The sequence below is a fragment of the Ochotona princeps genome, chromosome X, assembly GCF_030435755.1.
Source record: "Ochotona princeps isolate mOchPri1 chromosome X, mOchPri1.hap1, whole genome shotgun sequence".
NCBI lineage: Eukaryota > Metazoa > Chordata > Mammalia > Lagomorpha > Ochotonidae > Ochotona > Ochotona princeps.
This window is the reverse complement of record NC_080865.1, coordinates 48661780-48805958: the sequence shown is the minus strand read 5'-3', so window position 1 is coordinate 48805958 and position 144179 is coordinate 48661780. Positions and strand designations below refer to the sequence as shown.

General features: G+C 40.2%; 1 protein-coding gene across 3 annotated transcripts; it reads left to right on the top strand.

The window, feature by feature from the left end:
* The first annotated feature begins 24772 nt into the window (after positions 1–24772).
* Positions 24773–142932, top strand: BRWD3 (bromodomain and WD repeat domain containing 3). 3 transcript variants are annotated; one of them, XM_058659222.1, is made up of 41 exons: positions 24773–25038; positions 25163–25221; positions 25423–25452; positions 25870–25929; positions 40918–41068; positions 43786–43884; positions 74524–74684; positions 76329–76550; positions 80323–80423; positions 80873–80943; positions 81857–81957; positions 84213–84253; positions 86557–86661; positions 87967–88120; positions 95413–95547; positions 97440–97568; positions 98827–99052; positions 100981–101145; positions 103553–103739; positions 105181–105274; positions 109597–109746; positions 110625–110701; positions 111902–112070; positions 115455–115568; positions 119065–119172; positions 119943–120067; positions 120719–120801; positions 121940–122051; positions 123293–123354; positions 123456–123611; positions 124230–124350; positions 127140–127265; positions 127355–127433; positions 129152–129208; positions 131059–131199; positions 132349–132420; positions 133879–134031; positions 135316–135479; positions 136118–136215; positions 136733–136885; positions 141864–142932. In XM_058659222.1, exons 1-41 carry the CDS (start codon positions 25008–25010, stop codon positions 142619–142621), a joined length of 5400 nt encoding a protein of 1799 aa, XP_058515205.1. In that variant the 5' UTR covers positions 24773–25007; the 3' UTR covers positions 142622–142932. The 3 variants fall into 3 exon arrangements, with proteins under 3 accessions (XP_058515205.1, XP_004592843.2, XP_058515207.1); XM_004592786.4 differs by having other exon boundaries at positions 136727–136885; XM_058659224.1 differs by lacking the exon at positions 115455–115568 and having other exon boundaries at positions 136727–136885.
* The last annotated feature ends 1247 nt before the right edge of the window (positions 142933–144179 follow it).

Here is a 144179-nt window from a genome sequence, read left to right as displayed (position 1 = left end):
TCCCATGTGGATGCAGGTTCAAGTTGTGGCTGCTCCACTTCCCATCCAGCTCCCTGCTTATGGCCTGGGAAAGCAATAGAAGATGGGCCAAAGCCTTGGGATGCTTCTGGCTCCTGGCTTCGGTTCACCTCAGCTCCCACCACTGTGGCCATTTGAGAAGTGAACCAGAGAATGGAAGAGCGTTCTGTCTCTCTTTTTCTCCATAAATCTGCATTCCCAATAAAAAGTAAATATTGTTTTCAAAAAGTCTTAGAAAACTATAAATAAGTGCTTTTTAAAGATTAGTTTTATTGGAGGGCAGATTTATAGGAGAAGGAGGGACAGAGAAATGTCTTCCATCCACTGGTTCATTCCCCAAATGACCTCAATGGCCAGAGCTGAGACAATTAGAAGCCAGGAGCTTCTTCTGGGTCTCCCACATGGGTGCAGGGTCATTCCCCCACTGGTTTCTCAGGTGCAGTGGCCTAGTGGCTAAAGACCTCTCCTTGAAAGCACCGGGATCCCATATGGGCACTGGTTCTTATCCTGGCTGTCCTGCTTCTCATCCGGCTCCCTGCTTGTGGCCTAGGAAAGCAGGAGATGACAGCCCAAGGTCTTGGGACCCTGCACCCATGTGGGGTACAGAGGAAGCTCCTGGCTTCAGATTAGTTCGGCTCCAGCCGTTGTGGCCACTTGGGAAGTAAACCAGCAGACGGAAGACCTTTCTGTCTCTCCTTCACTCTGTAAATCTGACTTTTCAAAAAAATACATAAATATTTAAGTAAAGAAAGAAAATATGACAGTACGTCTTTAAATTTTTTTTTGAAAAATAAATTGGAGTTATTGAACTGAAAAAGGAAAATCGGGGCAGGTGTTGTGGTGTAGTGGGTTAAGCCGTCATTTGCAATGCCTGCATCCAATATTAAAGTATCAGTTTAAGTCCTGGCTTCTCTGCCTCTCTTCCAGCTTGCTGCTAATGCTTCCTGGGAGGTAGCAGGTGATATCTCAAGTGCTTTGGGCCCTTGATCTATATGACCCTGATGGAGTTCATGCTTTTGGGTCCCGGATCGACCTAGCCCTAGCCTGGCTGCTGTAGGCATTCAGGGTGTGAACCAACAAATGTTAAAATATGTCTCTCTCTCTTTTTTTTTTTTTGACCACTCTGCCTTTCAAGTTTATGAAAACACAATAACTTTGCTAAAACACAGAAAACTGAAAAGGTGCTGTATATACAGGTAAGTCTTTTCAGATGTTAAATTTTATTTTATTTTATTTTCAGTTTATTTTTATAATGACAGCAGATCAAACTTATGGAGGAGGAGATACAGAGAGAGTTATGATCATCATCCAGTGGTTCACTCCTCAGGTGGCTGTAACAGCCGGAGTCGAGCCGATCCGAAGCCAGGAGCCAGGAGCCTCTTCCGGGTGTCCCACGCGAGTGCAGGGTCCCAAGGCTTTGGGCCGTCCTCCACTGCATTTCCAGGCCACAGGCAGGGAGCTGTGGGAAGTGGAGCAGCTGGGACACGAACCAGCACCCATATGAGATCCCAGTGCTTGCAATGTAAGTATTTAGCCATTCAACCATGGTGCCAAGCTCCAGATATTAACATTTCTTATAACAGAATACTAATAAATATGAGGTTGCCACTTGATTAATGACCACAATATACTAAAGAAGTATAGTTTAGCATTACATTTTTGTAACAAATGCAGTATAAAGTGATCATTATTAAAGCAAGGACATTCAATAATTAAATATGGAATAGCCAGTTGGCTATTTGGCTATTTTGCAACCAGTCTTTCCACACTGTACAGAAGAAGGTCGAGCTGGGAAAAAGTAGTTTAGGCCAGTGGGAACTCAAACTGACACATTGGTATAGGTTACCGGTATCCTAAGCCACAGCATAACCTATTGCACCACAATGCTGCCCTATTCTTTTTTTAATTTCACTTGAAATGTGAACTAACCAAGAAGGGAAAAAAAGGAGGAGATAGAGCTATCTCTACTATCTGCTCTTCTACTCCCCATGCCAGGAACAACCAAGGTCAGGCCAGGCAGAAGCCAGTGGGCAGTAACTCCATCTGGAACTCCCACATGAGTTGCAAGGCCATAATGCACTGCCTCCCAAGCCCATTAGCAGATAGCTGAATTGCAAAAGTGGCTTATCCTAGACTTAAACCATGTACTCTGCTATGGCATGTGAGTACACTAAGCAGAGACTTAACCAACTGTGAGGGAATGCCTGCCTCCTTCCGAGTGTTTTAAATTCATGTATAAGCAATACATATCTTATACCAGAGGCAATTAAACAAGTTGTCATGCATGGGTCCAGGGCCATTCATAGTAGATTAAGTCTCTGTCTGTGGCACTGGCTTCCCACATGGGTTTGAACCAGCTGTTCCACTTCCCATCCAGCTTCCTGGTTATGATCTGCGAAAGAAGTGAAGGATGCCCTAAAGCCTTGGAACCCTGCACTCATGTGGAAGACTCAGAAGAAGCTCCTGGTTATTGACTTCAGACAAGCCCAGCAATGGCCATTGGACCCACATGAGGAGTCAACTATCAGATGGAAGATCTCTACTTCTCTGTCTTCTCTTCTCTGTAAATCTGTCTTTCACCAAAAAGAAATAAGAAGAACCTAAAACTAACAGCAATTTCACTGCATTCATCAAAATCTCACATGGTGGGCCTAGAGCAATAGCCTAGTGGCTAAATCCCTTGCAAGTACCAGGATCCCATACGGGCTCCAATTCTTTCTTTTTTTTTTTTTTTTTATTGTATTGTTGTTGACAATCTTTACATAGTTAATTGCGGTTAAAAAAAAAGGTTCAGGGGGTATAGGGAAGTGGGTAATACTATTATGTCCATATTGTTTCCATCATGTATCTGAGGTAAAGGGGGATATTGAGGGAGAAGCCCCACCCGGTTTCCTGCCCACCCCAAGTCCTGGATGTGGGGCATGCTCTGAGATATTTGCTCAAGTGGTTTTAATAGTTCTCCAGTTATGAATCGCTGCCAGTTTCGCTCGATGAGGTCGTCCACTGATTGATATGGTCCATCATAAAGTCTGTTTGCCCCATATAGCTGAGATGAATGATTGACCTGTTCTGTCTTCTGTCTTTTCTTGGTTAGAGTTCTGAGTCCAGCAGTTCGATCGGGGAGATCACCAAAGGAACCTTGAGGTATTCCCAGACCAAATTCTTGTATGTTCTAGCAAGCACAGGGCCCGGCACAGTCCATCACCCCGATCAGCTGGTGGTTGCAATTGCTGGGTTGGTTCTGTTTTCAGTCCTGATTTCCACTGGAACCAATGGGTGTTGCAGTCCAGCCTGATTCTGCCCAGCACATACTCGGCCCTTACATCAACCAGTGGGAGCTGCAGCCTAGTCGGGGTGACCCACAATAACCCCCATCAGGCTCACCCCCTACCCTGGTTTGCCAGTATGTGTAGCAGTAGACCAGTCTGTCTCCCATCCCATTTGGCTCTTATACTTGTCAATGGGTATTAAGCTTAGTTCCATCTAACCAACTCAACCATCCAGCCCTCACGGATGTTGTTGAGTGCCTCTCTGTCTAGCCATCCCAGCCCCTGTCCTAGTTTTCATGCCCTCCCGCGGGACTAGTGACCCAGGAAGGGGGAACCCACTTTTTCCCTCCCAGGTCTCTCTCAGTCCCGGTTTATGCACTCTTTAGGTGGTTCTGTGATTTGACTTGACAGAATTAGTCCCCAGTGCCAGCTTCTGCCAGCTGATGCTGCGGCCAAGCCCAAACATCCCTCACCCACTCTAATTTATGCTTGCACCCACAGGAATAATCAGCCCAGCCTGGCTTTTCCCTGATCTAGTCCACATGCAGCACACAGGTGTTGCAGCCTTGCTTAGTCTGGTCTGTCCTCATCCCAGCCCACGCTCTCCAGTGGGAGTAGCTGTCTGGCGAGGGGACCAGCCCCTTAATCCCCGTGCCAGCTCTGCCCCTCCCTTCCTGGATCTCGCGTGTGCTGGTTGGGCGGTGCAGTCAAATCCAGTACAGGCAACCTCACCCTGGCATTCCATAATGTGTACTGGTTTTGTCGCAACCAAACCCAACTCAACCCACACTCTGTTCTGGTGTTCGGATTTGCCAGTGGATGACATGAACTGATTCAGCCTGGTCTGCCCCTGACCCATGCCGAATGTGTGCCAGTGGGAAACTTTCCATGGCCTATTCTGGGCTGTTTCCTATCATGCTTCTTGCGCTTACCTGCAGGGACTGTGTCCTGCCAGAGGAGTTGCCCAGGCTTCTCCATCAGAACCCCTCCCAATGCCAGATTTTGCGCATACCAGGGGGTCCTTGAGCCAGCCCTGTTCAGTTCACCTCCTGTCCTAGCAGAAACAGTGGCTTTTCCTGGCTGGCTTTCACCCCATTCTGGTTCATGTTGTTGGATGTTTCAGCCCAGCCATGGCTCGTCCATACCCACACACAGCTCACACATGGCTCAGTAGGGGGTTGAGACCCAGCCTAGTCAGTCCCACATCTACCCTGGTTCTCCATGACACCAGATGGTGTTGGGGTCTGAACTGGCCTGGTGCATCCAATCCCAGCCCATACTAGTGCCTCGGGTGACTGAAACTGTTTCCTAGATAGAACGCAGCCCCCATTCCAGCCCACGCACCCCTTGGTGAGAACCTCAACCCTGTTAGGGTGTCCAACCAGGGGAACTTGTATTTCCAAAGGGTTGGGCCCACACAACCCCAGACCAAGTTCTCTCGCCTGCTGGATACAGTCTTGGCCCTACCAAATGTGACCACTCCACCACTCCACCAAACAGTTGGGTAATGGTACCCATCACTGCCAAAGAGGCCCCCATCCATAGTATTGGTGTGGGCTGGTGTGTGACGATCAGTGATGTTCTAGGCAAACAGGCCATTTCTGTATTCCGAATTGGGTTGGTGTATCTGACAAACCATAATTGTCTCCTGGGTACTTCCCTCCAAACCACCAGGTCTCAGTCCCCACACATGCCTAAAACTTCCATGACCCTGTCACTGGGAATCACCCAAGATTCACTACTCACCTACACTAAAATTGGACTTAGTCATGGGTGTCCCCAGGCAGCAAACATATCTTAAAAAAACCCAGAGTTTGCCACCAGGTGGCCAACAGGCAAAGCCTGGCACCAATGGTGCACTGGCCTCCCTGGGGGAGGCCAAGGACTCGTTCACTGCCTTGTGGCAGTGTCTTTGGCCTGAGCCCCCAGCATTGGGTCCGACCCGGCAGGGGCACCCCCCACAGCCGCCACACTGTGAGGAGCGGCACTTGCCCCCAAACCCAAGGCCCGAACCCCTTCCAAACTCACCTAGCCCCAAGATATTAGCAGCTGAGTGGAGCTAGGAATTTTAACCCAGTTCCCAAGTTCCTTCATGGCGCACTTACCCTGAGGAAAGAGCTCTCTTGGGTCCTGGGGGAGGCCCAGGACTCGTTCACTGCCTTGTGGCAGTGTCTTTGGCGTGCGGGCTCCAATTCTAATCCTGGCTGCTCCACTTCCTATTCAGTTCTCTGCTTGTAGCCTGGGGAAGTAGCAGAGAATTGCCCAAAGCCTTGGGACCCTGCACCTGTATGGCAGACCCAGAAGAAACTACCGGCCCCTGGCTTCAGATCTGCTCAGCCCTAGTTGTTGTGACTAGTTAGGGAGTGATCCAGTAGATGCAACATCTTTCTCTCTGTATCTCCCTCTCCATAGATCTGCATTTCCAATAAAAATATCTTTCAAAAAAGCTCTCATGGTATCCCATAAAAATGCCATAAAAATATAAATTGTTATGGGTCATTTAAAAATTTTTAAAAGTCTCATTTCCTTATCTGTTAAATGTAAGTGGTTTGGATTAGATAATTTCTAATGCCACCCCTAGGTTTTTACATTTCTTTGATATTTTTTAAAAAATTCATTTTATTTTTGATGATGCTTATTTAACTGAGATGGATATATCCCCACTGATTAGGGTAGGAAGCGTCGAGGTATGGTGGAAAGAGGGTGCTCCTAACAGCCCTACTGCATCAGTATCCGGGGATGGGGGAAGGCCACTAAGATGTCATCCTAGGATCCCTGATGTGGAGCATGCTATCACTTGACTTATTTTTTAAAGATTTATCAATTTCTTTTTATTTAAAAGACAGATTTTACAAAGAGAGGAGAGACAGAGAAAAGAATCTTCCATCCACTGGTTCACTCCTCAAATGGCCACAACAGCCACAGCTGGGTTGATCGGAAGCCAGGAGCCTCTTCCGGGTCCCCCTTGTGCAAGCAGGGGCCCAAGCCCTCGAGCCAGCCTTCACTACCTTCCCAGGCCTCAGGTAGGGAGCTGGACTGGAAGCGGAGCAGCAAGGACACGAAACAATGCTCCTATGGGATGCGGGAGCCGCAAAGGATTAGCTTGCTATGTCACAGCACCAACTACATTTTTTTTTTTAATTTTATAAGCAAAAGAAAGCAAAAAATTATGTACAATTTTCCATGAATATGGAATGTTGGTGCACTAAGAAAATACAGCTTTTTTAAATAATTGAAATTAGGCACAATTTTGTTGCTTATCAATTTTGTTTGTTTCTTCCGGTTTTATGACTTAACTTACTTGGAATAAACAAATACATTCTAGTTTGGCTTTTCTATACTTGCCTAGATTTCTGACAGATATCTTTCATGGACAATAAAGAACTTAAAGAGTAGAATTGATTTTGACATTTTGTTGATTTGAAAGGAATTTCAGTTAGTCTGGACATACCACAGACTAATTAATTTCCTCATTTGGTAATTAACTCCTAAATTGTGGTCTTTCATTTAAAACTGTTTCACAAATTGCTCATTTAATCACATTACATTTAATATCACTTCCAAATATCAAGTTTCTATGATCATAATCACTGTTATTCAAGTCTGAAATATCTACAATAAACTATCCTCAAAGACGATTGAGTAGACAAGTATTTGTGGATGAGACTTCAAAAGCACCGGAAACAACAGCAGAATTAGAATCTTTCCCTCTCTAACTCCTCCTCTGTAAATCTGTCTTTCCAACAAAAATAAATGAGTAGGGCCCAGCACGATAGCCTAGCAGCTAAATCCTTGCATTGGAACTGCTGGGAACCCATATGGTCGCCGGTTTAAGTCCCAGCTGATCCACTTCCCATTCAGCTCCCTGGTTGTGGCCTGGGAAAGCAGTGGAAGATGGCCCAAAGCCTTGGGACCCTGCACTTGCATGAGAGACCTGGAAGAAGCTCCTGGCTTTGGATCATTTCTTCTCTGGTCGCTGCTGCCAGTTGGGGAGTGAACCAGTGGACAGAAGAACTTTCTCTATGTTTCTCCTTCTCTCTGTAAATCTGACTTTACAAGAAAATAAATAAATCTTTTTAAAAATAAAATAAAAAGGAGGGGCCCAGCACAATAGCCTAGCTGCTAAAGTCCTCACCTTGCACACACCAGGATTCTTTTTTTTTTTTTTCCTTATTTTTGACAATCTTTATGGCACAAAGGTTCAAGGGCTATAGGAAAGTGGGTAAGACTATCATTTCCACATTGTTTTTTTCCCTGTATCTGGGGTACAGGAGGATATAAACAGAGAAGCGCTACCTAGTCTCCCACCCATCCCAGGTCCCTGATGTGGAGCATGCTCCAAGGGTCTTGCTCAAGTGGTTTTGATAGTTCAACAGTTATGAATTGCTGCCAATCTCGCCATTCCAAGCGCGATGAGGTCGCTGCAGAATCCACCTGAGAGTTTACATAGTCCATCTTAGAGTCTCCGTTTGCCCAGTTTTTCACTGCCAACACATGGCTGGGGTAGTTGATTGATTTGTTCTGTCCTCTGTTGCGATGTCAGGTGTCCTCTGCAGGTTCCGATAGACTGCCATATCCTCCATGTGCACCTGGTTATGCTCTCCACTGCTCCGTCTGAGCCTCTGAGGCTCTGGCACTTGCACTCCATGGCAGACCATGGGTTCTGAGTCCGGCAGTTCAATTGGGGAGATCCCAAAAGAAACTTTGAGGTGATCCCAGACCAAATTCTTGTGTGTACTAGCAAGTACAGGGCCCGTTACAGTCCATCGCCCCGATCAGCTGGTGGTTGCAATTGCTGGGTCGGTTCTGTTTCCAGCCCTGTCTTCCACTGGAACCAATGGGTGATGCAGTCCAGCCTGCTTCTGCCCAGCACACACTTGGCCCTCACACAAACCAGTGGGAGCTGCAGCCTAGTCAGAGCAACCCACAATAATCCCCACCAGGCCCGCCCCCTACCCTGGTTTGCCAGTATGTGCAGGAGACTAGTCCAGTCTGTCGCACATCCCATTTGGCTCTCATACATGCCAATGGGCATTGAAGCCTAGTTCCATTTAACAGCTCCACTATCCAGGCCACACATGTGTTGTTGGGTGCCTCTCTGTCTAGCCACCCCTGCCCCTGTCCTGTTTTTGTGCCCTTTAGTGGGAGTGGTAACCCAAGAGGGGGGAGCCCACTATTTCCCTTCTAGGCCACTACCACTCCCAGATTATACACTCTGCAGGTGGTTCTGTGGTTTAACTTGACAGATTTAGCCTCCAGTGCCAGCCCCTACCAGCTGATGCTGTGCCAAAGCCCAACCAACCCTCATCCACTCTAATTTACGCTTGCACCAGTAGGAACAAAAGCCTGGCTTTTCCCTGATCTAGCTCACCTGAGGCCCACAGGTGTTGTAGCCCTGCCTGGTCTGGTCTGTCTCCATCCCAACTCACACTCTGCAGTGGGAGTAGTTGTCCAGCAAGGGAGCCCCCCAACATTCTCCCTGTCCGCTCTGCCCCCTCCCTCCCTGGTTCTCACCACGCTGGGATCCCATATGGGCGCCGGTTCGTGTCCCTGTGACCCTGCTTCCCATCCAGCTCCCTGCTTGTGGCCTGGGAAAGCAGTCGAGGACGGCCCAAAGCTTTGGGACCCTGCACCCGCGTCGGAGACTAGGAAGAGGTTCCTGGTTCCGCCCCTTGCGGCTCACTTGGGGAGTGAAACATCGGATGGGAGATCTTCCTCTCTGTCTCTCCTCCTCTCTGTATATCCGGCTTTCCAATAATAATAAATCTTAAAAAAAAAAAAGAAAAGAAAAAAAGAAAGCAGTCGAGGATGGCCCAAAGCCTTGGGACCCTGCACCCACGTGGGAGCCCTGGAAGAGCTCCTGGTTCCCGGCTTGGGATCAGCTCAGCTGTGGCCATTGTGGTCACATGGGGAGTGAATCATCAAACGGAAGATCTTCCTCTCTGTCTCTCCTCCTCTCTGTAGATCAGACTTTCAAATAAAAAATAAATCTTAAAAAAAAAGAGCAATGCATGGATTAGTTTAAGATTTTTTAATTTTTCTTTTTAAAGATTTATTTATTTATTCAAAAGGAAGAGAGAGAGAAAAAATCTTCCATCTGCTGATTCACTCCTCAGATGGCTGCAGTGGCAGGCGCTGGGTCTAACTGAAGCCAGGAAATTTCTTCCAGGCTTCTCACATGGGTGCAGGGGTCTAAGAACTTGACTCATCCTCTGCTGCTTTCTCAGGCATATTAGCAGGACGCTGGTTCAGAAGCAGAGTAGCTGTGTAACTTTCTTTTTTTTTTCCCTTGAGGTTTGACAACAAAGGAAAGTTTAATCTGGATGGTGATAGATGGAATCAAACTTTGGGGTCTCACTCATTGATTGAGGGTCGTCTGAAGTTTTTGAGGGACGCCAAAGGGGAGTTGGGCTGCTGGGACAGGTGCTGAAGTTGGCTGTGGGTCCGATAACAGCATGGTTTGGACATGAGTCCCGTTCCTTGAGAAACTGGCCGGATGGCTCAGCTATCATGAGGAGACAGAGGGACGTTCTGTAGAATGGTGCAAAGGGGGCCCACTTTCTTCATTGCCTCACTAACACCTGTTACTTTCTGTTCTTTTGATGGCAGCCTTCCTAGTGGACAGCAGGTGGCAGCTCCGCGCAGGCTTCCTTCACATTTCTCCAAGGATGAGTGATGTTGAACAGCTCTTCCTGTGCTTTATTGCCACTCACATCTTCTTTGTCAGAATATCTATGTAGGGCTTGGCAGCGTGGCCTAGTGGCTAAGGTCCTCACCTTGATCCCATATGGCCACTGGTTCTAATCCCAGCAGCTCCACTTCCTCTCTCTCTCTCCTCCTCTCAGTATATCTGACTTTGTAATAAAATAAAAAAAATAAATCTAAAGAAAAAAAGAATATCTATGTAAATTCCTTGCCCATTTCCTTTTCTTTTTTTAATTTTTATTTTTAAGTTTGAATTTTATGATACAGTTCTGTAGAGTCTGGGATTTGCCCCACCCCCAAACTCCCACATCCCTGGGGCTGATTTTCCCCATATTGTTACACTAAGTATAGCCTTTCATAAGGAGTTATATGTCCATCAGTTTCTTATTTAAGTTTTCCCTGACATTGCTGGTACAGATAATGTCAGACAGTCCATCTGCAACGTAGACTCCGCAGGTAGAAATTTCGCCTGTTATGCCACAACACCTGCTCCTAAGTTGACCATTTTTAAAGCTATCCTTTGCTTAAAACACTTCCATCCAATTCCCAGGAAAGCATAAAAAAGAATTTATTCATTACTTTCTTACTTGATGCATGACATTGGCATTCAATTCTGAGGAATTAGGAGTGTAGTCGCCATTGTCCCATTCCGTAAAGAAATACATAATAAAAAGGAGAGATGAGGATCAGATATATATGATTAACTCTTGATAATGGAAAACTTTTAATGGGTCAAATAGTAACTGGAAAATACTCAGCTGTAGGAGGCATCTCCAGGGGATTTCCTTTTTCAATCCTTGCTTTGGTTTACACTTACTGTTTCTTTTTGAATTTTTTTAAAGATTTATTTATTTTTTTATTACAAAGTCAGATGTACAGAGAGGAGGAGAAACAGAGAGGAAGATCTTCTGTCCGATGATCCACTCCCCAAGTGATCACAACAGCTGGTGCTGCGCCGATCTGAAGCCTGGAACCAGGAATTTCTTCCGGGTCTCCCACGCGGGTGCAGGGTCCCAAGGCTTTGGGCCGTCCTCGACTGCTTTCCCAGGCCACAAGTAGGGAGCTGGATGGGAAGTGGAGCTGCCAGGATTAGAACTGGTGAGCATATGGGATCCCAGTGGGTTCAAGGTGACGACTTTAGCCGCTAGGCCACAGTGCCGGGCCCCTTTTTGAACATTTTAAAGATTTATTTATTTTTATTGCAAAGTCAGATATACAGAGAAGAGGCGAGACAAAGAGGAAGATCTTCCATCCACTGATTCACTCACCAAGTAGCCTCCTTGGCAGGAACTGAGCTGATCCTAAATCAGGAGCCAGGAGCCTCTTCCAGGTCTCCCACATGGGTGCAGGGTCCTTTGGGCCATCCTCAACTATTTCCCAGGCCACAAGAAGGGAGCTGGATGGGAACGGGGGCTGCTGGGATTAGAACCGGCACCCATATGGGATCCTGGCAGGGTCAAGGTAAGGACTTTAGCCACTAGGCTACCATGCCGGGCCTCTTTTTGAATTTTTAAAATGTTTTGTTTTCCTCTTTACAATTGTGCAAATATCCACATCTTCACCAATGAACCGGGTCTCCTTGGTTATTTAGGTTATTTGGTCTGTTTCTATCCTAGTAGTCTTTACGCCACTTGGCTGCTATCCTTAAAAACTAGCCATAGGTGATTATTAAATATTTCTAGACTGCAATCATTTTTAATGGTATTTAAGAAGCCACTTGGTTCGAGCCTTGGGTTTGGGGCAAGTGCCCCTCCTCACAGTGTGGCAGCTGTGGGGGGTGCCCCTGCCGGGTCAGACCCAATGCTGGGGGCTCAGGCCAAAGACACTGCCACAAGGCAGTGAACGAGTCCTGGGCCTCCCCCAGGGCCCAAGAGAGCTCTTTCCTCAGGGTAAGTGCGCCATGAAGGAACTTGGGAACTGGGTTAAAATTCCTAGCTCCACTCAGCTGCTAATATCTTGGGGCTAGGTGAGTTTGGGAGGGGTTTGGGCCTTGGGTTTGGGGGCAAGTGCCGCTCCTCACAGTGTGGCGGCTGTGGGGGGTGCCCCTGCCGGGTCGGACCCAATGCTGGGGGCTCAGGCCAAAGACACTGCCGCAAGGCAGTGAACGAGTCCTTGGCCTCCCCCAGGGAGGCCAGTGCACCATTGGTGCCAGGCTTTGCCTGTTGGCCACCTGGTGGCAAACTCTGGGTTTTTTTAAGATATGTTTGCTGCCTGGGGACACCCATGACTAAGTCCAATTTTAGTGTAGGTGAGTAGTGAATCTTGGGTGATTCCCAGTGACAGGGTCATGGAAGTTTTAGGCATGTGTGGGGACTGAGACCTGGTGGTTTGGAGGGAAGTACCCAGGAGACAATTACGGTTAGTCAGATACACCAACCCAATTCGGAATACAGAAATGGCCTGTTTGCCTAGAACATCACTGATCGTCACACACCAGCCCACACCAATACTATGGATGGGGGCCTCTTTGGCAGTGATGGGTACCATTACCCAACTGTTTGGTGGAGTGGTGGAGTGGTCACATCTGGCAGGGTCAAGACTATCCAGCACGCGAGAGAACTTGGTCTGGGGGTAGACTCTATGGGGTTGTGTGGGCCCAACCCTGTGGACATACACGTTCCCCTGGTTAGCTCGCAAGCTGGGGTTGGGATGGACTAAGCTAGATGTGACCATACCACGTACCATCACACACGGGTGCAAGAACCCAAAACAGTCAGGGCAGGTCCTGGCAGCAGCACCTGAAAATGTATCCTTTAACAGGATGTGGGGTGGGCCATGCTGCCACTGGAAGGGGACAGAATGGGCAGGGCTGAGCTAACCTTAACTCACAAGAAACAACAGAAATCAGGTTGGAGCACAGGTCATGCCAAGTAGGTCCTCGCACCTGCTGATCTGTGTAAGACAGGGATGCTAAGTCACAGCATCTAAGGAACAGGACAAGAGAGGGGCTCTAACAAGTTGAATCAGAGCAACCACTGGCCTTCACGAGATCTAAGGCTGGGAATAGGCCCAGTTGGGCAGCTAAGGGGATACTCTAGCTGGGTTGAGTTTCCCACCAATGAGCGCATGGGCTGTAAATGGGGCTGCGTTCCGATCAGGATACGAGTGTAATCCCACATGGCACAAGTGTGAACTGCGAATGGAAGCACCAAGCCGGGCCAGACTCCAACACCATCTGGTGCCCTGCAGGACCAGGGGAAATGTATGACAGACTAGGCTAGGTCTCAGCTCTTACTGAACCATGTGTAAGCTGTATGGGGGTATGGAAGAGCCATGGCTGGGTTGAAACATCCAACAATAAGAACCAGATTGGGTTGAAGAACAGTCAGGAAACACCACTGTTCCTGCTAGGACAGGAGGTGAACTGAACAGGGCTGGCTCATGGACCCACTGGTATGCGCGAAACCTGGCATTGGGAGAGTTTCTGATGGAGGAGCCTGGGCAACTACTCTGGCAGGACACAGTCCCTGCAGGTAAGCGCAAGAAGCACAATGGGAAACAGCCCAGAACAGGCTATGGAAATTATCCCACTGGTATTCACATGGCATGGATTGGGGGCAAACCAGGCTGAACCTGTTCACATCACCCGCTGGTGAGTCCGAGCGCCAGAACAGAGTGTGGGTCGAGCCAGGTTCGGTTGCGACACATACTAGTACACAATAAGGAATGCCAGGGTGAGATGAGCCGTACCGGATGTGGTTGCAGCGCCCAAACAGCACATGTCATAATCAAGGGGAGGAGGCAAAGCTGACAGGGGAATGTGGGCTCCCCTGCTGGACAACTACTTCCATTGGAAAGCGTGAGTCAGGATGGGGACAGATCAGAATAGGCAGGGCTGTTACACCTGTGGGCCTCATATGAGCTAGATAAGGGAAGGGCCACGGTGGGCTGACTGTTCCGACTGGTGCAAGCAAAAACTAGAGTGGGTGAGGGTTGGTTGGGCTAGCCGCAGTACTAGCTGGCAGAGGCTGGCACTTGGAGCTAATTCTGTCAAGTCAAATGCCAGAACTACCTGGAGAGTGCATAATCTGGGAGTGGGTGTGGCCTAGAAGGGAAATAGTGGGCACCTCCCTCGGGGTTACCACTCTCATTGGACAGCACGAACACCAGGACAGGGGCAGGGGTGGCTGTACAGAAGGGCACCTGCCAGTAGGTGTGTGGGCTGGATAGTAGGTTGGTTGGGTTGAGCTGGGCTTCAATGCCCATCGACACGTGCGAGAGCTAAATAGAATGTGGGACAGACTTGACAAGCCTGCGGTGCATACTGGCAACCATGGGAACCAGGGTAGGGGGCAGAACTGGTGGGGGTTATGGGGAGTCGCCCCAACTAGGCTGCAGCTCCAACCGGTTTGCGTGAGGACCGAGTATGAAGTGGGCAGGATCGAACTGGACTACAACACCCGTTGTTTCACGGGGAAGACAGAGCTGGAAACAGAATGAACCCAGCAATCCCAACGACCAGCATGAGCATAAGCTGATTGGTGTGACGGACAGTGTCAGACTCTGTACTAGCAAACTCGCGCAAGAATCAGGTCTGGGATCATCTCAGACGAAGTCTCCTTGGAGATCCCTCCAACTGAACTGCTGATCTTAGAACCCCAACCATGAAGAGACTGTCAGCCAGTGGATTCTGAATAGGGTTCATTGCGATTGGAACTGAGAGATTGGCAGCAATCCAGAACTGATGAACTATCAAAACTGTATGAGCAGGACCCTCAGAGCGCACCTCCCGTTGGGGATCTGGGATGGGTGGGAGGCTGGGTGGGGCTTTTCCCTTTGTTTTTTTCCCTGACCCCAGACACAGAGTAAAATAATATTGATGTGGAAACAATGGTATTACCCACTTTCACCCTGTAGCCCTTGACACTTTGTTCCCTAATCAACTAAGTAAGATTATTAAAAATTAATTAAAAAATAAAAAAATAAAAAAATAAAAGTGTGTTAAAAAAAAATAAAAAATAAAAGAAGCCACTAGATCCAGGTACTTAGTGAAACTGGTATTCTAGGACATAGTGGTGCTGGTTTAAAAAAATTATACCAAAACAAAGCTGTGAATTGCTTATATGCAATTACCTATTTTTTTCTGAAAAAAAAAAAAAGAATGTGCTATAGAGAATTGTTAAAACGTTATTTATTTAAAATATAGTTTCAATTTGGCACACTCCTTTATAAATCAATTCTACAACAAAAGATGGGAGATGCTTTTTTTTTTTTTAAGGTATCAATGTATTTGAAAGGCAGAGTTACAGAGAAAGGTAGAGAGAGGGAGAGACAGAGAGACATAGAATAGTCCTCCATCACTGGTTCTTTCATCAAACGGCTGCTATGGGCAGAGCTGGACTGGTCTGAAGCCAGGAGCCAGAAGTTTCTTTCCAGTCTCCATGTGAGTGCATGAGTCCGATCACTGGAGCCATCCTCTGTTGATTTCTCAGGCACATTATCAGGAGCTCGGTGGGAAGTGGAGTAGATGGGACTCAAAATAGTGTACATATGGGGTGCCAGTGGTGCAGGCAGTGGCTTTTACCCATTACACCACAGCACTGGCCCCCAAGCAACAATTTTATTCAGTAGGATCAATTAGCAAAGATTCCTCCAAACAAATCTGCTTTCTATTGAGGAAAACAAAATTGTGAAGTATTAGAGAGTCTTTGTACCATATTTTATATGATGCCAAATGTTTGGGCAAATATCTTTATACTGTTGGACCAAACTAGAAAACAACTATGCAGTAAATGTGCTCTAGAGAACAGAGAATGAAAGGATGATAGCAATATCTCTTAATTATTAATTTTACCATTACTTTAAAGAAAGTATTGTTAGTTATACAAGTTAGTCATTAGTTAATGTGTTAAAGACAATAAAATATTATTCCCTTTCAAATGCTTTGCCATATCCTATTGACCTGACTAGTCGCTATCCCCAGTGTACTTCTGCAAATATATGCCATATATTTAGCTATCTGTTCATTTGTTAAGTTTTACTGATATAATCAATACACATAATGATATATTTAAAATATACATTTCAATGGTTTATAGTACATTCATAAAATTAGGCTACCCTAATCATACTCAGTTTTAGAACATTTCATTATTCTCCCTAAGACTCCATACCCTCCTTCTGAGAAATCACTCCTGATTTCTCCCCTCCCCCCTCCAAGTCTCCCAGTCCTGGGCAAATAAAATTGTACACTATGTGGCATTTAGTGAATGGATTTTTTACTCAGTGTGATGTTTTCAAGGGTTCTCCATGGTTGTAGTGTGTATCCGTATTTCTCCCCCACCCTTTTGAAGATTCATTTGTTTGAAAGACATAGTTATAGAGAGAGATGGAGAGGGTTACAGGGTCTCTACCTCCTCAGAAGCACTACTATCTTTCTGCATCCATTCCAGTGTTCTAGAAAGCGGCTTTTTGTTTGTATTTTCCCTTTGACTAAAGATGCTGATGATTTTTGCAAACACTTTGCCTACATTCTAATTGAGTAACTTCCTTTTTAATTTAGTTTTTCTTTTTCTTTTTTTCTTTCTTTTTTTTTTTTTTAAAGATTTATTCATTTTTATTACAGCCAGATATACAGAGAGGAGGAGAGACAGAGAGGAAGATCTTCCGTCCGATGAGCCGCAACGGGCCGGTGCTGCGCCGATCCGAAGCCGGGAACCAGGAACCTCTTCCAGGTCTCCCACACGGGTGCAGTGTCCCAAAGCTTTGGGCCATCCTCGACTGCTTTCCCAGGCCACAAGCAGGGAGCTGGATGGGAAGTGGAGCTGCCGGGATTAGAACCGGCACCCATATGGGATCCCGGGGCTTTCAAGGCGAGGACTTTAGCCGCTGGCCACGCCGCCGGGCCCAGTTTTTATTTTTCTAAAGACTCATTTTCATTTATTTTGAAAGGCAGAGCTACAGTGAGAGATAGGGAGACACATGTGCACGTATGCACACACACACAACAGAGAGAGAGAGAGAGGGAGAGGTCTTCTATCTGCTGGTTCACCCTACAAATCGCTACAATGCTTGGGGCTAGGTCAAGTCAAAACCAGGAGCCGCGAGCTTCTTCTGGTTCTCTCAAGTTGATGTAGGGACCCGAATATTTGAGCCATTCTCCGCTGCTTTCCCAAGCACATTAGCAGGCAGCCACTTTGGAAATATATATATATATATATATATATATATATATATATATTCATTTTCTGCTTGTGTTGTCATTTCTAAAAAAAAATTTGCAAAATTTGAGATCTACAAAATCATTCCTAAATCCAAGATCACGAAAATTCTTGTGTCTTTTTTATTCTTCTAATCATTTCATATTTAAGCCCTAGCCTTGTCCAACCGTTTTGTCTAGACAGAATAAGGAAGCATCTGTTTCTTTGGTGCACTGGACTGAGCATAGCCTCGCACTGGGTAGCTGGAGGAAAGCATGAGAAATGCTGACATCCTGCTTTGCACAGGTGGGATAACCCTCTAACTACATACTGGTGCGGAGCAGCAAGGGAAAAGTAATCCTGTATTTCTAGTTGTTTCAGTCTGGAGTGGAATTTCTCTTTACACTGGCTTTCCAGAATTTTTTTTTTAAGATTTGATTTGTTTATTTGAAACACAATGTTACAGAGAGAGGTAGAGACAGAAATAGATGAGATCCAGAAAGCAAAGAGTTAATCTATTTGTTCACTGCCCAAATGGCTGCAGTGGCTGTAACAAAAGTCAGAAGCACGGGGCTTCCACGTGGAAAGCAGGGATCCAGGTATTTTGGGACTCAGTTGCTTTTCCATGGGATGCCAAGTTAACCCACTGCACCACAACACCAGTCCCTTGATGAATGGTTGAAAAAGAACATAGGTCTTGGTTCAGATAGCTTAGATTTCCCGTTTTTATTTATTTAAGATTTGTTTATTTTTATTGGAAAGGCAGATTTACAGACAGAAGGAATGACAGAAAGGTCTTCCGACTACCGGTTCACTCCCCAAGTGGCTGCAATGGTCGGTGCTGAGCAGATCTGTAGCCAAGAGCCAGGAGGTTCTCAGGGGTCTCCCATGCGGGTGCAGGGTCCCAAGACTTTGGGTCGCCTCTACTGTTTTCCCAGGCCAAAAGCAGGGAGCTGGATGGGAAGTGGGGCAGCCAGGACATGAACCAGAGCCCATAAGGGATCTTGAAACTTGTGGTGAGGATTTAGCCACTGAGCCATCATGCTGGGCCCAGATGTTCCCTATCTTTAGAGTGTTAGTAGATTTCCTTGAAATTTTTTTCACTTGTTTTATGCCATTATGACAATTTGCAGAGACTTTTGATTTTCATAATAACCAGAGGTTTAACTGGGGAGGTGGTTCTGGAAGTTTCCAACGTTGAAATGTCAGAGTGGTAAGTCTCCATCTACATGCAGTATTATTATCAATTTTGGATTTACATCTGTCATTTTAGTTTTATTTTGTGTCTCATGTATTTTTTGTTCTGTTCTGCCTTTCTTATTTCCCTTTCTAGCAAATAAATATTTGATGCTGAAACTTTTAATGGATTTTATAATGCATTTAAAACATTTTCTTAGTAATTGCTTTAGAGCTTACACAACTTGGCTTATCAGAACATGCTTCACATTTGTTAACATTTTCCTTTGAGAAATAAAAATATTACTCCTATATAGTTCTATTTCCTCTTCTTATTTTATTATTTTTTAAAAAATTTATTATTTTATTACAAAGTCAGATATACACAGAGGAGAGACAGAGAGGAAGATATTCCATCCAATGATTCACTCCCCAAGTGAGCCGCAATGGCCGGTGCTGCGCCAATCCAAAGCCGGGAACCAGGAACCTCCTCCGGCTCTCCCACGTGGGTGCAGGGTCCCAATGCATTGGGCCGTCCTCAACTGCTTTCCCAGGCCACAAGCAGGGAGCTGGATGGGAAGTGGAGCTGCTGGGATTAGAACCTGGCGCCGATATGGGATCCCGGCGTGTTCAAGGTGAGGACTTTAATCACTAGGCCACGCCGCCGGGCCCTATTTTGTTTTATTATTGTGCATATTGTAACTATTACATCTTTCCTCTTTTGGCCTAGTACTTTTATGCGTACTTATATCTAGGCAGTTTGATAAAATATGTTAACACATTATAATATATGCAATGTTTTAAACGCAAGAGTATTTTAATCATTAGCCTATATAATTTTGTTTACATTTTTTAAGATTTTTTTTATTGGAAAGTCAGATATACAGAGAGAAGAAGAGATACAGAAAGGTCTTCCATTTGTTCGCTCACTTCCCAAGTGGCTTCAATTCTGGAGATGAGCCAATCTGAAGCCAGGAGTCAGGATCTTCTAGTTTTCCCACGTGAGTGCAGGGTTCCAGGGCTTCCCAAGCCACAAGCAGGGAGCTGAATGGGAAGTAGAGTGGTCAGGATTAGAACTGGTGCCCATAGGGGATCCTGGTGCTTTCAAGGCAAGGACTTCAGCTGCTAGGCCACAGCACCAGGCCTTAATTTTGTTTTCTTACAGAAGCTGAGGTGATAATAAAGAAGCTATTTATAGTTGATATAGGTTTTTTAAAGATTCATTTATTTTTATTGTAAAGGCAGATCAGATTTATACAGAGGAGAGACAGAAAGATCTTCCATCCCTGGTACACTCCCCAAATGGCCACAACAGTTGGAGCTAAGCTGATCTTAAGCCAAGAGTCAGGAGATTCTACAGGATCTCCCACGTGGGTGCAGGGTCCCAAGGCTTTGGACCTTCCTCTACTGTTTTCCCAGGCCACAAACAGGGAGTTGGAAGGGAAGAGTACCAGCCAGGCCTAGAACTGACACCAATATGGTTCCTGGCGATTGCAATGAAAGGATAAATATTGTAGCTCTTTTCCTATGTGGATTAATTTTTCTTATTAAATCTCTCTCTTCTTAACTGTAGACTCTCACCATCATGATTAAAACTGATGGGTTGGTGTTGTGGTGGCAACCTGAGGTACCAGCATCTTCCATGGGTATTGGTTGGAGTCCTGGCTGCCTCACTTCCATCCAGCTACTTGCTAATGTGCCTTGGAAAGCAAGGGAGAATGGCCCAAGTGCTTGGGCCCCTGCACCCACATGTGAGACCTGGAAGAAGCTCCTGGCGTCTGATGGTCCTATCACCTGCAACTATGGACTTGAGGGGAATGAACCAACAGATGGAAGATCTCATTCTTTGTAATTCTGCTTAAAAAAAAGCATTGGTGATTCTAAATGCTACAAAATACTGAAAAACATCACCTCTGATTAATTATTATTAATTCTGAAAAACAAATGAGCACATTTTATGTTAACATAAGAGGGTATGTCAAAAGCTCATGGAAAATTAAATTGAGACAATGTGCATTGCCATAAAATTTGTAAGTACCCTCATACACATTTCAATAACTTTCCTCTTACCTACACACTAGCGAAGAACTCAGAAGAGTGGTGTTAGTTCATCAATTTGTTGTCATCTCCAAATTGACTCCTACTGACTGCATTGTGACACTGGATCTGGGCCATTTAAATCGTTTCCTTTTGTTGGCACTCAGAACCTTTGTCACAAGAGGGCACTGGAAGGACTGTGTTGGAAGGAAGGTTTTGTTTCCAGCTTCTGCCCTAGGTGGGCCTTTCCTCAGCATGGAGTTCCCTGCAGACACAGGGCTGCCTTCCCACGGAACCCTTCTTCTGGTGCTTTAGTAGTGAAGTGATTCTGGTGAGACTCCACGTGAACATCTTTCTCAGGCAATCCTAGAGGGCAGATTCCAAAGGGATGGGAATTCATACTTGTAGTAATTTCCTAAGATTGGCATTTCAGGAAGTTCTGCCTGCAGGCACCACAGTAATCACAACATCTTTTCTACTATTGCGTAAATCTTGCTGACTCTGTCCTCTTTAACAAGGCCTAGGTCTTTTTTTTTTTTTTTTTTTAAGATTTTAAAAATTTTGGGCCTAGTGCAGTGGCCTAGCAGCTAAACCCCTTGCTTTGTACATGCTGGGATCCCATATGGGTGCCAGTTCTAATCTTGGCGGCCCTGCTTCCCATCCAGCTCCCTGCTTGAGACCTGGGAAAACAGTGGAGGACGGCCCAAAGCCTTAGGATCCTGTACCCGTGTGAGAGACCCGGAAGAGGCTCCAGACTCCTGGCTTTGGACTGGCACAGCTCCGACTGTTGCAGCTGCTTGTGCAGTGAATCATCAGATGGAAGATCTTCCTTTCTGTCTCTCCTCCTCTCTGTATATCTGACTTTCCAATAAAAATAAATACATCTTTAAAAAAACCAAAGATTTTTCAAATTAGTATTTGAAAGTCAGATTCACAGAAAGAGAGAGAGAGAGAGAGAGAGAGAGAGAGAGAGAGAGAGAGAGATGCTGTGTTCCCTACTTCTCTCTCAAAATGGCCACAACTGGCCAGATATGAATTGATCCAAAGCAAGGCGCCAGAAGGCGCCTCTAGGACTCTCATGTGGGTGTGTGGACCCAAGGACTTGAGCCATTCTCCACCGCTTTCCCAGGGAGTTAGATCAGAAGTGGAGCAGTTGGGACATTAAGTGGCACCCACATGGCATGCCAGTGCCATAGATGGAGGCTTAGCCCACACCTCAGGTGCTGACCAGGCCTGGATCCTAACACTGGGTGGAAAGTATGGGTGGAGGATATGCTATGTCAATGTCTAAGATAAGCACTATTATATATAATATTAGATAATAGATACTAAATTGAATACCCCTTGTGTTTTTTGGAGGTCTCTTTACTCCAATTTCATGTAATTACTAGTTCTTTCCCTAATTATATGCTTGTGGGTTAAGCTGCTGCTTGCAATGCTGCATCCCATACTGGAGTGCTGATTTGAGTCCTGACTATTCTACCTCTCACTCAGTCCCCTGTTACTTTTTTCGTGAAGGTAGCAGATGGCCCAATTACTTGAACCTCTGCACTCAGGTGGCAAAGCAGTATGGAGTTCTTGTTTCCTTTGGCTTGACACAGGTCTGGCTGTGGCAGACATTTGGGGAGTGAATTAGCAGATGGAATATTCATTCCTTCTCTCTCTGTCTTCCTAATTGGTCAATCAATCAATCAATCAATCAGTCATAAAATCCTGTCTGGTTTGGAAAAAAATCCTATCTGGTCTTTAAGAGAATATCAGCAACACATACAATTTGAAACAGGCTATGAATATATTCTCACATGGGTTTTACAGCAATTCATGTAAAATAAGCACAATGAGTATTACTATCTATATTTTACAGGTGAGAAAAAAGGCTGATAGAATGTGGATTCTTTGAAATCATAGTTATTTTTTTTAAAAAAATATTTATTTATTTGTTTGCAAGGGAGAGAGAGAGAGACTGCAAGAGATAGAGAGGTTTTCTATTCACTGGTCTACTCCCCAAATGGTCACAATGGCTCTGGTTGGCCAGTCCAAGGTTCAAAGCCTGCAATACCATCTAGGTTTCCCACCTAAGTTCGCAGGGCCCAAGTACTATTTCTGGAGGCCCATTAGAAGGGAGCTGAAGTGGAAGTGGAGCAATTGGGATTTGAACCATTGCTCCTACTTGGGGGGCTTGATGTCAAAGGTGGCAGCTTGACTGTCCCACAACACCAACTTTGCATAGTTATTTTTTTTAAAGATTTCTTCATTTTATTACAGCCAGATATACACAGAGGAGGAGAGACAGAGAGGAAGATCTTCTGTCCGATGATTCACTCCCCAAGTGAGCCACAACGGGCCGGTGCTGCGCCAATCCGAAGCTGGGAACCTGGAACCTCTTCCGGGTCTCCCACGTGGGTGCAGGGTCCCAAAGCTTTGGGCTGTCCTCAACTGCTTTCCCAGGCCACAAGCAGGGAGCTGGATGGGAAGTGGAGCTGCTGGGATTAGAACCGGCGCCCATATGGGATCCCGGGGCTTTCAAGGCGAGGACTTTAATCACTAGGCCACGCCGCTGGGCCCTGTATAGTTATTTTTATCATAAAATAAATGGGGCAGGGCTCAGCGCAGTAGCCTAGTGGCTGAAAGTCCTCATCTTGAACGCACCGGTATCCCATATAGGATCTAATCCCAGAAGCTCCACTTCTCATCCAGCTCATTGCTTCAGGCCTGGGAAAGCAGTTGAGGACGGCCCAATGCATTGGGTTCCTGCACCCGTGTGGGAGACCTGGAGGAAGTTCCAGATTCCCGGCTTCGGATAGGCGCAGCACTGGGCATTGCAGTCACTTGGGGAGTGAATCATCGGACAGAAGATCTTCCTCTCTGTTCTCTCCTCCTCTCTGTATATCTGACTTTGCAATAAAAATAAGTAAATCTTAAAAAAAAACAAATGGGGAGAACATCTAACTTGCTATGACTAAATGAGGTAAAGCAGGTAAAGCATTTAGTGCATAACAGTGACTCAGGAAATGCTGTTACACTGAGAAGTATTCAAGTTTGCACTTTGTTAAATTGCTTACAACCAGTTTTGCAGGTTATATGCATTTTTGATATATGTGTATTTTTGTTTCTTTTTTGTGTTTTTTAATATCTATGCATTTTTTTCAGTCAGTGGTATTATCAAGTACCACAGCTAAACAACCAAGAATCAACCTATCAATTGCACAATTTATTTCCCAAGTTTGTTACATTCTGAGGACGAGATATGGCCAGGTGTGAGCTAAACCACCAAGGTAAGGTTATGCCGGCTTGATAAACTTGTAGACAGTGTTGCCAGTGGTGGAGGAAGGACCGCACATTTCTAGCAGGTCAGGGCTAAATTTAGAAGGTGAACCTTCACATTGAATATATTGTAACTTAAACAGTACCTCTAGTCTCAACTCATGAGCTTAGTTTTTTGCAGGCATGTAGGTGGGGTCGGGATGTTAAGGCAGTACAGCAGCAAAGAGGCCCAATTATTGCATTGATATGAATTACTATACAAGTATTTTTTGGACACTTTAGATTTTCATAATCAAAAACTGAAGGCCAGTTTTGTCCTAAAAGTCGGGGGTTAAACAAATGTAGTTCTGAACTGTAAAAAAGTACTTGCATATAGAGATGTATATTAGTATTCTCGGATAAAAATCCTTGGTTAATGGAAAATATTTCGACAGCATTTAAAAGCAGAGTAGAAAATGATCCTATCGGGATGGTGCAGACAGAGCAGGTGTTAAACTTTCATAAGGGAAAACGTGCTTCGCGGCTGAATGCTAATTTCTCACCCATTATTTATTAGAATGTTAGGACATTTTGAGGGCTTTTCTTCTGTGACACTGTGAATCCCATACTCTAGACTGGTAATTGCAACATTTTCATTTGGTACCAAAAAAATCCTTTCAAAGAAAAGTGACAACCAAGTAGGAACTCCTTTTCCTTTCTTAGTCGTAAAATCACTTAGAGGCTGGCTTCTGAAAAAAGGGGAAAAAAAAGCAAACAAAAAAGCCAAGCCCTTCTGTGCCCGGAGCAAAACGAAGGCAAAATGATAGGTAAATTCAATCCCTGACAAATTCCTCGAGATTACCCCTAGGGGGGAAGAGTTGTCTACCGGAAAGGGCCCGACTGCCCTCCCAGGAAGGGCAAGTGATTCGCAGCTCGCAAACGCGGACGCGACAGTACCACAGAGTTCTACGACGGTTGCCAGAGCGTCGGCCTTCAGTTAGCACCTCCCCTCCTTTCTGTCGCGGTAGCTAAGCAACCGTAGGCCCTCGGGAGAGCTTAGGCCAGGTGCCTGGTATGGTGCCTCTAGCGGCGACTAAGGCGCTCTGCAGGCTCCTCACGGTTTTCGCCCTCCCCTCTCTCCACCTCCTTTGCCCCCGCCCACTTCTCCGCCACTTCGGCTCCTCCCTCCTCTTCTCTCTCTCGCTCTCCTTCCTCCTCCGCCTCCTCGGCTCCTGGGCTAGAATATCTATGGGTCGAAACGTGATGCGATGAATCCGAGAGAGACCGAAACTGGGACGAGGAGTGCGGCGGAAGCGGCGGGACTCCCGGGCATGGGGGCTCCACCACAATAGAGGCAGCGCCCCCAACCACCCCCGGCAGCCCCTCCGGAGCGAAGCCCCTAAATCCCCTCGGGAAAAGGATGGCGGCTGCACCTACCCAGATCGAAGCCGGTGGGTAGCTATGTCTGGGGGTTGAGGGGATGGGGGCTTAGCTCGACGGCTGTCAGTTTCTTTTTAAAAAGCTTCTATTTCTCTTCTTTGCCTCCCTCTCAACCTCCCTCCCCCCCCTTCTCAGAGCTGTATTACCTGATCGCTAGGTTCTTGCAGTCCGGACCCTGCAACAAATCTGCTCAGGTGAGGTGGAGAAGCAAATTTGGGAGTAGTGGGGAATGGTCCCAGTGGGGAAATCGAGGCAGCGGGCTGAGCGGTTTGGCTGAGGGTGAGGGAAAGGCCGGCCTTGACTAGTCCTACCGTCAGCGTCTGGGTTCGGAGTGGGGAGGGAGGAATGGGTTGATAGCCCGAGCTGCTCCTCATTCGTGTTTCCCTTTTGCTCAGGTGCTAGTGCAGGAGCTCGAGGAGCATCAGGTACCGAGCCCCTTCGGGAAGGGGTGGGGAGGGCTGGGTGAGACTGGAGGAAGGGGAGGGCAAGACCGGGCGGAGGGCAGGGGCCAGAAGGGAGGCTTGGGACTGGGCACCCATAGCTGTTGTCATGGGGGTGAAGCGGCTTCTTCCTTCCAAAGGGGCGGACAACGCTGGGGTCTTAACTCGCCCCCTCTTTATCCTTGTGGGAAGCGGTTTTTCAGGATTTCCTCCCCCTTGGCCTCCCCCTCCCCCCCCAACACACGCTCAGTCTAGCTCCACGGTAATTGCTTATTGGACCCTAAGAAATAAAGACTCCAGAGGGTCGAGGAGCAGGACCCAAGCTGGACCGGGTTGATGGGGAGCGCAGGCTTCGCCTTCATCGTCTGCCCCCCTCCCCCTTTCTTTTCCTTCGGCCCCCAGCTGATTCCGCGCCGCTTAGACTGGGAGGGGAAAGAGCACCGAAGAAGCTTCGAGGATCTGGTGAGTAAAGTTTTCATTTCAACTTAATCTTAACTCTTTCAACCCCTCCCTCTCCACCTTGTACCCCCTATCCGCCCCGACCCCGCAGCCAACAAGGCTCTCTCGAGCTTGGTGCCGAGCTGAAGAACGTCTGCCCCTTCCCCCTCCCGCGAGTCTGAGAAAAGGGTATCTTGCCCTCTCCTTGGCCTCCCTTGTTGCTACCCGAAAACTTTGAAGAATGTGTGAGTTGCTTTTGAGAGGTGCCGTGTTTTGAACTAGGAATATTGCTATAAACCTCGGGGAAGGCCCATTGTAGGGGGAAGCGAAGAGAAACCAGGGGGTTATCTTGGGGCACGTACCAAGGACTGACGCTGGCCAATGGCAGCGTTGGTAACAGCCCGGAGTTCCGGATTAGTGGAAGAAAACTGGTTTCTGGTTGGTCCTGGCTTGAAATACGGGAACTGAGGCCAGGCTTGGTCTTTTTTTTTTTCTTGGTGGTGGGGGGGACGCGAAGGGGCTCAGAAGGGGAGTTGACGGACTCCGGACTGGGAAAAACCGACACAATTAAAAAATAATAAAGCGCATCGAGCGAATTCCAAAATTTGCCTCGTGTAGATAATGTACTGCTGAATAAACGCCTATTCGTTGTGTAGCTCATATCTTAGAAAATGCCTCATTAAATCAGTAAAGCGTATTTGTACGGATGCATTTTCGCCAAATAAAAACTATACATAGTGACCTTTTGAAGAACTGTTGAAACACGAGTTTAGATTTATGAGCAGACAATGGGCGTCTGTTAAAAGAGATACTTTTTTTTTAACGAACCAGAGACATAGGTTACACTGTTTCAGCGTATGTGATTTACAGTATAAATGAACCTTCTGTTCAATATTAGCAAACACAAAAAGGTGATCGTCTTTATTCTGGCGAGACGAGGTTCCCGTGTGTTACACTGGTGCAGTAAATTGGAGGGTAATGAAAAGAGAGAGGTGATGTTACAGAAATCTAAATTCAGCTATCTTTTCTTCAAATAAGTTTCAAAGGAAAAAACACTGGACAAAGTTAAAAAAGTTGGAGGTGTATACTATATTCTAAATATGTTCTAAAACAATTTAAAATTTGCAGTAGCACACGCTTTAATTTACTTTTGTGTTCATTTTAATATTTCTCATGTTAAAACAGTGAGACAGTGCTCATTATGGAATTTGCCTGCTAATTTTTTTCTGATACTTTTCAGATCACAGAAAATGGTGCTATAATTGTGGCAAGGGTAAATTTGGCCATTTGTTCTGTTAATGCTAACTCTTTCGCACATCAATAAAAAAATTTTCTTTTTGAAAAGCTGCTTGAATTACCAGGTTGTTTAATTTGCAGGCAGACCTTTTGTTAGGCTTGAAGTTCTGCCCCTTCTGAAAAGGCAAAAAACAATAGTGGTTACGCATATTGAGTATATATTTTTAAAACTTAATGGCTGGTAGGATTTCCAAGGTCGTTTTTGAATATTGAGGTGTATTGACCTGTTTTTGTTTGTGTTTGTCTCAGAGCCGTTGTGTGTGCAAGTGGACTTTTTTTAAGCAAGTGGTAAAAGTTTCTTAAACTATCTTGACTGTGATAGCCTCAAAGTAATTAAAAACACTTGGTCTCACCACATGCACGCGCCCAGTTTACTAGGCTTTTGTTTTATTCTGTATGTTTCTCTCACACTCTAAACAGATTCAATTACCTTTAACCGTCTGTTGGTTTTAACAGGTGAAGACAGCCTGTAGTTGATTTAAGTAGCTCTTTTCACTATTTTTTGAATTGTTAATTTACTTCAATATGCTTAATATACTCATTTTAAGCTGTATTATTGTTTCTCTTCTGTTTTTGTAAGTACATTTCCTTATGCGTTGTACGTGAAATTTTCTTGTGCCCAGTTGCCAGTTATCTGTGGTTTAGATAAACAGTGTATCTTCTCGTTTTCATTTAATTTTGGTAATGTGTGCTCAGGCTTTTAGTTTTGTGTACCCAGATCCAGGTTTTCAAGAGATGCTACTTTTGATATACACTTCTTTTAAATCAGAGATCTGTTCTCTGCTTGTGGCTGTCTTTATAAGGGAAGATGGGACATAACTGAAAATTTAAACATAAGGAAAATAAAATAGTGCCTGAAAACTGAGTATGCAATGTTAAACATCATTTTGAGTAGGTTCAGTGTAGGAAGGATGGGATTTTTGTTCCCTTAGGGGTAGGTGCTTTTAAACCTGTTTTTAAAGCAGTGGATTTGATTTAGCTGCATGGTTTGGATTAAAAACCAAGTATCTGGCATGTTAAATTATATGGCAGTACTTTAAGCTTAAGATATACTGCATATGAAAAGGAAAAATACAAATTCATAATGGAGAGATAAAAGACTATAAGTTAGTGTCTGCATAGTGAATTGGTGTTGCATGACCATATATACTGCATATTTCAAACAAAAATCCTCTCTTTCAATTAATCAGTATATTTTCTTTGAATTGGGTGTCTACTGCTTGATGTATCCAGACTAATGTTAAGGTAATGATGCAATGAATATTTTTAAATACTTTGCTCTCACTACTGTATATTCTATAAAGTCCCTCGTTTTTAAAAATGGTCATGTAATATATATTTTGCAACATAGAGAAGGTGCTTTATTTGTAAGATTATTTGTTTTGTAAAGCAGAATTACAGAGAGGGAGAGATTGAGAGATCGAGAGAGAGAGCGAGAGACAGACAGACAGACAGATGAATGTTTTAATCTACTGGTTTACTCCTCAGTGGCCAAAATCCTGGAACTCCATGTGATTCTTCCATGTGGGTGGCGTTTGCTGCTGCTTTGTCATGTCAGTTTAGTAGGGAGGTGGACTGGAAGTAGATCAGTGGCAATGGATACTTAAACTGGCCACCATATGGGCTGCTGTTGTCACGGACAGTGGCTTAACCCAGTGAACCACAACACCAATCCCTGGGAAGGTGTGTTTTTTTTTTTTTTTTTTTTTGGTTTTGTTTTGTTAATGATTAGCAGGCGACTATTGGCATACTAAGATCTGAAGGGCCTTTAAAAGAGTCTGTATGTGAAATGCTTGTTGGTGTCAGTTGGTCTGTAAGGATTTTGAATATCGAATTCAAAATTTCAAATTTTCTAGAAATTTAGGAAATGGTAGTGGAAAACATTTCTAAGTTGTTATAATTGCCTGAAGTTTGATCAGGGTGTTTCTCTTCATTCTCTGTTTCCTGCTTGATGGTTATTGACAGCATTATAGAATAACATTTATTTCTTGCTATCCATCCTAAGGAAGGTTCTTGAAATCATTATAGATGTTATTTTGACTTGTTGCCCGCTGTGTCGCTTCTTTCGATGAGCTTTATTGAGGACAGAGTGATCCAAAGGTGTTTGTTACGTTTAAATGAGTAGTTTTGTTAACATTGGAATTGAAATATTGAATAGTGATTTGGAGGTTTTGTTTTAAGATTTAAAAAAAATATATTTATTTGAAAGGTAGAGGTACTGAACAGAGAGAGAGAACAAGAGATCTTCCATCTGCTGGTTTGTTTCCAATATACCTGTGAAGGCCTGGGCTAGGCCAGGCCAAATCCAAGCCAGGAACCAGGATCGGCTTGAGGGTCTCCCATGTAGCTATCTAAGTGTGTGGGCCATCTTCTGCTGCTTTCTCAGATGCCTTTGGAAGGACCTGGATTAGAACAACTGGCAGTTGAGTGGTCACTTTATCGGATGCTGGCCCTTGCAGGTGACAGCTTAACGTTCTGTGCCATGTTTTCAGGTTTTCGAGTCAGTTTAAGAGGATTCCTATGATAAGAGTGAACCAAAGGCATAATTTTACATAATTATATTTATGAGTGGTATATATTTTTACCTTTAACCGTTTTTCATTTTTATAATTGAAAGTACTGTTAGTGTTTGTATTTGGGATGAGATAGATTTTGTTATCCTCATTTTGTGTACTGAATACTGGAAGGAATTTACACATCGATTGTTTTTATTATTTAAAGTAATATGTGTATCCATTGATATGTTAGTATAAGAACTTGAATCTGCATATAATACATTCAAGCTTAAAAGTGTGACAACATTTTCGCTTTTGATCTTCCCCAACTACTGTATTTGAATTCCAGACATAGCTATATTCTTTTTTTTTTTTAACCTCTCCTAGCTGTTGTTCTCCAATTACTAGTAATAGCTTAAATTGTTTATAATAGCACAGCTATCCTTGAGTGCTTGTAGAATAGTGATTGTATCTTTAAGTGTGAAGCAGTTTAAACATGTGTGATTTATTAACTGCCATGTGGACACACGGCCATAGTCAGGAAGAACGGAAGGCATCATGGGAAGTCAAAATGCATATGCTGTTCAACTCCAGTGCAGTGTGCATATAGTACTAATTCAGAGGTATGGCACACAGCAGTGACTATCTGGAAGCAAGTCTTCCTGGCTGATGCTGTGCTTGATCCACACACGTACTCCTGCTTTGTGAAATAATGTGGCTTTAGCTTAGCTGTTTGAATTAAAGTGACACTGTTTTCACGTTTGGGCTGTACATATTTTCATCGATTAAAATCCTTTTGGAGAGTTATCATTAATCCTAGGAAAACTGGTATCTCATTACAAATAAGATGGCGTTATAAACATAAAGAGAGCTGCTCTTACGTTAAACATTTGAGTTTTATGTGTTTGCCTTACCTATTTTTTTTCCCCTGGAATCAAGTTTGTCACATTTGAAGATTAGTTTGTGTGTTTTTGTTTACTTCTGCAATTAACTGATAGGGAATGAAATAGTAATCCAAAGAGAATTCAGTGTTTATGTCATATTTTAGATGTGACTTTGTTTTGACGTATGTGGGAATTTGTGAGCTGTAGGAAAGATGCTGAAATTTATTGTAAAAGATAGCCTTGAACTTGCTGTAATGAGCCTGGGAAAGTTACTTAACCTCTTCGAGATCCAATTTCTTCATTTAAAAAATGAAAAATCCCACCTGTTTTACATGGTTATTGTGTGGGCCAAAGAAGCTGCATGTGAAAGATTGATTTTGTGTGATTTTTTTAATATGCTATGCAAAAAAATTGGCTAATGCAGTTTTATTTTTGTAAAAAAAAAATTATGTTTATTGCAAAGTCAGATATATAGAGAGGAGGAGAGACAGAGAAGATCTTCCATTTGATGATACACTCTCCAAGTGACTGCAACTGGTGGAACTGCGCCAATCCGATGCCAGGACCAGGAACCTCTTCCGGGTCTCCCACGCGGGTGCAGGGTCCCTAAGCTTTGGGCCGTCCTCAACTGCTTTCCCAGGCCACAAGCAGGGAGCTGGATGGGAAGTGGAGCTGCCGGGATTAGAACCGGTGCCCATATGGGATCCCGGTGCGTTCAAGACGAGGGCTTTAGCTGCTAGGCCACCGTGCTGGGCCCTGGTTAATGCATTTTAAAATCAAGACAGAGAGTCTGAATGTCCAGCATGGAAACTGGAAAATTATCATCCCAGAATCTGTATTTTCTTAGGTAGCTAATTATTGTTCCCTTATTTTCATAAGATGTTTATAAGGCAAGGGACATAAAGAAGAGTACTATAAAAAGGAGTTTTTAGAATGTGAGCTTCAGAATTGAACCCGAAATGAGGTTTTGAAGTGTGTCTATATTAACTCAGACAAAAATAATAAACGTGCCACAAGATACTGTTATTTGCATTTTTATAACTACTATAGAAATGACTCAATATGACACTGGCATAGTATTTGCTCTTTTATAGGTGGGAATATACTGTGAGTTTGTCTGATGTCATCTTGCAGGGTTTCTCAACCAATCTGATCTTACGTTGAATTTCTATATATCAATGTAATTCTTATATTTTCATAAAGTACCTTGTTTGTTTTCTTATACCCTTCGGTATCTATCTTGAGTCTTTAGAGTTAATTGGCCTGAAGTTATTAGATTTTCCTAAATTTTGTTAGAAGCGGTTTGTGACACATTTTTAAGACTTATTTAGCTGGCTCTCTGGTACTTGAGTTTTTTTTTTTTTTTTAAATTGAATCTTCCCCTGCTGAGTGGCTTCTACAATGTGGGTGGGTCCCCTGTCCTGGGATTGATTTCATCTGCCCTGAGGGTGATGGTACTTTAATGCTTTCTTGCAGTAAGTAGTGTGACCTAGGAATACTTGAGTCTTGGGAGAAGGGCTGTGGCTGTCTCTTTGCTGAGAAATCTTAAAACTGATACCTAGAAGGAGTGCTATGAATAACGATTAGTATTTTCAAAGGAGTGTGATAGCAAGTCTTAAGGCTTTGTACCCCTCCTCCCTGTTAACCAGTGATCTGACCAGAGGAAGACCTGCAGGCTCACTTTGTCCTTTTTGCCTTGTTCTACCCCTCCTTTGACAAAACTTTAAAACTCCACTGTTTGGTTAAATGACGCAGTGCCTAATTATTATAGGCATTTATATTTTCCTGAAAAGCATTGGAAGGAAATACTGTTTCTTTTTGCATTTTATTCGTCTTTCTTTTTGGTGCAAGCATTATAAATATAATTTTCCCTTCAAAATTGGATGAGACTGGAGATATTTCTTTTTCAAAGCATCTAGGGAGAACACCTAAAACATTGAGAAGATACTATGTACTAGTCTCTGTGATTAGCTGCCTGGGAGGGCAGGTGCGTTTCTCTTTACCTGACTACTCTTATCCTTAGTCCCTTTTGTCTTGTGACTGATCATTTATCCTTCAGGTGTGAAATCGAACATGAACCTTTACCTCTTGGCTTCCCTAGCTCTCCATACCCAAGCATGTGGACAGTTGCCTTTGTGATTTGTGTCTGTTTACTACGTTTTTACGCCCAGTGGGAGTGTGGGTGCCTTAGGGGTTGCAGTTTAATCTTCCTTCCATTAAATTCTTTGTACTTCAGTTCTCTGAATGAGTGAATGTATGTGTGAATAATTTTGGTCTTGTCCTAAACAAATTATGTGAGATAGTTACCATTATTTCCTCTTACTCAACTGGGGAGGCTCAGGCTCAGAGAGGCAAACTAACTTTGTCCAAGGTCACATAAATAGGAACTAGCAATGCTGGAACGATTCAAATTAAAGTTTTCTGCTGTATCGTATTGCCAGAAAAGAGTAATGGGCTAGTAAATTTTAGAGCCTGAATAATCCAGGCTCTCAGACTTCAAAGTCCCATGCTTATCTCTGTACTACATTTATGTTGATATATTTAAAGCCTTGTATTTTTCAAAATCCGTTTTGTTTTCTGTCCACAAAGATCAAAAGAATGCACGCCTGACTTTTGTATCTGCTTCTTCCATTCTTCTCTCTCTCTCTCTCTCTCACACACACACACACACACACACGCACAAACTTAAAATCCCACACAAAATGTTTTATTGGACTTGTTCAGCATATGATGCTAGTTGGGTTATTTATTTTAGCTCTGGAACCATGGTTAGGAAACACACACACACACACACCCCCCAACACAATTCCTTCTTACAGATATTTGTGAAGTTATTTGTCCAGCCCTATTACTTCTAAATGCTGGGGGTTAAAAAAAAAAACCTTCAATGCTATCTGAAAACTAGTATTTGAAAATCTAGCTCTTGGTACCGCTTGGCCTCCAGAGATTATCTGCATTTTATTCAGTGCCCAGCTGGATTCCTTTTAACTCATTAGGAGCAGTAGGACCATCTCCAGGAACTCTGGTCTTCTCAGCTGCCACATTGATTGGAAAGTGTGGTGGTTCAGTTGTGATTTGCTCTTTACGTCAGTCAGCCTCCCTGTCTTGCAGGCTTGTAATCTAGGGTTCATTTAATTACTTTCAAATTATTCAGCTTTCATTACTTTGTAGCCTTTGTGCTAATGATTGCTGTCTTTATAATTTTTTTCAGTCGCCTTTATTGTAGATTGCATTGTGTTTGTACATAAGTTTCAAAGAAAGTTAGTTTTAAAATTTTGAAATGTAGCTGCTGAGGATAGATGAGGGTTCTGACTGGAAAGATCCCTCTCCCATTTTTTTTTTTCAGAAGTTAGAAAAGGGAAGCCATTGGTGATTTATTATTCATATTTGTTATTTTTTTTTAAAAGACTTATTTATTTGAGAGGCAGAGTACAGGAGAGGCAGAAAGAAATATTGCATTTGCTAATTCGTTCCTTACATGGCCTCTCCAGCTTGGGGCTGGGCCAGAGGGAAGCCCGGAGTTTGCCAGTCCGTCTTGGTCTCCATGCAGGTGGTAGGGGCCCAAGCACTTGCGGCATTTTCTGTTGCTTTCCAAGGCACGTTAGCAGTAAGTTGGATCAGGAGAGGATTCAGGCTGAATTCAAACTGGTGCTCATATGGGATGTTGGTATCACAGGTGGAAGCTTAGCTCTCTGTGGCACAATATGGGTCCCTCCGAATTCCACCTTAATCAAAGCAGATGGACTCAAGTAAATGCTAATACCACGTATTAGACCTAAAAGATTTTCTTGGAAGCAATTTTATTTGTAAGAAGTACACCACTAAGAGACCATAGTCTGCAAGCCTATTAGCATTGTTTAAAGGAGAAGTGAACATGTTTAAGATCAAAAGGTTTTAATTGCTATTATTTTGGCACAATTTTTGTTCCTTTAGTTGTGGTCAATTAGCTGATTTTAGAATACATAAGTAAAATGGAACTGCTTATAAATTCTGTTTTTTAGCATACAGGGTGAAATTTTTTTAACAGTTTATCATGCATATCTTTAAGGGAAAAATTTAAAAATCTTGTTTTAGTTGCTCAGTGTACACTTATTCATAACCAACTATGTCTTTTTGAATTTTTACTGAGTAGTGGAATTTTTTTAAAGATTTACTCATTTTTATTGCAAAGTCAGATATACAGAGAGGAGGAGAGACAGAGAGGAAGATCTTCTATCCGATGATTCACTCCCCAAGTTAGCGCAACGGCCGGAGCTGCACCGATCCGAAGCTGGGAACCTGGAACCTCTTCCGGGTCTCCCATGAGGTGCAGGGTCCCAAGGCTTTGGGCCCTCCTCCACTGCTTTCCCAGGCCACAAGCAGGGAGCTGGATGGGAAGTGAGGCTGCCTGGGATTAGAACCGGCGCTCATATGGGATCCCGGGGCTTTCAAGGCGAGGACTTTAGCCGCTAGGCCACAGCACCGGGCCCTAGTAGTGGAATTTTAAAAAGCTTGACTTATTTGAAAGGAGAGAAAGAAAAGAGAAGAGGAGAGGAGAAGCAGTGAGAGGGAGGGAAAGCCAGGGACAAGGATCTTCATCCTTTGAAAATGGCCGCAGCAGCTGTGTCAAGCCACACTACAGTCTGAGCTGAAAACTGCCTGGGGTACAAGCACCTTGGGCTATCTTCTGATGCTTCCCCAGGGGCACTAGCAAGGACTGGGATCAGAAGCAGAACAGTGTGAACTGGAACTGGCATTCCAATACAGCATTTTGGCATTTATCCCACTGCACCACACCAGGCCTTGAGGAAATTTGCTCTTAAAAATGTTATTTAATTAGCTGGCAATCAGGTATCTTTTTTTTTATAGGAATGAAGTGTATGGGAGCTTAAGTTGTGAATTTAAAGCTGTTTTATTTGTCTTCATTTTATTGGAGACAGAGTCTAAGTAAGGGGGAAGAGATGCTGTACATGCCGAATCACTTCCGGTTGCCTGCAGCAGCCGGGACTGGGCATCACCGACTGCATGCCAGGGTGTGCGCTGGCAGAAAGCAGTAACTGGAAGCAGAGTCAGGCATTCTGTTATGGGATTAAATGGGTGTTTCAAGTGGCATTTTATCCACTGTGCCAAATATCTGCTCCAGATGTGACTTTGAGGTTTTTTTTTTTTTAAGATTTATTTTATTTTTATTGGAAAGTCAGATATACATAGAGGAGCAGACACAGAGAGGAAGATCTGTCCAATGATTCACTCCCCAAGCTGCTGCAATGCTTGGAGCTGAGCCGATCTGAAACTAGGAGCCAGGAACTTCTTCCAGGTCTCCCACGTGGGTGCAGGATCCCAAGGCTTTGGGCTGTCCTCTACTGCTTTCCCGGGCCTCAAGCAGGGAGCTGGATGGGAAGTTTGGCCACCAGGATAGGAGCTGCCAGGTGCAAGGTGAGGACTTCAGCCTTTATGCTATAGCACCGGGCCCCACTTTGAATTTTAACTGTTAATTTTGACACCTTTCCTCAAAAAAGGTAATTTTTTTTTAAAGATTTATTTTATTTTTATTACAAAGTTAGATATACTGAGAGGAGGAGAGACAGAGAGGAAGTGGAGCTGCCGGGATTAGAACCAGCAGCCATATGGGATCAAGGCGAGGACCTTAGCCACTAGGCCACACTGCCGAGCCCCCAAAAAAAAGGGTAATTTTTTTTTAAGGTTTACTTGCCATTCAGAGTAAGGGAGAAATCTTCCATCTTCTGGTTCTTTTCCCATGTGGCTGCAGTGGCTGCGGTGGGGCCCCGGCCCAAGGCAGGAGCCATTGGCTTCCTCTAGGTCTCCCATGTGGGTGGCAGGGAACCAAGCACCTGGGCCATCTTGTGCTTTTCCCAGACCCTTAACAGGCAGTTGAATGGGAAGCAGAACAGCCAGCACCTGAGTGGGTGCTGAACCTGGACCGGTTCTTCCACTCACAGGGGAGAACCAGATTGAGTTCCCAGTTCCAGGCCTCAACTCATCCCTTCCTGGATATGCCAGGCATTTGGGGAATGAACCCACATACCAAATAGAATGCAGGCATCTCAGGTTGCAGCTTTGCATGCTACACCACCACGTCAGCGCTCAAAAGGTCATTGTTAAGGTTCTAATTAAAGAACTCTCCTTTTGTGGGATAATATGTATTACATATTTAGGCAATATCCTAATCTGGTATTAATGATGAACTAGGATTTCAGGATATCAATTTCTGTAGATAAAAAATGTCTTATTTAATTAGTTGAGAGGCAGGGGTGGGGGTGGGTGGTTCAATTTGCTGGTTTACTCCCAAAGTGCTTGGGATGTGTTGGAGTGGCAGGAGTTCAGGGCTGGAGCTGTGAACTCCAGCTTGCTCTCTGTGGGTGCAAGAAGCACAATTCCTCCACCCGACATGCTTGCTCCAGTGCATTCATTAGCAGGAGACTGGAGGAAGGCGCTGAAGCCACGCAGGAAACCCAGGTACTCTGATACGGGTATGAGCAGCCCAGTTGCTATCTTAACCAGGCTAAGCCTCTGACCGCATTTTTCCAGTTGAATCCTTATCTGCATTGACTTGAATATTAATCTGTATTTTATTGAGATATATTTCTGTATATAATCTGTTTAGAGAGTAAAATGGAAGATGTTAGAACTTGATGAAAATGTTTGCTTGATCCTTTGTTCTGACATTGGCTTAATCTACGTGATATTATCCTGAGCATCATGATAATTTCCTAGGTCCCAGTTATTTTTAGGAGATTAAAACATGGGGGGAGGGGCTGGTACGGTAGCCTAGTGGCCAAAGTCCTCGCCTTATATGTGCTGGGATTCCATATGGGTGTCAGTTAGTATCCAGTTTGCCCTACTTCCCCTCTAGTTCCCTGCTTGTGGCTTGGGAAAGCAGTAGAGGATGGTGAAAAGCCTTGGGACCTGCACCCATATGGGAGACTCAGAGGAAGCTCCTGGCTTTGAATCGGCTCGGCTCTGGCTGTTGCGGCCACTTGAGGAGTGGATGAAAGATCTTTCTCTGTCTCTCCTTCTCTCTGTACATCTGAGTTTCTAATAAGAATAAAGAAAAAATCTTATAAAATATTTTGGCGAAAGCTTTCAAGCGATAAGTGGCAAGAAATAATATTATAAAATAGTCACTCTAGAGTCAGTCACTTACCATTCCAGAATTCGGTTGCATTTGTTTATTTGAAAGGCAGCATTACAGAGAGGGAGAGAGAGAGAGATACCATCTCTTATCTACTGGCTCATTCTCCAAATGGCTGCAAAGCCTGGAGCTAGACTTTTCTGAATCGAGAAGCTTCATCTGGGTCTCCCACATGCGTGTAGGGGCCCAAACCCTCCTTCTGCTGCTTTCCCAGGTCCATTAGCAAGGAACTGGACTGGAAGTGAAGCACCCAAGACCCGGTGAGATGTGGTGCCGTAGACAATGGCTTAACTGCTGCAGCACCGGTCCCAGGGGGCACTTTTTTTTAAACCTTTAACTTTTCTTGCCTCAGGGTAAACATCATGGATGAGTCATAAAAGTGTTCTTTCATGCAATATTGTTTTTGTTTTAAAACATGTTCATTTATTTTTATTGAAAGGCAGATTTAAAGACAGAAGGAGAGGCGGAGAGGCAGAGAGGCAGATCTTATATCCTTTGGTTCTTTCGCCAAAATGGCTGCAAGGGCTAGAGCTGATCTCATCTGAAGGCAGGAGCCAGCAGCTTCTTCCTGCTTTCCCATATAGGTACAGGGTCCCAAGGTATATCCAGGCCATAATAGATGGGAACTAGGGCAGCTAGGACTTGAACTGGTGCCCATGTTCAACGCCCATGTTGGCGTTTGAACATGGAGGATTAGCCAGTTGAGCTATTGTGCCGGCCCTGTGGTATTTTTTTTTTACCTTGGTGCAATACTGTTGATATGATTTTTTTAGTCAGATACTGTATGTATTTTTAAGGGTATTATATTTGTATGTATGTATACTTAGGAAATACCCTAATAAGCAAAGTTTGAATTATTGGCTAGGGTTTCAGGATATTAGTTTATAGATCAAAAGAAATGTTTTATTTGAGAGAGGAAACAAATATCCAGAGTTTCATTCTGCTGTTTGTGCACTCCCCGTATTCCTCCCTGCAGTGACCTAGACAGAGGTGAGCTGGAAGCTGTCAGTTCTTCCAATGAGACACATTATTTCCAACACTTACAAAAATTGACAGCTACAGGTAGATTGAACAACCTGTATCAAAGAGATTTTAAAATTTTAATCTAAGTATTTTAATTCCCTAATTTTCTGTGTATTATTTTAATAACGAGGCATTTATGGACTATATCAAGAATTTGACAATTAGCTTGGGTTTTTAAACTTTCATTCTTTTTAAAAGATCTATTTTATTTCACTTGTGAAGTGGAATGACAGTGATCTTTGGACTGCTGTTTGACCTCCCCGAATGGCTGCAGAGTGCAGTTCTGCGCCAGGCCAGAGCTGGGAGCCCGGCTGTCCTAGGTCTCCCATGTTGATGTCAGGAATTTCAGTACTTGAGCCAACATCTTCTGTTTTCCAGGCACATTGGCAGTGAGTTGGACTGGAAGCCGAGTAGTTGGGGTTCACTCAGCTAACACTCCGCTACGTGATGCAGATTTTGCAAGCTGTGACTTTATCTGCATCAAGTTGTATGCCATCTGGGATTTAAAAAAAAAAATGAATGCAGGTTTTGTTGTCTTATTGTCCCATTCGTATGAGTATGTTGGCTCATGTCCAGAAATTTGCTTGCATTAAAAAAATTGTTTAAAAGGCAGAGTGGGAGATAGAGAAAGAGAGGGAGGACGAGTGAGGGAGAGGCAGTCAAGAGACAGACAGACTGAATGACATCTTTTGTTTGCTGGGTTACTTCCCACAAGTGCCTGTCACCTGAGGCTGGAGCAGGCTGAAGTCAGTAGCCCAGACTTTATCCAAATCTCCCATTTGGGCTGCAAGTACCAAGCACCTGAGCACTTTTGCTACCTTCCAGGATGTGCACCAGCAGAAACTTAGAATAAGAAGTGGGTCCAGGGCTTGAACCCAGGCACTTCTGTGTATGATGTGGGTGTCCTGAGTGACATCCTAGCTGCTGTGCCAAATGCCCATTCTATTTGCCTTTTTAAAAACCAAGTTTGTGGGGCCAGCATCTTGGTGTGTGTAATAGGCTAAGATTCTGCCTGAGGTGCGTCCTGTATGGGCATTGGTTCCTGTCTTGGCTGTTCCACTTGTCATCAGCTCATGGAAGATGGATCAAGTCCTTGGGCCCCTGAACCCGCTGTAGCGACCTGGAACAAGCTCCTGGCTTCGGATCAGTTAATTTCTGGCTTTTGCGGCCATTTTAGAGTCAACCAGCATATGGAAGATTTCTGTCCTCTCTGTAACTCTGCCTTTCAAATAGAAATAAATCCTTTTATTATTATTACTATTATTATATTTTGATGATCTTTACATAGTTGATTAGGGTGCAAAGGGTCAAGGGCTACAGGAAAGTGGGTAAGACCATTGTTTCCACCTTCTCTTTTTTCCTTCCTGTATATGGGGGAAGAGGGGAGATAAAGAGAGAAGCCACATGGAGCTTCTCAACCATCTCAGGGTCCCCGATGTGGGGCACGCTCCGAGGGTCTTGCTCAAGTGGCTTTGATAGTTCAACAGTTCTGAATTGCTGCTGATCTCGCCACTCCGGTCGTGATGAAATCTCTCCAGCCTCCACTGCCTGACATAGTCCACCTTAGGTCTCTGTCCTATCTGTAACTCTGCCTTTCAAATAGAAATAAGTCTTAACAAAACAAAACCAAGAAACTTCGAGAAAAGTTTGTGTTACAGTGAATTTTGGCTATGTGTTTCTGTTATTTAAAGTACGCTATTTATAAAATAATTGATAATTGATACTCTTTTGTAAGTAAGGGAGCTTTTATGAGGAAAAAAAAACTTTATGCTTTATTGCACAAATGTGTACTATTATCCCTCATGGGATTTGGGTGAAGGTCTGAAAGCAGTTCCTTCATTGGTGCACTTATCATTTGTATGTAATCTAGATCTCCTGGTGTTCCTGGTCAGATCAACATCACTACTGTGTGCTGTTTTGATCTTCAGCATACTTAGTTTTGTTGTAACACTCATCCCGTGACGCACAAATGATTTAATCAAAATCTGTGAAAGTAATTTATGGTGCCATTGTTGCTGAATGCTGTCATATGCTTACTTTCTAAGGTTTTTTTTTTTTTTCAAATTTGATGCAAACATTAAATGCTTAAGATTTTACATTTTTGGCTCCGTGATAGAGCAGTGTGGTAATGAGATTGATTGATAGTTTTAAACCACAACCCCGTTTTCTGTCTGCTTTTTAGGTGGCAGCCAATGCACACATTCCTCCAGACTACCTCCTTAAAATCTGCGAGCGGATTGGCCCCTTACTAGATAAGGAGATCCCTCAGAGTGTTCCTGGGGTACAGACGTTACTAGGCGTCGGTCGGCAGTCTCTGCTACGAGATGCCAAAGGTAAGACTCTCCGAGTGTACAACTGTGACATAGGAGGAAAGAATGGCCCGTTTTTGGGTTGAGTAAATGTATCTGTGCTTTCTTGAACTGTTTCTTTAAGGGAGAGGGCAGGAGGCAGGGGAAAGGGGACACAGGGGAGGAAGAGAACAAGCACTGGCCCAAGAGCTCCCATCTGCTGGTTCATTCTTCAAATACCTGCAATAGCTGAGGCTGGAGCCACAGGCCCTGTGGGCGAGGCGGGAGACTATAATTACTGGAGCCATCACCTGCTGCTTCCTCTGCGTTGGGAGGAAGCTGGATGTGCCACTTGATCAAAAGGGCCTGTGATGTGGGAGTCAGGTGTCTTCAGACTAAATGCCTGCTCCCCTGTGCTTTTCTAGATATTTCTTCCCCCTTCCTCCCTCCCTTTCTTCCTTTCCTGCTTGCTTTGCTCGCTCTTTCTTTCTTTCTTTCTTTCTTTCTTTCTTTCTTTCTTTCTTTCTTTCTTTCTTTCTCTCTCTCTCTCTCTCTCTCTCTCTCTCTCTCTTTTTTCAGAATTATTTCTTTGAAAGGCAGAGTTCACAGCTAGAGAGAGAGGGACACACACACACACACACACACACAGAAGGAGCTTTGTCCACTCTCCTCACTTGAGTAGCAGGCCCCCAAGCACTTGGGCCATGTTTGGCGGTTTTTCTTAGACCTTTAGCAGGGAGCTTTATCTGAAGTGGAGCAGCCAGGACATGGATTGGCATTGATATGGGATGCTGGTATTGAGGTGGGGGCTTAATGTGCTATGCTACAAAAAAAAAAAAAGCCTATAAAAACTGATTTTCTTTCATGGTTTTTATTATCTTGCCAATGTTGCTTGTTATTTCTTTTCCTGCAAGAAAATGTTTAGGGGCATACATAGAAACTCCCACTGTGTAAACGAGTGAGCATGACAGAGGTTAAAAAAATACAAATTCCGTTTTAATCGTGAAATACAGATTTCAAAGCTGGCTGCTATGTTAAATACAATTTGATGCTTTAAAGCACTCATTCTCTTTCAGTGCCCTTTATTATCTTGATAATATGAACCTCATCAAATTGTACATTTCAAAACACGTGAAATTATTTTTATAGTTTTTATAATTGAGAATATTGATAGAGAACTGGGGTTGGTGCTGTGGTCTAAGCAGGTAAAGCTGCTGTCTGAGGCACTGACATCCCACATGGGTGCTGGTTTGAGTTCTTGGATGAGCCACTTCCAAAGCAGCTCTCTGCTAATGTGCCTGGGAAAGCAGAGGAGTCTGGTCTAAGTGCTTGCTGCCCTGCAGCCACGTGGGAGACCCAGAAGAAGTTCGCCATTCCTGGATTTGGATTGGCCCAACCCTAACCATTTCAACCATTTGGGGAGTAAGCCAGCAGATAGAAAATCTCTATTTTGTTTCCCACTCTCTGTAACTTTGCCTTCAAATAAATCAATCAATCTTATTTTTTAAAAAGTCAGGAGCTTCTGTGGGGGTGACGTGGTGGTGTGGCAGGCTAAGCCTCTGCCTGAGGCACCATCATCCCACATGGATGCTGATTCTAGTCTGCCTGTCCTGCTTCTCATCTAGCTCCCTGTTAATGGAGCTTTCCCTGCTGTGGCCTGGGAAAGCAGCAGAGGATGGCCCCAAGGCCTTGGGTTCCCTCACCCGTTTGGGAGACCCAGAGGATCTTCCTGGCTCCTGGCTTTGCATTAGCTTAGTTGTGACCTCTGCAGCCATTTGGGGAGTAAACCAACAGATGGAAGATCTATACTGTCTCTCTCTGTGTGTCTCTCCTTCTCTCTGTAAAATCTGCCTTTCAAATAAAAATAAATAGGTTTTCAGAAAAAAGAACATTTATTATTCATCATCATTTTCACCACAGTGCTATCATTCATTTTTTAAAGGTTTGTCCCTGAAGTTTTGCATGAAATCTCAATATATAAAACGGTTGAAGTGTTATTTTATGAATGTAAAAATGTGAACACTGGCATTAAGAATATCCTCTTGGAGTAAATAAATACTTAGGTTCTAGTAGCCAGTTTATGTTTTGTGTTATTAGCAAGCAAGGTTTAGATACCTCATTTTGTAATATAAGGAAATTCTTCAATTGAGTTAACTGGAAGTTTTCAAGAAAGTAGTGGAATACTTTTGAAGAAAAATAATTTGGACTAATTAGTATTTGCTTGAATTTTTGCAATCTGAACATTAAAGTAAGATGAAGCCTCAACTCTTTTTAGTCTTTTGTACTTTGATATGTGTTGTTAGGTGTCGTAGGCATGCCTGGGTGTTCTATAACATACTCATTCCCGGAGTATAAATATGTGTGAATTTTCTATGTCATATTTGTCCTACATTCAAGTCCTGGCTTATATAGTCAAATCCTGGCTTAGAGATAAACAGACATGTTTAAGCCTAAAGATTAAGGATGTAAACTTAAAAAACTGACTAATCTATGACATGTTTATGTAAGATTCAAACATGTATAAAATAAAAGCTTTAGCTTGAGAGCAACATTGAAATAAAATGCCCTGCTAATATGGTAAGGTGCTAGTATATATCAGTCATAATGCTTTACAACATGTTTAAATGCATATTACTTTATTGTGGTTTTAATCATCCAAAATATATGCCAAAGATGAAACTGAAATCAGAATTTGCCTCTGGGGCCAATTTGAAAACCACTGTTGTATTTCTTGATTAACTTGCATTCTTTATTTTATCTAGATTGTAAGAGTACACTATGGAATGGGTCTGCTTTTGCAGCTCTACATAGAGGCAGACCTCCAGAACTACCTGTAAATTATGTGAAACCTCCAAATGTGGGTGAGTAATATCCATGTGAAGTACAAACATATTCTTGACTCATTCCTTTCTGAACTCATTACAAAGCCAAGAAGAGGTACCAGAATTAAATCTGAATTATAAGCAAACTGCTTACATTTCTTAACAATATTCCGTTGTTGGGCCAGGTTCTTAATGAATTTTTAACTTATAGAACGTATAACATGGTTTTGCAAAAACGGTGACTGCTTGTTAATTACTTTGTTCCTTTCTTAGCAGAAGTGTTTCTTTTCTTATGTTGTACAGGTGTTTTTAGCCATATGGTTGTGCGTTTACGTTTCTATGTGCTGAATTTCCCAAGGATTTTACAGGAAAAATTTGTGAAGAGAACTTTCAGAAAGAAACAAGAGTACATTCTGCTTGTATCTGCCTGCCTTGTAATGATGTTAGATGTTTTCATGTATGTTTGTTGAAATGTCATCCTTCCTGTTTCTAGTTTAACTGAAATTTCACATCTCATTCAGATAATTCTTGAGACAACTCTGGTCCTACCGTTGTGAAGAGAAATTAATAGTAGATCCCAAGGAGATACTGTGAACAAAACTATTTGCATTGAATTTAGCATTTACAAAGTATTTACAAAACAAGGGTGTAGGCTGAATAAATTCTATTCTGCTTCCCTATGTTCTTACTCTTCTAGAATATGTGTAATTTTGTGCGGTGTCTGTTGCTTATAGAATATGCATATGAAATAAATGAATTTTCAATTGAGAAGTAGGAATGTTTTTTCAATAAGTATTATTTTAGATAGTAAGTTTTTAGAACTTATTTAGCCCCAGAGGTTAAATACATTGACACTGGAAAGAAGTTTTTTTACAGAGAGGAGGAGAGACGGAAAAAGATCTTCCATCTGCTGGTTTACTCCCCAAGTGGCCACAACAGCTGGAGCTAAGCTAATCCAAATCCAGGAGCTGCTTCCGGGTCTCTTGCATGGGCGCAGGGTCCCAGGGTCTTGGGCATCTACTGCTTTCCCAGGCCACAAGCAGGGAGCTAGAAGGGAAGTGGAGCAGCTGGGGTATGAGCTAGCACCCGAATGGGATCCTGGCACATGCAAGGTGAGGACTTTAGCCTTTAGGTTACCATGCTGGGCCTGACATTATAATTTGTAAGTAACTACTGAAAAGAAGATTCACAACATTGCAAAAAGTAAACTCTATGAAACTAGCAGAAGGGGGCCCACATTGTTAAGCCTCAGCTGGAACAACAGCATCTCGTATGGGCATCAGTTCAGGTCCCCGCTGTTCCTCCTCGCTATTCCTCCTCTGATCCATCTCTGTGCTAATACAGCTGGGGCAGCTGCAGAAAATAGTCCACATGCTAGGGCTCCTGCCTTTAGCCTAACCCAGCTCTGGCTGTTTGGTGGCCATCTGGGGAGTGAACTGGTTAATGGAACCTCTCTCTGCCTCTCTTCACTGTCTGTCTCCCTCTATCTGCAACTCCGTTTAAATTAAATATTTGTAATGTCACTTGTATCGATGCTTTCAAATTATTTGTATTTGTTTGTGAAAGGTAGTGGAGGCGGGGGAGGGAGAGAGCGACAGAGCTTTCCTCCACTGCATGCAGAGGCTCAGTGCAGGTCTCCTGTTTGGCCACAGGGACCCAAATACCACAGCGAGCATTTGCTGCCCGCCAGGTGCGCATTAGCAGAAAGCTGAACTGGTAGTGGAATGTGAGAGTCTGAAGTGACAACTAAAACCCCTTTGCCAAATGTCTTCCTATTAAATTCTTGTGATATTATTTGGGGAGGAACCTTTAAATAGAAATAATTCAATCATCATTTTATTTTATGTGATGCCTGCTCGTCAGGGCATTTTGTTCCTTGGCTTCTGGCTTTGGAGCAGCCCAGCTCTGGCTGTTACAGCATTTGGGAAATGAACCAGTGGATGGAAGATGTTTACCTGTCTCTCCCTGCCTCTCTCTCTGGAACTGTGACTTTCAAGTAAAAAGAAATATTTAAAGAGAAAACAAAACAAGGCAATGAATAGGTCAGGCTGAGTCAGAAATGATCAAGTGGAGAGATTTGGAAGAAGTCTCTGGCTCCCAGGTTCAGACTGACCTAGTTCTGGCCGTTGGCAGCTGTTCGGGGTATAAACCAGTGGATGGAAGGTCTCTCCTGAAACTTTTGACTTTCCAATTAAAAGAAATCTTTTTTTTTAAGTTTTGTATATTCAACACTAAAAGACACTGACAAAAAGTCAGAGTTAAATAAATACAGTTGTGTAGCTTGTCCATGTATTAGAAGAACTCATTAGTATATCAGTTTCACTCCAAATAATCTATAAATTTATCAAAACAACTTTATCAACATCATTTTCTGGGGGGAAAAAAGGGGTTCCATGGTCAAGAAAATGTGGAAAGCAGCTTTTTTTTTAAGTAAATGGAGAAAAATTGGGGCTACTAAATGTGGAAATCAGTTTTTTTTTTTAAATAATGGGGAAAAATTGGGGTAGTGTGGGAAGCATCCAATTGCTCTGCTTCTGATCCAGCCTCCTGCAACTGCACACGTGAAGGCAGCTGATGGCGGTGATGTACGCAAGTTCTTGTTACGCATGCTGGGAGATTCAAATATGCCTCTGACTCTTGGCTTCAGCTTGAATCGGACCTGGATTTTGTGGCCAGTTGGTTGAGAGAACTTGTGATGGAACACATTCTCCCTCCATCCGTGTCTGTCTGTCTTTACATATTTACTTTTTTGGAAAAATAAGTTGGGAAGAAGTGAATGGATTCAGTACTTCTTAGAACCTTTCAGGTGCTAAAATGCATTGGGAATCACTTTATGGGGAATATTTTGCCGACTTTAGAAACCCTCAATTCCTGAGAAGGTTTTGGGAAACTGATTCTAAACCTCCGTTTGTAACAAAGAAACCTAAAGTCTAAAAAGAGGTTAGGTCATTGGCCTTGGTTAAATTAGCTTGTTTTCCAAACAGCCTCCGTGTTTATGGTCCAATATCGTCATACTTTTTTGGGGTTTAACAATTATATACTTGCAGAACATCAGTGATAGCTTAGCTATATTACTTTTATTGTTGTCAAGTATATTCAGGTTTAAGTGATAAAAAAATAAAATTCTCCCCCTTTTAAAGATTCATTTTATTTCTATTTGAAAGAATTACAGAGAGGGGGACAGACAGAGAGGGGGCTTTTATCCACTGGTTCAGTCCCCAAATGGTCTCAATGGCTGGAGCTGAGCTGGTCCAGTGCTTCAGGTCTCCCACATGCGTGCAGGGGCCCAAGGACTCGAACCATAACCATGCTCTGCTGCTTTCCCAGGTCATCAGCAGGGAGCAGCTTCGACTTGATTCGGTGACTTCACGGGGTGTTGGTGCCATACGTGGTAGCTTAACTTGTTATTCCACAGCATTGACATTTTCCTTTCTTTTTATTGGAAAGGCAGATTGGCAGAGCGAAGGAGAGACAGAGAAAAATCTTTTACTCGTTGTTTCACCCCCAAGTGGTCCCAATGATTAGAGCTAAGCCAGTGTGAAGCCAGGAGTCGGAAACCTCTTCTGGGTCTCCCACATAGGTGCAGGGTCCCAACACTTTGGGCCATCCTTGACTGCTTTCCCAGGCCACAAGCTGGGAGCTGGATGGGAAGTGGAGCAGCTGGGACACGAACCAGCTTCGATATGGGATCCTAGAGCACATGCCAGTGAGAACTTGACCACTAGGCTATTGTGCCAAACCCTTTTTACTTTTAAAAAAATCTATTTCAGCCATTTGAAAGGCAAAGTCACAGAGAGGTGGAGAAAGAGTATTTTTCATTTTCTGGCTCATCCCCCTCTCTGTGCCCCCGTGACTACAATAGCCAATGCTGCGCAAGGCAGAAGCCAGGAGCCAGAAGCTTGTTTGTGGTCTCCTACAAGTGTCCAGGGTGCCAGGTAGTTGGGTCATCTGCTACTGCCTTCTCAGGTGCATTACAGGGAGTTGGGAAAGAAGTGGAGCAGCCACAGCTCAAAGCAGGGTTCCCGTGGGATGCCTGTGTTGCAGGCAGCAGTTCAACATGCTGCTCTACAACACCAGCCCGGAAATCCTCCTTTTGTAAGGTTGCAGTACATTGAGTTTTGGTGGTATACATGAGTATGTTCCTTTGTGTAACCATTAAGGTAATAAAAATTACCATCAATCCCTCAACACTCCTTTAATAATCCTTCAAAATTACTATTCTTTCTTTATTTTTGCCTTATTTCGAACATCATCTGAATTAAATTTTATAGTGTGTAGCCTTTTCTGCTTGTCTTAGGCAACTGTTTTTGAGATAAATGTATCATTTCATGTATCACTACTGAATTTATTTTTATTAGCAAATAGTGTTTGTGTCTTATGGATGTACCAAATTTGGTTCATTTATGAATTGATGAATATTTTGATTGTTTACAGATTTTGGCTATTGTCAATTAAATTGGTATAGATATTCATATGCAGGTCTTTACGTAAGCATTTATTTTCAGTTATTTGTAACTGGATAATAACTATTAGATCATATAGTTTTATTTTTATTGAAATGTCAGATTTACATATAAAAAGAGTGACAAAGATTTTCCATCCACTGAGTTATTCCCCAAGTGGCCGCAATGCCCGGACCTGAGCTGATCTGAAGCCAGGAGCCAAAAGCTTCTTTGGGGTCTCCCACGTGGGTGCAAGGTCCCAAGACTTTGGGCCATTTTTTAATTCTTACCCAGGCTACAAGCAGGGAGCTGGATGGGAAATAGAGTGGCTGGGCCACGGACTGGCACCCATATGAGATCCTGGTGCCTACAAGGTGAGGATTATAACCACTAGGCTGTGGCGAAAGTCCCCTTATAGTTTTTAAAGTCTTCTATTATTATTAGAAAGGCAGATTAGATTTACAGAATGAGGGAGGGTCAGAGAGAAAGATCTTCTACTCAGTTGTTCACTCTCCAAATGGCCGTAATGGCTGGAGCTAAACTCATCTGAAGCTAGGAGCCAGGAGCTTCTTCTGGATCTCCGATGGGGGTGCAGGGTCCCAAGGCTTTGGGCCATCCTCTACTGCTTTCCCAGGCCACAAGCAGGGGGCTGGATGGGAAATGGGACATGAGCTGTTGCTCGAACGGGATCCTGGTACATGCAAGGTGAGGATTTAGCCATTGAGCCAGTGAGCAGGGTTCTGGATCATATAGTTAATAACAGGTTTAACTTATTACCACTAGCAATATTTGAGATTTTCAGTGTTGTTACCCAGTTAGGCCTCTGTCACTTGATATCTTTTCATATGCTTATGTACAAATTACGTATTTTGTCGAAGCGTGTTTTTGGAATATGTTTATTTAACTTGTAAGTCATTGCCTACACAGGGAGAGACACAGGGTTCTTCCATCTGCTTATTCACTCCCCAAATAGCTGCGATGGTCAGAGCTGGGAAGTTCCAAAGCCAGGAGCTTCTCCCACGTGTCCCCTGTGGGTGCTGGGGCCCAAGGACTGGGCCATCCTCCACCGCTTTCCCATGCTATTAGCAGGGTGCTGTATCAGGAAATAGAGCAGCTGAAGCTAAAATTGGGGGACCCATATGTGATGTTGGAGTCACAGGTAGAGGATTAGTTTGCCGTTCCACTGCACAGGCCTCATGTTTTCTACACATTAGCTTTTTTTGTTTGTTCATTTTGTTTTGCTTTGTTTTGAAAGGCAGAATGGGAAAGTAGAGAGAGATTGATCTCTTGTCTCGTACTTTGTTCCTCAAATGTCTGTAGAAAGCCACGGCTGGAATAGTTCTTACCGGGAGCCAGGAATTCCATCTGAGTCACCAATGTGAATTACTGGGACTCCAGTGCTTGAGCGGCCGTCGGCTTCTTTTCAGGCAGGAGGCTGGTTCGGAAGTTTAGCAGACATGTTTGAACTGGCACAATAATATGGGTGTGAACAATACAAGCAGTAGTTTAACTTATTGTGCTATGATACTGGCCCTTTTTGCTTAGTTTTCAGTTAGAATTTTTTTTTTCTCTGTGAGGCTTCGAGTGGATCTCCACATTGGTGGCTGCGTCTCAGTTCCCTGGGCTATAAGCTGCCTCCCCAGGTGTGTCAGCAGAGAGCTGGATTGAATGGAAGCAGGGTGGCTGGGATGCTTGGGTCGCAAATGGCTTCTTGATCATTTGTACCACAGTGTTGGCCCTTACAAACTTAATTTTTGTTTACTGATTATTATGCTTAAGAACTGGAGTTGTTTTTTTGTGTGTGTGTTTTGATTTTGATCACTCACTCTGTAGATGACATTGTGCCAGTTCTTTCCTATGAAAGTTTGATAGCAGTTTTTGGCCGAAGGCGGTAAAATTCTGACATTTGTAGATACTTCACTATGCTTGGTTTATTTATTCAAATGTTTCTGTCATTTGTGAACTTAATCAGCACTCTGAGTAGCTTAATGAAATATAGGTGAGGAAACAGGGAGAGTGTCTTCTTGGTCTTTTGGTTAAGTGAGGAAAAGGAAGAAGGAATTTACTATGAGTTAATTTTGAGACACCATTCTCCATAGTAACTACTTCTAGAACTGTACGTAAATGACAATTTACATTTACCAGTGGCAAATTTGTAAATTCCTCTAGATAGAAACAGAAAATGCTTGTAATAATATTTAACATATAAGCGCAGCCATGCATTTTATTAGCTGTGTGCTTGATTAATCTGCTTTAGATTGTGCAAAGGTTAAATCAGATGAAGGAAAATGAACAGTATTCAATACCTAAAGCCACTGGGGTATGTGTAATAAATATTCGTGGAATTATTTGAGGTGTTGTGCTATCATCACATAGCGTTGCTAGTTCTTTGTTCATCGAAACATTAATTTGGAAACTTTAATTAAAGTTTTTCGTTTAACTATAGTTTGGATAGAAACTTTACAGAAGTGTAACTATGTTGTGTTGAACTAAATTGGTGGCATAAAAGTAATTGTAAATGTGTTTTATGTCTGAAGAGCTCATAGTGGTGATCTTTCATAAACTTGCAGATTATTTTCACAAAAACTCTGCTTGTAAATGAAAATAAGATGGGTTGTTGATTTAGGCTGAGGCTGATGAACTGATTCAACTGAGTCAAGCGCATGATGCAATAAGGCTGTTTTGAAACCTGTTCCTTTTTATCTTTAGTACAATTGACATATAGCAATGTCCTATAATTTATGCAGAAGACTTGTAATTTACACTGTATACAGCCTGGGAGGCTTGCATTAATTCTAAAGCCAAATTAATGTTTACATGTTGCTATATGCTTCCATTTAGCATTGATTGTCTCTTGATTTAGTGGCCATTATATAACTAGGTATTATTACTTAATGCCAGAATTGACTTTGAGGTGAGATATCTGTCTCTTGTCAATATATGAATGTAAATTTAAAAAGAAAGTAATGTAATATAAACTGCTTTACTCAGAGCGAGATGACTGAGATTTTTGCCTTGAATATTTGTCACCTTCCCTTCCTAATGTGATGTAGTCTCTTGTCCATGAATTACACTTTTGCCAGATCTAGCATATTTTTGCTTTTTTACCTTTATTTCATTTTCCTTCTTTCTTCTTTTTTTTTTATTTCACATAGTTGCGCATGAAGCAAGTTACTTCTAAAGTTTTTTTTTTTTTTTAAATTGTAAAAGAAACAAGGGGTGTTGATCACACAATGATAACTGTAGTGTAGACTCAGAATCCTTTTTATGCTATACTGTGAGTGATCACTACATATGAAGTGGATAGAAGTGCTGTAGTTACTGCTGTGGAATGTGAAGCATCCATGTGAAATAAATTTATATGATTTTTCATCTAATTATGAGGTCAGTGTTGTTAGTATTAGGATTAATAATTTTAGTATCTTTAGATGTGAAGCCCTCAACAAAATACTAGCCAACAGGATCTAACAGTACATCAGGCAGATCATTCACCTGGGCCAGGTGGGATTCACCCCTCGAGTCAGTGGTCGTTTAGTATTCCCAAATCAGTAAATGTGATTTACCACGTCAACAAATTGAATAATAAAAACCAATAGATAAAAATCAATAGATGCAGAAAAGACATTTGGTAAAATCCAACACAAATTTATGCTAAAAACCTTAAAAACAGACATAACCCAGTCAAAGCAATATATGAAAAACCCAATGCCAGCATCATACTAAACAGGGAAAGCCTGGGAAGCTTTTCTACTATGAACTGGAACTGGACAAGGATGTACACTTTCACCACTGCTGTTCAATATAGTATTGGAAGTCCTTGCCAGAGCTATTAGACAAGAAAAAGAAACTAAAGGAATTCAAATTGGAACTGAGGAATTAAAATTATCCCTGTTCGGGCCCAGCGGCGTGGCCTAGCGGCTAAAGTCCTCGCCTTGAAAGCCCCGGGATCCCATATGGGCACCGGTTCTAATCCCGGCAGCTCCACTTCCCATCCAGCTCCATGCTTGTGGCCTGGGAAAGCAATCGAGGACGGCCCAAAGCTTTGGGACCCTGCACCCGCGTGGGAGACCTGGAAGAGGTTCCTGGTTCCCGGCATCGGATCGGCACAGCACCGGCAGTTGCGGCTCACTTGGGGAGTGAATCATTGGACGGAAGATCTTCCTCTCTGTCTCTGCTCCTCTCTGTATATCTGACTTTGCAATGAAAATAAATCTTTAAGAAAAAAATTATCCCTGTTTGCAGATGACATGATTCTCTACATATGAGAACCAAAAGATTCAACCAAAAGACTATTGATACTCAAGAGAATTTGGTAGGATAGCAAAATACACAAATCGGTGGCACTAGTAGTATATAAATATAATGAAAATTACAGAACATTAAAAAAGAAATAGAAACCAAAAGATGGAGAAATTTATCGTTTTCCTGGATCAGTTGAATTAACATAGTCAAAATGTCCGTATTACTGGAAATAATACACAAATTCAGTGTGATCTCAATCAAAATCCCAACAACATTCTTCGCAGAAATAGAAAAAAAAATGATAGAAATGTTTATCTGGAAACCCAAGAGGCCATGAATAGCCATAGCTATCCTGAAGAATAAAAATAAAGCTGGATGTAGCGCAATTCCAGACCTCAAAGACAGATTAAACAGGGCTATGGTCATCAAAGCAGTCTGATACTAGCACAGGGGCAGAGACAAAGGTTAATGGAACAGAATGGATACCCTAGAATTGAGCCCACATATGTACAGCCAACTAATCTTTGATAAGAAGACTTAAAAACAATCCAGGGAAAAAGCCTGGTCTCCAACAAATCTTGTTGGGACAATTGGATATCAAGCTTACAGAAGTAAGAAATAAGACCCACATCTGCCACCTTGTCCAAAACTCAGCTCTAAATGGATGAAGGACCTAAGTCTACATCCAGAAACCATCAAACTATTATATATATAAAAAAAAACAAAAAACAAACAAACAACAACAACAACAAAAAACCCAAAGGAAGCACTCTGCAGAATATAGGCATTGGTAAAGACTTCTTAGAAAAGTCACCAAAAACACAGGTAGTCAAAGCCAAAATAAACAAATGGGACTACATCAAGCTGTTTCTGTCTGGCTTTAGTGTTAAGGTGGTACTGGCTTCACAAAAAGAGTTTAGAAAGATTTCCTTCCTTTCTCCCTAGCTTGGGTTAAGTTCTTCTTGAAACATTTGGCAAGATTCTGCAGTGAAGCCATCTGGTCCAGGGCTTTTCTTGGTTGGGAGGAATTAATTACTGATTCAATCTCAGTACTTGTTATAGGTCTATTTAGATTGTTAATTGCTTTATGATTAGATTTTGGTAGATTGTATGTGTCCAAAATCTATTCGTTTCTTCTAGGTCTTCTGATTTGTTGGCTTATAGTTGCTTGTACTAGTTCCTCCTAATTCTCTGAATGTCTGAGTTATCTGTTGTTATATATACTATTTTGTCTCTGATCCTACTGGTTTGTATCTTCTCCCTCTTTTTTTTTTTTTTTTTTTTTTTTGATTAGTTGAGCTAGTGAGGAATCTATTTTGTTCATTTTTCTCAAAGAATCAGCTCTTTGATTCATTGATCTTATGTATTCTTTTGTTGAGGCTGTTTCTTTTGCCTGCTAATTTGGGACATGAAGTGGCACTCTTTGGGGTGCTGGCATTGGGGTGCTGGCATTGCGGGTCGCAGCTTTACCTGTTAGGTCACAATGCTAGCCACAGCTTCCTACATTTTAACGAGCTGGAAGTTTGCATATATACATTCTATTTTCTGATTAACACTCTAACATTTTCTGGTGTTTACCTAGTGATGTTTTTGTAAAAATGCTGCTCCAGGATTATTTTAAGCTTGCTGAAGTACCACTTGTTTTATGAAACAAATCTTTGTATGTGAAGATGAGGTTGGATGGTGATGGGTTTGGTATAAGAAGCCTGGTTTGTGAACAATAGTTCTTTCTGCCTTGTGTGAGTAAAGCCTTAAGACTGTTACTTGGTCGGTAGTTATTGGCTGAGCCTGGTACTATTTTTGATTCAGTCTTAGATTTGGCTGAAAGCATGCCACTCTCTTCTTGATCCCTCAATACAGCCTTACATTCCTGACTTACATTCGAGGTAGATCTGTAGCTACTAGTTCTTGGAATTTCAAAACTTTGTCTTATTGTTCTGCTGTGCTTTTAGAAAAAGATTTAAAATTATTTTTTAATAGATATTAGGTCATGCTTTTGATAGTTATTTTTTCCTTTAATCCCCTCATAAACTGGTCTGCCTAGCAGGGTAAAGATTTTTCTTTAAAATAGATGGGTTTGTTCAAAGCTTAACGTGACAATAAGGTACTTTATAACTTGTTAAATTTTAAAATTCAGTAGAGTCTTAGTTTTACCATGTAATAAAAAGAATGTAACTTCTGTGTATAAAGTTAGGTCTGTCTATGTTTAATACAATTAATTTGGTCTGTTTCTCAATGCCATTTACAAAAAATAAAATATTTTGTTTTGATGTAATTTGTTTTGAAGCTTAACATTTGAAATTTTAAAATTACACAAGAATTTTATGAGCACTGTATGATCAATTATTTGTTACTGATATAATTGCTCTACACCTATGTGACCCAACTGTTAAAATATCAAATAATGTCACCAATTTGTACACCTCTGGTTTTGTCTGGAACTTATGCCAAGTTACTGATAAACTCTTCCAACAGATACAGTAATATCTGACTTTGGATAACTCTTTTATCTCTTGGCACTTTGTTCTGATCAGACTCTTTCTTGCGATACAAGCAGTATTCACTGAATTCCTTGCCTTTCTTGGCAGTATAAAGTCTCTTGTGGTTAGCAATATCCTGATTTAGGTTCAGAGGGATTTTTTTTTTTGAGTGGGGTACAGGAGGAGGCTGTTGTTGATATTAAACTGCTGAATATGTAGAGCAATTAATTCCAAATAAATTTCCTTATTAAGATCAAACCAGAGGGCCCAGCGGCATGGCCTAGCGGCTAAAGTCCTCACCTTGAACGCCCCGTGATCCCATATGGGCGCTGGTTCTAATCCCGGCAGCTCCACTTCCCATCCAGCTCCCTGCTTGTGGCCTGGGAAAGCAGTCGAGGACAGCCCAAAGCCTTGGGACACTGCACCCGTGATGGAGACCCGGAAGAGGTTCCTGGTTCCCGGCATCGGATCGGCGCACACCGGCCGTTGTTGCAGCTCACTTGGGGAGTGAATCATTGTACGGAAGATCTTCCTCTCTGTCTCTCCTCCTATCTGTATATCTGACTTTGTAATAAAAATAAATCTTTTAAAAAAAATCTAACCAGAGACCACCAGGAATTAGTCTGTAGTCGACAAAACCAGATGTATTGATTGACAGTGAGAGGGTAAGCTTCCAAGGAGCCATGGGAGGCTTCTGGATAAGAGCGATGAGGGAAGTATACCATTTGTAAGGTTTGCCTTACACTAAAGACATTTGAGAAGAGTCTAAAGGAAGCCAAGCTCATTCTAGATTGGTGGCATTTTCTAAACCAGGTTGGAGAAAGCAGGGATTGGGTAATGTCATGAAGCAAGAAGAGAACTTGGTTTACCAGACAGTGATTGCTCTAGATCTGCAATTGTAATTTTTACTAGTAAAGTATCAAAGTTAGTCTCATCAAATTTTAGAATAGTGAAAAACTCTTGAATATTGCTTTCCTCTACATTGTTACGAAGTTTCCACAGGATGCAGTGATACTTAAGGAAGGAGCAAGAAGTGTAATGCATATAACACATCTTTAATATGTTCAAAAATGGGCAATTCCTTCCTCAAGTAAATGAAAATAGCAAAGTAAGTCTGAGTGCAACATCCGTAAAAAAGCAGTAATCACTCACAAAGGGATCCTTAGATTTTATAACTGCCCAATGATCTTGGGGGAAAATAATGGTTCCTGTTACCTTTGCAGCCTGTTTCCTTTTTCTTCCCTAAGACTAAATAATAACTGGGCTGTTTTAGAATTTTTTTTTTTTTTTTTGCTTATGTTCATTCTTTCAGTCCTGAGTAAGCTTTTGTTTTTTTCCTTCAACATATAGTCTTACACATTTTTTTAAAAGTTTTGTTTATTTTGTTGGAAAGGCAGATTTAGTGAGATAAGAAGAGACAGAAGTTCTGGTTCACTCTCCAATAGTCTGTAATAGCTGGAGCGGAGCTGATCCAAAGCCAGGAACCAGGAGCTTCTTCTGGGTCTCCTGCATGGGTGCAGGATCCCAAGGCCTTGGGCCACCCTTTACTTCTTTCCCAGGCCACAAGCAGGAAACTGGATGGGAAATACAGCAACCAGTGCATGAACTTGCACCTATATGGCATGCTAGTAGCTAGAGGTGGAGGATTATCCAGTTGAACCAGCATGTTGGCCCCTTATATATATATTTTTAAGTATTTATTTTATCGGAAAGGCAGATGTACAGGGAGGGAGGGAGAGAGATAGAGAGAGAGAAAGAAAATAAGAGAGACCATAAGCTAGTTCACTAATCAAGTGGCTACAACGGCTGAATCTGAGCTGATCAGAAGCCAGGAGCCAGGAGCTTCTTCTGGTCTTCCACGTGGGTGCAGGGTCCCAAGGCTTTGGGCCGATGTTGACTGCTTTCCCAGGCCACAAGCAGGGAGCGTGAAGGGAAGTAGTGCAGCTGGGATATGAACTGGTACCCATATGAGATCCTGGCGCATGCAAGGTGAAGACTTCAGCCATTATGGTGGGAGCTTTTTCTGGGTCTCCATGTGTGAGTAGGGTCCCAAAGCTTTGGAACATTTTCATTGCTTTCCAAGGTCATAAACAGGGAGTTAGATGGGAAGTGGAACAGCTAGGACACGAACCAGTGCCCACACGGAATGCAGGTGTTTGGATGTGGAGGATTTGCCAGTTGAGCTATTGCACCAGCAGCCTTGAAATGTTTCAATGGAAATATTGCTTTCTATTGTAAATAGACAACAAATGGACTAGTGCTCTTGTTACTCTGATGTGGCGATCTGAATATTATTTGTATTTTTTGAGCTCCATAGTAAAGCCTAGTTTATTGCAAATCATTCTGCTGATTGTGTTAAATGTCTTGTAAGCAGAGGTATGATTGAGGGGTGCTGTGCAGAATTTTTTTTTAAGTTTTATTTATTTTTATTACAAAGTCACATATACGGAGAGGAGAGGCAGAGAGGAAGATGTTCCATCTGATGATTCCGGGTCTCCCACATGGGTGCAGGGTCCCAAGGCTTTGGGCGGTCCTTGACTGCTTTCCCAGGCCACAAGCATGGAACTGGATGGGAAGTGGAGCTGCTGGGATTAGAACCGGTGGCCATATGGGATCCTGGCACGTTCAAGGCAAGGACTTCAATCACTAGGCCATGGCGCCGGGCCCCTGTGCAGAAATTTTGCTGTTAATGATTTCCTGGGACTGGCATGATGGCTCAGTTGGCTCACCTGCTACCTCCAAATGCTGGCATCCCATATGGGCTCCGGTTCATGTCCTGGCTGCTGCACTTTGCATTCAGCTCCCTCCTTATTGTCCTGGAATGTTGTTGTGGAGAATGGCTCAAATCCTTGAAACTGTTTTCGTTGGGAAACCTGGGAGAATCCCTGGCTTGGGATCAACTCAGCTCGGCTATTACAACCTCGTAAGTGCTGAGATCCCATGTGGACACCAATTCATGTCCTGGCTGCTCCACTTCCCGTCCAGCTCCTTGTTTGTGGGAAAGCAGTAGAGGGTGACCCAAAGGCTTGGGACCATAGTATACTCATGTGGGAGACCCGGAAGAGACTCCTGGCTACGGATGGGCTCAGCTCCAGACGTGTTGTAGGCTGCAAGCCTGATTGGAAGTGGAGAATGTATACCCTGGAGCGTATGTTTGCATGTTTTTGGATGTTTTGGGAAGGATGTGACCATATTAAACAAATACTTGTGTCTTAGTGCTTACATTAGATATGAATCCTCACCCCTAACCTGCTTACAATAGATCAGAAATAGGCACAAACAGCTGCAACAGGTGGATGCTAAGTAAGGTCCAGAGCTGAAACTGGACAGTCAATTTTGACTGAAGTACTTGAGAAAGTTTTTTTTTTTTTTTTTTTAAGGAGGTCGTTTTATATAGTCCCTATTTGGATAAAAAGGATATTGTCAGGCTGAAATGACAGTTGGGCTTATGGTTAAAAGAAATGAATAACAAAGAAATTTAATTGCCCAATTAGGTTCTCCATGGTGCCCTTTCATAACCAGATCTACCTCCTCAGTATTGTCAACCACTAGTCATCCCTCAGTATCCATGCAGGGATTGGTTCCAGGACGCCCCTGAGATACTAAAATTTGTGGATGGTCAAGTCCCTTTTATACATAATATTTACATATAATCTACATATATATCCTTCTAATGTATTTTAAGTTCATCTCTAGATTTTTTATAATATTCAATAATATGTAAAGAGTGTAAGTACTTGTTATCCTATAGTTTACGAAAGAATGGCAAGAAAGTTTCTGTATCCTGCAATTTTTTTGGAAATATTTTCTATCTGGTTGGTCGAATCCATGAATGCAGAACTCGTGGGAATGCAGGGCCAACTACCCCATTTCTGTAGTTCTGTTATTTCTCTAGTTTTGTCATTTTAGAAATGTTTTACAAATGGAATCATATAGTGTATAACTTTTTGGATGCACCATAAACTCCTCGACATTTCATGCAAGTTAATGTAGGTATTAATGCTCACTACTTTTTATTGCTGATGTACCAGTTTGACTACTTACCCGGTGAAGGACATCTGCATTAGAATGTTTTGGGCTGGGCCTGGTGCCGTGGCCTAGTGGCTTAAGTCCTTAACCTTGCATGCGCCAGGATCCCATACGGGCGGCAATTCTTTTTTTTTTTTTTTTAAAGATTTATTTATTTTCATTGGGAAGTCAGATATACAGAGAGGAGAAGAGACAGAGAGGAAGATCTTCCATCTGATGATTCACTCCCCAAGTGGCCGCAATGGCCGGTGCTGTGCCGATCCAAAGCCAGGAGCCAGGAACCTCTTCCTGGGTCTCCCACGTGGGTGCGGGGCCCCAGTACTCTGGGCCGTCCTCTGCTGCTTTCCCAGGCCACAAGCAAGGAGCTGGATGGGAAGTGGAGCTGCTGGGTTTAGAATCGGTGGCCATATGGGATCCTGGCATGTTCAAGGCGAGGACTTTGGCTGCTAGGCCTTGGCGCCAGGCCCCAAGGGCACCAATTCTAATCCTGGCAGCCCTGCTTTCCATCCAGCTCCCTGCCTGTGACCTGGGAAAGCAGTTGAGAGCGACCCAAAGCCTTGGGACCCTGCACCCATGTGGGAGACCCGAAAAGAAGTTCCTGGCTCCTGGCTCCTGACTTTGCATCAGCTCAGCTCTGGCCGTTGCGGCTCACTTGGGGAGTGAATCATTGGACGGAAGATCTTCCTCTCTGTCTCCCCTCCTCTCTGTATATCTGACTTTCTAATAAAAATAAATCTTTAAAAAAGAATGTTTTGGGCTATTACAAAGAAAGCAGTTAGGAAATTCATGTGGTTTTTGTGAGTACGAACTCATTTTAAATGATTTTTAAAAATTGTTACTTACTTGAAAGGCAGTAACAGAGAGAAGATGAAATGGGGGTTAGAGATGGGGGAGAAATCTTCCATGCTTTGGTTTGCTTTGCAAATACAACAGCCAGAGCTGGAGTGGACTAAAGCCTGGATTCCAGAACACAGTTCAGGTGTTCTAGTTGGGGGACAGGGGCCTTAGCACTTGATCCATGTTCTGCATTCCCAGGTCCCCCGTATGGGATGTGTGTGTCTCATGCGGCAGTTTGAAATTCTTATCTTTTAAAGCAATGTGGTGGGTTGTTTTTTTTTTTGGAGGGGGCGGGTAGACGGGGTTATTGGTAGTGTGGTGTAGTGAGTAAAACCTCCATTTGAGATTTTGTCATCTCATGATACCAGTTTATGTCTGGGTAACTCCATTTCCAACATGCATTTATTTTTGTCTAGTGTAATTGAGGATCATGCAGTAATTTAATGTCTAATGTCTTAAGACATTGAAGATTTATAGAATGGCTGTGACATTTTATGTTCCTACCAGAAGTGTAATACTGATCCAAGTTCTACTTAAGGATGTGGAGGATCAAAATTTGATGTTATGAAGACTTTTTTTTTTTTAAAAGATTTATTTATTTTTATTGGAAAGTCAGATTTTCAGAGAGACACAGGAAGATCCTCCATCTGCTGATTCACTCTCCACTTGGCTGCAACAACCAGAGCTGAGCAGATCCAAAGCTAGGAACCAGGAACTTCTTCTGGGTCTCCCATGTGGGTGCAGGATCCATGCAAGGCGAGGACTTTAGCCACTAGGCTACCGTGCTGGGCCCATTGAAGGCTTTTTATTTTAGCTATTCTCGGGTATGTGGTGTTATATCTCGTTGTGAATTTAATTTGCATTTCCCTAATAGCTGCTGTATTATCCAATGTCCTCCAGAGAAACAAAACCAGTAGGATATACAGATGTTTTCAAAAGGTTCATGGAAGATATATATTCTGGTAAAACTACATGGACTTCAAAAAGTTTTGGACCAAAATAAATTGGTATCTCCTTTCCATTTTTCCAATAACCTTTTGAAATCTCTTTGTAGTGTAGTTTGAGAACCTGAGAAATGGTATGATGTGCTGTTTGAAAGCTGAAAAGCGCCAGACAAGCTGATGATTAAATATCCACTTTGAGTCCAAAGGCCTGAGAACCATCAGAGCAAAAGACAGATAAGCAGGCCAGTTTGAAAGCAGTCAGAGAATGCCGAGTCTCATTGATTGCGCAACTGTCCTGCCTACAGCTGAAGTATACTAACTGCTTCCACAGCTGGGGAGGTGAAGTCTTAAATGATACTTCTTCATCTCCTGTGTTTGAGATAATATGATATAAATTAGCATGGATTAATGTGAATGTTTTAATAATTTAATGTCACTGTTTACAGTATAATATCATAAAGATATGTATTTTGAAGTCAGTGTAACTTACATTGATACATACACACATTCAGAATAAGGTTACATTCTTTCTTTCTGTAGTTGGTCCCAATTGTAGTTAGTCTATAAAATAGTGAGGAGCTGGAGTGCTCTCCTAAGGTGAGCTACCCTAAGGGCTCTCCTGTATTCCATACATAGTTGCCCTTGCTTACATTGTACAGTAACAGTAAGATTTTTCTTTCAGTTTTCAGAATCTGTTAGGTTACATCAGCCTTCAGTGCCTACAGATTAGGAGACTTGAGAGGTGGAAGTGGCTGGGCAGAAGTCTTAACTTCCAATTCAATGGAATCATTGTTATGCCTCCTGGTAGCATTCTTTGCAACTAAATGCCGTACTATTCTGATTTAAAAGAGTAATCTTACCAACTTTGTTATTCTTTGTCAAATTTGTATTTCATATTCTAGGGCTGGTGCCTTTACGTGTGAATTTTTTAAATGAGCATTATATCTGTTAGAGGCTTTTTACTTATATTAAAGCTATAAATCAGTTTCAGGCTATTGACATATTTAGTAGGTTGAGCCTTTGTTTAAAAATTATTTAGTTCATTATTTATTTAGAGAGACACAGTTTACACGGAGACAAGGAGAGATAGAAAGAAAGATACTTCATGTACTGGTTCACTTCCCAAATGGACGTAACAGCTAGAGCTGAGCCTCCCATATGGGTGCAGGGTCCCAAGGAATTGAGCCATCCTCTGCTGCCTTCCGAGACCATTAGCAGGGAGCTGGAATGGAAACAGGGACCAGAATTCACGTGGGATGCCAACACTGCAGGCAGAGGCTTAGGTCCTATGACACTGCATGAACCGTGTACGTTAAGCCTTCAAATGCGTGAGCACAAAGTGTGTCTCTTCATCTATTGAGGTCTTTTTATTTATTAACACTTTGTCATTTTCAGCATATGGTTACTCTACATATTTTTGATAAGTGTGTACTGATCACAGTTAGCCCTTGAGTCTGCAAATTTTTGTTTGAAGATTTATTTATTTTTATTTGAAGGGCAGGTTTACGGAGAGGAGTGACACAGAGAAACAGCTTCCATCCTTGGACATGTTAGCCCTTCTCTGTCTCAGGTTCTGATCCTTAAAACCCTTGGTAGGGTTAAATAAATTACTGATCTAAAATGCCTAAATTGTCCCTGGCACATGGAAATTATTAAGCAGATGTCAATTTTTATTACATAAAAAGTGATTTTTCAAAGAATTGATAGATTTTCATGACTAGTAAATTAGTACATCTCAAACCACATCCGTGTTTTAAAATACATTTTCATAACTGTTAGATGATGACTGCTGACCACCTGCTGGTGGAATAATATTAGAAAGATATCCAAAGTCATAATGGAAGCTTTATTGGGACATCTGCTCCTGGGCGCCCTTTGTGTAGTGCGGAGGGAAGAAGGAGGAAGCGAAAAGGGCGGCTGAGATACGTGTTGGGATTGTTATACCCCTCTGGACATGGGGGCTGGCAAAAGGCGGTTTGTGCCCTAGTTAGGTAAGGAATGTTCATTCAGGTGTGTCATTGGTGGGCTGGAATCCCGCCAGGCCGGTGATGTAACTGGCTCCTGTGGCCCCTCCTGCTCCGGGCTAAAGTGTGAGTGATCTGTTGGGTCTGGAGTGGACTCAGCCCTTCCCCTTCAGTGCCCTGGGTAACCATCAATAGCATCAGTATTTTGTTAAGTAATTTATTTATTTATTTATTTGTGTGTGTGTGTGTGTGTGTGTGTAAAATAATGTAACGGGTTGTTAATATACAGAGCAATGAAGAAAGGTGTAAAGGAAGTATAGACTTTTACAAACTTATCAAAGATTCCAGATGCACGAAGAGGAAAGCAAAGCTGTTATGGAGATATATGAAGAATGTCGCATCTAGTTTGAACTGTAATTTGGGTTACAGTATTCCAGGTTGTAATTTTAAAGCAGAGTGAATTTGGTTGTGTGGAATGGTGTATTGACATTACACGTGAGAACTGCCACACACCTGAAATATGACATTTCTATCTGCATTTTTTCCAAGATCATTCAGTAAACTTAATTTCTGAAGTTAATCCAGTGGCATTTCAAAAATGTTAGTGGAAAAAACTGACCAGTTGCAGAAGATTTATACATTCTATTCAGTTGGACTTAATTCTTTAAGCTGTTTTTGATAGAATTGAAATCTGTTTCTGGGATATCTGTGGCCCTTAACTCTTGTCCTCTTAACCGTTCAGCAGCACCTAATAACCAGTGTTAGAAAGCACAGCAAGTTAAGCTGAAGTAAGTTAAATTACAGACACTGATAATCCCCAAGGTTTTTTTTTTTTTTTTTTTTTTTTTAAGACAAAGAGGGATAGGAAATGTAACAGAAAAAGATCCCTAAAGGAGGAAGTGACCAGTCATTTCCAAGAGTAAAGGCTAAGGATCTGGCAGACTCTTTCTAAATGTTAATTATAATGTGACACAGTGAACTAAAAAATTTGATATGAAGCTCACATTAGGTTTAGGATTAGTAAAATTGATCCTCATTATTTTAATTCAAATTCTTTTGATACCTGCTTTTATATTATTTATATTTAAAATATGTGCTTTAAAATTTTGTATGTTGTTTATTTACAAAGCAGAGCAATAGAGAGAAATAGACAGATGAATAGCGACAGAAACAGATCTTCCCTCCTCTGATTCATGCCCCGAAAGGTCACAGCTACTGTGGCTGGACCATGCTGGAGCCAGGAGCTGGGGCTTCAGTCTGGGTCTGCCTCGTGGGTGACTGGGACCCTGCTACTTAGGCTATCGCCTGTTGCTTCCTAGGGTATGCATGGTTAGGAAGTTGGAACAGAAGCAGAGACTTGAAGCCAGACACTCTAATTACGGGTTCGTGGTATCTCAAGTGGGATCTTAACCACTCTTTCAAAGTCTATCCCTGTTTTTCATTTTTACTGTGAATTACCTGTTCATTTTCTTTATCTACTCATCTATTGGGTCTTGATCGTATTCTTACAATGACTCCATTTCATATGTATGTTTTAAATTTAAATTTTTTTTATTGGAAGGGCAGATCAGACTTATGGAGAGAAGGGAAGATCCTTCCTCCGCTGGGGTTCACTCCCCAAGTGGCTGCAACAGCTGGAGCTGAGCTGATCTGAAACCTCCTCCAGGTCTCCCACATGGGTGCAGGATCCCAAGGCTTTGGGCCATCTTCTTCTGCTTTCCCAGGCCATAAGCATGGAGCTGGGTGGGAAGTAGAGCAGCAAGTACTCGAACTGGCACCCGTGTGGGATCCCGGTGCTTGCAAGGCAAGAAATTAGCTAATGAGCCATCGTGCCAGGCCTGCGTTTTAAAATATTAAAACTTGTGTCATTTTTACTGTGAATATTTCCTTATTTTGAATTTGTTATTTGCATTGCAAACTAGTTTTTAAAAGTAAAATATAAATTGTATACACTATAAATTATATGTGCATAAGGTTTCAGTAGCTGGATTTACTTAGCAGATTGGATTCTGAGTTTCTAAATCTCTGATAGGATTGTGAACGCTTTGTGAGTTGTAACTTAAACTAGTGATTAGGACTCGGCTAAGTTGCCCATAACCCACATCAATATTCATGGATTCAGTATCTAACTGGGGTGGCGGTGATTCTGGTGACTGAGTTCTTGCCACCCCTGTTGGAGACTTGGTTTTAGCTCCTGTTGGCAGCCCCGCCCAGGTCCTGCTTTTGCAGGGATATGGGAAGCCAACCAGTTGATGAAAGATCTCTTTTCCTTTATTTCCCTCTCTCTTCCCTTTCTCTCCACTCTTTCCTTTCTTTCTACTCTTTTTCCTTTTCCCTTCTGCAGTCCCTTCTTCTCCTTGTTATCTCTGCTTTCTCTCTTCTCCACCGCTGCCAGCCTTTGCCCCAATCTATTCCTCTCAAAGAAATAATTGCTTTACAAAAAGAAAATGGGAAGCATTTGGCACATCAATTAATATGCTGTACGGATTGCGTAAATCCCATATCGGAGTGCTTGGTTGAATCCTGGCTCTGCTTCTGACTTGAAGTTTCTGCTATTTCGCGTCCAGGGAGTTAGCAAGTAATGGCTTAGATACCACCTGTGAGGGCTGCCTGAATTGACTTCTTGGTTTCTGACTTCTACATGGTGCAGTCCTAGTTATTTAGGGCTTTTGGGGAGTGAACTAGGAAATGGAGTATCTCTCTTTGTCTCTACCTTTTACATAAATGAAGCAAAAATACTGTTTTTAAACAAAAAGACTTTATTTGAAATGTAGATTTATAGAGAGATGGTCCATCTGCTGGTCCATTTCCCCAAATGGCAGTGATGACCAGAGCTAACCCAATCCAAAGCCAGGGGCTAGGAGCTTCTTCCAGATCTCCTACATGGGACTTGAACCATGTTTCACTGCTTTCCCAGGCCGTAAGTAGGGAGCTGGATTGGAATTAGAGCAGCCAGGACACTAACTGGCATCCATGAAGATGCTGGCATTGTAGTTGGAGGATTAGCTTGATAAGCCACTGCGCTGGCCCCACAAGAATACTTTGGAAAGAACATTTTGCTTATATGCTTGGTTGTGTTCCTTTGACCATTGAAGAACTTAGATGTTTGTTGGATAAGTGACTGTATTTCCTTTTTGCTGGCTATTCATGTACTTTGTCTATCTTTCTAGCTTTTTGTCATTTACTTAATTGTTTTCAGTTAGCAGCAATTGTATATGACATACAGTATGATGTTTTGATATCTGTATATGGTAGAAGGAGCCACTGACACTAATCAACATGTATCACCTCACCAACTAATTTTGATATATGAAAATAGTTTTACTATGAGGGGTAGTGGAGAGGAGAACGGTGAAGAAGTAATGAGTGAAGGAGTACAGTTAGAATACCTTCTACTGTCCTATAGCACAGTAAGATAATGATGCTTGAACTATTTGTCTATTTCAAAGTAGCTACCGGAAGTGCCTAATATTGTGGCATATGAAGTTAAGGTCACCTGTAACACTGGCATCTCATCGCTGTTCCACTCCCGATCAAGCTTTCTGACAATGTGCAGAGGGGGCAGCAGATGATGGCCCAAATGCTTGGGCCTCTGACACCCATTTCAGAAGCCCAGATGGAGTTCTGGGCTGCTGGGAAATCTCTCTTTTTAATGGGTAAGCAGTAAATCTTTCAAAAAGTAGCTGCTAGAAAGCATTTACAAAGAAATAAGTGTTGAAGACTGTGATTATGCCAGTTATCCTGGTCTGGCCATTGCATGTATTGAAATCCCACAGTTAGAATATATATACCCATTTTATGTACCCATAAGTACATATCATTTTAAATGAGGAAGATGAAAATTTCACTGGTTTTTATTTTGCTGCAGACATTGCTTTACTGTATAAAGTAGCGCCAGGAAATGGAGTATATTGCAAAAATTAAGATAGCATTGTTGTTAATCTGACAGTGTAGCACTAACAAAAACTCTTCTCTCTTCCCACTTATTCCAATGGAAAGATCATGACATATTTTGACCCCAACACAAGGATGGGGATATGCAAGTTACAATATTACATAAGGCTTAAGATAATGGTGTTTTCCTTGAATTCCAACTTTTTTTTTTTACCACAGATAATTTAACGCATTTTGAATAGTAGTGCCTAGAGCCTGGTGTAAAAATCACAAGGTATTATCAAAAAGATGCATATTGTGTATACAGACAGCAATGATTACAAAGCTAGGGGAAGTTTTCTTCTATAGCAGATTGGAAAGCAGTATCTATCCATATAAATATAGCTAAAAGCTGTTATTTTAAGTCCTCTCTGCCACTAATGTAAAAGAACTGTACTAGATTGTTAGTCCATACTAGTGGTTTTCTTCACTCATTAGTTGATCTAATTTATAAGAGTTAATCAGGGTCATCTTGATCAGCCAAGCATCTCTAACAAGATTTGTTGAGGACTCCTGCATTTTCAGTAAAATCTTCGCTAATGCAGGAAGTTCTGATAAACGAAAAGAGAATGCTCTAGCAGCTTCCACACATTCCAAAACACCAAGCTCATCTTGTTTTTTCTTTTTCAGTTTTGTCTAAACTTCAGGCAGACTGTAATAAACAACATCTCCCAAAGCTTCCTGTATGAAAGTGTTGATTCTCACTGTTCCAATACCATTTTCTGTTATTATTCATTCATGTTTATCTCTGCATTTATGCACCAAGAACAGATTGGTCCCATACACAGTGTCTGAACGGTGCCTGCTTGCAGCTGCCAGGGCGGAAGTGGACAGGGTGTGCCAGGCCCTGAGGTTGGGGGCAGGCTGCAGGCCGCATGCTCTGCGCCACTTGCCGTGCCATGTTGGCAGGGTGTTGAGTACTACACCTCTGCCACCGCGCAGGCTGCAAGGACCTGTGTCAATCACAAAGTTTTTTTTTTTTAATATTTATTTATTTTTCATTGCAAAGTCAGATGTACAGAGAGGAGGAGAGACAGAGAGGAAGATCTTCCGTCCGTTGATTCACTCCCCAAGTGACCACAACGGCCGGAGCTGAGTCGATCTGAGGCCAGGAACCAGGAACTTCTTCCAGGTCTCCCACGCGGGTGCAGGGTCCCAAGGCTTTGGGCAGTCCTCAACTGCTTTCCCAGGCCACAAGCAGGGAGCTGAATGGGAAGTGGAGCTGCCGGGATTAGAACCGGCGCCCATTTGGAATCCCGGGGCTTTCAAGGCGAGGACTTTAGCCACTAGGCCACTGCACCAGGCCCAATCACAATGTTGTAAAAGTATATTTGCAAGTTTGAAGTCTACATGGTTCTTAATTATAGTTATGCTCTGCAATAAATCACTGAAATACTTATTTTGTATCTAATCGAAGCTTTTTATTTATTTATTTTAATCTTTTTCTAACATCCTCCTTTTTGTTTATTTCACTCCCCATCGTCCAGCCTCCGGTAAATACTTTTCGACTCTGATTTTGTGAGGTCATCTTTGTAAAATTCTGCTCATAATTAGGACCATAGAATATTTAGGACAATTTCCTTCTTTTTTCTTTTATGAATTATTTATTTATTTATTCGAAAGGCAGAGTTACAGAAGAGAAAGACAGAGAGCACAAAAGACACAGAGATGTATCTTTAATTTGTTTATTCACTCCCCAGATCCCAAATGTCCCAGCAGTTGTAGCCAGGTTGCCCATGTGGGTACAGGGGCCCAAGACTTGGGCTATCCTCTATTGCTTGCTCAACTGAATTATCAGGGAGCTGGGTGGGAGGTGGAGCAGCTGAGACTACAACTGGGTCCATATGGGATGTCTGTGTAGCAGACAGTAGCTATACCCACTACACCACAGTGTGCGTCCTGAGGGATAATTTCCTACAGTTCCATCTCTATTGTGGATGACCGAATGTCCTTCTATTTTATGGGTGTGTAGTATTCCAATTTGTATACATAACACGTTTTCATCTTCATCAGTTGATGGATTCCTGACTTTTATATTTTATCTATTGTAAATAATACTGAAATGAACATAGGAGTGCAGCTATCCTTTTGGCATGCTGGTTTCAAATCCTTTGGAAGTACACCTGTAAGAGGGATTGCTTGATGTCAGGATAGTTCATTTTTAGAGTTTTAGGGAACTTCAGTACTATCTTCCAGAATTGATTATTAAACTTCACCTTTACCAACAGTGTACACAGTTCCTTTATCTCCACATTCTTACTTAATGCTTGCTATCATTTATCTTTTTGATAATAGCCTTTCTAGCATTTGTAATATTTCATTCTATTTTCAGTCTTTATTTCTGTGATAATTAAAGATGTTTGACATTTGCTACAATGCCTATTGATCCTTTTTGTTAGATTTATTTATTTTTATTGGAAAGGCAGATTTATAGAAAGAAGGAGAGTGAGAGAAGGTCTTTCATTCTCTCGTTGATTCTCTTAGGAGCCGCAATGGCTGGAGCTAAGTCCATTCAGAGCCAGAAGCAAGGAGCCTTTTTCAGATCTCTCACAGAGGGGAAGGGTCTCAGGGACTCAGGCTACCCTCCACTGCTTTCCCAGGCCACAAGCAGGGAGCTAGATGGGAGGCGGCGCTGCCGGGATTAGAACCGGCGCCCATATGGGATCCCGGCGTGTTCAAGGCGAGAACCTTAGCCGCTAGGCCATGAGGCTAGGCCATGCCACTGGGCCCTCTTCATTTTGTTTCTTTCATGGTACAACAGCATTCCCTTCATGGATGCAATACCTTTTGTTTTTACATTTCTTGCTTGTGTTTTTAGAGTCCTATGGAATATATCACTGCCATAAGAAAATATTAAATAAAATGAATATAGAAGAATTGTGTATATAGAATAAGTCCACAGCTAACAACATACTCAATTTTGAGAATGTGAAAGTGTCTCCTTTATCATCAGGGACATAGACATTTGCCCCTTCCCACCACTGTATAAAATAGCATTGGAAATCACAGCCAGAGAAATTAAGCAAGGCATTTCCATATAGAAAAGAAAGACGTTGAAGTGTTTTCTGACGGTGTGTTCTTATACATAGAAAACCCAAAAAACTGTCCTCTAGAACTGTTAGAGCTGATAAAGACAATCAGTAAAATTGAAGATAACAAAGACAACACACAAAATCTGTGACATTGCTGTAACAAAAAAAAAATCACCCAAAAAATAAATGAACATGATTGTTTACAGTAACATCAGAAATTAAAATACTAGGGATATATTTAACCCAGGAGGTGAAAGAACTGGACACAGGCAATTATAAATCCTGGATGAAAGGACTTGAGGACCAAAATAAAGAGAAGGCTATTCTATGTTCACTGCTTAACTCTCTTCTGCTTCCCTTCTTAAAGTCGCTTTTCTGTTTTCCTTCTATTATGGATGATTTTTTTTTTTTATGTACTACAAACAATGATTTAAATAGGGGAAGTTTTTCCCTAGGCCATATTTGTCAGTGCCTGCATTTTTTTTTAAATCACTTCTTACTGCTGGGAGTGCTGCTGTCATGTATTGCGTCAAAGCTAAGGATGTTGCTAAATACCCCATAATAGATGGGTAGTCTCACATGACTAAGCATCATCTAGCCCAGGTGTCACTAGTTCTAGGTTGGGAAACTACCTGAAAGTAACATACATTTTCCTCTAACTGCACTGTACAAACCAAAATAAAGTAGAATGGTTGTTTCAAGGATCTCAGATCACTAAGAAATGTTTTAAGAAGAGAAGGAAAATGACGAGTTCCCAAAGTTGGTGTGCCTGCTCTTCCAGATTAAGATTGTGAGAATTTGTGGTGCTTGGGTTGTGGAACTGCTGTAAAAAATAAATCCTCTTACCTGACAGTGATGTTCATGCATTTTTTACAATTATTTTTGGAGTACAGCAGCTTACACACTATTTTATAAATGCTTTGTGATCTTTTTTTCTGATATTTTCTCTTTATTTGGTATTTTTATTATTTTTTATGATATGGTTTTGTAGATATGGGGATTAGAGTTTTCTACTGTGATCTTATGCTTCACACTCAAAATTTCTTTTTGCTGCTCATCATTCATTCCTTGGATTTTTCTCATTGTAAAATTTCCAGTAGATGTACCTTTCCCTGCAGGATGTTGAAAGGTTTCATTGTTGTTTGGCGCTGATTCTATTGAGACTAATTAGCTAAATCTCAATTTTTGCCTGAATTTTGCCTTGCTTAAACATCAAACTATTATCACATAATACCACATAATTATCACATAATTACCACACAGTGTGGTAAAATGTCTGCTTACATCAAAGTGACATTGAATTTACACATTTTGTTTTGGTTATAATATGAAATAATTCCGTGTGTAAGGGAGAACTAGAAGAATTCACAGGGCCAATTATTGGGTATAAATCCTTTCATAGGAATCATGATCTCCATTTCATTATTTATTTATTACATATTTTGCTGCACAACAGACTAAAAGTGTGTTTTATGTGGAGGAACACATGAATAATTTCCCTGGTGTTCATTGGAAATTTGCCTGAAAAGCAAATAAATTCAAAACATTCTACAGACCATATTTTGTGACCAGAGTGCTATAAAACTTGAACCCAATAGTTTAAAAATATGTCTCAAAATCATGTACATTGAATTGCTTTAATTTTAATTAAACTTTTATTAATATAAAAATTACAGATTTCTTTATGCATTCCTCTTTTGATGGCCATCTGGGTTTTTTCCATGTCTTTGCTATTGTGGATTGTGCTGCTGTAAAGGGTTGCAGGTCACTTTCTCATATGCAGATTTCATTTCCTTTGGATATATTCCCTGGAGTGGAGTAGCTGGATCATATGGTAGATCAGTTTTCAGTTGTGTTAGCATTCACCGTACCGACTTCCACGGTGGCTGCATTAGTCTTTCTCCTATGCAGATTTCATTTCCTTTGGGTATTTTCCCAGGTCATACAGTAGATCAATGTCCAATTGTCATATATCTATTCCATGGAATATTACTCAGGCATTAAAAAGAATTTGCAACAATATAGTCCCAATTGGAGATGGTTATGCTCAATAAGTAAGCCAATCCCAAAAGGACAAATACTATATGTTCCCTGTGATATAAGGCAACCTTCATGCAAAGTATATGAGAAATATAGAGCTAAGTATATAGACACATATGTTTTCACAGGCAAACTGTATAAAGGACGCTAGCATACCGGAAGTGAAAATATGTTGCAGTGTGCATCTCTACTCTCAAATAAAAAGAGAGTTCTTAGTGAGATAAGTATGCTAGATTTTTTTAAAACTATTGGCTATACCACAAATGCCATGATACATTTAAATAGCAGAACTTGTGACTGTTGTGGAAGGACTGTATGGCATGAGGAAAAACAGCAGAAGGGTAGAATGGGGAGGGGAGATGGCGGTAGTATCTCTATACCTATAAAACAATATTATGGGGCCCGGCGTTGTGGCCTAGCAGCTAAAGTCCTCGCCTTGAACACGCTGGGATCCCATATGGGCGCCAGTTCTAGTCCCGGCAGCTCCACTTCCCATCCAGCTCCCTGCTTGTGGCCTGGGAAAGCAGTTGAGGATGGCCCAATGCACTGGAACACTGCACCCGCGTGGGAGACCTGGAAGAGGTTCCAGGTTCCCGGCTTCGGATTTGCGTGCACCGGCCCGTTGCGGCTCACTTGGGGAGTGAATCATCGGACGGAAGATCTTCCTCTCTGTCTCTCCTCCTCTCTGTATATCTGGCTGTAATAAATTGGAATAAATCTTTAAAAAAGAAACAGTATTATGGAAAGTAACATAAATTTTAAAAACTGCAGATTTTATGTATTTCAAAGAACATAAGGATACTTTCATTCCTCCCTCACAAGTGTCTTGAATATCTAGTAAAAATTTGTAGAGACATAAATAAAGCATAAAGAAAATTATAATCTTTCAGATAGGAATAACGAGTCTTAAATATCAAAATAAATATAAAGTACAACCAGTACTTAGTGGATTTAGTATGCTTAAATACATATATTATATAAAAAGAAAGATGGAAATGTAATGAACTTCAGCATCAATCTTAAGAGTTTAGAAACAGAAGGATAGGGCCTGGCACAGTAGCCTAGCAGCTGAAGTCCTTATCTTGCATATGTAGGGATCCCATGTCGGCATTGGTTCTAATCCCGGTAGCCCCACTTCCCATCCAGCTCCCTGCTTGTGGCCTGGGAAAGCAGTCGAGGATGGCCCAAAGCCTTGGGACCCTGCATCTATGTGGGAGACCTGGAAGAGGCTCCTCGCTTCAGATAGGCGCAGCTCTGGCCATTGCAGCCACTTGGAGAGTGAATGATCAGATGGAAGATCTTCATCTCTGTCTCTCCTCCTCCTCCTCTCTCTCTCTCTCTCTCTCTCTCTCTCTCTCTCTCTATATATATATATATATATATATACTTTGCAATAAAAAAATAAGTATATCTTAAAAAAAAGAAACAGAAGGGTGGCATTTTGCCTAGCATGTAGGACACCTGCAGTCTTGGTCGCAGTTTGTGTGAGTTAGGAGCTTGGAACATACCTGTGCAAGCATTTTGGTCCTTTCTTAAGGGTGAGGAAGAGTGTATTTTTAAATTGTTGATTCAACTTTTTTTTCTGTTTAAAAATTTATTCAGTTGATTCATTTTTTTATTGGAAAGGCTTCTTAAGCAATCCAAAGTCCACTGGATTGTGTAATGTTTCTTCTGAATTTGCTAATTTAAATTTAGAAAAGGTATGCCTTTCTATCATTTCCATTTTATTTTTATTTATTTATTTATTTTTAAATTGGGAAGGCAGTTTTACAGAGAGGAATGACAGAGAGAAAGATTTGTCATCTGCTGATTCACTCCCCAATCAGCCTCAACAGCTGGAGCTGAACCGATCAGAAGTCAGGAGCCAGGAACTTCTGAGTTTCCCATGCAGGTGCAGGGTCCCAAGACTTTGAACGGTTCTCTTTTTCCCAGGCCTCAAGCAGAGAACTGGATGGGAAGTGGAGCAGCCGGGACATGAAGTGGTACCAATGTAGGATCCTTGTGCTTGCGACACAAGGACTTCAGCCACTGAGCCATCCAGGCCCTAGAATCTCCATTTTAAATATGAACAGAATCCAGATGGTATTAGCTAGGGGAATAGTGCAGGCTAATGCTTTATTCTGAGTTCTGAATTTGGAGGGGGGTGTTAGGAAATTAGTTAAGCAGCAGAATGAGGAGAATCTAGCATGTAAAGTAAATTCATAGGAGATAAAGCCTCAAGTTTATTTGTAACTCAAAAAAGCCACTATATTCAGAAATCTAATATGGGAGAACTCACACAGAAATCTAGAAACGAGGTTTAAGACCTGCATGCAATCTGTCTACCTTCTCTTGTAGTACTCTTAAAATATTAAAAGAGTGGCTAGGTACAAGAAGGTAGAACAAGAGTTTCTAAAATTCCCTGCCTAATTTTTAAGATGCTTTAGATTTATCTGCTTATATTTTGGATGTGGTGTTGATTGTAATGTGCCAAAAAAAGGCTAATGGGGAAATATGCTTGAGAAGTTACAGTAAACCAGAACAGAATATCAGACGTTTGGGACTTAACAGGATGCTCTTAGTGTTATTTGTAATCGGTGTGAATTCTTCAAATCATCTTTTTGTAAGGTTTCTCATTGGGTAGAATTGCTATGATGTGTGTGTTCTGTTTAGTCCCATCTTAATATTCTTGTCTGATTTCTTGAATCAAGGTTTGTTCTTTGGTTTTAAAAATTAATCTTTTTTTTTTTTCCCAGTGAATATCACCTCTGCCAGGCAATTAACCGGATGTAGTCGCTTCAGCCATATTTTTCCTTCGTCTGCTTACCAGCACATTAAGATGCATAAGCGAATTCTGGGGCACTTGTCATCTGTTTACTGTGTAGCATTTGACCGAAGTGGGAGAAGAATTTTTACAGTGAGTTTAACATTTATAATAGAATATTACATTTTTACAATTCAAGCTAGATGCGCATGGCTTTGAATTATGTTTTGTAAGTAATTCATCCATTCTAGACATGAGAAGGTAAGAAAAGAACTGGAAATTGAAAATCTTTTTCAACTATGTGAGTAAATGGATTGAATATAATGCCTATTCTCTTGAGAAATTTAATTGACACAATGAAGTCTGAAGATACCTCAAAGAGGTGGTTAATTTCCGTGGAAGAAGTATACTCAATGTATTTTCATTTTGTTTTCAGCAAACATTAGAATGCATTTTCCATGTGTCACCTAGCATAATTTCTGCTAGTTTTCCTTAATTAGTGATTATATCACTGTTTTGATTAGATGTTTTTACTGCACAGTTATTAATAAAAATTATGGATATTCTACGAACCTTTCTTTGATTTTACTACTGGTTGTTTTTGAAACTGATTTTTTATTATAGACTTTGGGGTGCAAAATTGAGGCATAGTTGTATTTGTAAGAAATATTAGTTTCATTGCCTTAGTGCTGAATTCAGGTAAAAGTATAATAGTATGATTTCCTTTTTATATTTGCATGCGACAACAAAATAAGTGGTTGTACTTGGAAATGTCATGACTCCTTAGAGTTCATTATAGACGTCAATTGCTGACTCCATGCCTCTAAATGAAACACCAAGTATCTAGTGTTAATGAGCATAATGATAATGAAGGTCATCTTATAATAAAAAAATTATTAAATAACTTACCAGATTAAAGTAGGATGATGTTTACTTTTTAAAAATTCTTGTGAATTTCTCAGTTGGAATTTTAACACATTTATTTTTTTTTAATGATAAAGATCAGGAGTTTTTGTTGTTGTTGTTGTTGCAAAGTCAGATATACAGAGAGGAGGAGAGACACAGAGGAAGATCTTTGGTCCGATGATTCACTGCTCAGGTGGCTGCAATGGCCAGAGCTGAGCCGATCAAAGCCATGGGGCCAGGATCCTCTTCCAGCTCTCCCATGTGGGTGCAGGGTCCCAAGGCTTTGGGCTGCTCTTGACTTCTTTCCCAGGCCACAAGCAGGGAGCTGGATGGGAAATGGGGCTGCCGGGATTAGAACCAGCACCCATATGGGTTCCTGGTGTGTGAAAGGCGAGGACTTTAGCCACTAGGCTACTGAACCGAGCCCTGAAGTTCAATCTATTTTTACTAGAGATTGTGAACAGACTCATCTTTATTGAGAAGGAAATGTAGGTGTACTTTAGGTTAATTTTTGAAGTGTTTATAGAAAAATATAAAAGCAGTTAGGAAATGGTATTAAGCTTAATGAAAGAAAAAATGTCAGTGCTTATTGTTAAATAAATGAAAAGTAAGTTTAAAATATTTTGAGTTTCAGGATTGATAATATTTTGGGGAAATTCTTCACAGATATCATTGCTGGTTTGGACATTGCCTTGTCAGTGCTTTCTTACTGATGTTGTTCATAAATTGCTACTGAATCTGTGCTGTATATAGAGAAATTGTTAAAAAGGAAAGGCTTAGAGTATTAATGCAAAAATCCCTGTGCCTTTTTTTTTTTTTTTTTTGCTTTTGGATGGCAACAGGGAGCCGGCCAAGTTTTTTGGCATTATAAATCTTTTGTCTTTAATATAGGGTTCGGATGACTGTTTGGTCAAAATTTGGGCTACAGATGATGGACGCCTTCTCGCTACACTTCGAGGACACTCTGCTGAAATTTCGGACATGGCTGTTAACTATGAAAACACACTCCTTGCTGCAGGCAGCTGTGATAAAGTTGTGAGAGTGTGGTGTCTTCGAACTTGTGCACCAGTTGCAGTCCTTCAGGGACATTCAGCTTCTATTACTTCCATACAGGTAAGAAAAAAGAGAAAATATCTTCCATTCATGGAATAAAGGTGAGAATTAGCTCGGTTTTTTTGTTTGTTTCATCGTATAGATAAAACAGCACAAAGGATGCTAATAGGAGTGACCTGTCTCAGAGCTTTGCTCCTACCCTGCAGTTAAGGTGTTTTTTTGTTAATTCTACTTTAATAGAAATCTGTTCTCTTTAGAAATAAATAAAAGATTTTTAAAACAGTGCTTCATGTTAAGGTGAAAGATTGTATTATTTGTATTTGAAGAAGGGAGAAAGCTTTCACTAACACCTTAGAACATGTCAATCAAGATAGATTCTTACTTGAATATTGGCATACTTCCTGTTAATATTTCATGCAAGAGGCTTCCGTCAAATTTAATATGTGTGATTTAATGTTGATGGAAATCCTTTAAGGTGTCTTTTTTTGGGTGTCTTTTTAAAATGTAGATATTTTTTTTTTTAACCAAATATTGATAGTGCGTGTCCTGGATCTGTAAAGACACCTTGCTTAACAAAACTAAGATGGACTTTTGTCATCTTATTTGTAAAAGAGAAAAACAGAGGATTCTTGAGCCTGCACACTAGGTCAGAGATACTCCTTTTGGAAGAGGTAATTTACTTCTCTTCATTTTTTTGCTTTTTATAAATTTGCTGGCCAGATTTGGAGGTATTATTTTGATAACGCATTATCTGTCTATGGTGAGCCAGTAATAATTGAATTCAGTGTAGTTTGTATTTAAGAGAAAGTCCATGTGCACACAGATCAGTGGCGATGCATTCCATGGACTTGTTTTACATAGCTGTAACTTGTGTTCCTACTTTTATCTGACTGAGTACTTCTGGAATTTACAGATGTTGTGGTATTAGATAAAATAATGACTTAGATTATACTGAAAAATGTTTGATGTTGTCTGGTTCTTTGCATAAATTTGTTTGACATGTTTTTTCTTTTATTTATATTTTTGCTACCCCAGAGATCTATGTACCTTTTCTATCAATCTTCCCCCTAGCGATTTCATTAAGTCACGTGTTTTGAATTTCATCTGTAGACTGATAACCCTCAAACTGATTTGCACATCTTTGCCCTATCTTGTTTTTTTTTTTTAAACCTCCCTCCTTGTTTATTCAACTTCTTACTTGGCATCATCGTAAGCACATTTACTGGACATCTGAAGCTCCACAGGCTCAAGTGGAACTTAGCTTACTGTCTTAGATCTGCCCCTGGCAAAGCTTTCCTCAGATAAACAAATGATAATTTTGTGACTCGAAATTGTGCAGAATAATCATTCCTAGCTTTTATCTTTTTTTGTACTCCATTTCTAACCTTTCATCCAATCACTTTGCTTCTGCCTTCCAACTATATTCCAAATCTGGCCAATCCACCTGCCTTGCATCATCGCTCTCCTGTGTCAATCCACCATCATCTGTGGCCAAGAGTATTCAAACACACTTTGAATTGATCTTTTCCCTCCTTCCCTTTCCTGTCCCTGACTATGGTCCATCTCTGCACAATGAACTGGGTGGCTTTGAAATGGAAGTTAAGTCATACAACTGGTGCTCAGTACTCCGAAGAGCTTCTAATCATAGGACTGAAGCTCTAATATATGTGCCGGTCACAAGACTGTGCACTCAGCCCCCTTGCTCTATTTGACCACATCTACTGCTGCCTGTTTTTCTCCCTTACTTTTTCTCCTTACTTTGCTTTAGGTGCTGGTCTCTGCTTTTTCTTGCTGCTTTGAACACTGTGGATATACCACTACCTTTTGTCTTGCTTTCTGAAAAGATCTTCCCTGGATATTCGCATGGGCTATTTTCTCATTTTCTAAATGTTTTATATAAATGCCTTCACAGGGAGACCTGTTCTGACTACCTTGCCATTCTGCTTAATATTACCCCTGCTACTCTGTCTCTCCTTTTCTGTTTCATTTTTGTTCACAGTAATGTGCATTATTAGGCATTTTAGATGCTTTATTATTCATTGACTTTTCCTATAAATATCATGGTATATTATCCTTCCAGTTTTTTTTTGTATTTTAGAAAAATTGAAAAAATATATCTTATTAGTTATTTTTGAATGGTGTGGTTACAAGTTGCTTTTATTTTGTTTTCCTGTATTTCTTGAGTTTTTCTATAACAGTTGTGTATGATTGAATATTAGACACAATTAAAAAATAAGCTCTAACATGATTTTTGTGATTAATGAATGAAATCTAATGGGACAATAAAGCTGTCATGTCAGTGTTTCATCAAACCTGATAAAATTATGCACATTCATAGTTTATTTTCTTATTATTATAGGTCAGATGTGGGACAAGTTTATATGCCAAAAAGAAAATATTTTATGCTTTTCAGGCCATGCAGTTTCTGTCACAGCTGCTCAACTCTGAACTTATGGTGCAGGAACAGGCACAGTGCAAAATGACAGCACTCATAAAATTTGATTTATAGAGGCAGATAGCAAGCAGCATTTGGTATATAGTCCATGCTTTGTGTACTTTGCTACAGACAGATGAGTAAGCTTCCTAATGTGAACTTTTCTGTTCACAAGAGAAAAACATGTGTAGGCATGCTGAGTCCAGATTTATTTACTGTAAAGAAATTACTAATTTATAATGTTAATAATTTTTGTTTGGGTTCAATTCTACAGTCTTGACGCCTTGTGAATCCAAACAAGAAAATGAAGTAGAAAACTCATAATATCCATAAATAATCCTTTTCTGTTGACTTAAGCTCAGTGTATTCTGTAATCCTGTGTATTTTGCTCCTTAATTATTATCTCATTGTAAATTAGTATTTCCATTTCAGATTTTAAAAATTCATGGATATGCTAACGATTACTCTTTGATTTTCAACTGTTTCTCATGTCCAGTCATCAGGAGTTCAATAGCTCTTTATGATTTTTTTTCTGACACAGTGTTAAACAGTACAAATGTTCAAAGAGCCTTGGAAGCCTACGTTGTAAAGACCATGGTGTATCTTATGTAGTGGGCCTTTATGGGGCAACTCAGTATATGTTTTTTCTTTCAGAATTCTGTCACCAAAGATTTGATCTGTTTTACATTGTCCATGAAGATAAATAACATTGGGTTACACTTTAAAAAGAACAATGTTAATATCACATTTAATTACTTTAACTTGTTTTATCTCAGGTCACTTCTAGTGTTCTGTCCCTCTGAGCTGTGTAGTTGCTACATTATGTGTATGTTTAGCACATTTGTAATGGTTTAGCTGGTAATGAGTTTGCAAGTTTATTCATTAAAGTGCTCATTTTAAAATAATATTAAATAATTCAAAAATAGTTATTTAGGGGTGAATTGAATTTTTAAAATTTATTTGAAAGAGTGACAAAGAAATATCTTCTGTCTGCTGGTTCATTCACAAAGTGGCTACAACAGCCTTGTAGGAACCAGGCTGAAGCTAGGAGCCAGGGACTGTGCAAGTCTCCTGCCCGGGTTATAGTATAGGCACCCATGAACTTGGACCCTCTTCTGCTGCTTGTCCCAGGCTGGATTGGAAATGGAGCAGCTGGGGCATAAACTGGTACCCAGCTGGGATGCTGGCACCAGCTATGCCACAACATAGGCAATATAAGGTTTTGTGATATCCTAAATTTTATGAAGTATTTGTCTAGGAAATTCAACCAATGGAATTTTTTAAGTGATCTAATTTTAATTATATGTACTGAAGTGATTATAAATTTAAAACATGATGTTTGAAATTAGTTTGAAAATGAAAACTTTCCATTTGAATCAGATTTTTTTTCGTTTTAAGTTTTGTCCATCAACTAAAGGCACAACCAGATACCTCACTTCTACTGGTGCTGATGGAACAATTTGTTTCTGGCAGTGGCATGTAAAAACAATGAAGTTTAGGTAAGTACAGAAATGGCTTTAAAACATTGAGAAAAACGAAGCATTTGATGACCTCGATTTTTCAGTAGGCCATGTATTCATATGTGTGTCCATGCCTACTTTAACTGGTAGAGATTTACTGTAAAATAATTGTAATATCAATATTGAAGTGATTAGTTTATGTAAAAATTTTATGAGGAATTTCTTGTATTTCATATATTATTTTGCTAAGATTTTGAACTTTCTACTTTAGTAGTACTAATGATAGTAAGCTTATAAAGCTGATCCATAAATTATATTTAAAAGAGTAAATGAATTTCTAGCTTGAATTATGGCAATAGTGCCTATTGACCACTTCCTGTTAGCTTCCTCTATCATATTTCTGCTAAACCAATCAATAGCCTGAAGCTACTAATATTGTTGCTCATTACATGAGCATGATGAAAAATGAAAGCATTTTTTCTCTTTAGAGATCGTCCAGTAAAATTTACTGAGAGATCCAGACCTGGAGTTCAAATATCTTGTTCATCTTTCAGCTCTGGTATGTATAAAAACTGAATGTTTTGGGTTACCCAAATATTAAATGACCCAGTTTTTATGAGGAAAGAACTATGTATCTGAGTGTACAAAAAGTGGACATGTTAAATTAGACGAGCCTTTTTGACCTGTAACTAACATGTCATAGCAGTGAATTTTTTTTACTAGCTAAATAATCTATTTTTTATATAATGTAGAACTTGCTTGATAAAAGACAAACAAAAACGACTGAATCTCATAGACCCACTAGCAGAAATGGACAATGTTCTCTGACTCCGTTCAATGAAATATCTTGTCCTGATTTTGCAAAACATATGTACATTGACACCATATAAATTAGAAAAGACAATTTTACAGTGTGTGTTCACAGTGCTTTTTCTGTAGCTGCAGTTAATGTTTCTTGTTTTTTTATTGTGGTAAAATACACATAAAATTAGCCATTTGAACTATATTTAAACATATAGTTCTATGTAGTAATATTCACATTGTGCTATATCTATCACTACCATTTATTTTTAGACATTTTCGTTGTTTTGGGAGTGATTGATATCTTACATTTTAACCACCACGGTAGTCATTATAAAGAGAAGTCTAGATAAAAGTCACCTTAAAAGTAATATTGAAATGTACATAAATCATAGAGATGAATTCCTCAAGGCCTTGACCTTCAATACTTGTGATTCATAAGTCTGTATTTACCATGCATGTGGTATATTTTGTTAAAGGAAATATCTATCTGAAGTATTCCTTTTCTGAAATTTTGCATTATTTTCTCAGAAAAGTAGGTATATACTTAAAGAACACAATCTCGTGTTTCCTGAAGGCTTCCTAATATCCTAAGCTACTAATAATTAATGAAGCAATCCGAGGGTTTGCAAGCTCCATGGTACTCTGTTTTCCTTGTTTTAATTTTCCAGGTGGTATGTTCATTACAACAGGTAGCACTGACCATGTGATTAGAATATATTATCTGGGTTCTGACACCCCTGAGAAAATTGCTGAACTAGAATCACACACGGTAAGAACAAAATGAGAAACCTAAATATGTTAACACCTTTGGAAAGTTGATTTTATTTTTGCTCTGTACCCTATTTTACTATATGTTAGTACTTTAACTTTTATGCCAAGATATATTTTTAGCAATAAAGATAGTATGAGGTTCTGGATTTATTGTGTTTTTAATTTTTAAATATTTGTGCTTTAGATTATTATGAAATATACATGTATCTACATAACTATTATGTGTATCCGTACACATGTACTATAGGCATGCTTTTTCAAAATCCTCTGTTTAACCTGTATTTTAATTACAATCCATTTTTAAAAGATTTTTTATTTTTGATAATTTATTTTTGATGGTGTTTACATAGTAAAGAAGGACACATTCCCATGTGTACCACTGATTAGGGTGGGGAGGGTCGAGGCAATGGGGTGAAGTGGATGAGACAATTCTTTCCAGTCTCCTTTTTTCTTCTTGTGCCTGTGGAAAGTGGACAGAGAAGGGGAGAGGGCTGCTCCCAGCAACCTAGTGCATCGGTAACCAGGGATGGGGGATGGCCATCTGATGTCATCCCAGGGTCCCCAATGTGGAGCATGCTCCAAGGGGTACTGGTCAAGTGGTTTTGATTGTTCTGAGATGCTGTTGATTTCATTGCTCCAAGATTGAGGAAATACTTCCAAGGTCCATTGACTGATACAGTCCACCTTAGAATCTCCACTTGCCCAGATACTCGCTGTAAAACTTGGCCAGGAGAGCTGTCAACTAATGTAAAACTTGATTTATTTATTTTGAAAGGCTGAGTTATGCACACTCACACTGAGAGAGCTCTTCCATTCGCTGCTTCACTTCCCAAATGACTGAAATAGCCAGAGCTGGGCTGCTATGAAGCTGAGAGCCAGGAGCCTCAGCTCCCGTACAGCTACGGGAGCCTACGGACTTGGGCCATCCTCTGCTGCTTTTCCAGGCCAGTAGCAGAGAGCTAGGTTTTTTTTAAAGTAGAGCAGCTGGGATGTGAACTGGTTTCCATACCGGATGCTGGCACCACAGACAGAGGCTTATTCAGCTGGCTATGGTGCCAGACTCTAGTCTTTGTTTATTTAAAGATTTATTTATTTTATTTGAATGGCAGAGTTATAGAGAGAGAGACAGAGAGAGGAACACGCAAGAGTGGACATGAGTATTTTTTTCCATCTGTTCATTCACTCCCTAAATGTTCATACCAACCAGGGCTGGGCCAGACCAAAGCCAGAAGCTTCTTCAGGGATTCCCACATGGGTCCCAGGGGCCTAAGCATTTGGGCCATCTTCCTCTGCTTTGCCAAGGCATATTAGCAAGGAACTGGATCAGAAGCAGAGTAGCTAGGGCAAGAACCTGTGCCCGTACACTATTGCAGACAGTGAGTGGCTTAACTGAGTATACTACATTGATAGTCCCAAAAGTTATTTGTACTGAATTTAGTTTACTGATCTTCGTGTGATGTTTTTGATCCAACGAAGGCTCACAAAGTCTTAATTCCCCTTAGTTATCAGTAACAATTTTATGCACAACAAAGTGTATGATTGGGGTAAAAGCCATTGCTGACTGACGCTTGTCCTTTGGTCTATCCCAAGTTGCCATTTTCAGGAGGATGTGAGCATTGTTATTCAGTTATATCCCTTTGTACGTTTGATGAATGTCTTTCTTTTATCCACTGAATAATTCTTTGCTTTTGTATGTGGAAGTATTTTGTTTCTGTTCTGTGTTCTTTTATGTGCTTCATTGTCAAAGTTACGTAGTCGGTAATTTAAAACGCTGAGCTTTACCAAGTCTTAATATTATTGTTACTTTTTACACTTAATTTGAAATAGCATTGGTATACATTAATAATGCAAATAAAAATTCCCTAAAATATTTTAAAAGATGCTTTATGAGTTGCTGAATTGCATTTATTTCAAATTACTGTGAGTATTCCGCCCTAGTTAATACATTGTTTCAAGTGTCATTAGTTTTTTCTTTTAGAAAACTAGAGGGTTAAATTTTAATTTTATTTATTTTTAATTGTTTTTTTTTAACAGTTTCAGTGTAGTTCATAAATACTATTCTGAGAATGTGATATTCCCTTCCTCCCTCCTTCGTCTTGTTTCTCTCTCCTGCCGTTTAATTTTTCCTTAAAGAAAATTAGGTTAAAATTTTACTCCGTGATATTTGTGTATGAATTTTAGGGAAAGAACATTGTACCCCATCTTATTTAAATAAGTTCATTTTAACCAAAAATCTATTGTTTTATATCTTAGGACAAAGTTGTTGCTGTTCAGTTCTGTAACAATGGAGACAGGTAACTATTTAGTACATCTGATAATTTACATGTTTAATTGCTCAGAAGTAGCTACCTCAGCTGTCGACATCTTATTTCTGTCCACTTTTGTCCAAAGCTCTTTTCTGTTTGGAAAATATCTTTACCCTTCTAGCTCATCTAAGCAGTAACCAATCAGCTGTCAGTTCTTCCTTTCTAAATGCTTACTTTCATTTCACTCATTTTGTTCTTTCCATTCCGTTTCTGTTGCTACCCACCTTAGTCAAGGAGTCTAGTATTTGGTCTGTCAGTCCCTTCCAGATCTATGTGGTTCTGTTCAGAAATCTTCAGTTTACCTGCTGTATCTCTGGCGTAGAATGCAGATTTTTTTTTTTTGCGGGGGAGTATAGAACCTGACATTCAGAGTTTCCCACAAATTGACTTTGATCTACATTCTTTTCTCATTCTCTGTTTCCCTTGTAAATCTTTAGATTCTGGCCTAATTGATTTACTGATATTGTTGCTGTCATCTGTATATATTATCTCATCATTCCTTTGCTTATGCTTCTGCTCAGCATTTCTACGCAGAAATGCCATTTTTAAAAAATCTTCCTTTAGTCTCTTTTATTCCTGCATCATCCCTCTCATTTTCGCCTCTGCTTTCCTCTTCTATCTAATTCTTCTCTTCCTTTGAAGGGCCATGCACTGACTTAAGTGTTTTCTGAATGTTCTAGCTTTTAGCTATTGGCTTTCTCTGGACATTTGTTTATTATCTCTACTACTTGTATGATACATATCCTCCTCTATGTTTGTAAATTCAGAAACCATATATCTATATCTGTGCACCTTCTAAAATGTGTCCTGCCAAGGTTGTAATTTGCCCTGCTGTAAAAGCTGACCTAGAATAGATTTAAGACTGTAGCTAGTTTAGCATAAATTTGTATCCTTATATGTCTATAGGAACTTTATGTGGATATATTATTTTAAAATGATTTGTTCTTAAATATTTTTGGACCTTGGGTGATTTTGATGATTAATTTGTTCACATTGTTAAATGTGGAAATTAATGATCCACAAAGTGATGTTTATTTTAGGTTGCCTTAACTGCACTATATTGAGTTACATACTAGAAAGTTTGTATAGCCATTATTCTTTCATGTTAGAAGAATCTAAATTTTAATGCCTTGCCTTTTTTCTTTACGAATAAATATTCTATCATTAGTATTTATGTGGCCAATAAACACATAAAGGATATATGATTTTACTAATAACTGAAGAAGTGCAAATTAAAATAAAAATAACAGGAACTTTTTTTTCTTTCACAATGACAGTCTAAAGAAAAGTGATAATGCCCAATATTGCCAGGGGTTTTGGAAAAACAAACTCGCTCCTGTAATTTTTGTCAGCAATTTCAGCTGTATCAAAAGTCTTAAAAATTTCTATTTAACTCAACAAATGTACATATAACATTGTAATATATATATATAGGTAAAGATATAAATCACAACATTTATGATAGTATAGATGAGAAACAATGAAAATATTGATCGTTAAGGCATTTTGATGCATTCGTATATCTGAACTTGTAAATGTAGAAATGGATTTACAAAATACATGTAGAGTAATTCTATTTCCTATAGGGGAAAAAGTATTAATATAGGCATCTATTTTATAGAGCCTGGAAGAAATGTAAACCATTTGTAATGACAAAGTTGTAGATGAATGAATTTATTTCAAAATAACATGTTCTTCATGTTCTTCATTTGGCATACTTCAGATAGCATAAAATGGAATGGTTTTTAATGTTTGTATGTGTGCAACTGTTACCACAGTCAATTTTAGAGCATTTTATATCTCCCTTTCAAGAAAACACATCTGTGACCACGTAATCTTCTCCCTGCTTCGTTCTGGGTTGCCATTAGCCCCTTTTTGGCTTCATCCCCGTACCCGTTCATCCATGTTACAGCGCATGTCATTATTTCATTCCTCTTTGTTGCTGAGTAATAACCCATTACATCAGTGTACCACATTTTGTTTATCCATTTCTTTGCGATAGGCTTGGCACATTCCAAATAAGGCTGACATGAATATATATGTATACATTTTTGTGTGGATTGGTGTTTTCATTTCTCTTGGATACATACCTGAAAGTAGAATTGCTGGGTAAGATGGTAACTCTTGTGTTTAGCATTCTGAAGAACTGACAGGCTGTTCTGAAATGATTGTAGTCAATTACGTTTTCCCTAGTAGTGTATGTGTTTGAACACAATACCTTTATACATAGAAAAGAAGTTATTTCCAGTATGGTGGAAAATACTAAGTTTACTTTAACTCTTTCTTTCTAGTTTAAGATTTGTTAGTGGAAGTAGAGATGGAACAGCAAGAATTTGGCAATATCAGCAGCAAGAGTGGAAGAGTATAGTGCTAGATATGGCCACTAAGATGACTGGGTAAGCATGGATATTCACCATTTCACTATAATCTAGTATACTGTTTTTTTATATTGCATGTGTGAGATATATATATATATATATATATATATATATATATTACATATTATGTGTTATATATTGCTTCAAATTACATATTTGTGCTTCATGTAGTAGTGAGCACAAATGTATTTTACAATAACAGGGGTTTTTATATCTAATTGCCTTTTGCTATTGCTAGATGAACACTGCTGACTGGTTTGTCATTCTGCTATACCGTGCTACACTGATGCTCACAGAATCATTCTCTGAGAGAGAAAGCTCTCATCCATTGGTTCACTTCCTAAATGCTCATAGTGACTTGAGACAGGCCTGAGACCAAAAACCAGGAACCAGGAGCTCAATTCAGCTCTCCCACTTGGGTGGCAGGACCCCAACTAGTGGAGCTGCAATTGATTCCTGCCAGGGTGTGCATTAGCAGGAAGCTAGAATTTAGAGTGGAACTGAGACTCAAAAGCAGTTACTTTGATGTGGGATGTGGGCATTGGAAGCCATGTGCTCGCTGAGAAACCGGTGGCTGCCCCTGTCTGTGTCACTTTCTGTTTTGGAGGTTGTCCCTGTCACGTATCAGTATATGTTTGCCGTTTTTTTTTTTTTTTTAATTTGCTGGAATGCCTTATAGCGTTTCTCATTGTTAGCCTTCCCATGCCTGACACAGTGTTGCGCATGTGCACTCAATAAACATTGTTTCATTTGCTCTATGGTTTTTAGAAGATAAATATTCGCTTCATTGGGATAGTATATTTTTTGAAATATAATTCTGAAATTAAGTTTTTCTCATTAATTAAGTGAGAGCTGGCTTTGTAGCTCCAGCCAGCTATTGATAATATTGTCCAATTGGGACATAAAATAAATTTCACATTTTTTAACAAGTCTTAGTTTTTATGAAAATAACATTTAAAGGGATAACATGGCTAGTACATGTTTTTGTACTTTGTGGTGGCCACTATCACCTTGCAGTTTATTTTTTAGGTTAATTCTAGATTTTTACCCCCCCCCCCCATTTCTTTTTTGTTATTCTCAAGTAAATTTTTGGTCAGTTCTAAGTCTTCTCTGCCTCCCCTCTTACCCCCCAATAAGTTTATGGGCATTGCCCTATCAGATACATTACTTTTTTTCTTTCATGCGCACTGAAATGTATAGCTAGGATATTTTTGTTTCAACTATTTGGTGTTGTTTGAGAAATAGTATTCTGATTTGCTATCTTTAATACACCGTTGTTAAAAATTGATAAAGTGTGACTATTGTGAATTTTCTGTTGTTCAGGAATAATCTGCCATCTGCAGAAGACAAGGTCACGAAACTTAAGGTGACAATGGTGGCCTGGGATCGCTATGACACCACAGTTATTACTGCAGTGAATAATTTCCTCTTAAAAGTGTGGAATTCTTTTACAGGGCAGCTTCTTCATACTTTATCTGTAAGTTTTGTATTTGTCCTCATTAAAATGTTAAAAAATAATACTATATTAAGGTACAAAAAAATTTAAGTGTATTTTCTTCTCTTTGTCTTATTAGCCCTTGGAGAAGTATTTATTTACGGGGCCTTTCTTGACATGTCTGCCAAATGGGATGACACGTGGTTTAAAAAGCATTTGAAAGCTTTTCAAGATCATTTCCAATTCTAATATTTATTCATCTATTATGTTACAGTATTCAGTGAAGGATGTATACATTATTATTTTTTTTTTGAAGAGTTTTACTTTCTTTTATTGCAAACCAAAGGGCTTGGTTTCAGAAAAAAACATTTCAATTCAGTTAAGTGGTTAACATTTTTTTAAATTTAAAAAGTTACCCCGTCATCTATCTATCTTTCTTTCTTTCTTTCTTTCTTTCTTTCTTTCTTTCTTTCTTTCTTTCTTTCTTTCTTTCTTTCTCTTTCTCTCTCTCTCTCTCTCTCTCTCTCTTTCTTTATTTCTTTCTTTTTTTATAGATAACGTTTACATAATTGATCAGGATGGGAAGGATTCAGAGTTAGGGAAAAGTGGGAGTGCTCATTGTTTCTTTTTATTTTATTTTATTTTATTTTATTTTATTTTATTTTATTGTATCGTATTGTTGTTGACAATCTTTACATAGTTAATTGCGGTTACAAAAAAAGGTTCAGGGGGTATAGGGAAGTGGGTAATACTATTATGTCCATATTGTTTCCATCATGTATCTGAGGTAAAGGGGGATATTGAGGGAGAAGCCCCACCCGGTTTCCCGCCCACCCCAAGTCCTGGATGTGGGGCATGCTCTGAGATATTTGCTCAAGTAGTTTTAATAGTTCTCCAGTTATGAATCGCTGCCAGTTTCGCTCGATGAGGTCGTCCACTGATTGATATGGTCCATCATAAAGTCTCTGTTTGCCCCATATAGCTGAGATGAATGATTGACCTGTTCTGTCTTCTGTCTTTTCTTGGTTAGAGTTCTGAGTCCAGCAGTTCGATCGGGGAGATCTCCAAAGAAACCTTGAGGTATTCCCAGACCAGATTCTTGTATGTTCTAGCAAGCACAGGGTCCGGCACAGTCCATCACCCCGATCAGCTGGTGGTTGCAATTGCTGGGTTGGTTCTGTTTTCAGTCCTGATTTCCACTGGAACCAATGGGTGTTGCAGTCCAGCCTGATTCTGCCCAGCACATACTCGGCCCTTACATCAACCAGTGGGAGCTGCAGCCTAGTCGGGGCGACCCACAATAACCCCATCAGGCCCACCACCTACCCTGGTTTGCCAGTATGTGTAGCAGTAGACCAGTCTGTCCCCCATCCCATTTGGCTCTTGTACTTGTCAATGGGTATTAAAGCTTAGTTCCATCTAACCCACTCAACCATCCAGCCCTCACGGATATTGTTGAGTGCCTCTCTGTCTAGCCATCCCAGCCCCTGTCCTAGTTTTCATGCCCTCCCGCGGGACTAGTGACCCAGGAAGGGGGAACCCACTTTTTCCCTCCCAGGTCTCTCTCAGTCCCGGTTTATGCACTCTTTAGGTGGTTCTGTGATTTGACTTGACAGAATTAGTCCCCAGTGCCAGCTTCTGCCAGCTGATGCTGCAGCCAAGCCCAAACATCCCTCACCCACTCTAATTTATGCTTGCACCAGCAGGAATAATCAGCCCAGCCTGGCTTTTCCCTGATCCAGTCCACATGCAGCACACAGGTGTTGCAGCCTTGCTTAGTCTGGTCTGTCCTCATCCCAGCCCACGCTCTCCAGTGGGAGTAGCTGTCTGGCGAGGGGACCAGCCCCTTAATCCCCGTGCCAGCTCTGCCCCTCCCTTCCTGGATCTCGCGTGTGCTGGTTGGGTACTGCAGTCAAATCCAGTACAGGTAACCTCACCCTGGCATTCCATAATGTGTACTGGTTTTGTCGCAACCAAACCCAACTCAACCCACACTCTGTTCTGGTGTTCGGATTTGCCAGTGGATGACATGAACTGATTCAGCCTGGTCTGCCCCTGACCCATGCCGAATGTGTGCCAGTGGGAAACTTTCCATGGCCTATTCTGGGCTGTTTCCTATCATGCTTCTTGCGCTTACCTGCAGGGACTGTGTCCTGCCAGAGGAGTTGCCCAGGCTCCTCCATCAGAACCCCTCCCAATGCCAGATTTTGCGCATACCAGGGGGTCCTTGAGCCAGCCCTGTTCAGTTCACCTCCTGTCCTAGCAGGAACAGTGGCTTTTCTTGGCTGGCTTTCACCCCATTCTGGTTCTTGTTGTTGGATGTTTCAGCCCAGCCATGGCTCGTCCATACCCACACACAGCTCACACATGGCTCAGTAGGGGGTTGAGACCCAGCCTAGTCAGTCCCACATCTACCCTGGTTCTCCATGACACCAGATGGTGTTGGGGTCTGAACTGGCCTGGTGCATCCAATCCCAGCCCATACTAGTGCCTCGGGTGACTGAAACTGTTTCCTAGATAGAACGCAGCCCCCATTCCAGCCCACGCACCCCTTGGTGGGAACCTCAACCCTGTTAGGGTGTCCAACCAGGGGAACTTGTATTTCCACAGGGTTGGGTCCACACAACCCCATAGAGTCTACCCCCAGACCAAGTTCTCTCGCGTGCTGGATAGTCTTGACTCTGCCAGATGTGACCACTCCACCACTCCACCAAACAGTTGGGTAATGGTACCCATCACTGCCAAAGAGGCCCCCATCCATAGTATTGGTGTGGGCTGGTGTGTGACGATCAGTGATGTTCTAGGCAAACAGGCCATTTCTGTATTCCGAATTGGGTTGGTGTATCTGACTAACCGTAATTGTCTCCTGGGTACTTCCCTCCAAACCACCAGGTCTCAGTCCCCACACATGCCTAAAACTTCCATGACCCTGTCACTGGGAATCACCCAAGATTCACTACTCACCTACACTAAAATTGGACTTAGTCATGGGTGTCCCCAGGCAGCAAACATATCTTAAAAAAACCCAGAGTTTGCCACCAGGTGGCCAACAGGCAAAGCCTGGCACCAATGGTGCACTGGCCTCCCTGGGGGAGGCCGAGGACTCGTTCACTGCCTTGTGGCAGTGTCTTTGGCGTGAGCCCCCAGCATTGGGTCCGACCCGGCAGGGGCACCCCCCACAGCCGCCACACTGTGAGGAGGGGCACTTGCCCCCAAACCCAAGGCCCGAACCCCTCCCAAACTCACCTAGCCCCAAGATATTAGCAGCTGGGTGGAGCTAGGAATTTTAACCCAGTTCCCAAGTTCCCTCATGGCGCACTTACCCTGAGGAAAGAGCTCTCTTGGGTCCTGGGGGAGGCTGAGGACTCGTTCACTGCCCTGTGGCAGTTTCTTTGGGGTGAGCCCCCAGCATTGGGTCCGACCCGGCAGGGGCATCCCCACAGCTGCCACACTGTGAGGAGGGGCACTTGCCCCCAAACCCAAGGCCCGAACCCCGGATGTATACATTATTTTGCTTTTAGGGGGAGTAACGTTTTTCACTGTTACTGTTTTAGAGGGATCCTGTGTATTCCATCTTACATGAATAGTGTATTCGAGAAGTATAGGTAAAATGAAGAAATAGACAAATATTGCTCATTTATTTTTCTTTTTAAAATATTTCTTTTTTGTTCATAGTCCAATGCTGTAGCAGTGGTGTTTGTAGAAGAAATTGTTCATGGAAGTAAGAGGAGAATTCACATGGGTGTAATTGATGTTACTTTCTTGTGATTGAGTTAAATTGTGTTTGAGAGCATTGTTCGTTATCTGTGATCAGTTTATAAGTATTTGAGGGAGAGTAGATTGAACAGTTGCCGTATAGTTTAGAAAGTGGTAAGTGACAAGGTTTAGACCAGCAACTCAGCTACTCTTTGATCCCATAGCATGTGTCATCCTTATTTGACTCTGTATGAGATAACCTCAGCTTAACACCTCTGAGGTTTCTAAAGATTTGTTTGATTTCGGGAGTTGTTTCAGTTGATCTTTCAATAGCCTTCCCGAGTCCTGTTCCCTGAGTAAAATTAATTTTTCCTTTTATCTTTGAGTCAGTGCTTATCTACTTTTGGCTTTCCGTATTCCTTGATATGAACTATCTGTTAGTATGTATGGTAAAAAACTGGATTGTTTGCTTGATTCGTCTTTCAAAAATGTCTGTATCAGTATGCTCCCAGTGGGAAGACAATGTAGAACATATATGTATTATTAATTTTTCTGGTAGGTGTAGTTACAAAATTAAAATGTTGCAAGTAAAAATAATTTTAAAAATGCACTTTCCAAAATAATAGCATTCTAATTTGCAATTAGTAAGGAAATTATAATGTAACTATTTTATATTACTTTTTAAAATGCTGAACCTTTGAAATTTAGTGTATATTTCAATGTAAAGATATCTAGTTTGGACTGGCTGCATTTCATTTAGCAGTTATATGTAGCTAGCGGCTACAGTATTAAATAGTACAAGTTTGTCTAAAACCAGAATTTCAAAAACTCTCCTGTCATCATTGGTTTTACAGATTCATGTAAAATTCTATCTTAATAAGTACCTTAATTTAGATTTCTGTTTTGTGGCTCTTTCCATGGTTTTACATCTGTTTTCAGTAAATTTTACTGAAGAAATTTTAGAAGAGACATCCTTGTAACAGTCAAGTCTACTTAATTTTGATGTATTACTTAATTTTTCATTTATAGCTATTTTCATATTAGGGTCTCAGTTGGGCTCAAAAAAGTCTTCTATTCAGCAAATGCTTTTTGACCATCATCTCAGTTCAAGACACTGAATTAGATGTTAGGAATGAATGGTAACTTAAGCAGACCCCTTTCCTGCTAGGGTTAACAGGCTGTTAAGTGGGAACAAATTTTAATCAAATAAATGTTAAGGAAGGGAAAGTACAAGAGACTATGCAAGCTTCTTCCAAGCTGTCCAAACCTTAGGAGTGGGGTTTAGAGAAAGCCTCCCAGGAAAGTAAAAGTTTTGCTTAGGATTTAAAAACAAGCGAGAATGGATACCTAGAATTCTTTTGGGATGTACTTTTTGGATTAGGCTTTCCTTCATCAATTAATTCAAGATACCTTTCCAGTCTTTGTATCATTAGATCAACTTGCTGTATTTTTATCAGTGTTTGTCACTATCTGTTATTTTCTTGGGGGTTTTAAATTCCTTCAAGGAGTCTGGAACTACATGTATAAAGGTCCTGAAGTAAGGCACAGAGAAAAGTCACACCAGAAAAGATTGAAGTTAACAGGGACCAGAATATATAGGGTCTTGTAGGATCTGTTAGAAGACCGGTAGGAAACCATTGAAGAGTTTTATGGAATTGCTTATGAATTTTGCTTATGAAAAATACCTTGTAATTCTAGCTGTGGTAGACGGGATAGAATGGAATGCGATAGATGTGCTGTAGATTGTGCAGGTGGGAAATGGAGTCGGGACACGAACCAGCTCCTTTTTGCGTTCCTGGTGCATGCAAAGAAAGGGTTTAGCCATTGAGCCATTGTTTTGCGCTCATAATAATTTAGATTTTGTGGTGGAGGTGGTGTAACGAAATAGAACTCTGCTTATTAAGTACAAATATGCCAGATGATAATCTTGGGACTGAAATGATTTTGATTAGCCTTTGTGTCTCCTACGATCCACTTTCCAAGCGTTTTCCAAGACACATGACCTAAAACATGATTTTCATTTAAAAGATTTTCCCCCAAAACTTACTGAAACAGTTGTGTTTTTATCATTTGAATCTAACAAGGTGATTTTACTAATAACTACCTAAGAACATGACAAAATATTTACTATGCCAGAATGATTGTTAAGCATGGAGTTTTGTTAAAGTAAGGAAAGAACTTCCTTAGTAGTTAGTTGGAAGAGCTTGGGTAAATTTTCTGCAACTGTCTTTTTACAAGCTGTGTGTTTGTCCATAATGGTAATACAGTAGTATTTATATTTTTGTACCATGATTTGAGATTAAAATGCATGTTTGAAGTTCACCGTATGAACTTCATTTCTAGAGGCTCCTAACGTATGGTGTACTGGTAATGTCCCAGAGAAAAAGGCAGATTCAGAGTGTTCTCTCTCTACTCTTCTAAGACTTGGAGCCTGTTAAAATCATATGCCTTCTAGCCAGCTCTTAAGTCTAAGAAAAATCATTAGTGATCTAAATTAGGTATTGGCAAAATTCTTTGAGAGGCCAGATTGTAAATGTTTTAAACTTTGCACATGTAGTTTCTGTTGCATCTTCTTTGTTTTTTATGTTGGTTTTTGTTTGGTTGGTTTTCTTTTAAACAACCATTTAAAATTTAAAAGCCTGGTCTGCCCCCAATTCCAGCTCATGCTGGTGGGTGCTGCAACCTAGCCCTGCCCAGCCAACACCCAGGCCTGGCCAAATGTGAACTGGCTGGTGTTGTGGCTTGAACTGTTCTATCCAGCATCTTGTTCTGGTTGTCAGATCTGCCCATGGGTGTTATGACTGACCCAGCCTGGCCAGCCCCCAGTCTTGAGCTGCACATATGCCCATAACCTGGCCTGGTCTGGGCTGCTCCCAATCTTGATTCTTACACTCACCTGCAGGGACTGCATCCTGACAAAGGAGGTTCCCCAGACTCCTCAAATAGGTCTCCTCTCAGTGGCAGAATTTGTGTACACCTGTGGGCCCTTCATCCAGGCTGACTTCGTCCATCTCCTGTCCTGGCAGGAACAATGCCCTTGCCCAACTGTCCTACACCCATTCTAGTACTTACTGTTGGGTGTTTCAGCCCAGACACAACTACTCCATGCCCAAACACAGCTCTCGCATGGTTAAGCTTGTATCAAGACCTAGTCCAGCCCGTCCTACATCCACCTTGGCTCTCAAGACCAGTGGGTTCTGGAGTCTAGCCCTGTCTCCCACCTTGACTTTTGCCATTGCAGCCTGCCTTGTTCTGGCCTGCCCCTAGTCCCAGTTTTTGCTGGTGGGTGCTACAGCCTAGCCCTGCCCAATCTGCTCCCATCCCTGACTCTTCCAAACTGGTAGGAGTGATATCCTGCTCTGACATAACCCATATTCCAGCCTGGCTCCTGCACATGGCATTGGACTAAGATTGGCATGGCCCTCCCCAGTCTACCCCCCTGCAGAACCAAACCACACACTTGCTTATGGGTAGAGCCACCTTGCTATTTTGTTAATGTAATGTCCATGTAATAAATGCTGTTAAATTTATATGCATTAATTTACCTAAACCAGGTTGATCGTACTGCCAGGAACTTTTGGCCGAATCAATGAGATCATTGGCATTACTTTTCATTATAATTTTATTTTTAATCACAGGGACATGATGATGAAGTATTTGTTTTAGAAGCACATCCGTTTGATCAGAGAATCATACTTTCAGCGGGCCATGATGGGAACATTTTTATTTGGGACCTTGATAGAGGGACCAAAATTCGAAATTATTTTAACATGGTAAGGAAAATCTATGTTCCTATTAAAATTAGTGTTCTTAAATGATAATTTTGCAATTAGAGTCTGATTTACAGAAGGACCTCTTGCTATCGGTTTTTAGCTCAGTAAAACATTTTAGGGAATGACTGAAAACCTGAGTAGAGGCAGTTGAAAATTAGGCCTTTCTCAGTGACTCTGTAATTCCTGTGTTAGCATTTTGCAAATCCTGGTCTCTAACTCTAAAGTCCAGAAACTCAAATGTATTCAGTTTTGCAGTTAATACTTATTTAAAAGCACAAGAAGTTTATTATTTGAAGTATGATCTTAATTTGTGAATTACAACATTGATTGTATTCCTTACAAATTATGGGAAGGTTTGGTAATCTGTCTGTTTCCCATTAGAATACATTTCTTTTGTGGTGGGGTTACTTGCATCCTCTGTATTTTATGTGGGTTTTTTTTTTTTTTAAGCTTTATTTTATTTTAAAGGTAGAGCTACACGGAATCTATTCCATCCACAGGTTCACTCCGCAAATGGCTGTAACAGCTGGAGATGAGCTATTCCAAAGCCATGAAACCAGGAATTTCTTCCAGGTCTCCCATGTGGGTGCAGGGGTCCAAGGCTTTGGGCCATCCACTACTGCTTTCCAGGCCTTAAAGCAGTAGGCTGGATCAGAAGTGGAAGAGCCAGGACTTAAACCAGCACCTATACTGGATGTTGACACTGCAGTTAGAGGCTTAGTTTGCTGTGCCGTGGTCCCAACCACTTAAGCATAGTCCTTTTTTTTTTTTTTTTTTTTTTTTTTTTTTAAGATTTGTTTTATTTTTATTGGAAAGTCAGATTTACGGAGAGAAGGAGAAACAAGGAGAAGGATTTTTCTATCTTCTGGTTCACTCCCTAAGTAGCCACATCGGCTGGAGCTGAAATGAACTGATCTGAAGGCAGGATCCAGGAGCTTGTTATAGGTCTGGTGTAGGGGTCCCAAGGTCTTGGGGCATCCTTTACTGCCTTCCCAGGCCACAAGCAGGGAGCTGGATTGGAAGTGGAACAGCTGGGACACAATCTGGCACATGCTAGGTGAGGATTTATCTACTGAACCATTTCACAAGGCCCTTTTTGAGCATAGTTCTAGTTAAACATTTCTAATTTGTTGTTTGGCTTGAATATTGCTTGTATAGACTTTTTGGAATCCATAACAATAATATCTACCTTCTTTTGTTGTTAAAATTGATTTGTATGTTTCATTATGGAATGGCTAGGTTAAAAGGTTAAAACTTACTTGCATTTTGGTTTTTGATATGATGATGGGTAGTATCTTTGCTGAGATAGCAGTTTTGTTAACTTGATTGTGCTTATATATTTTTTAAGATTTTATTTTTATTTGGAAGACCAGTTTACAGAGAGGAGAGTCAGAGAGAGCCTCTGTCCGCAGGTTCACTCCCCAAATGGCCACAGTGGCTGCATCTGAGCCATTCCAAAGGCACGAGCTAGGAGCTTCTTCAGGGTCTGCCACATGGGTGCAGGGTCCCAAGGACATGAGACATCATCCGCAGCTTTTCCAGGATGTAGGCAGGGAGTTTCATTGGCAGTGGAGCAACTGGGACCAGAACCAGGCTTCATATGGGATGCTGCTACTGCAAGGTGGAGGATTAGGCTGTTGAGCCACCATACTGGCCCCAAGTTCAGATCTTTTTAAACTTCTAGTATTTCATAGGGTATGATGTTGGTAGCAGTGATTGAATTCCATTCATTGGAATGGGACTGTTTAATTACTTTCAAAGCCTTCCTGTTTTCAGTAAAGTTTTGGCTACAGAAGCCAGAGTATGTGTAAAGTATTAACCAGTTGAGGTTATTGGCTGCGTCTGTAAAAATTAATTGTATTGTGACTTAAAGAATATTCTCTGAATTCCAGATTGAAGGCCAAGGCCATGGTGCAGTGTTTGATTGTAAATTTTCACCAGATGGAAACCATTTTGCCTGCACAGATTCTCATGGACATTTGCTGCTTTTTGGTTTTGGATGCAGTAAATACTATGAAAAGGTTAGTGTATTTAATGTTTGTTGTTGACTGAAATTTGGGATTATATCATGCATAAATTTTATTTGAATTCTACTTGTAAGAATTGTCATGTGTCACTAGGTCTTAAATAATAGAGTTGCTTTTCTTGGTTAAGCTTCCCATCTTTCCAGAACATCAAACATGGCAGTGTGAATGGCTTTTGAGATACAGCAAAGTGTACAGGGAGATGCTGTTGATTATACCATATAATGTACTGCCTTAAAGAAGTAATGGGGAGTAATTTTACCAGATTGCATCCCCTCCTTGTAAACTGAGAATAAACAGCAAGTGACTAGTTGTGCTTATTTTCTTGGCTGGCTATTTTACTTATTATTGATACCATTAAAATACCTTGGAAGCTCACTTAATCAGTGCATTATATTCTGTCAGCTATAAATTTTGGATAGATTATATAATTTTAGAGTTGGAAAAAAACTCAGGTGCATTCAAATTGGTTAAGTACTTGTATCACTTTTGAATGCATTTTTGTTTTTACTTTTTAAATTTTATTTCCATTTTGAAGTTTTGTAAGTATAGGGCTTTCCCCTCCCCTTTGTCCCTTGTGTTTCACAATAATATAGTCCTTGAGCTGTAGTCTTGATTCCAGTGTTCTGTTCTTTACATGTGACGTAACATCGTAGTTATAAGCAGTGATAGAGTAGTATGTTGTCACGGTATATTTAACAGTTTTATTCGGGGCCAACTTTTACTCAGGAATGGAGATACATATTGCAGTTCATTGATTCCTGATACTGTAGTCTTAATTATATCGTCCATTTGTGAAATTATGAGTGTATACTTGTTTAACTGTGTATCTTTTCGCTTTGTATCTTGAATCAAAGTTGTCTCAGAACATTGGATCTTTTGTCCTTTTGTGTTTTTAATGAGATAGATATTTTCCTGTCTCTGTGTGTATTTCGTCTATCATTTGAATAAAAATAAGCAAAATGTTATAGTTAGGTTTGCATGGTTTTTGCAATTTTAATAAAAAATAATTTTCTAATGGAGTATTTCTTCCTTTTTTACTTAGAGAAATATGGTCCAGGGCCAAAAAAAGAGTCATGCACATTGTATGATTTTAGAGAGAAGGGAATGAATTTCTTAATGTGCTTTTATGGCACAAAGGCTAGAAGAGAATACAACAATTGTCTGATACGAAAAATGCATTTGCTCCAGGGATGAAAACAGGTGCTTATTCACAAATTTTGCATCTATGTGTAATACTATAAATCTCATCAAGATTCCAGATCAGATGTTTTTCCACACGGATTATCGGCCTCTTATTCGTGACGCCAATAACTACGTATTGGATGAACAAACCCAGCAAGCTCCTCACCTTATGCCTCCTCCGTTCTTGGTGGATGTTGATGGAAATCCTCATCCTACAAAATTTCAAAGGCTAGTACCAGGACGAGAAAACTGTAAAGATGAACAACTAATACCACAACTGGGATATGTAGCTAATGGTATGTTATTTGACAAAGTAAAATTAAACTGTTTCACATGTATTTAGCTTTGACATTTAAATTTAAACCATGAAAAATCATAGATTTGCTGTTGTTCTTTCTGCGATAATATACCCACCACTAAACTCTGGAGTTCACTCTTCTGTTTTTCACCTACTACTTCTATTGGATTTCTGTTGCATTGTGCTTTTTACCTTATCAGAGTACTTTGTTTTAACCTCACCTGAACACAGAGAAGTGAGTGAGGACAAACAGAACTGTATGCTCAAGCAGGGAATATGTTGAATCACGTTGATAGAAATCCTTACTGTGAGTAGGACCCTGTTCTATGTTATGTTAGCTTTTTTGTTACTTTAACTGAAATGTCTGAGAGGAGTACTTACAACGGAAAGAAGGTTTGTTTATTTCTCTAGCTTACAGTTTTGGAGATTCACAGTGCACATGAGGGGATGAGTTTGTCTTAATCATCTGGAAAGGCTGGCATGTTGCATGGCAAACCAGGAAACAGGGAGACATTGGCAGCACTCTTCGAGGCTTCTCATTATAATCCATAATTCTCTCTTGGAGCTCCACCCTGGCTATCTAATCCAATCACTTTCCAAAGTCCTGCCTTTAGATACCAGGATTGGGGTATATTCCATCATTACTGTCCCATAAGTTAGCATAGGCCTTTGGAGTTTAAATATCTCCATGAGACTGGGGGGTCAATTCCTGTTGAAAACAAAAAGTATGGTCTTAACTTTTAATGATGACCTCAGTGCAATAACTTAATGTCTCAAATGTTTGTAAGTAGTGAAATTCCATTCCATTGTGTTGATACTTCAATGCAGAGTTCATAGTTAATATACCCAAGTAGAGGAAACTTCAAACAACACAAATTAGTGATTTACTAATTTTCCTGTTTGAAATGCAGTTATTTGATTGGTACATGATAGAACAGATAGTAGAAGAAAACATAGGAGTGATCTGTTTTTTATCAAAGCCACTTGTTCTTTCTGATGGTCATATTTTCACTATTTATGCTGTGATTTCCAACCCCTACCTCCTCCTGTTCCCTGCCCTATAGAATGCTTTCCTATTTCAGTTGGGTACTTACAGAATTTTTTTCGTTTCTAAGCTAGTGAGGTGTTTATTTGCAAGTAGATTTTTATTTGCTAGGGAACTAGGAAATTAAGGCTTGACTTGACCTTAGTATTGAAAAACCAGAATTCCCCTTTACATCCTATGTCATAAACCTTTGTAGAACAATGAAATGATGGTTGACATCTGCCTGTAGTCACTCTCATGGTGCTAAATTTATTGAAGAAGAAACCAAGTGAGTATTAAATGGGAGATAAAACTGAAAACAGTTGAGCAAAATAATTTGTAATTTATCACACATTGTACAATCTGAAGACTTCTTTATTAGATAATGTTTAATGTGTCTGGAAGACAAATGGAAAAATAAGGCCATAATGTATTTAAGAAAAGATTTGAGGATGTCTTTGAGAAGTAATCATGTATCGTAAATTAGTTTTTCTACTTATCAACACTGAGTTGTTATCAAAATGCAGTATTTGAAAGACCGTACTTTTGACTTCTCTGAGAAAGGAAATATTCACATTTCGGTTGTTTGAGGTTAAACTTGTCAAAATCTTCAAGTTTTATTCCCATTAATTCTGCATATATACTATGCAGAAATATATTTTGTAAAGTCCATGATTCACTTTGATAATTACTTTTTTATGGTGAGACGGTCTTTATAATACCTAATTTGGAACGAGTAGATATATACAGCATATGAGCTGACATATCAGCAGTTTGAAAGTTCTTTATGAATAGTTTTCAATGCATTATTTGCACGTTGATTCTATTTTCTTTATATAAAAAGTTGCAGATTAAGCTGGTGATATTAAAACGTAATTTTGTGACTGTATCTCGTTTCTAAGGTGATGGTGAAGTGGTGGAACAGGTAATTGGGCAGCAAACTGCTGAGCAAGATGAAAGCATTCTTGATGGAATAATAAGGGAGTTACAGAGAGAACAAGATATGAGACTGATCAACGAAGATGTTCCAAATTTACCAGTTAATAGATCACACTCTGTTAATGGTGGTAAGCATTTATATATTTGTAAAATATATATTTGTGAAATATGTATTTTAATTATTTCCTTGTACCAGATAATTAATAGATCACACTCTGTTAAATGGTCGTAAGTATGTATATATAAAATATGTATTTTAATTATTTTCCTTATACCAAATAATTAAATGTGTAAATGTTTATAAATCAAATGATATTTTTTGTTAATATTGACTTTGATATCAATATATATCAAGTTGCTAAGATACCATTATCATTTGTGATGAAAAATGACTTGGTGTCTCCTAAGAAATATAGCTTATATGTTTTAAAATATTGTTTTCTTCCACTCAGTAATTTATTTGCAATATTCACTTTTAAAACGTAAACTTTTGCCCTTTTTCTGGTTGATTCACCTGCAAAGTTTTCAAAACTAAAGCCACCTTGAGTTTAGAAATTACCACCCTCAAAAAACTAATCCTCCTTTATTCTGAGGAAAGCAGGTTAACGCCCTCTGCTCTTAAATTTACAAAAATATACTGAAGACAAGGAGTCTTTTAGAGAATATAAATGCAACTTCTGAATTAACATTTTTAAAAGATTTATGTTTGAAAGGCTGTTTATAGAGGAGATCTTCCACCCTCTGGTTCATTCCTCAAATGACCATCACAGCCAGATGTGGGGCATTCTGAAGCATGGAGCCTAGAGAATTTTCAGTATTTCCCATGTGGATGCAAGGTTCCAGGGCCCAAGGATGTGGGTCATTTTTGCTGGTTTCCCAGACACATTAGTATATAAGAAGTGGAGCAGGTGCAATGTGAACTGGCGCCCATAGAGGATGCCAACACCTCAGGTGGAGGCTTATTTTACTATATGTCAAACAGACCCCTCTGAATTCAGTTTTACAATAGTTTGATTTTAAATAGCATAAGAATTCACTCTGACAACTGTTTTAAAATGAATATTCCCATCTGTTGTTGCCTTTTCCTTCGCTTTATGAAATGTGCCCTTTGCTTCTGACTTTTATATAAAACTTAATCAGTTTTATCCTGTTACTAGTCTTGCTTCAAAATGTAGTCATTTCATGGAAATCTGGGCAGATGTGGCTCTTTTTATGTTTAATCAGAGTAATTTAATTGGGCAACATGGCAGTTTGGGTTTCATGGTAATTAATAAAGTGATGTAAATTTGAGATGGTTCACAGAGCATTCTTCCTCTTTACAGATTTTTTTTTAGCCTCCCATAAAATTAAAATTTATTCATTTGGATCACTTGGAGTATCTGAAATGAATTTTATAGAATCTGGAACAAGATAAGTGGGCTGATAGTCTTATATACACAAGTTCTTTGTTTCTAAAACAAAAACATTTTTTATGTCTCTGATGGAGACATCCATTAATGAAATCAGTATTCAACATTTTCAATGTTTTTAAAGATTTGTTCATTGGGCCCGGTGCGATGGTTCAATTAGCTAGTCCCCTCCTTGCAAGTGCTGGGTGGCATATGGGCACCAGTTCGTGTCCTGGCTGCTCTACTTCCCGTTCAGTTCCCTGCTTGTGGTCTGGGAAAGCAGTGGCAGAACCTTGTGACCCTGCACCTGCATGTGAGAACCCAAAGGCGGCTCCTGGCTGCTAGCTTCAGATCAGCTCAGCTCCAGCAGATGGAAGACCTTTGGTCTCTAAGCAAAGATTTATTTATTTTTACAGGGAAGACAAATTTATAGAGAGGAGAGACGGAAGGAAAAATCTTTGATCTTCTGGGTCACTTTCCAAATGGCCACAGCAACCATAAACAACTAGCTTGATAGGAAGTGGAGCAGCCAGGACACAAACTGGCACTGGTTGGTAGTGCTTACAGGTGAAGGATTAGCCAATTCAGCTGTCATGTCAGCCCCTCAATCTCGGTTTCTCTGTATGGTCTTGAAGTGCCATTAGTCATAGGGGTCACAGATATCTATTTGCAATGTTTGTTTATTTTTTCCTGTTTTTATTTTAGCAGCCGCATGTTTAGGTTGTTTGTGTTTTATTTGCCAGTGTAAATTCTTTTGTTCAAACCATTAACAGTATTTTGAGAGCTTCATCAATGCTTTATTCTGAAATACTTTAAAGGTATATAAAAAATAGAATTTATATTAAAAAAACACAATCCTGACCTAGAATTAGTAATATTTATGGCTCTTCCAAGTCATTTTGAGTATATTTTTTGTTTTTAGTGACTGCTTAGTAGGTACCAGATACGAAAGTACTTTGGAAGAAACCAAAATTCTAAGCCGTGTTTGAGTGCCTGCTTTATTCATTTGAGTACAGACAATGGAAACAAAGCAATGACATAATCTCTAGTAGTACCATCTTTGAATTCCCTATTTTATATATTTCTGACTTGGAAAACTTTGATGTATCTCCTCAAAAAGCAATGCTGTCCCATATTTTTGTTTTAGCTCTGAGAAGTCCAAATAGAGACACATCATCTTCTGCCTCCAATGTCGGGCTCCGACGGAGTGGTCAGATTGAAGGTGTCCGGCAGATGCATAACAATGCTCCTCGTAGCCAGATGGCCACTGAACGTGATCTCATGGCATGGAGCAGAAGAGTGGTAGTCAATGAACTCAACAATGGGATCAGTAGGTAAGTGAGTAGCATAACATTATGGAGAAAAATCTATGGCCTTTTTTTCAGTAAAGTATACCTTTTTATCCTAGTAGTTAAGGTATGCATTTTTAAATTTGTTGAATCATGTATTAGTTTTTCCATGTAGTCTGTAACAAAAAGGTTCGATGAGTGTCCTTAATTTGTTCAGATTTGTGATAAATGCTTTAGGAAATACTGAAAATGCAAAGCATGAGCTCTGGTCAAGGTAAGAAGAATACAAATATCAAGTAAGAAGTCATCTGAGGTCATATATTATGACATAAATGCAATCCTAATTCCAGATGTGGTTCTGAGGATAAGATCATCGATTGAATTTTGTAGCAACTGGGAAGGCCAGTGTAGATCTGTTCTGAATTGTAGTACTTAGATTATATTTAGAAATTTAAATACATTAGATGAAAGGATTTAAATACAAAGAAATTGAAATACATTAGATGAAACATATAATCACACATTATTTTTACGCCCTAATGTTTGCTATAAAATCAGTAGCAGTTAGAACGTGAAAGGTCTTCAAAAAGTTTGTGAAAAGTACGTTATTTAAAAATTGAATTTTAAAAATGTCTGCAGCAGAAATAAAGTTCTCTTTAGTTAGGTTTTTCCGCGAATTTTTAAAAATAGCCCCATAGATTTAGAAAAGAGAACATTGGCAGAGAACATACAAAGTTTTGATTTGATCAGATGGCTCCTTAAGCGCCCTAGGCACAGTAGTTCCCTATAACTTTTACCAAATGAGCCAAATGTTGGCAAAGTTAATTTGAATCAATTTTTTCTTTCTTTTGCTTTCTCTTGTAAGTAGGTAGCAATAATATGAAAAAAGAATACATAGCTAATTTATTTATTCACTGCCAACTTCCAAAGAGTCTTCATTCAAAATTTTCAAAGTATAACTGGATACTGTTGCATCAGTGCTCATTGCAGCATTGTTGATAGTAAGAAAAGGTAGAAACAACGGGAGTGTCCATCAACAGATGAATGGATAAAAATTTGTGATGTACCTTAATAAAATATAATTTTGTCCACCCATAAAGAAGAAGGAAATTGTTACCTGCCACAATATGTATAAATATTGCAAATTTGTTAAACTAAAGAGGCCGACAAAAAGGCATGTATTTGATTCTAGTTATGTGGGATATCTGGACTAGGTAAATCAATAGAGATATGAAGTATATCAGAAATGATGGAATGAAGGAAGGGAAAAATGGGGACTTACTGCCTATTGGTTACTAAGTTCTCTGTTGAATTAGTGACAAATTTTGGAAAGGTAAGGGAAGTCGTTAGTTACACAACATTTTGAATGTTGAAATAAAGTGGTTAAAATGGCAAATTTTCCATGTGGAAGTATTTAGGTTGTTTGACTCTTGAAAGATTAGTTTCCTTTTTGGTAACTCTGTGTTGCTCTGACCTTTGTTACTAGGGTACAGGAAGAGTGTCGAACTGCGAAAGGTGACCTGGAGGTTAGTCTATATGCAGTTGAAAAGAAGAAAAAGCCATCTTACACTGCTCAAAGGGTATGTTTCATTTTAGAGTACTTTAGAATCCATCATTTGCAAGTATTTGCGGGTATCAGAATTTTGAGAGGCAGCAATTTTGCTTTAACTAATTATCTTAATGGGTATATTAATACAGGAAATATGCATGGTTATTATGAATAATGTTACACAAACCCATTATTATCTCCCCTCCCTCCAAAAACTCTAGGAAATATATCCCTGTAGGTATAGAATTCTTGTATTAAAATACTTTTTCCCATATATTTAACTTTAAAAGTATTGCTTGATCACTAACCATAGTACAAAGCAAATGCTCAAATAATATATAGTCCAGAGCCTTGCAGTTATGGCCCATGGGCTAAGTCCAGTCTCTATCCTGTTTCTGTTCATTAAGATTTATTAGAACGTGGCCACACTTACTCATTTTTATCTTGTCTTTTGCTGCTTTCATGTTATACAGAGAGTTGAGTAATTGCAGCGGAGATTGGATGAACTGTACAGCCAAAATTATTTATGCTTTGAGCATTTATACAACATTGCTGCCATTGCCACAGGCTCATTCCTGGCCTATCTCATCGTGTAGGATTAAATTCTGATCTGTACATATGGAAAGTGCTGGATTCATATTTCCAGTAGAAACCACTAAGCTGTGAATAGGATTTTTGTACTCTGTTAAACGCATAACATGAGCGAATTAATATTTTCATGTTTACCATACAAGCAGCAAAGGAATGTGTGGTCTTATTCCTACAACTAATCACAACTTCTGTAACATGTGGTAACTTAAGAGTCTAGAATGATTTTTAGTTTTGTTAGTGATCCATTGTTCCACAGTTTTTTTATTTTATTTTATTTTTAAGTGTTTATGTAAAGGCAGAGTGATAGCCAGAGTCAAGGAGGGAGACGAGGGAGAGATTTTCCATCTGCTAGCTCACTCTCCATTTGCTCACAATGTCTTAAGCCAGTCCAGGCTGAATGCATAAGCGTGAATCTCCATCCTAGTCTCCTGTGTTGGTGGTAGGGACCCAAGCACTTGGACCATCTGTTGACTTCACAGGCACATTTGTAGGTAGGTGGATTGGAAGTGGAGCAATTGGAACTTGAGCCAGTGCTGCAATGTGGGATGCTGTCACTGTGGGGAGTAGTTTAGATCACTGCCATAATGCTGGCCCTATACACCCCCTGATTTGTAAATGTTTTTTTCAGTATTGATAATTGCAAAGTTAGGTCTCTTTAAAAAGATTATTATTTTTTTGAAAGAGTACCAGAGAGAGGGAGATAAAGAGATCTTCCATCTGGTGGTCCGTAACATTGGCCACATAGCCACAATGGCCGAGGCTGGGGTAAGCCAAAGCCCAGGGTTGGGAACTTTACTCAGATATCCCACGTGGGTGCAAGGATGCAAGCACTTGAGCCATCTTCTGATGCCTTTTTTTCTTTTAAAGAAAAATTTATTTTTACTGGAAAGGCAGATCGACAGAGAGGAGAGACAGAAAGATCTTCCATACCTAGATTCACTGCCCAAATGGCTGCAATGGCTGGAGCTGAGCCAATCTAAAGCCAGGAGTCAGTCTTTCATTTTTCCCATGTGGGTACAGTACCCCCATGTTTTTAGCTATCTTCTCTGCTTTTCCAGGCCATAAGCCGAGAGCTTATGGCGCAGCCAGGATATGAACTGGTGCCTATATGGGATGCTGGCACTTGCAGGAGGAGTATTAGCCAATTTAGGCATTGTGCCAGCCCCTGCTGCTGCTTTCCCGTGCACATTATCAGGGAACTGCATTTGCAGTGAAGCAGCCAAGCTGGAATTGACACCCATATGAGATGCCAGCATTGCAGGCTGCGACTTATCCTGCTAACGCCACAATACTAGCTCTAAGGTTAGGTTCTTATCATAAGAGTATGTTCAGATTTTTTTAGTTGTTGCTTGCTTGCTTAATTCAATTTGGTTTTTTTGGGCATATTTGATATTCTCTGGTAAGGTTAATTTTTGATGATTTATTTCTTTGAAAGCAGAATAATAGAGAAGGAGGAAAAAGAGATCTTTTATCTGTTGTTTGAATGCACAAATTACTCTGATAGGCAGGATTGAGGCAGGATTGGACCAGACCAAAGCCAGGAACCAGAAACTCATCCAGGTCTCCAGGTATGGACAGGGACACAAACACTTGGGGCTGTTTTCTGCTGCCTAGCCAGATGTATTAGCAGGGAGTCAGAAGCAGGCTAGCTAGGACTGAAATGAGTTTCCCAGTATGGGATCCTGTGTCACTGGTGGTAGCTGAGCAACAAGACTGACTGACTTAAAGAGATTAACGATTTTTATTCCTTTTCTTCCTACTTAGTCATTTTGTAAGAAATCAGACATGTCCACAACTGATAGGATGCTTAATTCTATAGATTTTTATTCTGAAAACAAGACTTTTACATATAAGAATTTTACTGCTTTTGAAAAGATCAGCTTATTTGAAAGTCAGAGTTACAGACAGAAGAGAGAGATCTTCTATCTACTGGGTCATTTCCCACGTGGCTGCAGTAATTTGAATGGGGCCAGAGGCTGGAACTCCTTTCTACTCCCCCACATGGGTGGTAGGGCCCTACCTCTTGGGCCATTTTCTACTGCTTTCTCAGGCACATCTATCAGGAGCTAGATTAGAAGTGGAGCAGTGGCGACTCAGTTGTACTCATATGGTATTCTGGTTTAATGTACTGAGCCACAATGCTGGCCATAGAAACCTGACCCCCTGATGCTAATTTATGAGACTTTTAAACTTGTTTACTTCTGATTACATGTTAAGTTTCACCTTTGCCATATGGTATGTTAAATAATAAAACTTAACATTTGTAAAAGTGAGAACAAAATAGCCTTTGCTTTAAATTTTAGTGTTTAAGTTTTGGGCCCATTGCAGTGGCCTAGTGGCTAAAGTCCTCGCCTTGAACACGCTGGGATCCCATATGGGCACCGGTTCTAATCCTGGCAGCTGCACTTCCCATCCAGCTCCCTGCTTGTGGCCTGGGAAAGCAGTTGAGGACGGCCCAATGCCTTGGGATCCTGCACCCACGTAGGAGACCCGGAGGAGGTTCCTGGTTCCCGGCTTTGGATTGGCGCAGCACCAGCCGTTGCACTCACTTGGGGAGTGAATCAATGGACAGAAGATCTTCCCCTCTGTCTCCCCTCCTCTCTGTATATCTGACTTTGAAATAAAAAACAAATAATAAATCTTTAAAAAATAAAATAAAATAAATTTTGACCTGTTTGTCATACTACAATAACTAAATTATCCGTGGCGACTCTGTTTCTTTTCTCCTACTTTGATCAGAAATACTGGGGCTGATTCTTCGTGGGGTGTAAGGGAATAAGCCTGACTGTAGTTTCTATACATATTGGTGTGCCTTCATATATGCCAAAGTGAAATTGTGAAAACAAATTAGATTACTCTGAGTCTTTTCCCTGTTATTGGTGTAAATGAAGTGCATTGTATTATTTCACTTCTTTATTTTTTAAGCACTATCTCTTGATGCTTTTTTGTGTGGAGAATTGGACTAAATTAACTCTAAGAATCTTCCTCAGCTCTTCAGAATTTTACAAATGCTGTCTGCAATGAATAAAAGTATACATATTTAAATACAGCTTTCTGTTTAACACTAGAAATGTTATGTTTTTTAAAGACCTAAGGTAGTATGAATTAAGAATTAGGTATACATAAACACTATGTAGATGTCTTACTTCATCTTTTATGGTTACTATGGTAGTTAAACTGCAGGAATATTGTGTAGTTCTAACTTTCAATGCTCTCTCTAACTTGGAAACAAAATAGGAACATGATTAGTATTAATGGAAAATAGGTTGAACTTCCCTGCTTTCTTTCTGAGAACCTAACCTTATCTCTGAACTGTGCTCTGTGTAATTGATTTTCTTTGGGTAGTTTCATTTTTGCGTGTACACTGAGCTTTTCTCTTTTCAAAGATCTGTTTTTGGGCCCGGTGGCGTGGCCTAGCAGTTTAAAGTCCTCGCCTTGAACGTGCCGGGATCCCATGTGGGCGCCGGTTCTAATCCTGGCAGCTCCACTTCCCATCCAGCTCCCTGCTTCTGGCCTGGGAAAGCAGTCGAGGATGGCCCAAAGCCTTGGGACCCTGCACCTGTGTGGTAGACCTGGAGGAAATGCCTGGCTCCTGGCTTCAAATTGGCTGAGCATCGGCCATTGCAGTCACTTAGGGAGTGTTATCAGATGGAAGATCTTCCCCTCTGTCTCTTCTCCTCTCTGTATATCTGACTTTGTAATAAAAAATAAATAAATCTTAAAAAAAAACCCAAAAATCTGTTTTTCTTTCTCTTTTTGCAGAATGATTATCAGCCTAGCTGCGGACGGTCTTTGCGAAGAACCCAGCGCAAGCGTCAGCATACTTATCACACTCGCTCCAACATGGAGCATAATTCACAAGCATCGTGTCAAAATTCAGGTGTACAGGAAGATTCCAATAGTTCCTCAGAGGTCAGATATTCACTGTTATGTATTCAGTTTAAAAATTTTTTTCCTGGTTTGTATCACACATTTGGTTTACTTTTAGGATTTACTGCTTTAATAGGAAAGTATTTTGATGATTATCTTATTAGAGTTTTATTCATTAGCACAGTGTCTATTAAACAATTTTGGGCACCTTGCTGAATTTCTGTAGACATCTTCCACAAATGGTGTGTAAACAAGATTTCTTGGTGAGACTGTCAAACATGGCAATAAAAGTTTGGCTTTGGATAGTGAGATAAGAGACTGAAAGGAAATTTCCCTAGACACAAGAAGTAGTAGAAAATAAACGGTGATGATAAGTTAAGCAGACCAAGAACTTGTTGGTTGTGCAACCAGCATAATATACACATTTTTTTGGTTGATGTCACCACTTATGGAGTTTGCCAAGTGTTAATTTTTCTCAGATGTACCTTTTTTATGGTAATGACTACAGTGTATAATAATTCTTGTTTTCTTATTCTCTTCTCCAGTTCTTTTATTTTCTTCCTTGTTCATCTACCATAGGTTTTTCTTATACTTAGTTATCTATTCTCCATCTTGCAAACCTTCATCTTAAAATGATGGTCATGTACAATATTTCTAAAACAGTGTTTTCAGCACTTAGATACTTACATTTGGACTTAAGAAGCCTATTCAGTCTTTGAAGTAGTAAAGAGATGCATCAAGCTGATAAGATAGTATTATGCCTGCAATTTGAAAAATTATATGCAGTAGTCATGTAAAGTATAAATACATGTAGAAAAATAATTGAGTACATTTCTTACTAGAATTTTTTTGGTGGGGCATAAAATTTATCTGCTGGCTCATAATAACCTTGTATCTCAGTCATTGATTCTTTGTTTTAGGAAGATGAAACTGTTGGTACAAGTGATGCTTCTGTAGAAGATCCTGTGAATGAATGGCAAAGTGAAAGTTCTTCCAGGTAGATTTAATGGTTTTGACTTGCTCTAAATTATTTTTAAAAAATTAATGTGAAACTATGCTTTTGTAGGATTTTTTTAGATTTAAAAAAATTATATATGGATCAATGTCTCACCTAGTGATAAAGATATCCCTTTACCCTGTGTAAACCCATCTTGGGGTGGATTTCTGACTCTGGGATTCCAGTTCCAGCTTCCTGTAAGCACAGAGCCTTAGCAGTGAGCTGATCAAGTTGTTAGAGTCCTGGCATCTAATAGGTATACCTGGATTGAGCTCATGGCTACAGACTGGCCCAGCTTTGGTTATTTGGGCATTTAGAGAATGAACCAGTGGAAGAGTGCTCGGTCCGTGTGTGTGTTTGCATTTTTCTGTGTCTCTCAGATTCTTAGAAAAATGATGTGGTAGAAATAACACTGGGTTATAAGCCTAGAGGCATGTTTCTTTATACTCGGTCTTTGAATGCATTTGTCTTAAAGATGTATTTAATTTTATTGGAAAGGCAGATTTACAGAGAGAAGGACAAAGAGAAAGATCTGTCTGCTGGATCACTCCCCAAGTGGCTGCAATGGCTGGAGTTGAGCTGATTCGAAGCCAGGAGCCAAGAACTCTGTCTTGGTCTCCCCACGTGTTTGGCAGAGACCCAAGCACATGGATCATCTTCTGCCATCTTCTGCTTCTTTCCCAGGCACTTTACCAGGGAACTGGATTAAAAGTGGAGTGGCCAGGGTTCCAGCTGGCTCTCATGGAACACTGAGGTCACAGGCAGTGTCTTAGCCACCTGTGTCACAATGCCATCCCCCTCCAATAGATCTTTAATGTTTCTGTAGGATTTTTAAGTTCCTTCATCTGTAAAGCTTTTTTTTTATAACCCAAGAGCCCATATCTAATCAGTTGAGAAAAACAAAACCTCATTTCACTATTTCTAGGTGTAAGGTACATCTTTCTTCTAAAGAAACTTTTGTTATACAGATTTAAAGCTCTGCTATAAACAGCTCAGCATTTTTATGTTATCCAGTAAGTGTTTTATTACAATTATTTAGAAAGTGGTCAAAATTCTATATTGTTAAATGTTTTTTCTTATGGATCATAATAAAATCAATCCATGTGATTTATAATGCTGGTATATAATTGTTATCTATAAATATTGAGGTAAAGCTAGTCCTTCTATATTTTGGCATTCATAATTTTCATCTATTTACAGTGATTCCTCAAGTGAGTATTCTGATTGGACAGCAGATGCTGGTATAAATTTGCAGCCTCCAAAAAGACAAACGAGACAGGCAACGCGGAAATTTTGCAGTAGTTCCGAGGAAGAGAATTTGAAGTCATCAGATGAAAGACAGAAGAAACCTAAACAGACTAGAAAGAAGGTTTGTAGCTGGACAGATGGTTTTGTTTTTGTTTTTGCATGCTTTAGAATTTTTTGCTACCTGATTTTTCCTCTAAAACATAAAATTCCATTTGACCAACTATGTTGTTCAATTGACTTCAAAACATGAGGAATTTGAGATGGCCACAAAGGTCAGGATTGAGTCAGGCAGAAGCTAGGAGCCAGGAGTTTCATCCAGGTCTCCCAACACTTGGGCAGATTTCTGCTGCTTTTCCCAGGCCATTATCAGGGAGCTTGATTGGAAGTGGGGGCACTAAGACATGAGCTGGCACCAATATGGGATGCTGGCGTCGCAGGCAGCAGCTTTATCCACTGTGTCACAATGCTGGCCCCAAGCATTATTTCTGAGAATTTGTACTCTCTCAATGTGAGGGCGTCTTTAAGGCCAGAGATTCAGTTGAATTCCACAGCATTATCTTGCCACCTATGATATGTCTTCACCCTGCATGTCTCTGAGGTGACAAGCCAATTCAAAAAAGATGGATTTTTTTTCTTTTTTAAGATTTTGCTGTGTTTTATTGGAAGGCAGATACTCAGAAAAAGGAGAAACAGAGAGGAAAATCTTTCATCCTCTAGCTTGCTCCTCAAATGACCACAACAGCCAGAGCTGAGCCGATCCAAAGCCAGGAGGTTCTTCTAGGTCTCCCATTCAGGTGCAGGGTCCCAGGGTTTCGGATCATTTTCCTCCTCTTTCCCAGGCCACAAGCAGGAAACTGAATGGAAAATGGAGTAGCTGGAACATGAACTTGTGCCATGTGGGTTCCTGGTGCTTAAAGGCAGAGGATTAGCAAATTGAGCCATCACACTAGGCCCAAGGACGAACTCCTAAAAAGTAGGCGAGATTGCAGAAGTAATGTCTATTCACATATTTGGTGAAATTTACAAAACATTTGTTAATTTTACAGTTGAACAGCTAGGATTATACTTTCAGAGCAAAACTGTAGTGATTAATCATTTGTAAAAATGTATTCTTTATTATCTTGCCCCATTGACGACCAGGAGCATCTGCCAGATAACTGATACATTTAAGAGAAACTGACTGTCTGAAAGAGAAGTGACCAATGGTAATCCATGCACAGTGGACTTCGGTGCTGTGCTAGAGACTTAGGGTGCATAGGAAATGGAAGACAAGCAGGAACTGCATGGAAGGCTTTAAGAGCAGACAGCTGGTGGTCTGCATGAAACCTAACGTGGAGGGAACTGGGGATCTCATTGATCAGAGGGTCTCGAGCACAGAACCCAAGGGGGAAGGCATCCAAGATGGGGTAAGGGCAGCACAAGTAAATGTCCATAGTGGAAATGAATACAGAGTTGGAGACATGCAGCCAAGAAAAATGTGCCTAGAAACTAATCCATTCCAATGGTCCATCTCAAAACCTGGACATTTTGATGTCTGGTGTTATATTGTTTTACTGAGTAGGGCTGTGCATTGCTTCTTTCTCTATGATTGAATGCAGCCTGTTTGAATTATGTGTAAGGGTGCATCTTATACTTTTTGTGTATAATCCTCCCCAAAGAATAACTTGTAAATCATTTAGTAAACATGGTTGGCTAGAGAAAAAAAAATACATGAGGAATTTTTCACTTTTCTTCTTATTAAGCGTCTTCACTGTTGTAATTTGTTGTTGAATTAAAAAGAATTGATAGTTGTTTGTTAAAATGTAACAAATTCTAAAAGCTGGATAGAACAATACTATGCTTACCATGCTGCCAGACGTAAATACCTATAGATTTTGGACTTGTATAATGGATAAGAAAATATTAAAAATGTTCTGTTATTTGTGGAAATTAAAAGATAGTCTAGCAGTTGTGTGGATATAATATTACTTGAAGCATAGTTATAAATATTGATTCACTGAATTATACCATTTTTGTGATCTGATATTCTTTATTCCTCAATTGAGCACTATTGTCATGAATCCCACATTTTCTGATATTAACCTGTTTTTAACAAAAAAAACAGTATATATGTATTGTATAGAATATCCATATATGGGGGCCCGGCGTGGTGGCCTAGCGGCTAAAGTCTTTGCCTTGAACATGCCGGGATCCTGTATGGGTGCCGGTTCTAATCCTAGCAGTTCCACTTCCCATCCAGCTCCCTGCCTGTGGCCTAGGAAAATAATCGAGGACGGCCCAAAGCCTTGGGACCCTACATCTGCGTAGGAGACCTGGAAGAGGCTCCTGGCTCCTGGCTTTGAATTGGCTCAGCTCCTGCTGTTGCGGTCACTTGGGCAGTGAATCATCCGACAAAACATCTTCCTCTCTGTCTCTCCTTCTCTCTATATATCGGACTTTACAATGAAAAATAAGTACATCTTTTTTTAAAAAAGAATATCCATATTTGAAATGAATGTGGCAATATCTTGCAATTAAAAAATAAAAAAATGTATTTTTCTTGGAAAATCCAATTTACAGAGAGAAAGAGAGGCAGAGAATGAGAGAGAGAATGAGAAAGAGAGAGAGTTCATCCATCACTGATTCACTACCAAAATAATTTCAAGGGCCAGAGCTGAGCTGCTGCAAATCCAGGAGCTCCCTCTGGGTGGAGATATGGGTGCAGGGGCCCAAGGACTTTGTCCACTCACTGCTTTCCCAGGCTATAAGCAGAGAGCTGGATGCGAGGTGGAGCAGCTGGCACACGAACTAGCAACACTTTTGAAGGTGGAGGATTAGCCTGTTGAGCCATTGTGTCAGCCCTGAAAGAACAAAAAAAAAAATTATTGACTATTGCTTTTTAAGGTTTTTTTTTTTTCTTTTTTTTTTTCATTTGAGAGGTATAGTCACAGAGCAGCCGAACTGCTGCCTCATTTCCCAGATGCCCTCAAATAGCTGGAGCTGGGCCACGCTGAACCTGGGAGTAGAGAACTTCGGTCATGTCTCCCACAGGGTAACAGGAATCCAAGCACTTGAGTTGTCACCTGCTGCCACCCAGGACCTGAATTCTCATTAAAGTAGAATTGGCAGCCAGAGTATTCCTAGTACTCCAGCATAGGGTGTGGGATTCTTAATCACTTGGCTAAATTGCCCATTCCAAATGCCAGTATTTTATTGGGAAAATGTATTGTGTTACTAGAATTTGCATTTGTTTGGTATTCTAGGTACATGAAGATAAAAGCTTTAGGTTCACTGTATATATGTAGTATCATGTGATTGATTACCTTGCTAGGCAAAATTGAGCAACTTGAGTTTTTTATTGATCTGAAAGTTGCTAGAATGAATTGTTAAAAGAAACTGCTTTGAAATGTGTATATTTTAGCTTTTTTTCCTAATGAATTTTTATTGCCTGCAATTTTTTATACCAGTGTTTATATACGTAATGTATTTTGACCTGTTTTATGCTGTTGATGTATTTATATTTTAGAAAGGAGGACTAGTTTCTATGGCAGGTGAACCCAATGAAGAATGGTTTGCCCCTCAGTGGATCTTAGATACCATACCTCGGCGTTCTCCATTTGTTCCTCAGATGGGAGATGAGGTAAACTTTATCTGTGACAACCTGTTTTCTCTTGAAACTCCAAGAGCACCAATGTTAATCCTTTCAAGGGTGTTTGTGTTTTCTTGCTCTTATTTCTGCTATCTCTGTGTACACACACACAGTCCTAGCTGCCCTTCTCAGTTGTTTACATATTGTGGACAGTGACTGCACTTTGAATCTTTGTATCCTCTGTTGGTCTTGGTGTCGTATGTTCAACTGGGAAGAACATATATAGTGGAGCATGGTTACTGCTTTCATTGAGCCAGCTACTTCAGGGTCTCTACTTGAGTACAGTAGCCATATTTACGATTGGTCAGCCAAAGATTACTTAAAAATCTACTTAATGGAAAATGTTACTTTCCTATGAAAATTATGGTACCTATGGAATATTAGAACACTATTTGCCTAGTATAATCTACATATTGACTGGCCATTAACTTTAGATTGGTGCATAGTTAGAACTTTTTTTTTTATTTTAAGGAATGTGATACTGTCATCACAATGAAAGAAAGAAGCTTGTAAATGGTTTATAAAAATCTTTGTACCATTAACAATTTCGCCAAATTTTTCTGTAATTTTTTATTACAGTATTCACATCTATCAGATAGCCTTGTGAATAAACTTATTATGTGTTAATTATTCTTAAATAGCATTAAAATGTTTTAGGTACTGAACTTTTAAGAAATGCTTATTTGCATGGCTAAGTTGATAAATAGATCCTCATGAATGCTGTATCTAAAAACTTAGAAAGTCTTAAAAATTTTTTATCATATCCAGAATCACAATTTTTACTTTAAGCCTGTTTTTACAGAGCTATAATAGGAATACTGTTAAATTATTATTAGAAGGTGATATAGAACAAAATAAGAATCCATATATGCTGAGATCTGGTGAAATTTCTTCTCGTTGCACAGGATCACTTTTCTCAACTTATTCGTAGTGGATTCATTCTTTGTTTTATTCAAGTTAATATATCTTTATGTGTTCCCGAATTCATGGATTAGATGATGACAGTTCTTCAGGTAATGAAGAACATGTATAAGCTAATCAGACTGTGAAAATATGTCCACTACAGAATATGTGTAAAGAAATCCCAAATGAACTTTTTATCTGATCAATTTCTTAATGAAAGCTTGCTTCTCCGTGTAATCATTAGGTTTTATTATTCTGCCTGCAATACCCCTAATCATATATATAACCATATATAGCCATATACTTCCCTCTCAAAATGTTCATTCCTTCAAGATCTACATGCCAATTCATCTGGATGCTATCCTTGTTTTTCTCTTTGCCTGTCCCTCCCAAACTCTAATATTCTGCCTTGTGTTACAGTTAAATATCTATATGTGTGTCTATTTCCTTGAGGGAAAGGGTTTTATTTTTCTACCTTATAACAGTGTTTATTGCCTTGTATATAGATTTTCTGTCAATTTATGTTGAGTACAGGAATGAACGTATAATAAGAAATAATACTTCCTGGCATGTTTAGTATTGGCTTTGTGTTCACTATAATTATGAGTATTGACTAATATTTAAGTGTTTTTCACTTTCTACTTTATATTTTTAACTCTTAGAAATTCTTACTTAGACAATGCTGATAGGTAGAGTTTATAGCATATTTAAAAAATACCCAGTATAGTATTTTTGTGTTACTTTCCTCTGTGTACTCATACTACTCATAATTTATTGAGAAAAACAAACCAAAAAGATTATTTATTGATTTTTACTTGAATGAGAGAGCAATGTTCCATTCTCCAAATTCCTGACAGTGAAAACTTGATTTGTGTGTCCCAGATAGAGCCAGGGCCCCAATCATTTGCGCCATCATCTGCTACCACTCAAGATGTACACTTGACAGGAGAGAGGAGCAGAACTGCCCCTTGAACATACGCATTCCAACATGGATCCTGGTCATCCCAACTGGCGTCTGATAGCTAAACCAAGTGTCTGCCCCAGAAACATTGTGTAAAACCTATTTTCTTTCATTATTTGGTAACTTTATATTTAACATTTTATGGTAAAATGATATATTTACGACAATTAATGGACCAAAACCAACTTTAAAGTCAGAGTTATAGAGATCAGAGAGAGAGAGACTTTCCATCTATTGGATGTCTCCTCAGATGATTGTGAAAGCCAGAAATGGACCTGTCCGAAGCTGGGAGCCAGGAGTTTCTTCCAGGTCTCCCACGTGTGTGCAGGGTCCCAAGGCCTTGGTCCATCTATAAGCAGGGATCTGGAACACAAGTGGAGCAGCTGGGACATGAATTGGCACTGATACAGGATGCTGACACTGCAGGTGAAGAATTAGCATGCTACACCATCACACTAGCCCCAGAAACTTTTTTTTATGAAGGAAACAATGTGATGTAGTAAGTGCTTTTTTAAAAAGCCATATAATAACAAGGGACACTGTGGCTCAGCAAGTTAAGCTGCCTCTTGAGATGCTCACATATCAAAGTGCTGATGTCTCAGCTGCTCCACTTCTAAACCAGGTGCTTGCTAATGCATGATGGGAGGCAGCAGATGATGGCTCAAGTGTGTGAACACTTGCCATTCACTTGAGACACCCAGTGGGAGTTCTGAACTTTGGGTTCAGACAGTTATAGATATTTGTGGAGTGAATCATAGGATGGAAAATTTATCTCCCTTTCTCTCTTGCTGCCACTCTGCCTGTTACTTAGATAAAATTAAATTTACATTGTTTATTTTATGATTTATTTATTTTTGTTGCAAAGACCGATCTACAGAAAGAGAAAGAGAGACAGAAAGATCTTCTATTGCTGGTTCAGTCCCACATGGCCGACTTGGCCGGAGCTGAGCTGATCTGAAGCCAGGAGCGTCTTCTGGGTCTTCCTCTCAGTGCCACATCCCAAGGCTTTTGGCCATTTTGCACTGCTTTCCCAGGCTGGAAGCAGGGAGCAGGATGGGAAGTGAAGCAGCTGGGACACAAACTGGTGCCCAATGGTATGCTGGCACTTGCAGGCAGAGTATTAGCCAATTGAGCCATTGTGATGGCCTCTAAATTTATGTTTAAAAAAAAAAAAAAGCTTGCCTGAGTCTTTTTATAAAGTGTAACAGTGTTACTAACCACTTAAATTGGTTTTCCTTCTATACTGTGTCAGTTTTTTCGGATGTTATTACAGTGTTGATATTGAAAAAAATCAATGAGAATTTGAAATACAGTACTTTGAATAATGATCAGTTTTGTGTACAAGTGTGAGTTCAGAAGACTTATGAAGGTACTGGAGGGAAAAAGGAAAAGAGCTATCCATAACAATGTATATGTAATGTGGTACTTAGCACAGGCCTATTGAGTAGTGAATACTGAATGAATATCATTAGATGGAGAAGGCACATTTACTGTACCAAGGTTTTTAAAATTTTGTATAATTGTCTGTTTCCCACAAACCAAAGAAATCTGTGTAATGGACCTGGCCATGTATCGAGTTGTTAATTGTGATGCTGCTATTTAATGTTTTGTTTTTGTTTTTAGCTTATTTATTTTAGGCAAGGACATGAAGCTTATGTGCGGGCTGTAAGGAAATCAAAAATATACAGCGTTAACTTACAAAAACAGCCGTGGAATAAAATGGATCTCAGGGTAAGTTTGCTGAATTGGATTGAAGGAATTCTGAAAGTAAGTTTTTTACCATGGTTTTTTTTTTTTTGGTGTTGTTTAAAAACATATTCCATTGTTGATATTGTGTCCAAGAGGAAGTGAGGTACAATACACTTGTAACTAAGTAGTACATACCACATTTTGCATTTTCCATCTATTTCCTTGGTTATTTTACTTAATTTCATTCAAACTTCTTGTTCTCTAGTTGACCCCAGACCATGATTATAGGGAAATAGGATTCCCTAGTGTGGACTGCTTTCCCAGGCTACAAGCAGGGAGCTAGCTGGAAGGGAAGTGGAACAGCCGGGACACGAACCAGCACCCCTATGGGATCTCGGCATGTGCTAAGTGAATATTTTAGCCACTAGGCTACTCTGCTTGGCCATGAAGAAAGATTTTTAACCATTCTTAATTAATAATCTCCTGGGGAGTTTTTTCAAACTGTATGACTGAGGTATACCACAAACTGATAGTATCAGATTCTATAGGAGTAGCATTCTGGAACATGAGTTTTGAAGTTTCCACAGGAAATTCTGTCGCTTATCTTTGCTTTAGAGCCCTGTACTAGACTGTTGTCTGCTACTAAGGGCCAGGAATTATGTCTTATTACCTGTAATACTCTTTGTAGTATCCAGCATTTGGTAGGTATTCAGATCATTTGTAAATCTTTTGAAGTAATCGTGAAATGTCACACAAACTTTGGGTAGTAATTTGTATTGAAAATAATGATTTCTGGTTATTCTTATGAATAGGAACAAGAGTTTGTTAAGATTGTAGGAATCAAGTATGAGGTTGGACCACCTACACTATGCTGCCTGAAGCTTGCATTTCTGGACCCCATTTCAGGCAAAATGACTGGAGAATCTTTTTCTATTAAGTGAGTAACTATGTTGTGTGTTCGTGTGTATGTCATGCCCACTGTATATTCTGTGGAGTACAGGGCTCAATGGGAGAAGCATCACCAGCAGTACTATAGCATGCAGAGTTAAGGAGACCGAGTTTAATTATTTGTCTGTTTCATCACTTAATGACTGCATATATGACAGATCAATCTCTCCATGAGCAAATCACTTAAGCTGTCTGAATTTATGCATTTTTTGTAAAATGAAAATGCTATTATCTTCCTCAACATTCTTGTGAGGAATCAGTCATGTGCTTGATACAAGGTAGTTGCTTTTCTTTCTGTTTATAAATAATTGGCATAATAAGTCAGTTGTTCATTTGTTGACATTGAATTTAAAATAGAAAAAGAATACCAGCTCTAATACACTTCTTCAAGTGTCCTTAATATAAAATATTGTATTAAGCTGTAAAAATGTTTATTGACATCTTTGTATTGTTTCACGTAGTACAATAGTAGGCAGGGCACTCCCGGATATAGCAAAGGAAATAGGACTTAATATATAATTAAAGGCATTCAATAAGTTTACAGATTTATACTTGAGCTCTGTTTTAGATGTTTATATTTGGATCTTTAGTGAGCCCTGCACACTCTTATATCTGTATTCGCATGCTTTATTTTCTGTAGATATCATGACATGCCAGATGTCATTGATTTCCTTGTATTGCATCAGTTTTATAATGAAGCCAAAGAAAGGAATTGGCAGATTGGTAAGTAAAGAATTATCTTTTAATAGCTATTATGCTTGAAGTAGAGTTAGTAACTTTTTAACGCTGGCTTTTCAGGAGGAAATTGGCTTAAAATTAAGCAGAAAATGTATCAGCCAAGCCAGAGGGAAAAAAAAAAAAAAAACAGAAAACCTTTACTATCCTTTTGTGTTATGTCTGTGTGACTTCAAACGTGCATTTCATGTGGCATACGTAGTAGTCCATCCTTATCTGCAGGCTTGCTTTTCTGTGGTATCAGAAACCTATTGTTAGCCACAATCTGGAAATAGTGTAAAACATTTACAGAGATAAAACAATTTATACAGTTGAAATTCCATACCATTCTAAGTAACGTGATGAAACCTCATACTGTCCAGCTTCATCCTGCCCACCTTGCATGTGAATCGACTTTAGTCAAACGCTACATGCTCATTAGTTAGTGAGCCTGGTTATTTGCTTAGCTACCTCTAGTCTGCTGTCCTAATATTATAGTGTTTATGCTCAGGCAAACCTGATATAGTACTTAAAGCTACATTATGGTCCTTGTGTCTTTTACCTGGCTTCATCGAATCATATAGGCGTGAATCGCTGTAAGAATGGTGAGAATCCAAAATTCAAGATAGCTTCAGTGCTAACCTGGCATTCAGCAAATATATTAGATTTTGGAACATTTCAGACTTCTGGTTTTCAGATGATGATTGCTCAATCTATGAAGTCTGTGGAAATATTTCCAGGTTAAAAAGTATAGTCTGAAACTGGAAGCATTTCTGGTCTCAAGCATTGTGGATAAGGGATATTTAGTCTGCATGAAAAGATTTAAAAGTCAGAAAGCTGAAAGTATAAAACAGGGAGAAGATGAAATAACTACGTTAACTTACATATAGTATAATGAAGGAGATGCCTAATGATGGTACAAAGTAATGTATGAAAGCTAAATTATGCTTGAAAACTTAAGAATACATGTATATGATTTGTTTCTGAGGGATTTGTCTCCACTTGAAAGTAAAATGTGGAGACATTAAAATATGAAATGTACTTGTCTGAAAAATTAAAATTGAAAACTCATAAAAGTAACGCTTTAGAGTGCAATAGAGATGATAGTCTTGAGTACCCTATTAAGGATTTTTAAAAAACATTACAGGTGATAGATTCCGCAGTATAATAGATGATGCCTGGTGGTTTGGGACTGTGGAGAGTCAGCAGCCTTTTCAACCAGAGTATCCTGATAGCTCTTTCCAGTGTTACAGTGTTCAGTAAGTATGCTTATAGTCTTTTATGCCTGATATGCTACTATAGTATAATAGGGACTTTAAACAAACTCTACTAGGATAATAGCTTTTTACCTGACTTGTCTAGTTTCACAATACCTGTATCTTTAAGGAAGGTGTCATAGTAGATGTAAGGAAAGAATTTGATGATAAGCCTTTTAGTCCAATATGCTTGCTAAAACAATGAATAAAGACAATTTCTTTCTGTGTCATTGTCTGTGTTTTGCCTTAAGCAGTTCTATTTTAGACAGGAGTTTAAACTAATTTACTGGAGAATACTGAAATTGAATGTTTTCTGTGAGTGGGAAAGCAGGAACATAACAGTAATAATATCTAATCTTTTATTTAATGTTAAGAAATGTAGACAGAGGTTTCTGCTTTATCTTTGGATAAAGCATGGCATTTGTTATTTCCTTTCATTGAAATCTGAGAGTTGTTAAGATTCCTCACAAATGATGCTACTCAATGATAGAGGAAATGTTTATTCTCTGGAAATTGACTGATGCTATTATACTTAAGCTATTTGAATAAAATATATTGTTTTAAGGAAATATGTGATAACTCTTAATCTGAAAGTTTTATTTTCTGATATGTATATATTTTTAAAATGTTTTTAAAAAGATTTATTTATTTTATTGGAAAGGCAGATGTACAGAGAGGAGGAGAGACAGAGAGGAAGATCTTCCATCCAATGATTCACTCCCCAAGTGGCCGCAACGGCAGGTGCTGGGCCAATCTGAGGCCAGGAGCCAGGAACTTTTTTCTGGGTCTCGCACACGGTTGCAGGGTCCCAAAGCTTTGGGCCATCCTCGACTTCCTTCCCAGGCCACAAGCAGGGAGCTGAATGGGAAGTGGAGCTGCTGGGATTAGAACCGGCGCCCATATGGGATCCCAGGGCGCATTCAAGGCGAGGAGGACCTTAACCATTATTCTATCATGCCGGGCCCTAAAATATATTTTTTTCTTCAATTTAATATTGAATATATGTTGTTTAGAAATAAAAGAGCAAATAAAAAGTTAAGAGTAGTTTTAATGATAAATTTTGTACTGGTTTGCCATGTTTACTGTATTAAGTGTTTATTATTATTTTTATACAAAGTTTTATTTATAAAAAAATTACATTGCCCTTTTCCAAGTCCCTCCCCACCCAAGAAGTCATGCAAATTGTTAATGTCTGAAATAAGGATGTGTGAATTTGATTTGCATCTTTTTTATTTTTTGAATAGCTGGGACAATAATGAGAGAGAAAAGATGAGCCCCTGGGACATGGAGCCAATTCCGGAAGGAAGTAAATATGCTTTTTAAAATAAATCAAAATTCTTTTAAAGTAACATGGCAATAGCATGATATTGGAAACTGATGATTTCTTATTTTTCATCTTATACCTAGCTGCCTTTCCAGATGAAGTTGGTGCTGGTATTCCTGTCTCCCAGGAGGAACTGACTGCTTTGCTCTACAAACCCCAGGAAGGAGAGTGGGGAGCTCATTCCAGAGATGAGGAATGTGAACGGGTCATTCAGGGCATCAACCACCTTCTTTCCCTGGGTATGGTGAATGTGAAATATTAGAAGCTATGAAAGCCGGCAAAGTTTGGAGTTTTCCATAAGCAAATATGATTTCCCACAGTGCATGTCATTTTTTAACTCAAGAGGCAGAGTGATTCTAGTTTTAATACTGACATTTGTTTGTGCTTGGCCAAACTAATCCTAAGTGTTTTCAGCCCTTTGGGAGCAAATTGTGAATGCCAGCATATAAATATCTTTTCCTTTCTTGAGTCATTTTTGCTCTCTAGCTATTCCTTGAGCCTGTCTTTGAATGGGATTCCTTAGTCAAACAGTGGATGCGAATGCATTTTTCTCAAATATGTTCCCTAAAACACATCACTTGAGAAGTTTTGCATTCGTCTGGGAAAGACACAGAAATCTGAAACTAAATGTGACAACTCCTTTCATGTTTTCTGAATTTACCTAATTTAACCCAATGTATTGTTGATTTATAGATAAATATGTCTGAATGAAAAGAGAAACAGTATGATTTGAATGAATCATTGTGTTGCAAATGTCGGCTATTACATTCCCTTATTGGCTCTGAGTATAGTTTTGCCTGTTAGCATGAGTTGTTTATGTCCTTTATAGCCACCGTTTTGGACTGGTTGTTTTGTAGATTTTGCCAGCCCTTTTGCTGTTCCAGTGGATCTCAGTGCCTACCCCTTGTACTGTACTGTAGTTGCTTATCCAACGGACCTCAACACCATCAGACGAAGACTTGAAAACCGTTTTTACAGGTCTGTGTAGTTTGATCATAAAATTCGTGGCTGTATGGCTTACATTTTTTCATTTTGAAAATACGTTGTTTTTATAGTATACATTATTCATCCAAAAGACTCAGTCTATAATCTCTTCTAAAACTTCAGAACAAAGATTTCTCTCAATTTAATAGACTCTTACTCTGCCAGCAAAAAGGGTGATTAGGAAAGAATGAGTCAAGAAAATATAGACATGACCAATCATGTATTAAAAACATGAGTTAATTTTGGTTTATTAAAAAAAGATTAAATGATTTGTGGATTTATTATGAATAAGGTTTTGTGGAGATTTGAAGCCTATTTCAATCCTCTGTAAGGCAATTAGGCAGCAGTTAATTAGATTTAATTGAATTAGATCAGGGATTTGCAAAAAGCTCATAGAAAATGTATGCTCTGAACAAAGTGTGTATGAATTCAATAACTTTTTGCCCCCAAATTAACTTGTTTACTGAGTTCAATTTTTTCATCAGACCTTTTTTTTTAAAGATTTATTTTTTTTAATTACAATTCAGATATGCATAGAGGAGAAGAGACAGAGAGGAAGATCTTCCATCCAGTGATTCACTCCCCAAGTGAGCGCAACAACTGTTGCTGTGACAATCCAAAGCCGGGAACCAGGAACCTCTTCCAGGTCTCCCACGTGGGTGCAGGGTCGCAAGGCTTTGGGCCGTCCTCAACTGCTTTCCCGGGCCACAAGCAGGGAGCTGGATGGGAAGTGGAGCTGCTGGGATTAGAACCGGCGCCCCTATGGGATCCTGGCGCATTCAAGGCGAGGACTTTAGCCACTAGGCCACACCACTGGGCCCTCATCAGACCTTTTGATGTTGCTTGTTTACTAACACACATAAAATGATGTCCTGTTGATTTTGTAGGTGAACTGAAGCTCAGCAACTAAACCCACAGCACAGACCTAAAATGTGATGAAACTGAGGCTAATATAAAAATTAACATTTTTATTGGATTATCTTAAAAAAAAAGGCTCAGGAAATGGTTGATGCCCTCTTCTCATCCCTTTCCTTATCAGAGTTTATGCTACATAAGACGAAAGGAAAAAATGTTAGTCAGAAAATGGTTAATACTTTAGTGTACATAGACAGCAAAACCCAGTGTACTACGATTGAAAAAATGGAATTAAAAGAGAAGTTTATTTGGTGTGAGATGTTTTTGGAAAACCTCAAATAGGTGTTTCATAATAAGCATTTTTCATAAACTATTTGAAGAACCCTCAAATGTATAGAGAAGATATTCTCCCCCTCCTTGTTTGTCATTGGAGGGGAATGATTATGGAAGAGTTACAGAGAGCATCTCCTGATCCTTTGCACCCGAATCTGTTACACCTGTTCGTAAAGATACCATGATGCATCATTCTCTGATGCAAATTGGATGTATTATTGCATCGGATATTGTACATCATGAAAGAAGCTTGCCAGGGGCCAGTATTGTGGTGCAACAGGTTGAGCCACCACTCGCAACTCTGGCATACTGTGCTGAAGTGCTAATTCCAGTCCTGCCTGCTCTGATTCAAATTCAACTTCCGCTAAATACGCCTAGGAAAGCAGCAGATCATGATACAAGTGCTTGGAACCCTGCCATCCATGTGTGAGAGTCAGATGGATTCTGTGGTTCCTGCATGGTTCAGCCCTGTCTATAGCAGGCATTAGAACAGTGCAGCAGCAGATGGAAGATGTCTCTTTCGCTGTGTCACTCTACTTTTCAAATAAATACTTACATATTTCTTTTAAGTCAGTGTTACAGAGAGGGAGGGAGAGACAGATGAAGTAAGAGAAGAAGGGAGAGACAGACGAAGTCAGAGAGAGATCTTCTGTCTGTTTACCCCTCAGATGGTCACAGTGGCCAGGGTTGGGGCAGGGCAAAGCCAGGAGCCTCATCTCCCAATTGGATGGCAGGGCGCAAATACTCAGCTATCTTGTATGGCTTTTCCAAGGCCTTTAACAGAGAGCTCAATCAAATGGAAACAGCTAGGGCAGCAGCCAGCACTGACTGAATGCTGGTGTTATAGACACAGGGTGTAGCTGCTAGGTGACGACCTGGCTCCACTGGCTAAATCTTTCAAAAAGTAGCAATAAAAATCTCATTTCCTACAATCTGTTCTTGGTACTCTTGATTTTTTCTTTAAAAACTAAACATTTTTCTGAGATTCTGTTATACCACACTTTTATTTCATTGTAAAATCACTTCTAAAAATATATATATTTATTTATTGAAAGACGAAATTACAGAGAGGAGGAGAGACAGAGAGCTGTCTGCTGGTTCACTCCCCAAATGGCTACAGGGGCTGAAGCTAGACCAGTCCAAAACCAGGAGTCAGGAGATTGTTCTGAGTCTCCCATGAGTGTAGGAGCCCAAGCACTTGAGTCATCCTCCGTTAGTTTCCAAGGAACATGAGCAGGGAGCTGGATTGGAAGTAGGGCAGTCGGGGCTCAAACCAGAGCCCATATTGGATGTTGGCACCAGGTTAGCTGCCATGCTATAGTTGGACTTTGGCAAGTCACTCTTTACTCATAACATCCTGGGTTAGTTCTGTTTCAAGTCAAGGGATTCAAACTTGTGCCTGTGCTTCAAATACTGTAATTATAATTGTCCCTTTTTTGGTGCATACCAGTTACACAAATCTGTTGAATCACATTCATGTAATTGAAACATTTGACATAACATGATTAAATTCTTGCTTGTTTATTTTGTATATTCCTAGGATACTCTTCACATGTATCAACCAAGACTAACAGAGGCTATTTTCCCTTTTCCAGGAGAATATCAGCATTAATGTGGGAGGTACGCTACATTGAGCACAACGCTAGGACTTTCAATGAGCCAGACAGTCCTATAGTTAAAGCAGCCAAAATTGTGACTGATGTCTTACTTCGATTTATTGGGTAAGAAGCAGCTTCATTTTCCAGAGTTGAACATCTGATTTAAAAAAAAAATAGTAATAAAATTTATTTTGACTTACCTTGTTTCTTAGGGATCAGAGTTGTACTGATATACTGGACACTTACAATAAAGTTAAAGCAGAAGAACTGAACAGTACTGATGCAGAGGAGGTAAGAACCACTGGATGAGTAGTAGGAATAAATTATTTTCTGCTGTTTGAAGTAGTGTGGAAATTAATGTGTAAATGTTGTAATTGGCTGTGAGCAAAGAAATAGTTGAAAGATGAACATCTGCATCTTTTTCTTTAAACTCTTCAGCTTAACTTGTAATCAGATAATATATACGAAAAATATAATAATGCTTCAAGATTTACAGAAACAGATGGCCAGCAATGTTTTTTGCCTCCATGGGTTTCAGCCAGTAGAAATTGGTGCTTTATTTTATAGCCCTTACTCACAATTTTACAACAATGATGGACATTTGAGTAGGGATTGTATTTTCTATACAGTGTGCATGGGAAGAAACAGTTGATTCCAAACATGAGTGACTCAAACATGCTAGATTTTATAGTAGTGGCCTGAATATTTTACAAGTTTATGTTGTCAGTATTAATGTCCAGAATGGTAAATTTCTAGTGGTGTTTTATATCCTTTCATGAAAATGAATCTGACCATAAAACACGTATTAACTTTGTTAGTTAAATTCCATTTGCATAACAGTAAGGGGAAATGTGATGTGCCTGTTAGTTTTAACCTCTGAAAGCCCAAGAAAAATGTAATACTTATATTCCTTATATTTCTTACATGAGAGTACTTGAAATGTTTGTGGAAAATTGGAATTAAAGCACAAGTTGATTTTGGTGCAAATTTTGAAATCCATTCATATCATAATAAGCATTTCCATGAGCTATTCTTTGTATTTTCCAACTTTTTTACCTAAACATATTTTAAACTGAGAATTTAACGTAACATGAGTTTTTCCCCAAAGTACTAGTCTTTGACTTAGAATACAAAATTTAGTTTGACAGTTTCATTTTGTTAGAAAATAGTTTCCCTAATGTGGGAGCTACTTTTATTCTCCTATAGGTATTGCCTAGGTTCTTTACCATCATCAGTATTAACTGGGCTTTCCTCTTTGTATTACAAAACTATCCCTCACAGAGATACTGAAATTAATTGTAGGTTTTAATGCTTACATTTTCCCTGTACAGAAGAGTTTTGTTGAAGTGGCGAAAGATGAATGATGAGTAATTGATAATTAGATTGAATGGGTATAGTGTGGGATTTTTTCAAAAGATTTATTCATTTTTATTGGAAAGTCAGATATACAGAGAGGAGGAGAGACAGAGAGAAAAATCTGTTGATTCACTCCCCAAGTGGCTACCATGGCTGGAGCTGCACCAATCTGAAAACAGGAGCCAGTAGTTTCTTCCGAGTCTCCCACGCGGTTGCAGGGTCCCAAGACCTTGGCCTGTCCTGCACTGCTTTCCCAGGCCACAAGCAGGGAGCTGGATGGAAAGTACCACAGCCAGGATATGAACCAGTGTCCATATGGTTGCTGGTCCTTTTAGGAGGAAGATTAGCCAGTTATCATGCCGGCCTTTCCATAGGATTGTTTTTAGAAAATATTACCACTTAGATACTGGTTACTATATATGTTCCCCATTTTCCTATTCTAATTTAACAATATATTGTCTATTGCATACATACCATCTTGGTGAATTTTCTAGTAAGTCTCCTACTTATTTCCGCATTCCGTTTATTTATAAATGTGGGTGATTATGTTCACATTTATTTGTAAAACTTTGGTTGTATCTGAACATCCTCTTCCATTTTTCTGCTTTTTAAAATATTAATAAATCAACTAATCTTATTCTACTTTTAATTAGGATACTGAGCTGGTTGATTTAGATTCAGATGGTCCTGGGACTTCATCTGGAAGAAGGGTAAGTAAATAAATGAACTGCTAAGAAAACATTTCCAAGTTTCCTATATTGGGGGATCCCTGAGAATAACCAGAAATCTGGGGAGTTCCTAGAAGGACTAGTTCTTAGGAAAACAGCATACACACTCACACACACGATTGGCTACTCAGGGCTAAGGTTTATTACGTTGACACAGTAAGGATACACGGCCGAATCATAGGCGAAAACAGAGCCTGGAGAGATCTGTGTTCATTCTGCTTCATATTCACTTTTTATAAGTTGCCACATGGCATGTTCTTTCCCCAAAAAGAAAATAAAGCACCGTGCATGTGAGTGGCAGCTGTCCGCATGGATTTTCCTTGGGGAAGGTTATATTGCCACTCTGACTAGTACATGCAAAGATTCCATTCAACACAAATTACATTGATAATACTGTCTAGGTATAATAAACTACTTTTATAATTTAGGAAACAATTCATATACCGAGTTTTCAAATGAAAATTAAAGGGCCATCCTGCAGATAAGCTCTGCTAAAGATAGCAGACTTTGGTCAGCTGTGTTAACTTCTGTTTTTGCGTAGATGCTTTTGTAAAAGAAATAGTGTCCTTGGAAATGTTGAAAGTGATCGTATGAAAATATGTCAGGTGATGAACTGGCATTCTTGGTAACCGTAAAGAATTTACTAGAAAACACTCAGTGTTTTAGGAAGATATGCTGCTATTGTCAAGTATACTTAAGTATAAGCAAATATTAAAGTAATGTATCTGTTAAATTTGTAGAGGAAAAAATTTTCTCTGTACTTTATGGGAGGTTCAGATATTTTTTTTAACGGAAATTCAGAATATCAAAATTCTCACCATTTCCACAAATGTAATGGCGGTTTTTGTTTCTTTTGACCAGGGATAACGAGGTCTAATTCATTTTTAAATTTTAGGTTTATAAATTTTATCATTTATAAGCTATAATTTTTAATTCACATTATAGTCAAAGGTTTTTTATTGGCTTCCCTAAATAAAAAAAAGGTTATAGTCCAGCAGGAAAATAGGAAAAGGTATTCACTTTCACTTATATGAAAGTAAATTTTAAACTTTGTAAATTATAGGATCATTCAAGCTATAGTGTTTGATTCCTGTTGATTTGGCAAAGACTGCATCCGCAGCAATACTGTGGTATTTCTTTTCATTTTGCCTCCCACATGTAAGAGAGAACACGGAATGTTTAGCTTTCTGTGTCTGGCTTAATTCATTCAATATGATATCCTTCAATTCCAACCACTTTACTACAGATGATAGACTCACATTCTTTTTATCTATACACCTGGATAGTATTCCTGTGTGTGTAAATATCCATGTGTCACGTTTTCTTTATCTGTTTATCTGATGGTGATTCCATAGTTTGGCTCTTGTGAACAGTGCTGGCCTAAATATGGTGGAGCAGGTATCTCTTACGATCATTTATTTATTTTATCTGAAAGACTGGAAATTGGAGAAGAGAAATCTCTTGGCTTTTGGCTCACACCTGAAATGCTCACAACAGCCAGGGTTGGGCCAGACTGAAACCAGGAACCAGGAATTCAGTTTGAGTTTCCCACGTGCATTCTGAAGACCAAGTGTTTGCTGCCTTCCAGGGTGTGCTTTAGCCGGGAGCTAGGATTGGGCAGAGCTGGGACAGTAGCCCAGGTACTGAGATAATGGGAGGTGAGTGTTTCAAGCAGTGTCTTCGGCTATGCCAGATGCCCACCCCTAATAGCTAAACTAAGAAATTTGAATAGATGCTGCTGTATCTTAAACAAATTCATTATTATTAGTGATGCATAAGAAGCACAATGAACAATTTAAAAGTCACATATATAATTCTATTAAAATCTGTAGGTCAAGTGCCGAGGGAGAAGACAGTCTTTAAAGTACAGTGCTGATGCTTGGAAAAAACAGTGCAAAGAACTGTTGAGCCTCATTTATGAACGTGAAGACTCAGAGCCGTTCCGACAGGCTGCTGAGACGTCTGCTCACCCGGTAAGCAGCCTTCCAATAATCGTCAATGTGATAATTTCCTGTCAGTGTCCATGTTCAAATCCGGTGAAGAGCAGTCCTCTCTCTCTTTCCTCTCCTGCTTCTGTCCCTCAGTCTCTCCTTCCCAGCTTTCCTTCCTTCTTTTGTATCTCTGAATTCTTAAAATGTACGATATGATTCATTATGACTTTTAAAACCGCTTGTTATACACTTAGGTAAGTTATATGGATACAAGCCATATTTGAAGCAAATCTTTTTGATTTCTTTCCGTTTTATTTCAGATTCTTGTTTAATACATTTTACTAGCACTTCACGCACTCATATGCACTATAGATATGATTCTCCTGTTTCACTTATATGAAATATGTTATTAGTATGTTTACAGAGTAGCAAATATAGTATTAATTAATTGTCTTTAAGCAGTGGCAACTTAGAATATAGGATTTTTTTCCTTTTTTTTAATGTTTATTTATTCAATTGAATGAAGTCGGAGTTAGAGAGGGAGAGACAAAGAGAAAGATTTCCACCCACTGCTTCGCTCAAGGCTTGGAGCCAGGAGTTTCTTTAGGGTATTCCATGTGGGTTATGGGGCCCAAGCTCTTGGTCCATCTTCTGCTGCACTTGCAGGTGCATCAGTAAGGAGCAAGGTAAGAAGTAGAGTATCCGGGACGTAGATGAGTGTCCGTATGGGATGCCAGCACTGCTTTTGTCCACTGTGCTCCAATGCCAGCCCTGAATTTCTTTTCTAAGAGGATACCTACACATTGAGTTACCTTTTAATGTGTACAGCAAATCTCTTACTGTGTTAGGGGAAAAATAAAGCAGTGTTTCCAAAATAACTTGGCCCATCCTCTGAGCTTCCTTGATACCAATATTATTATTATCTGTATACGCAGGTCCTAGTTGCCATAAGCAATCTTAAAAGGATCAGAAACTTCTTTTTGTTTGTTCATGGGGCTTTGGGCAGAATAAATTGTTTCTCCGCTTTTTCATAAGGGAATAATGAATGTAGAATTTTTTTTCATGTTAAAGTTGTCTTAGAAACAGTTTCTATTGAATGATCTTTGCGTCTTACATCAAAATGGAGTTACAATTCTTTATAATTTTGTTGTGGTGGGGTGGAAATACCATATGTGCTCTTTACCCTAAAAGATCCACCAGGAGCAAGAGGGAGAATCGTCAGGATCAGCTGTTGCAGAAAGACAAGATTCCTCTCTGTCTGAGGTAGGCTTAGTCATTTCTTATTCAGCATATCCTGGTTGTTTTTGTAGTTTTTAATTTAAAAAATCTCAATAATGGTACATGTTCCGTATATAATTTGTTAAGGGTGTCTTCTAACTGGATATTTTTAAGATCTGTTTAATTCTTGGGACCACTGTTTATTTGTTTTTCATATTAACATGTTCTCTAGATTATTCTTTGTAGCATCCATGTAAATGTTTACTTGTCTATGTAGATAAAGCTGTTGCAGCCCAATAGAAAGCTCAGTTACACAATATGAGATATCTGTGTGGCAGTGATTGTTCCCACTGGGACTTCACATTCATCAGGCAATTCACGTGTTCGAGTTACCATCGTCATACTACCTAACTTCTCACATTTTTAATTCTGTGAAAAGCTAAGACATACTATTGGAATGCTCTAAGAAAAGGAGATGCATTTATAGCAATTTTGTTTTCTTTAGCTTTGAAAATATTTTTTCTTGTCTCTTTTCTGTGTTGCTTCTACTGGCTCTTTGGTTTTTCTCTTTTGTGGAAAATGTGGTGGTTTTACTTTCTAATGATTCTGATTTGGATGGAGGACCTAACACTATGTTTTTCAGTATGAAACTTATTTTTGAAGGCTGTGGAATATATTGGTACCGATTTTAGAGTATCATTCCATATGATACCCCTTCCAAAAGTCTCAGAGTTGAATGATTTAGGTTAAAGTGAGATCTGTTTTTTTTCCTCTAATGTAAATCAAATTAATTTGAACCTGTGAGATTGAAGACCTTAGATGAAGCAAAACGATCACATTGATCCAAAAAAAAAAAAAAAAAAAACACCCAGAAAGCAGAAAAGCAAAGCCAGTTTGACTTTGGCATTCGACTGGTGACACTAAGTAAAATGTTTTCAGAGGTAGGTACTTTGGAAATCTCATGAGGAGACTTAAAAACTTTGTGGAAAATAGACGCTATGAAAAAAAATATGCGAATTTGAATTTTTCTGCATGAAAATAAAATTTTCTATTTCCATGAACTTTCTGAAGTACCTTGTCTATAGCTAATTGATACAATGGAACTGTCTAAATATGTGTAAAAATTGAATTTTCTGTCATCACTAAGTAATTTGCCAGAATGTGAAAGTTTTATCAGCCTTTCAGTAACAAATGGAATTCCTTATTGCATACTCTGTAGAGATGTAACCAGTAACTACACATATTTTGTCTATCACTTCAGAGTTCTTTACGTATGGTAACTAGCAGCAATGTGAAGACTAAATCTCTCCCACAAACCCCTGCTGTTTCCATGAGCCACTAAAAGTTAGTTTGAGGTTGGGGAGAGGCAGTTGGCAGGTTGAAGAGCAATACATATTTCATGGTGGATTTGCATCAGTAAGTGATACAGCTGTCAGTTCCATTGTGTTATTTAATATAGATATTGTATACATCAAGTATGTAAAAATACATTCTTCTTTGTAGGATTTCCAAGACACTGTTGATACGCCTATGGATTTCAGCACTGTGAGAGAAACTTTGGAAGCAGGAAGCTATGGTAGTCCTCTGGAATTTTATAAGGATGTTCGCCAAATATTCAGCAACTCCAAAGCTTATACCTCTAATAAAAAATCAAGGGTACGAAAACTAATGTTAGATATTTTAATTATAAAGGGTTTGGTGATATGTGTCGAGCTGTCTTCTCTCAGAACTTTTGAAATTTCTAAATAAATAGACACTAGAGCTCTGACGTAGTTACTGAACCTCAGTTACCACTATCCTGTCTGAAATGATTTATTAGATGTGTATTAATATACACTTAGTCATTCTGAAACAAGCATGTTGTTTTCTTCTTTCCCCCTTATCTTTATTCTTTAACTAGCAAAGGAGCTGTAGTAGTTTGAGCTTTTAATAGGTCTGGTGACTGGATAAATACAAAGATGGTTGATAGTATTAATTTATATGAAATGTGTTTGTAGATCAAAATATTTATAGTCCATTGGGAAATTGTTCCTATTTATTCATACTCACAGTTAATATTTTCCCCATGTTTTGTCAGCGGACATAATAATAATTTTTGCCTCTCTGAGTCACTGATATCTGATTGACTTTTAAACCACTTGCGCAGTAGTTATACACTTGGCCGCTTCACCTCATAAATCATAATTTTTCACATTTGCTTTTCGACTCTTGATTTTGAATGTTACAAAAGGCCTATTCTCTGCATAAAGTTTGGGAATATAGAGAAATACAAAGAAAACAAGAGTCATCTGTAGAGTCAAGCTCCTCTTTTTATTTACACTTAGCATTCAGTGTAAATACTTCCAAGATTTCACTGAATAACATATATACTTACAAATGGTTATTCATTCCTTAAAGTAGTAGCTTTCATATTTTGATTACTTATTTATAGCAAATATTATCCCATACAATTATGACTCTTTGAAAATAAGATTTTAAGTGTTATGTTAATTATTGTCCTCTTGCTAAACATTTAGGGTTTGTCTAGTTTTTCATTTTTGCATGAATAGTGCTATGGCAAATATCATTAATGTTCTTGATCATGATTTTTGTGTCTGTGCAGTAATCTATGCAATTTCCCAGAAGTAAGATATTAGCCAGTGAGCATGTGTGTCTGTAAGGTTTTTGATACAGATTGCAAATCGTCCTTTATAATGTTTCATCTAAAATTCCCTTGACAACATGAAAATTTTGTATTACCCTTTCTACCATGAAGTTATCTTTTCTAAACGTTTATTAATTTGGGGGGTGAAATTATCTTAATTCTTCAAGAATTTCTCAAGTGACTACTTAGTGAATTGATTTGGTGTGGGATTGTGATGCTGATGCCAATCGAGGTGTATTTGTATTGTTCGTGTGATTTAATCCAAACAATTAAGACTGTAATTTCCACCCTTGCAGATCTATAGCATGACGCTGCGGCTATCTGCTTTATTTGAAAGTCGTATTAAAAATATCATCTCTGAATATAAGTCAGCAATCCAGAGTCAGAAGCGGAGAAGGCCTCGGTACAGAAAACGTCTAAGGAGCAGCAGCAGTTCATTATCTAGTAGCAGAGATCCTAGGTATGCCATATGGATGGAGTGTTTCATGTTTTCTTTTTTTTTTTTTTTTTAAGATTTTATTATTATTATTGGAAAGCCGGATATACAGAGGAGGAGAGACAGGGAGAAAGATCTTCCATCGATGTTTTCACTCCCCAAGTGAGCTGCAACGGGCCGGTGCCGGGAACCAAGAACCTCTTCCGGGTCTCCCACGCGGGTGCAGTGTCCCAAAGCTTTGGGCCGTCCTCAACTGCTTTCCCAGGCCACAAGCAGGGAGCTGGATGGGAAGTGGAGCTGCCGGGATTAGAACCGGCGCCCATATGGGATCCTGGGGCTTTCAAGGCGAGGACTTTAGCCGCTAGGCCACGCCGCCGGGCCCACGTTTCATGTTTTCAAAGCACTTTGTATGTTTTGACTCACTTCTGAACATTTCTGAACAGTTTATGAAGATCTCGAGATTCTTGTACCCATGTGGATTTTACTATATATGAGAAACTTATTCTAGTGGTTGAAGTTTATTTGTCAGATTATCAATTTGAGGCATTTTGCTTGGATTTTAGAGCATTTCTTCTTTGGTTACCTTAAGCGTTTCACCTACTGTCTACCATGATGTGTTGTGAATGGAAAAATTCCTTATTATTATGTATTTTTACTTATAGTCCAAAAGGGAAGCAGAAGCAAATGAAGTTGCAGCCTAAAAGTGACCAGAATACCTCAGTGTCTTATGCCAGGACCAGCTCTCCTTTTTCTTCCCCTGGTAAGTGTACCTTGATTTTGGGCATTCTGTAGGTCAGTTTCATACTGCTATTAAGCATCTGCAGCAACATGGCTTATAGAACCAACCACAGTGAATTTACATTTAGAAAAATTATACTTTAATCCCAATTCTGCTTGCTAGCTATGTGGCCCTGGATAAGTTATGAGGCCACATTGTTTGCATGAATTTTGAAGTCTTTTGGCTTTCAAATTGTGTGACTTTCATGTTGTAATGCCTCTACTGTATCTCAGTGCACGTATCTACATTATATTTGCCAAAGTAAGAATTTGAGGATTCGTCGCATGTATTGCTGGATTCCGTGGATAAATTTTGTCACATGTTTTCCTTAAAAGTTTAATGATGGTTAAGCCGTTTGTTCTGAAAACATTCTCACCTCTTTCATAGACCAACACAGTCTTGGGGTTAGACTAAAATAACTGAGATACAGTTTAAAAGCAGTCAGTTTAATTTTCCTGGAAACAACTATGTTAACAATCTTTTAAAATGCAAGTTTCAGATGCTGCTGAAGGGCTTTCACTGTATCTACTTGATGATGAAGTAGATGGGCCATTTTCCTCATCGAGTTTCAGTGGACATAGCAGAAGTGGAAATAGCCATGAAGCAGGGAAGGCCAAATCATTTCGAAATAGAGTTGTACCAGCTAAACAAGGTAAGAAATAAGTATGGGGTGGGGTACTTACTTTTTGTTTTCTAGTGAAGGAAGATGAGTCATTTAATAGCTAATGTACGAGAGTAGGAAAAACGGTATATCCTTATGGGTAAAGGAAATTTTGATGGTGCCAAATTTGATTTTGACAAGGTTTCATATCCACAGCTAGCAGCAAGCCACCAGCAAGTTTCTGATAACTGTTTTGAAACATATTTTAGTTTTTTTTTTTAAAGTTACCTGAAAGAGGGAAAGAGACACAGAACTCTTCCTTCAGCTGATAACATTCCCCTACATGGTTGCAACAGTTGGAATTTGGTCACGCTGAAGTCAAGAGCCGAGGCGGGAGCTCAGATGCTTGAATTATCCCTCTGCTTCCTGGGTACATTAGCAGGGAGCTGGATCAGAAGCGGAGTTATTGGAACTGAAACCAGCGCTCGGTTACGGATATGGGTTTCCCAAATGAAAATCCACTGTGACACAGCACCGGCCTCACATATTTCAGTCTTTTAAAATAAACAGCAAGGGAAAACTAAATGAAGAATTTTTTCTTCAAGCACGTAAGAACTAGATTGTTAAACAGTTAGGAATCCTCATATAGTGAACCATATTCGTGAGAAAGGAAGACATTTCCCAGATCATCCTTAAATAGATCTCATATTTTTGTGGTTACTCCGGTTCGGAGAGGGAAAACCAAAGGGCCTAGCCTGGAATGGAACAAGCTGCGCTGGAGAAAAAGTGCTTGCGTTCAGTCCCCGGTGTCTGCAACTTTCCCATGTTTTTATAGTTCAGATATTCTCTTCCCCTGACATCTCCAGAAACTATGTTCAATACTTTTAAAGCATCCACTGATATAATTCATTGTCATGTACATCTAGCGTGGACCAAGATGTGAGTTAGGATAACATAGTTGGAGGCTGATTTTAATGCTTTCTACTTATACTTAGTTCAGTATTATAGACCTTGCACATACTCGAGAAACTTGTTATATTCAGTTATTTGTAGTTTTTAAATTTTTAATAGGTTTTTATAAATATTTTGTATTAGAATACCAATTTTATTTTGTATGCATTTTTAATGAAATATTAATCGCTATATTCATTTTATATTAACATCAAATTACTTAAAAATAGACTTTAAAGAGATGGGCATTTGGCTTAGCACTAGGCCGTTGAGTAGAATGCTTGCTCCCAATGTAGGAGTGCCTAGGTTCAGTTCCAGCTCTGGTTCTTATGCTGAAACAAACTCTCCTTTCTCATCTCAAGGAAATGTACTTTTGATTTGGCGATTCTGTATCTCAGGTTAATAATCTCCCATATAGAGGAAGCAACATGTTTTATATTGCAAAGATCAATGGATACAGGTTTATAAAGGTGGTATTCTATTTCTAGTTTTGCCTGCTAGCCATGCATCCCTGGATAAGTTGAGAACACACGACTGACTACATGAATATAATGTGTATTAGTTGTAAAGCTCTGTGGCTGTGCTTTTCCACATCTCTTACATCTCCGTGCACTCTGTGGCAGTATGTTTGCCAGAATCAGACTTGGTGATTCATTTCGTGGATTGGTGACGCCAACTTCCTGCTAAAGTGGACCCTGGAAGGCAGTGCTGATGGCTAAAGTTGTTGTGTGCCTACCAACCCTGGGGGACTCCTTGACTGATTTCTAGGCTTCTGGTTTTGTCGTGGCCCCATGTCTGTCTCCCTTCCCCCACCGTTATGGGCTGTTGGGGAGTGAACTACCTTATTAGGGATTATATTTTCTTTCATTCCCTCTCACCCTCCTTCCATTCCTGCTTCTCTTCCTCCTCCTCCTCTTCCTCTTCCCCCTTTTCTTCCTTACCTCTCCCTCTCCATTTCCTCCCTTCTCCCTTATATATATATATATATATATATATATATATATATATATATATATATATATATATATATATTTAAAAACTACACTTCCCAGGTAGGTATTTTATATGGATTATTTGAGGACTGTTGAGATACACCTGGTCAAGCAATGAGCACCATTATTTTGCTCACCTTTTGTCATTGATACCGTTGCTTGTTGCATGCTAACATCAGCGCTTTCTTTGCCCTTCCCTTTATTGCTGAGCTTTGATAAATAAGAGTGCCTGGGATTCCTCTGTTTTCTTTTTTATCCATGTATTTCATTGCACCTCGCAGTCTGGCTTTAGCCACCTTCGTTCTCCAAGAGCTCTTTCCCCCCGAAAGTCGCCTGTAGTCTTCTGCGGTCAACCAGTGTGCTTAGTCCACGTGTCCTTGAACTCTTTATTTAGGGATCTTGGCTTCTGCACTGATTCTTGTATTATTTCTGTTGCTCGTATGTTTCAGCTTCTGGTTTCCCCCCCATGGCCTTATCATTTGCAGGTTTTCCCGCTGTTTTTATTTCTCTTTTTTTCTACTATAAATAGTGTAATGACCATATCATTCATCCTGAGGTTGATTCTCCAGTTGCATATTCCATGCCCAAGCATCTTTTATTCTACCAGTCTAATTTCTAATTGCTTCCTAAAAATTCCCTTGGGTGCTTATCATCCTCGCGTCGCAAGCTAGCTTGTTTTTTTCTGTGCTGCTTTAGTTAATGACATCATCATCTTCCTAGTCATTCATCTGAACGGCTTGCGGTTTCCCTTTGACTTTTGATTTACTCCTCATATCCATTCAGTCATCAAGTTGTGTGAATTCTGCAGCTCGCTTACACCACACAACTTTTTTTTAAAAAAGATTCATTTCATTTGTATTGGAAAGTTCGATATACAGAGCGAAGGAGAGACAGAGAGGAAGATGTTCGTTCCGTCTGTTGGTTCACTTCCCAAATGATCTTAACGGCCAGAGCTGTGCTGATTTGAAGCCAGGAGCCAGGAGTCTCTTCTGAGTCTCCCACCCAGTTGCAGGGTCCCAAGGCTTTGGGCCATCCTCGACTGCTTTCCCAGGCCACAAGCAGGGAACTGGATGGGAAGCAGGGCCGTCGGGATTACAACTGCTGCCCAGATGGGATCCCAGCGCATTCAAGGTGAGCTGCTAGCCTATTGTGTCGGTCCCAGCTTTCTAAAGTTTAGTTGCTACGACTTTGAGCTCTAGCCTAGTGTATTATGCCGTTCAGGATGCCACAGTAAGATACCAGACTGGACAGCTTAAAGAACAGGCATTGATTTCCTCCCAGTTACAGATACTCCAGGTGCCATAACCGTTAGCATGTAAGGGGTTTTCCTCCTTGCACCTGGCCACTTTCTGCTTGGGATCTTTTTTCTGTGAGAAGAGAGTTTGGATTGTGGCTCTGTATCTGTGACCTCACTCTGCCCCTTGTAATCCTTCGAATTGGATAGTCCTTTAAGTGTTAGAGCATCCCAGGGCTCAGACCTCAGGCACTTTTCTTTGTTTGCTTGCTCCTTCAGTGGACTCTCCCAGTTCTCAAGAGCCTAAATATCATCTCTTTGCTGAAATTTTACAAAATGGTGTCTCTAGTTCTGTGCTCTGAAATCCAGACTAATGTATCTACTTGCTTTTTTAAAGATTCATTTTTATTTAGAAGACAAATTTTACAGAGAGAAGGAGAGACAGAGAGGGAGAGATCTTCCATCCCCTGATTCATTCCCCAAATAACCACAGTGGCCAGAGATGAGCTGATCTGAAGCCAGGAGGCTGGAGCTTCTTCTGAGTCTCCTCCATGGGTGCAGCAGCGCCAGGACCTGAGCCATCCTTCACTGATTTCCCAGGTCATAAGCAGGGAGATGGATGGGACATGTGCTGGTGACCATGTGGGATGTGGACACTGCAGGCTGAAGGTTAGGCTACTATGCCACTGTGCTGCCCCCAAATTGTTTTCTATTTAAATTCTGTATTTCCTTGGGACATTTAAAACTAAAATCTTCTTTCAAGCCTCTTCCAGATTCTTCATTACGTTTTTCTAACAGCAAAATATTCCTTCCATTCACCCATTGCTCAAGCCATGATTTCTAGGAGTCTACTTTGATTCTGTTCTTAATATTCTGTTCTTTGCTTAATATCTGATCTGTCAGCAAATCATGATAGTTCAGTCTTTAAAGTGCAAGTTTGTTTTTCGTGGTTCTTATAGAAGGAAATGTTCCAAATCAAGTTAATTATCATGACCTCTACTGGTACATCCATTATTGTGTCATACATAAGCTACTGCAAAGGATTCCCATCTGGTCCCTGCTTTCAAATCTTGACTTCTCTACAGTCTGTTGTTTATAGACCAACCATAGTGCCATAGTACTATTCTGGTGTGGTAGGAGGTACAGCTGCCACCCATGATGCCAGAATCACACATGGGAGCCAGTTTTTGTTCTGGCTGCTCCAGTTCTGATCTACTTCTCTGATAATGGCCTGGGAAAAGTGGCAGAAGATGGCTCAAGTGTTTGGACCCCTGCCCTTCATACGAAGGAAGCAGGTGAAGCTCCTGGCTTCAGCGTGGCCCCGTGATGACTGCTGTGGCCATCAGAGGAGCGGATGGAAGAGCTCTGTATGTCTCCCTCTGTCTGTGGCTCTGCCTTCAAACATGAGTCTTTCCAAAAATGTGTGTCCTAGCAGATCCTTTCTTTTTCTAGCTTCAAGTGCTCCCCCTGGAGGTCATCTGCAGTATTGCCTCTTATTCTGGTTTTCAGTCTAGTTACAGTATCGCCTGTTTCTTCTACAGTGTTCTTTCCTTAGATCTCACTTCATTCAGTTCTTCTTCAAATACTACCTCTACATAGGAGTCTTCATGTCTGAGATACACCCCACAACACACGTTTTCTAGCATGCATCATCATAAAGTGAATTTTCTATCTGTTCTTTACCTGTGCAAAAGCAAAGGCTTTGTCTCATTTAACTTCTTGCTCTGATACTCTCCCGTGCATTTAGCCCATCTGTGGACATTAAAGTTTTTGATACTTGATTTTGCTTCTGAATCGAACCATTTTATTGATGTCCGAGTTTAACGTTTACAATTCCTTCCTTTTACTTTAGATCATTCCCTTGATGGACCCCTTATCAATGGTGACGGCAGAGAGCCCCGGACAGGAATGAAGAGGAAGTTACTCAGTGCATCAGAAGAAGACGAAAGCGCGGGAGGAGAAGAGAAAGAGAAGAAAGAAACAAAAGAAAAATCCCATTTGTCCTCCTCCGAGAGTGGAGAGTTGGGATCCAGTTTAAGTTCTGAAAGTACTTGTGGTTCTGATTCTGACTCCGAATCAACTTCCAGAACAGATCAAGATTATGTAGATGGAGACCATGACTATAGCAAATTCATACAAACTAGACCTAAAAGAAAACTCAGAAAGCAACATGCCAATGGAAAAAGAAACTGGAAGACAAGAGGCACGGGAGGAAGAGGCAGATGGGGCACATGGGGCAGATGGAGTAGGGGAGGCAGAGGGAGAGGAGGCAGAGGCCGGGGGGGTCGAGGAAGAGGTGGAGCTGGCACTACTAGGGGCAGAGGGCGAGGGAGGAGAGGACGAGGTGCTTCTAGAGGAGCCACCAGAGCCAAGCGAGCCCGGGTTGCTGATGATGAGTTTGATACAATGTTTTCAGGACGTTTCAGTAGACTGCCTCGGATTAAAACAAGAAACCAGGGCAGGAGAACTGTTTTATATAATGATGATTCTGATAATGACAATTTTGTGTCCACTGAGGATCCTCTGAATCTTGGTACATCCAGATCAGGCAGAGTGCGTAAAATGACAGAAAAAGCCAGGGTTAGCCATCTCATGGGATGGAATTATTAACAGTGAATAAATTTAGAATAATTTTAAAAAAATTCAATGGCCTTCTACTGCAGGGAATCTACCAGGAAATCTACAAAGCAAGTTGTGTGGGGACTTCTGCTTCCTTTCACATTGGTGCTTTTCCATTATGCCAGTATATGTTTGTTTCAAGACTTTTAATCTCCACACTTCATTTATTAAAACAAGCCTTACTCATTAGGCCTTAAATTAAAGGAAATTCTTCCCACATAGACATAGCTGCACATACGTGTGCACACTCACTCACTCTCACTTTCTCTCTGTCTCTCCCTCCCCCTCTCTCTCTTTCTCTCTCTCTCTCTCTCTCACACACACATACATACATACATACACACACACACACACACACACACACTACAGATTTACTACATTAAAGGAGCATTCAGCTTCTCAAGAGTAGCATGATGTTTTTATCTCAATGGAATATCCCTCTCTTTGCTTTTGTATCACAGAAGTATAGCACCTTCTTACAGAGTTTTATATAGTTTGTTTTTGCCATTTTGATTCCTATACCCAGTAATAATAACTTTTGCACAATACACCAATCCTAAAGGCAGCTATTAAATGTTTACAGTTTATATATTGTAAGAACGATCTGGATTATTTTACTCTTCCCAGGCCAAACTTTCGTGAATTGTACTGAACTGAAGTATATATTTATACTACAGTTTTTTGGGGGGTGGGGGGATCTTGATACGCTTTTCATTGATTTGCTTAATTCACGTTAAAGGTGAGAAAGGGTTGGTGCCTTGTAAATATGTAGCAAATCTTTGTGGTGTGTCCTGATGTGTGCATTAACTTTATTAAAAAAAAAAAAGAATACTTGAGGTATCAATCTAGACAAGGTGCCAAATGCAAAAGTTTCTTGCATCCATTTTCTTTTTCCTGTTATATTTTATTGCATTAGTAGAACTTGTGTAGCTTAAAGAATAACTTAAACATTTGAAAAATTCTCATCCACAAAGAATAACTTTTGAATAGTAGCTCAGCTACCTCTATTAACTACAACTACTGGAAATGTTAAGGAAAATAGATACTGTTATTCATGAATAAGGAGAAATAGAACAAGCTTGATAGGAATGAATGAACATTCCTAAAGTATAAGCTGAGAGGTTGTTAATAATTGTATTGGCTCTCAAACAAATAGCTGTAATTAGCAAACTTCGTAAGTATTCTATGGTCTACCTTAGGCTTTCTTAGAACATACTTATGTAAGTCGACTTGGGCTGCTGCTTGAGTATCTCCTCTATCACACGCTATTTAACTGCTGTGAGTTACTGGTTTTCATTTGAATCTTAAAAATTAGTGAAGCACCTAGTTTGAGTTGGAATGCTTTGGCTAGCTGATATTTCAAATCAAGTTTGATAGATTTTGTTCTTACCATTCCGGAGGGTTCTTCTAGGCTTTCAGAAAAGAACCTCATTGCACTGCACACTGATATTTTCAATCATTTTACAGATAAAAAAAAAAGATCCTTTAAAACTCTTAAGGTCTTGTTTACAGCAGTAGAGTACACATGGTTTCATAAGTGAATTTGAGT

Bases quoted from the DNA above. Each gene is read 5' to 3' on its own strand.
- BRWD3 (XM_004592786.4), top strand. From the start codon at position 25,008: ATGGCGGCTGCACCTACCCAGATCGAAGCCG. The intron at 76,551-80,322 runs GTAAGAAAAAAG...TTTCGTTTTAAG, and splicing joins CTTCTATTACTTCCATACAG to TTTTGTCCATCAACTAAAGG. The intron at 88,121-95,412 runs GTAAGTTTTGTA...TTTTAATCACAG, and splicing joins AGCTTCTTCATACTTTATCT to GGACATGATGATGAAGTATT.